General features: G+C 48.8%; 6 protein-coding genes and 1 long non-coding RNA gene across 19 annotated transcripts; 4 read left to right on the top strand and 3 right to left on the bottom strand.

Annotated features, from left to right (window-relative positions):
* The first annotated feature begins 239 nt into the window (after positions 1-239).
* Positions 240-5,768, top strand: LOC122459846. The gene is made up of 4 exons (XR_006280799.1): positions 240-385; positions 899-963; positions 2,677-2,682; positions 5,758-5,768. It is a non-coding gene; the product is annotated as an uncharacterized LOC122459846 (long non-coding RNA).
* A 10,393-nt stretch (positions 5,769-16,161) lies between these two features.
* Positions 16,162-36,312, bottom strand: PEX5 (peroxisomal biogenesis factor 5). 7 transcript variants are annotated; one of them, XM_038368181.2, is made up of 16 exons: positions 36,252-36,312; positions 35,374-35,556; positions 34,961-34,996; positions 34,522-34,654; positions 34,160-34,294; positions 31,969-32,074; positions 26,753-26,843; positions 26,375-26,497; positions 25,881-25,973; positions 23,306-23,425; positions 22,400-22,543; positions 19,327-19,397; positions 18,706-18,921; positions 18,381-18,546; positions 17,964-18,121; positions 16,162-17,427 (listed from the first exon to the last, which is right to left on the bottom strand). In XM_038368181.2, exons 2-16 carry the CDS (start codon positions 35,521-35,523, stop codon positions 17,226-17,228), a joined length of 1,944 nt encoding a protein of 647 aa, XP_038224109.1. In that variant the 5' UTR covers positions 35,524-35,556; positions 36,252-36,312; the 3' UTR covers positions 16,162-17,225. The 7 variants fall into 7 exon arrangements, with proteins under 7 accessions (XP_038224109.1, XP_038224100.1, XP_043369125.1 ...); XM_038368172.2 differs by having other exon boundaries at positions 36,196-36,274; XM_043513190.1 differs by having other exon boundaries at positions 36,179-36,263.
* A 7,720-nt stretch (positions 36,313-44,032) lies between these two features.
* Positions 44,033-58,570, top strand: LOC119851777 (solute carrier family 25 member 33-like). Of its 3 annotated transcripts, XM_038392160.2 has the most exons (8): positions 44,256-44,381; positions 47,070-47,110; positions 50,283-50,459; positions 52,674-52,751; positions 53,104-53,204; positions 56,151-56,217; positions 56,479-56,762; positions 56,859-58,570. In XM_038392160.2, exons 2-8 carry the CDS (start codon positions 47,097-47,099, stop codon positions 57,053-57,055), a joined length of 918 nt encoding a protein of 305 aa, XP_038248088.1. In that variant the 5' UTR covers positions 44,256-44,381; positions 47,070-47,096; the 3' UTR covers positions 57,056-58,570. The 3 variants fall into 3 exon arrangements, with proteins under 3 accessions (XP_038248077.1, XP_038248066.1, XP_038248088.1); XM_038392149.2 differs by lacking the exon at positions 47,070-47,110 and having other exon boundaries at positions 44,033-44,381; XM_038392138.2 differs by lacking the exon at positions 47,070-47,110 and having other exon boundaries at positions 44,143-44,381; positions 56,479-58,570.
* A 238-nt stretch (positions 58,571-58,808) lies between these two features.
* Positions 58,809-81,629, bottom strand: CLSTN3 (calsyntenin 3). Its single transcript, XM_038392132.2, has 18 exons — positions 81,283-81,629; positions 78,555-78,677; positions 77,305-77,500; positions 75,180-75,388; positions 74,382-74,531; positions 69,312-69,497; positions 68,529-68,798; positions 67,999-68,111; positions 67,757-67,919; positions 65,974-66,030; positions 65,100-65,257; positions 64,784-64,932; positions 63,966-64,192; positions 62,501-62,671; positions 61,684-61,829; positions 61,470-61,602; positions 59,767-59,984; positions 58,809-59,178 (listed from the first exon to the last, which is right to left on the bottom strand). Exons 1-18 carry the CDS (start codon positions 81,353-81,355, stop codon positions 59,005-59,007), a joined length of 2,916 nt encoding a protein of 971 aa, XP_038248060.1. The 5' UTR covers positions 81,356-81,629; the 3' UTR covers positions 58,809-59,004.
* On the top strand, positions 81,625-86,535 carry RBP5 (retinol binding protein 5). Of its 5 annotated transcripts, none has more exons than XM_038392176.2 (5): positions 81,625-81,661; positions 83,375-83,404; positions 84,529-84,707; positions 85,298-85,399; positions 86,337-86,535. In XM_038392176.2, the coding sequence occupies exons 1-5, from the start codon at positions 81,640-81,642 to the stop codon at positions 86,388-86,390; spliced, it is 387 nt and encodes a 128-aa protein (XP_038248104.1). In that variant the 5' UTR covers positions 81,625-81,639; the 3' UTR covers positions 86,391-86,535. The 5 variants fall into 5 exon arrangements, with proteins under 5 accessions (XP_038248104.1, XP_038248115.1, XP_038248125.1 ...); XM_038392187.2 differs by lacking the exon at positions 81,625-81,661 and adding an exon at positions 81,728-81,908; XM_038392197.2 differs by lacking the exon at positions 81,625-81,661 and adding an exon at positions 81,740-81,772.
* Positions 86,536-90,430: 3,895 nt separating this feature from the next.
* On the top strand, positions 90,431-99,099 carry C1R (complement C1r). Its single transcript, XM_038412089.2, has 11 exons — positions 90,431-90,623; positions 91,511-91,739; positions 91,956-92,148; positions 92,348-92,491; positions 93,420-93,616; positions 94,162-94,309; positions 94,385-94,506; positions 94,986-95,064; positions 95,759-95,899; positions 97,483-97,557; positions 97,842-99,099. Coding segments are annotated over exons 1-11 (2,142 nt in total). The 5' UTR covers positions 90,431-90,621; the 3' UTR covers positions 98,654-99,099.
* Positions 99,100-112,544: 13,445 nt separating this feature from the next.
* On the bottom strand, positions 112,545-125,153 carry C1S (complement C1s). The gene is made up of 12 exons (XM_038416544.2): positions 124,973-125,153; positions 124,394-124,463; positions 123,726-123,930; positions 122,809-122,986; positions 122,353-122,478; positions 121,145-121,344; positions 120,654-120,807; positions 120,341-120,456; positions 118,822-118,900; positions 118,420-118,557; positions 116,671-116,745; positions 112,545-113,876 (listed from the first exon to the last, which is right to left on the bottom strand). Exons 2-12 carry the CDS (start codon positions 124,411-124,413, stop codon positions 113,077-113,079), a joined length of 2,091 nt encoding a protein of 696 aa, XP_038272472.1. The 5' UTR covers positions 124,414-124,463; positions 124,973-125,153; the 3' UTR covers positions 112,545-113,076.
* Positions 125,154-127,319: the final 2,166 nt, after the last annotated feature.

The raw sequence follows: 127,319 nt of genomic DNA, 5'->3' as shown, positions 1-127,319 counted from the left end.
TCCAGGTGGCTGCAGATCTTTCCACGGCAACTCTCAGATATGTTCGTGCCCCACCAGCTTAGTCTTCCTTAGCATGTGGTGTGTTTTGTTAGCCAAGCCCGTGCGATGCTCAGATTCCTAGTAGCGTGTCTGTACGAGGCTCCCCGCTAGCACGGCTTCCTCTGATAGGTGAGCATGAGCCATGCAATGGGGCCCGTGGCAGCAGCGGGTGCGCACTAGAGAATCAGCCCTCTTACAAAGGTTACTGTGTCCTCCGCAGAGTAGTAAGATGGGGATGGAGGCAGTGATGGCGCTGCTGGAGGCCACGCCTGACATGCCTGCCTGCATGGTGAGCCTTTCCGGGAACCAGTCTGTCCGCCTGCCCCTGATGGAATGCGTCCAGGTGGTGAGTATATGGGGCGGCTCTGGGTGGACAAGTTCTACTGCTCAGGTTGGCCTCCCTCTCATTCATACCGTACTCTACTGTGGCACATGACCTGCAATTAGCAAGGGAGAAACAGCACTCAAGAGTCCAGAACAAATGGAGGATGGGATCAGAGATCTGCATATCTGGGGGTCTGTTCTAGCTATGTGCAGGCTGGGTTTTATGTGTCATTAGCAATTCGAAGTCTCACACACACAGATCCCCTGTATCGAGATTTAAAGTCCCAATACAGCCCTTCTTCTGTCCTGCAAAGCCTGGGTCTGTGTGTGTGTGAGAGAGAATCCATTTCTGGCCTTGTTCTGCCCTGTTTGCCCCCTAGCCAGGCTCGGGGGTTACTAAGAGAGAATCTGCCAAGTGTAATTTCATTTTCAACCGTGTCTTACATTTAGCTGACTTCCCTTGAATTACGTGGGTTTTTCTTTCTCACTGAGACTTCCCCATCTCTCGCTCTCTCTCTATTCTTTTTTTTTTCAGACAAAGGAAGTGCAGAAAGCGATGGATGAGAAGAGGTTCGAAGAGGCAATCCAGCTCCGGGGGAGGTGAGGCCTTCGGATTATGGTGGAGCAGCAGCTCTGCAATAGCTATGATTGAGTCACTCACCTTTTTTAAGATGCCTATTCTAAGTACTGTACAAGCCACATGCTCACTCAGATTGCTTTGAAACTTGCTCTGGCTCATGGGGATGTGGGATGGGGTCCTTTGAGCAAGGGGTTTCCAAGCTACAGTCCCTCTGGTGTCCGTCCCCCCCAAGAAATCACATATTTACAAAATCACCTGGTTCTTCTAATGATTTTGTGCACATCTGGGGCTCAGACGATGGCTTTGATTCAACCCAAACTGATCTCACTCCTTGGGATTGATCTCAGCTTATGCACCGCCCCCCTGACTCTTTGGGGGAGCGACAGAAAGTTACTGAGAGTGAAATTTGGAACTGCAAGTGGGTGAGCACTAAACTGACGTGCCCAAGGGAGTGAAATGCGTGTGCACGAGGCCCAGGGTAGGGGCAGGAGGGACTCTGCATCTCCATTTTCCCACCCTTCCCTTCCTCCAGCTGGTCCTGGCCCTTCTAGCGGCACTGGGGGAGTGAGCAGGCAGAGGGAAGCTGGGGGTGGGAGCTGTGCAGGGAGAAGTGGGGTGGAAAGGGGGGATCAGAGCTGTGCAGTGGGAGAGGTTGGCAGAGGTTTTAATCTCTCTCCCCCCAACCACCCCACATCCCTCCCCCCCATTTCTGTCCCACTTTCAAAATAACTCCCCCACCCCATGCTAGTCTCTGTGCTGTTCCCGTGTCCTCTGCCCAGCCCCTCACCCTGCAGATTCCCTGCCAACGCCTGCTGCCCACAGAGAGGAAGACTGGGGAGGGAGCTCTGGTCCATGCTGCATGGGCAGAGAGAGGGACGATGAGCAGATGGCACAGGGCAGTGAGGGTGCTACGTGCAGCCAGGGCATGCTGGAGCTGGGCAGTGGCTGCCATGGAGCCAGAGGTTGGGCAGAGGGACATGAGGAAGGGCTGAGAAGTTGTTTTGAAAAGCCAAGGCAATGCACTGTGCAGCAGCGTGGTTAAAGCACGGCTCAGGCTGCCCGGTGGGGCGGGGCCCTTCTGGAGGGCGGCTAACCCAGGGACAGCTGGATCAGATACTGACTGGCTCTGCCTGTCCCTAGGGAGCCCCTAGCACACATGGCTCCCCTCCCCTGCTCAGCCCCCTCCAAGGACCACATGCTGCTAGGAACAGCCAGCATGCAGCTTCCCCACTAGGTCCCTCGCCACTCCCTTAGAGAGATCTCCATCCCTCTTAACAGGAGGGGTTTCCGTCATTGAAAAGCTACCTGAACTAAGAGTGAAACTGGGCCCTGCCTCCTGATGCTTTTGGGGGATCTGGATGTGAGATTGAGACCAGGTCTGTGTGTTCATCCATGGGTGGGTATGTTGGTGCATGCATGCATACGGTTGTGCTGATGCACCCGGGTGGGTGTGATGGTGCACACAGGTGGGTGCATCTGTGCATGCATGCAGGTGTGTCAGTGCAAGCAAGTGGGTACATTGGTGTGTGCATGTGGACATATCCGTGCATGCGGGTGGGTGCATCCCTGTATGCATGCAGATGTATTGGTGCATGCAGGTGGGTGGACACCTTTTTTTTTTTTAGTTTTTATAAGCTTGCAGTGTATGCTAGATTAGACCCAAGAGCCCAAGCACTCTCTGCACCTTCTCCCCTGCAACTTACCTTTTCATGAGCTGTCTTCTGATGTGCCAGGAGCTTGTAAATGTTTCAGTTATTTTCAAAGCTCCTGGAAAGAAAACCACTCTCAATGAGCCAGTCGCCCTGCAGCACAATCACATCGAATTCCACCCGCAGGATCCACTCCAAAGTTAGCGATCAGCGCCAAGCCGGAGATCATAGGTTTAAACAGGGAGGGGGCAGGGCCATGCGCCTAGGAGAACAGCTCCAGGATGTCAGACTGTAGGAACTGGATGTTCGGAGAGGAGGGAGGGAAGGGGTAGAGCTATGCCGATTTACTCCAGCTGAGGGTGTAGCTAACGAAGCATGAGCCCCGTATGTCGGCTAGTTGTGCAAATTTGCTAGGCTTGAATAGAGACTGGGAATGGATGAGTCATTACACAAAGTAAAACTATTTCCCCATGACAGGTTTCAGAGTAGCAGCCGTGTTAGTCTGTATTCGCAAAAAGAAAAGGAGTACCCGTGGCACCTTAGAGACTAGCAAATTTGTTGGAGCGTGGGCTTTCGTGGGCTGCAGCTCACTTCATCGGATGCATCCGATGGGGTGAGCTGTGGCTCACGAGGGCTTGTGCTCTAGTGAATTTGTTGGTCTCTAAGGTGCCACGGGTACTCCTTTTCTATTTCCCCATGATATTTCTCCCTCCCACCCCACCCCCCACTGTTCCTCTGATATTCTTGTTAACTGCTGGAATTAGCCTACCTGCTTGTCACCATGAAAGGTTTTCCTCCCCCCCCCCCCTGCTGTTGGTGATGACTTATCTTAAGTGATCACTCTCCTTACAGTGTGTATGATAAACCCATTGTTTCATGTTCTCTGTGTGTGTGTGTGTGTGTATATAAATCTCTCCTCTGTTTTTTCCACCAAATGCATCCGATGAAGTGAGCTGTAGCTCACGAAAGCTTATGCTCTAATAAATTTGTTAGTCTCTAAGGTGCCACAAGTACTCCTTTTCTTATAGCGTTTTCTCTGACTCCTGAAACCAGCTCGCTTTATCTTGTTGCTCTCCAGCCATCAGGAGGTCCCCCTTCGCCCAGCAAGTATATTCCTTTTTAACAGCAACTTGTAACACTCCTTGTCTTTGTTCCTTCATTTCTGCTAGGGATTTTCCATTGCTTCAACCCCAGCTCCTGCAGCCATCCTGGAGAACTGGTGTCTCCTCTGCTGCAGCCATCTCTTTGTTCTCGGGTGCTTCCACTCTTCATTGTTCTCGTCACAGCCAGGTCTGGGTGGAATGTGACAGACCCGATTAGCTGATGGCTGATTCAACATACGCTGAGGGATAGTTATACAGAGAGTTCATAAAATCAGTTTACGCTGAGAGATTCCCCAGGCCACTGCAGCTGCATTTTACGGAAGGGATGTTGAGTGATCTTCCCAAAGGCCTACAGAGCTGGTGGTAGCGCTGGGATTAGTAGTTGGCAGGCTCAGCAGGGAAAGCCAGTGGCTGAGCTCGGCACTATTATTATTATTATTTATTACTGATATTGTGGTAGTGCCTAGGATCCCCAGCCATGGCCCACGACCCCGCTGCGCTAGGTGCTGTACACAGAGAACAAAGAGACAGTCCGTGTCGCAAACGCCTTACCCTGTGGAACACTGAAGCAGGCAGGCAGTTGGGGAGCTCCTGTGGCTGCTGTATGCGCTTTGCTGCTTTGGGGGGTAGATAGGAGATCTGAGTCTCTGCTAACCCCCCACCTTTGTGAGCATGTCAATTCACCGAGCATCAAACAGGCCTTGCCTGGGGGTGCAGCTCTTGGGCAGACCCCAGCTGTGAAGGTGGAGGTGGGTTATAGTCTCTGCCGTGTTGTTACATTTCCACTTCTGCTGCCCCCTGCAGGCGTATGAGGGGGTGCTGCAGCTGGTCGAGGCCCGAGGACAGTACGAGGAGTTATGCATCATTATGTGCATGATCCCGGCCACCATCAGTAACAACGTGCCTGGGACCGACTTTAGCCTGGGCTGCGACATGGCTGTCTATGCTGCCATGGAGGTGAGGCTTCAGGGAATAAGCCCGGAATCGGGGGACGGGGGGGAGGCATGACAGCAAGTTCCTTACAAGGTGAGTGGGAGACTTGTTGCTGGTGGGAGTTGAAGAACGTTTCATGCACCTCAAGGAACGAACACAGCAGTAGATTTGGGATGTTGTATGTCCTGCATTGCTGGTGTAGGTCTTCTTCAGGTAAGTGAGGAACTCCTCACTATACCTGAAGATGACCTACACCAGCAATGCAGGGTACGAGAGACAGACCTACACCAGCAATGCAGGGCATGAGAGACAGTGCTGAGACATGAGGACATGCGCGATGTTGATGCGAGTGATTTAGGTGATGAATTGAAAGCCCTTTCAAGTTACATTTCAGCAGGATCAACGCCAAAGGCTGCTCTCCACTGGCAACTCTTACAGGACGTCTTAGATTCATGCGCAGAGAAACAAAAGCAGTTGGAAAGAGGGTGGTGGTCTTATTTGTGCACATATATTCCAGAACAGCCTTTGGTATTGATCCTCCCGAAATATAAGCTGAAAAGACTTTCAGTTCATCACCTAAATCACTCCCATCAATATCGCGCATGTCGTCATGTGTCAATACTGTCTCTAGTGCCCTGCATTGCTGGTGGAGGACATCTTCAGATAGGGTGAGGCGTTTTGGAATAGCATACAGCATCCCAAATATACGGCTGTCTTTCTTGAGCTTCATGAAATGTTCTTGAGCTGCAGGAATAGGTGCACAATCTAGCACGTGAAAGAATTCTCCGTTGAATTCTTGTTTGGGGACTCTTATGGGATTATGCAGTGCCTTGTAATCAAAATGTCATCTTCTTCAGTGATTCTCGTATTCTTCAATGGGTGGGAAAATAGATTTCGTGTCAAGTTCTTCTGCCAACTTCTGTACACTCTTCAGAACGTTTTCTGAAATCTCTAATGGATGCAACCATGCCAATTCCTGAAGAAAAGGGTAGAACAGAAAAGCATGTGGTGGAGGCGCAAGAAACAGCTGCTGCTGAGTTTACTTCCTTAAGTCTAGATGATCCAGGACTCTGGACCCACTTGAGCAGTAGTCCGAGGGACTTCCTTGTAGTGTGTGGGCCAGAGCAAGTGAAAAAAACTTCTTGTTCCCCAAAGACAATGAAAATAGAAGTTTCCCACACATTACTGGCATGAAATCCCCAATGATGGCGAGGCCATGGGTACTGAAAAACCCAGAATACTGCATACCGTTTTTGTTGCAAATTCCTCCAGTCTAAAGTTCCAGCCACATTGGGTTCTACAGGAACAAAGGACTGGAAAAAAATCTGGCTAGAAATCTGGCATGCCATGAGAAGGCAGCAAATCACCAGCGAGCATTCCATAGGTGGAAAGAGCTTGAGAAGAGCCTAAGGTTAAAGGTAAGATGATCAGCATTCAAGCTACTCTGAAACCCATCAAGGGAAGAGTGCATCAGAGTCTTTTTACAGGGTCAGGATATAAGAGTCAAACTCCTTTCTAAATCACTTTCTAAAAATTCGACTTCTATAAATTCAACCTAATTTCGTAGTGCTATTTAATGTTCCACATGCTATTGTGCTGATTGATAACAGCGCCTGGAAGGGCTTGTTGCTTGTGAGTAGCAAGGCATTGTGAGAGACAGCCCAGGCTGGAGAGAGTTAAGAGGTTAAAGTGGTCCCACAATCCCAAGCTGCATCTTGGGAATCCTGTCACACAGCGGGTGGGAGGTAGAGTAGCCACTCATGTATTCCCGGGCTGCCAAGGGTCCTTCCCCACTCTGAACTCTAGGGTACATGCGAACTGAGGTGGCCGCCTCAGGTGCCAGACTGGGGGCGGCGGCTACACTTGTTCTTGTTGAACCTCATCAGATTTATTTTGGATCACTCCTCCAATTTGTGTAGGTCACTGTAGACTCTGTCCATACCCTCCAGCATATCTGCCTCTCTCCCCATCTTAATGTTATCTGCGAATTTGTTGAGAGTGCAATCCATCCCATCATCCAGATCATTAAAGAACATGTTGAACAAAACCGTCTTCAGGACAGACTGCCTCCCCTCCCTCGGGGCACTTTGCTTGATACCAATACTACCTGCCAACTAGACATCGAGCTATCGATCACTACCCATTGAGTGCGACGATCAAGCCAGCTTTCTAGCCACGTTATGACCTCTCACCTCCTCCCCATACTGTGCTTCCCAAGAACAAGAACATGTGTAGCGTCCTGCACTTAATACAGAAGGATGTCATACACTGCTACAGGCCGCGGGGTGCCTGGCTAAGCGGCAGTTCTGCAGAAAAGGACCTGGGGATTACAGTGGACAAGAACCTGGATATGCTGATTAATGTAGCTATTGGAATAAATTGGAATTAATTTGCAAAGTGGATACAATTAACTTAGGCTTCAATAAAGACTGGGAGTGGATGGGTCATTACACAAAGTAAAACTATTTCCCCATGTTTATTCTCCCCCCCCCCCCACTGTTCCTCAGACATTCTTGTTAACTCCTGGAAATGGCCCACCTTGATTATCACTACAAAAGGTTCCCCCCTCCCCCCACTCTCCTGCTTAATAGCTCACCTTAAGTGATCAATCTCATTACAGTGTGTATGGTAACACTCATTGTTCCATGTTCTCTATGTATATAAATCTCCTCGCTGTATTTTCCACTGAATACATCCGATGAAGTGAGCTGTAGCTCACGAAAGCTTATGCTCAGATAAATTTGTTAGTCTCTAAGGTGCCACAAGTTTTCTTTTTGTGAAAAACATTTCAGAAAAACAATGTGCAAAAAACGACAATGCAATACAAACTTTGAACATAAATTACCAGAACAAAACTTTAAAATTGGAAAATCAGCAAACTGTTTCAGTGCACTAATATAGTTTCTTGTGGCTTCACATACACTGACCTGTGAGAACCACAGCTGATGTATGTGAAACTGTGGCTTTCTTTGCTGTCCTACAGTGGGAGTGGTAGGGGTAAGGATGTGGCCAATGATGCCACATGGTATATTGGGGTGGGGGGATGTCAGGAGTTGCAACAATAGAGTTCTCTAACACTGCAAAGGGTGGGGAGCCTGGGATTTTTGGATCTTCAGCATTTGGGTTTGCTGCCTGAGAAGAACCATTATGTCCTGGTAGGGCCATTCCTAGCCATTTCGGTGCCCTACGCAGCCCCCTGCGATGGGTGTGTGCGCGATCCCAGGCCTCGGGGCTGGGTGGGGGAGGCTTAGGGGTGGCAGAGGAGAAACCGCACCCCCAGCATTCACTGGCGGAGCAGGTTGGAGCCAGGTTGCTCCACTTCCTGCCACTCGGTGAGTGCAGGGCAGGCTTGATTGGGCAGTGGGAAGTAGAGTGACCTGGCTCCAGCCTGCTCCGCTCTGCTCCCCTGGTTCCCAGCCTTGAGGCTTGTGGGGGGAGGAGGGGGACTGCCCTAAATTTGGTGCCCTACATTTCCTGGTGCCCTATGCAGATGCATACTTTGCATATGGGTAAGGACAGCCCTGTATCCTGGTGCATTTCCCAATCCTTTCCCTGCTGGGGTTCCTGGGATTTTTTTCCTGTCTGTTCTTTCCAGCTCTGCCATGTTTGCCCTCCAGGCCCTTTGTTCACATTCCGATACAGCACTGGCTTGCAGGAGCTCGCTGAACATCTCCTCCCTAGTTCTCTCGTTTCTCCTCCTGATCAGGGGCAGGCATTCTGCAGGAATGGAGGGGGCACCCCCAAGGCTGTGATAGCTGCAGCTGCTGACAAAACCAGACAACTGTATCACTTGAGTTACTGTCACACAACACAAAAGGGAAATATAAGGTTCAAAACTCCCTTCCCTTATTCGTATGAAAACTTTAAGCCATGCTTATTGACACTTCAGCTTTGGAGCTCCTCTGCAAGCACTGCTCGCCAGTACCAGCTATGGTGAGTAGGGCCTGCTGGGGGTGAGAGGGAGGGAAAGGGATTTGGGTTGCATGAAACAATAACATTTTGGTCCTTATTCCATGGGTATGAGTATAGGGCAATTGGACTGAATATTGACACTATTTTCCACAGGTGGTGGTGGTTTTAGCTGATATCTTGCTCCTGAGAATACCAAAAGGCACAGTGAGCACAACGGCTACTGGGGAACGCACCTGAGCCTGTATGCAGTGGTTCCAGCTGAATTCATCATGGAGTGCTGTGGAAAAGCGTCCCATCGTGGAAGAAGAAATAAGGCAGCCATCTCTAGAAACTTTTGCAAGAGGGTTGTAGAGCACCTCCATGGAAGTTTCATAGAGATCCCTTGGGAGGATCCAAGGGACATGGCTATGTACAGAAAAACAGTTTCACATGCCTCCTCCCCCTGCCTAGCCCTACGGAGCATGAAAAGCAGATAACTCTCCCACTGTTTGCTGTACCACTACCTCTTCTAGTATGAGTAACATAGTGAAAAGGCTGGGCCAAGTGCCATTTTTAAATGCACACACTTACCGGAGGACCCTTCCCCTTCTTCAGGCTTGTCAATGGTTGGCTGGCAGGACTGGAGAGACTTGAACAGGCTAGTGATGTGGCTAAACCCCACCCCCCAACTGCTGTTCATGGCAGGGGCCTCTGACTTGGGTTCCTCCGTGGTATCCGTAGTGGTGTGCAGGCTGCTGGTGGGATCTCCACCAAGCAAAGCATGCAGCTCATTGTAAAAGCAGCAGGTCTGCAGCTCAGCACCAGATTAATTGTTGGCCTCCCTGGCTTTGTGGTGTCCCTGGCGCAGTCCCTTGCATTTGTATGGTACTGCTGCTGATCCCGTTATACCTCTTTGCCTGCATCCCCTATGCAATCTGTTTGTAGCGATCCATGTTGCTACAGCTGGGCTGTAGCTGAGCTTGCACAGCCTCTTCTCCCCCCAGGCCCAGGAGATCCAATACCTCCTTTTTTCTCCAGGCAGGAGCACAGCTAGGTGTGCTTGCCAGGAACAGGCATTTCAAAAATACACAGTGGTTGGCTTCTAGTCTCTGTGACTGCTGGGTAGAGGATGGGGAATTTACAATTATGACCAGAGCAGTCACGGTCACAGGGAATGGGGCATTTTGGGAAAGTTGCTGGAGGATGGTTAGGGTCAACGCAGCTCATGCAGCGTCTACACTCACGCCGCATGGATCTCTCAGTAAGTCGACCATAGTTCTGTGCTGTTCAGGGAGTTGGTTTTAGTGCATCACAGTAGTGGGACACTTACATCAGATAGCAACAAATCTGAGTAGAGACACATGCAGTAGGTTGATGCAAGGCAACTTACATAGACCTAATTTTGTAGCATAGCCAAGGCCAAAAAAAAAAAACCACCCTAGAGGCCCCAAGCTGAGATCTAATGTAACTATATTTAGAGGCATAACTTGAAATATGAAGTTAGACATTTATTTTGGAACTGCAGAGCATTGGCCTGGAAGTTAGCAGAGAAGCTGAGCTGCTAGCTCTGCTTCCAAGACAGTTCAGTATGAGTTATTCCATTGCCCTGCCTCCTGTCAGGTTGGGGAGGGAGAGGGAGATAGCTGGAGCTCTGTCAGGAGCACAGCTCCCAGCTCAGCTGCTCCAGCTGGTGAACTCTCAGCTGTTCATTGGCTGAGTATCCAGGGCTGATTTGTTGGACCAGGAGTAGAGCTGGGTTCAAGTCTAAAGAAGGTGAAAGAGGCAGGAATGTCTTTTACTCTCTTCTGTTCTGTAATTTTGTTGAAAGGAAGCTCAGAGCAGAGCCTAAGGACTGATATAAAGTGAGTTTGAATCAAATGCAGCACTGATTAACAGGAGACCAGTGGCACCTTAAAGACTAACAGATTTATCTGAGCATAAGCTTTTGTAGGTAAAAACCTCACTTCTTCAGATGCATGGAGTGAAAGTTACAGATGCAGACCTAAATATACTGACACATGAAGAGAAGGGAATTACCTCACAAGTGGTTCTTCATATGTCAGTATATTTAGGTTTGCATCTGTAGCTTTCACTCCATGCATCTGAAGAAGTGTGGTTTTTACCTACAAAAGCTTATGCTCAAATAAATCGGTTAGTCTTTAAAGTGCCACCGGACTCCTGTTTGTTTTTGTGGATACAGACTAACAAGGCTACCCCCCGATAATTGATTATGAGGGTTTTCAAATCTCCTAATATGGCTGAAGAATTAACATTGTTAAGTGTTTAGCAACACATTCAAATGCTGTTAAAATGAGAGGAAAGTGGCTGTACATGGAACTCTGAATACTTGACGAGTTTGATAGAAACTTTGTCCAACCCTTTTCGATATTACTTGATGGAGAGCATTTGACAAACTCTGGGATGAGAGATTTAAGATACTGACATCTCCACGACCTGTGTCCCATTTCATCTCCATTCTAGTCTCTCCCCTCTGTCCTTTTTGGCTTCTTCTTGATTCCAGGCTGAACCAGCACTGAAATTAACTATTCATAGATACTAAGGTCAGAAGGGACCATTCTGATCATCTAGTCTGACCTCCTTCACAGCGCAGGCCACAGAATCTCACCCACCCACTCCTATGAAAAACCTCACCCATGTCTGAGCTATTGAAGTCCTTAAATCATGGTTTAAAGACTTCAAGGAGCAGAGAAGCCTCCCTCAAGTCAACCAGGCCCCATGCTACAGAGGAAGGCGAAAAACCTCCAGGGCCTCTCCAATCTGCCCTGGAGGAAAATTCCTTCCCGACCCCAAATATGGCAATCAGCTAAACCCTGAGCATATGGGCAAAATTCACCAGCCAGATACTACAGAAAATTCTTTCCTGGGTAACTCAGATCCCATCCATCTAATATCCCATCTCAGGGGATTTGGCCTATTTACCCTGAATATTTAAAGATCAATTACTTACCAAAATCCCATTATCCCATCATACCATCTCCTCCATAAACTTACCGAGTAGAATCTTAAAACCAGATAGATCTTTTGCCCCCATTGCTTCCCTTGGAAGGCTATTCCAAAACTTCACTCCTCTGATGGTTAGAAACCTTCATCTGATTTCAAGTCTAAACTTCCTGGTGGCCAGTTTATACCCATTTGTTCTTGTGTCCACATTGGTGCTGAGCTGAAATAATTCCTCTCCCTCTCCTGTATTTATCCCTCTGATATATTTATAGAGAGCAATCATATCTCCCCTCAACCTTGTTTTAGTTAGGCTAAACAAGCCAAGCTCCTTAAGTCTCCTTTCATAAGGCAAGTTTTCCATTCCTCGGATCATCCTAGTAGCCCTTCTCTGTACCTGCTCCAGTTTGAATTCATCCTTTTTAAACATGGGAGACCAGAACTGCACACAGTATTCTAGGTGAGGTCTCACCAGTGCCTTGTATAACGGTACTAAAACCTCCTTATCCCTACTGGAAATGCCTCTCCTGATGCATCCCAAAACCGCATTAGCTTTTTTCACAGCCATAGCAAATTGGCAGCTCATAGTCATCCTATGATCAACCAATACTCCAAGGTCCTTCTCCTCTTCCGTTACTTCTAATTGATGCGTCCCCAACTTATAACTAAAATTCTTGTTAATAATCCCTAAATGCATAACCTTACACTTCTCACTATTAAATTTCATCCTATTACTATTACTCCAGTTTACAAGGTCATCCAGATCCTCCTGTATAATATCCCGATCCTTCTCCGAATTGACAATACCTCCCAGCTTTGTATCATCTGTAAACTTTATTAGCACACTCCCACTTTTTGTGCCAAGGTCAGCGATAAACTTGTCTTATGAAAGGAGACTTAAGGAGCTTGGCTTGTTTAGCCTAACTAGAAGAAGGTTGAGGGGAGATATGATTGCTCTCTATAAATATATCAGAGGGATAAATACAGGAGAGGGAGAGGAATTATTTAAGCTTAGCACCAATGTGGACATGAGACATCTCACAGTCCATATTTTCCTTAAGCCTTTTGCTCCTGGAGCCACCTGACTGTGGGAAAATCTCAGCTTTCATTTAAAAAAAAAAAAAAGTCACTAGACCTTCTAGTGGTGGGGAAAAGCCTGAAAATGGGAACAGACTGTCCACCAAAGGTTCTGAGACCAGCAGGCAAAGAAAAAGAACTCATGGTGCATTTTTTAATCTCATGATTTTGGGGGCCAGATTTTTGAAGATTAGGTGTAAATAATACTGTAAACTGCATGATACCATCACCGTAACTTGTCTCACAGGCTAAGACTGCATAAGTAGCTTTGCCTCAACATGACAGAAGACAGATAGTGGGAGGATGCCAGGGCATGACAGCTAGGTATCATGCAAGACAAGGGAAGTGAATAGGGGCCCTGTATCTGAACCACACCTGTTTATGACTGAGCTGCCCATCCTGCCTATAGCATATGAATGGAAGTCAGCATCAGTGAGAGGCATCTCCCTTTCTTTTCTGTCCTTTTTCCCCTTTAAACAAATGTAACCTATGCACATAAAGAGCAGGAATAGCCTTAACAACTGTTGAGCCAGAATCCAACACTAGATTGACTTTTCCCAAAGAAAGTAATCTGATAGCAACAAGCCATTTTTGTCTCGTCTTATAGTTCGATTTGGGGCAGGGTCTGTCTTTCTGTCTTGCATTTGTACAACACCCAGCACACAGGAGTCCTGCTCCATAACTGGGGCTCCTAGTTACTCTAACAACAAATAATTATAACCAGCATCTCCCCTCTGCAGGCCTTTACTGAGCATAAATACACAAAAGGGCAGCTCTCCCTCCATGAATGGCCATTGCATTTTGGAATTCCATGAATATTCCTGTTTCATTTATCTGAGGGCGTGCAGAATAAGTGTCTGAAATGGTTCCAGTGGGGTGGTTGCTAAGGGGAGAGCAGATTGCAATCAATATACACAACAGCCCAGACCACAATTAACTCATTAATGCTGTGACAGTGAAATGAGAGCTTTAGTACTATCTTAACACTTTGCCACCCAATGCCTGATCACCACAACAGATGTATTGGTGAACTAGAACTGCAAGAGCAAAGGGATACAACAGGTGCAATAGGAGGATGGTAAAGTGGGCTGTAACTCAAGCCCAATGTGCATCTTCACACTGAACAAAAGCTGTAAGACTGGATTTCAGAAAACATTTGCTCATATCAAAAAGGTCTAGCAGCGGCTTGAGGCATCTCTCACTGGAGCTCCATCCCTGGAGCCATTTAAAAGAAGGCTGTGGAACAATCCATGCCTTGTCCACAGCGGATGGACAAGAGAAAATCTTAGAGTTCTCTGCCCTCACTCCCCAACTCTATGCTAATCAGCCCAAGATAGGGCCTTCTGTCACAAATTCCATGGGATAGAGTTAGGAGTATCCCCTCAGGTCTAATCACTTGAGTGTAATAAGCAGCTGGAAAACTTCTCATATCTAGCCACTTTTCTTTCCTAGCAATTGTGCCTGAGCCCTAGCACTGATAGTACAAACAGGTCCCCAACCTCAGCTTGCAGTGAGGGGAAAGTAGCAAGTCCCAGGGCTACTTCAGTGCACAGCAAGTGGTTGTGGAAGCTTCTGCTTCACAGCTCATAGTATTACAATCAGAAAATATACCCAGTGCTTCGTAATGCTCATACAGTACTGTTATGCCACCATGCTGACCTGAAAGTTTCAGCAGAGCTGTGTGGGGAGCCCAGGACTGGAATAGAAGGGGCTGCAAGGCAGGACTGAGAGGTATTGGCAGAGCTGTATGGGGAGCCCACCACTGGAATAGCAGGGGGACATTTGCAAATTCAAACTTGGACACTAAAGAATCTAGCCCCATTTGGCCTCAGCTACAAGTACCAATAAAAATTCATCTTTAGGAATTCAGCTCAACGACAGTTTTGCTGCCATAAGAAGCAGAATGAAATCCCTCTGGCTGGAACTAGGGCCCAGAGTGTCACACTAAAAGGACACAGCTATGAATCAAGGACAAGCAGGCCAGGCTCCTGCGCTCTTTTCACATGCTGTAAACTTTGAGATAAAAAAGAAAACATGGAGTCAAAGGGTACACAGCTCAGGAGTCACCACTAGGTGTCACTGCAGCTGAAGAAATGTAGCAATAAGGCTGGAAAGCTCCAAAGACAGGCAGGAAGTTTACACCTATCTAACCTTCATTCCGAAGGCCAGGGAAGATGTGGGTGTTCAGCCCCCAAGTGTGGTGGGCACCCAAAAACAGTGGATGCTTCTGAATATTTAGGCCTTAGAGCTGAGCCGGGGTCTTTCCACAGGGAGAAGTTACACAGGCACTCCTTCAGTGCAGCAGGGCAAGAAGTCTTGAGCCTGGTGCTGAAAGGGCTTGGGAAGCCCTTGGGCCAGTGCTGCTCCCAGCATAGAGTGACAATTATGCGAGGGGCCACATACGAGAGCGGTGAGAGGCCATGCTATGCTGGATGAACATTCACTGCCCCCAGACCTGCATTACCGGGCGAGCCCAGAATGGCTGCAGCTCAGTGCACCTGGCATTTTAAAGAGATTAACCCCTTCCTTCGGATGAGCTAATCTGGGATGAGGGAGACCCTTGCCACAGAAGCACCTGTCAGACTTCTTAGAAAAGTCTCCAGCTCTGAGGAATACCAGACCAAAGACCTTGTAAAGGCAAGGGGCACAGCTATGAGGGCTGTGTCCTGTGCAGGGATGCAGGTTGGTAGCATATTTAAGATTTTCCCCATCATACCCCTCCCTTCCTCCCACAACAGCAAGAATATGAAGACGTGGCACTGAGGGGCAGGGGGAGAGAAGAGACCTATATGAGACAGATCCATGCACATGGCCACTCTCCTGATCCAGCTCTGAGAAAGCTTCCCTGTCCAATTCTCTCCCACCGAAATGGGGAAGGGGCCCAGGGCAGCAAGAATACATTCTGGTCCCAGACAGGGATAGATTAGGTCATAGGCATAGGTCTGTGATGTCCAGGGTACCAACTCCCACAGTTGTGACCACAGCAAAAGCTCAGCTTTCACCATTAAAAAAGTTTCTAGCCTTCATGGTTAGCAAGAAAAGCTGGAAAACACGGCCTGAGCATAACTGATGCAGGGACATCCATGGAGCACATGAATTACCAGCTCTGAGAGGTAGAAACTGGCCCATTCATCTGAACAGGGTGTGAATACCAAGACCACCACTCTGATGAGCTCCACCAACCCCACCCAAACAGGGGCTCTGTATGTGGCAGGAGAAGAGGTGCAGCAGACCTAGCCAAAGAACCCACCCACCCGCCCCAAGATAAAGTACTCAAGGGGGGTGCTAGGCTACCTCCTCTCACTCTCTGGGGGAGCCCAGCTGAGACCACCTTTGCCACCGACTATTGTGCAGAGTGGGGGCCTTTGTCTGGCACCAGAACTCCAAGTGGTGGGGGCCTAGACTGCCTTAATGTCCCACGAAGGTGCAGGGTAAGGGGAGACAGATATCAGCAGCAACCGTCTACAGTTACACTCTACCCCAACATCCTTTCTGTGGATGTCGAACCATACCAGAGCAGGGGTAGCATCCTCTCAAATTCCGCAGGAGCTTCCCCACCCGAATGCTCGTACACCCCTCCAATACACACATACAGCCAGACACTACAATATTTTGACGAGTTTAATTTTTTCCCTTCTATTATACAAAATATTTTACAATTAAAAAAAACTTTCCCTCCAAAAATCATATACAGATATTTATAATTCACAAGATTCAATTACAGGCTGGGGAAGACCATCTGCACAGAGAAAATAATTCCCAATTTATTCTACGATGACAGACAATCAAGTGAAACTTAAGACCTTACCCCCACCCCTGCCTTTGGCCAAGGTGCTTTTATAGTTAGCCAGCTTCCACCCAGTCCCTGGGTGACCCCCCTGAACTCAGCCCCAGGGACTCTTCTCCCCACTGCAGTCTCAGAGCCTTCTCCCAAATCCCAAGTGAGCGCGAGCCCAGTGAGATGCTCAGAACCAGGACATTGTTACTAGTACCTGGAAGAAGGGGGAAAAAAAAACCCCTACAAGCCTCAAAAAGTGACGTACCCACTGCACACACGTGGTGGGGGTGGGGCTGCATGCTCAGTTGGGAAAGACCCAGGGTTAGTAGCCCTGGCACTCACAGACCCCACAGCAAACCAGGACGGGCAGCCCCAGCACTAGAAAGTAATCCGACATCTAACTGACACACCCAGAGCCAGTCGCTTGAGCCGACAGTCTCAGCTGCACAGCATTGTTATGGCAGGGTCTGACATGAGCAACTGGGGCTACTATTGGAGGGTATCACAAACACAAGCTTGTTATTTTATCTTATAAGAAATGATCCTGATACGTTCCTATTTCCACATCCCTTCCACCCCCCACTGATTTGCTTCCCAGCGCCAGTTGCTCACGTCCCTGTGGAGGGTCAGAGTCCTGTGGGGAGATGGTGCCACGTGAGCTGCTCACAGATGCTTAGGCCACAAGACGCAGGTGAGAGAAGTTACCCTCTACCGTGGGAGATCCTACAGAAATGGCAGCCAATGACTTGCCCCCAGCAACTGAAGGGTAGATTTGAAAAGGAGGTGTGTGTGAACCCCAGTAAACTTTTTTTTCCTCCTCCCCAGAAGGGTCTTGTGGGACATAACTACTGGCCTGGGCCCACCCTGCACTCACAGGGGAGCCCGTCCTCAAGTCACTGCTGGAGGGCAAAGGCCTGGAGCAGGGTTGGAAGGTCACGGGCATCGGCTGCCCCATACAGATCACTCTGGCCCAGCATGGAGAGGGCCATGCGGAGGGTACTCCAGATGTTGTCAGACATGGCACCTTGCTGGCCCCGTGGGCCCCGGCTCTTCTGCTGCATGTGCAGGGCCTCCAGGAAGTGCTCCACTGCCTCACTACCAGCATGACCAGGGAGGGAGACAGAGTTAATTGGGGAGGTTTGCACATCCTCTGGGTGAGAAGGACCCTCTAGATTCCCTTTGGATGGCTCAATAATCACCCTTCCACACTTCCTCCAGCCATTCTTCTAACCCCTGCGCCTCACACCCCTCATCACTGGCCCACAGGACCAATGGAGCCAATGTCTAAGCTGTAATGGTCATGGCTTGATAGCCTCACCTCCAGGCACAAGCTTGAAGGCAATCACTGCAACAGATCCTTTCCGTAGTTCTGAGATGCTCCCTCCCTTTGATACCGAGAACCAAGGGTGCGGGAGACATGTCGGCTGGTACTTTGCTCCTGGGGCAGACAAACATTCTCTGCTCCCTCCTTGCCAGGGTTAAGGAGCACATCCTGCACCCAGAGGGACCAAGTGGAACATCCTCATCAATAGCCCCTAGCTCCCCCCCCAACTAACTGATTGGTCCCCACTGATACTCGGTCATAGCAGACCTGGCACCCAACCCCCAGCTGGCCCCTCATTCCCACTCACCGATGGGCTCCCAGGTTGATGCAGCTGATGCCCAGGTTGTAGCGGGAGCGGATGTAGCCTGGCTGCAGCTCCAGTGCCCGGCGATAGGCGGCCACAGCCTCCTCACTGCGATTCCCATTGGCCAGAGTGGCACCCAGCTTGTTCCACAGGAGGTGATCCTGGTAGGGGGGCCGGAAGCAAGTGACAGGGGCATCAGGCATCCCACCCTACCTCCCAGAGAGCCTGTCTTTCACAACCCTCCCCACTTCCCCATCTCTTCCCCACTCCACCCAGTATTCAAACCGACTCACCCCCTCAGGTCAGCCTGCTGCTCACCCCACTGGCCTTTCCCCCCAGGGCAGAGCCCAGCCCCACCTCCCCATACACACACAGGATCCTGAATCAGCCCCCCCACCCAACCCCACTCTGTCCCCTTACGTTGGGGCGCACGCTCAGCGCGGCACTGAAACAGTCCACGGCCTTCTCGTACTCGCCGCTTAGGTTGAAGAGGACGCCCAGGCCGCACTGCACATCAGGGTCCACAGCTGAGGGGTCACTGCACACAGCTGCCAGGAACAGGTCCTTTACCTCCATAAACAAGGAGCTGGGGAAGGAGAGAATGAGGGAACTCATCCATTGATGGGTGCAAGCTGCCCGCAACCCTTCCTGGGGTCACTCTCACCCTAATGGGCCCAGCTGCAAGACCACAAGCAGGACTGGGATATTTTGCACTTCCCCCAGTTTCCCCATCGCCCAGACTCACTCAGACAGTAGGGAGCCCAGGATGCGCTTGGAGGACCCCAAGCTGGATGCCAAGCTGCTCCCTTCTGGCTCCTTCCCCACCAGGTGGGCATAGGCTGGCTTGTGGCGCAGCCAGTCACGCAGGGTTTCGCATGCCTGCTTCTGCAGAGACTCATTGGTGAAGCTGACGGCCAAAGCCATAAGTGCAGTGAGGTTCCCTGGCTGCAGCTCCAGGCACCTGCAGGACAGAGCGGGAGAGAGCGCACAGCATTCGCATCTTTGGAGATGTGGATAGAAAGCTTCAGTGGCCTTTTAAGAACTCTTCTCCAGCCACCTGGGTGCACTATAAACAGGCTGAACAGCAAGCACCAGTGTCCAGGCAAATTAAGGAAGGATCCATTAGGGGGGCAGGAGACCTTAACTGGGTCAGAAACCAGCTCACTACAGCAGCCCACAGTGAACTTCACATTCCAAGTTTGCATTTGGTTCAGGGGGAAAAAAAAAGCACTGGAACTTTGTTCAGCCTTTAAGTGGGGAAATTGAGATATGGTGTGTCATTGGTGGCCAGCAAACCAGCCCCTCTAGGAGCCACGAGCAGAACCCAAGAGTCCTGCTTTAGATCCCCTCTTCACCAGCTACTCACTGCCTGAGGGCACTGATTGCAGACAGCTCTTGTTCATTCTCTGCTTGGGTGGTTCCCAGGTACTGCCAGGCCTGATGTAGAAACAGAGACAAACTTATTTATACTTCTTCAGATTGCAAGTACAATTAAAGGCACCATCTTGTGCCCTGGGCACCTTTTTTAGAGATTAAAAATAAATGTACCCAAGTCAGCAGCCTCAGCCCACTCCGCAGAGCTTGTGTTAACCAGCTCAGCGTAAGCGCCCTCACCTCTCCCACACTTCCAGGAAAACAGGTGGGCTCTGCAATGCATCCTGGAAGTCAGCAGGTTTGGGCTATTTGGAAAGGTGGAGGGGGAGTGAGTTGTCCCCACACACAACATGCTGCTAGCAGTCCCCTCTCTGCTAAACCCTGGGGGCTCCAGCTTTAGCACCTCCACCCATCACAACCGGGACTAGACTGCATGGTGAGGAAAAAAGAAGCAGTTCTCTGGCCATTGAGGGCTTCCGAGAGGTAGCACAGCCCAGTGGACAGAATATTGGAGTGGGAATGCTAAGAAATAAGAGACTCGGTCACGAGCTGCCTGCTGTGGTCCACAGGCAAATCATTATGTCATGATCGACAGTACTGAGGCAGCTGAGAGATCTAAATACAGCAGCATTGACACCTGATTTGATCTTCATCCATCACCAGATCTAACCATGTAGCTAGCACAGCATCCTTGCTGCACCCACAGCTACCCCCGATAGACTAACGTTAAAGAGGTTTAAATCAGCTAGATATTACGAGTTGTCTCACTCCCCATCCCAAGTGTGTTCCATTGTCTCACTCAGAAATGGAAGGTTTGATCCAGGCTGACAGTTGGCTGGACTGACAGCATGAAGTAACAAGCATAAGCCATACAAAAGTTCCCCTAAGCAGGGAAGCCAGTACTCTGCTCTCTTTAAGAGAAAAGTGTTGCTCTCCACCAGCAATGGGCCCAGCCACTTGTCAATGGTCTTCATGAACCAAACACAGGTGATGACTAAGTGCCCGCACCCTTCCAGAGTCTCAGTGTGAAACTACCTGAGACTCAAGCAGAGCTGACTGAACGTGTGCCCTCAGAACACTGCCCTGTCCCCAGGAAAACAGAGTTTCATCTGAATCTTAATTTCATTCTCACAGCAAGGACTCAGACCAGCCTCCTGATCAGGGCACTGTGAATACTAGGATGAAGGCAAAGCGTCCCTTCTTTGTCTCCTGCACAGCCATAGCACACCATGCAGAATGGGCCCAAGACTTCCACCATGGCCATTCCAGCAATATTCCCTCTCGTCTGTCACTGGTCCTCTAGAGTCTAAATCATGGTGACTTGTAAGGACAAAGCCAAGGAAGTGGTGCCTTAGAGGCCACATGATCAATGGCAAGGACAAGAGCCCACAGTCCTATCAAACCACTGATAGAGTGGCATGTTCATCTCCCCTAAGTGTTTCATTCCCATTGCTGACAGCAGATTGTCAAAACTGGTCTTCACCCAAATGGAGCAACGTGCCCTGACCTCAAACCACAAGAGATAGTGATCTGGCCAGGACACGGGTAAGCTCTCCAGTTGTCCAACCTCCAGTCCTAATCAGGACACCAAATCAGAAGTGAGGCCAGCTGTCTGAGTTGAGCCAGATGCCAAGGACTGACCCGCCCTAGCTGTCAAGTCCTCAGCTGACTCAAAAGACTCAGCATTTGTGTGGCTGTTGAAGACACTGAGCATCACCAACTTCGTGACTCCAATGCCACCACAGTAAGGACTTCAGCATCTCATGCAGGGAGTCTGGTGCTTCAGGAAGACAGATACTCTAGAATATGACCCATCTCAGTTATATCCCCAAGATTCTAATCAGCTTTACACTGGGAGACCTTCTGAACCATAGGTCAGGTGCACACAGCTTGACCATCTTCTCAGCAAGCCCCTGGGGTTCACATACAAGTACACAGCCAGAGTTGCACACCTGAGAACTGGAGTCACCCACACCACCACCTGCAGCACAGCTCCCCCAGCACTGGAGTGGTGGGCCTTATTGCAACTCTAGGCCGTATCTCTGGGGACTCTTGTATTACATTCATGAAAGTTCTCTGTATAATCATGTTCTACTCCATGGGTGCAGGTGACCCCAGCTCCCCCAGGAGTTAAAACCAGTGAGGGGTGATTACCGTGGGCGCAGGGACTAAAATAGAAGTGACTCAACCAGGTCATTCTCTTTAGTCCTGCAAGCATTCCTATTGTACCGTCTTCTGGCGAGCAGGCAGGAGATGAGGATGGCTAGCAGTCCTACTGCACCGTCTGCTGCCAGCCAAAGATGTAAAAGATAGATGGAGTGGATCAAAACAAGAAATATACCAGATTTGTTTTGTAAACATCCCCAGAGAAGCACCTTACCTAAGGGAGATTTGCATATACTGGTACAAGCTGGATCTTCCAGAGATCAAGCGAAAGAAAGGGCTTCTGGTATAAAAGGCTGAGTTTAAAAATATTTAGGACCTTCATTTTGGTTCAGCAAATGGGCAGGATATTCTGTCCAAGGGGAGGCCCAAGCCTTGTGGAAGGATTGGAAGGGTAGAGTCTGGTAAGCCAAGACATGTGGAAGGTGGGTGATTGCTGTTGTACTTAGCAAGCAGGTAAGAACTTTTATTGTTTTTAACATGGTTTCTCTGTGATGCTTTTGCCCTAGAATAAATGTACTTTGCTTTAGAAGAGCTGTGTAGTCACTGGTGAAAACACCGTTGTCTGTGGAGAGAAAGCAACGCAGAGGCACTGGCCATTAGGCAGACTGGCTTGCTGGCAATAGTGTACGGCAGGGAACTGTGCAGCTGTAAAACTCCCAGACAGAAAGGAGTGGGACATGGGCGCCCTGCCCAGGACAGGTGAGGGCTAGAATCCTGAGACAAGGCTGAGCACCCCTGGAGTGGGCCACGAAGGTGAGGATCCAAGTGCAATTGCTTTGAAACTGTGACAAGTGGGTCTCCTATCCCTAGACTGACCCAGCCTGACCTTGCTTCGGGAGCGGGCCAGGCTCCAAACAGCAAGATACCTGGAGCAGCCCTGCTCTCCTTGCTCCGCTCACCTCCATGTGGTCAGGTTTCTGTTGCACCGCAGCCTCAAAGAGCAAGACAGCATTGGGGAGGTCACCCTTCTCCAGGCACTTCAGCCCCTCTTCAAATGCCTGTGGATGATCCCTCATGGGATTGTCCTTCTCAAAGTGGTAACCCTACCAGAGACAGCAAGCAAGGGGTTAATACTATGGGCAGGAGACAGGTGGGTCAAGGACACAACTCAAACAGCTGATGTGCGCCCACATGCCATATCAACACTTCTGCAAGCCTGCTACTATCTTCTCCCACCCCTTTCAGCTCCAACAGCCAGAGACACTGCAATGGGTGATGAACAGTTGGTACCTCAGCACATGGAGTGACTGGTATTTCCTTCCTGAGAGCACAGGGTTGGAGTGTGCCAGCTCACAGCAGACTGGGGCAAAACAGCTCCTGCACCCTCTGCTCCCCACTCAGTCTGGGGTGAAAGATCCCATGCCCCAGCCTGAGGAGAGATGCATCAGTTGTGCAGGGCTGTGTGTGTAAGTTTACCAAGTTTAGGAAGTCTCCATCAATATAGGGGACACAGAAAGAAATGGCTAGTGTTGTGGGGAGCACCAGAATTAACTGCTGGTGTGTTACAACTGATTTGCATCTTCAGCAGTGGGCAGGGCTTTGGAAAGAACCACCATACTTTTTTCCAGTCTGACCCCTGGTCAAAGGTATTGACAGAGACTCTGGCAACAGTAGACTTCCTCACAGCAGTGCCCCACCCATGCCCAGACAAGAGACTGGCTGTTAGGAACAGTGCCTGGCCTTTGACACTAAGAGGAGTGGGACAGCAGCCCTCTCAGTACCCAGCCTGGGAGAAGGGATTTTGGGAGCTCTCAAAACTGCCCAGCACAGCACTTGGACCTGCATTCACTGCCCCCCCCCATTACCTTGTCATAGGAGGAGGTACTGAGGTCCTCATAATCTGAGAGCCAGGGGTGAGCCTCTGCATCTCGCTTGGCCATCTCCTCCCACTCTGCCTGAAGCTTGTCCCAGAAATCCACATCTGACTGAAGAGAGGAGGAGGAGGAGGTTAAAGGATAGCACCCTGCTGAACTCCCCCTACATGTTCTCTGGAGATTCCGCTCTCTAGAGCTCTGAGCCCTCCTCCTCATCTCTCCCCTACATGGCAAGAAAGGGGGCTCAGCCAGTTCTGGGGCCCTAAAGCACCCTTCATACCCAACCTCTGGGTGACATTCTGTACCTCATGGGAACACCTTACACCCCCATGTTCATCCTTATAAAATGATTGTGTGGTATCCAATGCAAAGTTTGTCATGTTGGGTGTCTTCAGAAGGCTCATGATGCACTGAGCATTGTTATAGTAATTGTTATAGTAATGTTATAGGATATAATTTCATGTATATAGTTATGAGGCTGAAAATGTGTCCTCATGGCTTAAAGCAAGCCCATGCAAAAACTCCCCCAGAGCAGAGAGGCAGTTCACACCTCATCAGGGCATGTATGGGACAAACTCAGCCCAGCATCACAGGAACAAAGGACACTAACCTAGGCAACAAAAGAGAATCTCCTGGACTCTCGAGTGAGTCCCCCCCACTTTTGGTCAGTTTGGGACTGTGATGAGGTAATGCTCACCTGACTCTGAAGGGGGGGAGGGGGCGCAACCCAAGAGGGAAGAACGAACATGATAAAAGGGAGAGACGTTTGCCATGCTCTACCTCTCTGTCTTCCACCTCCATCTACAGACATCACCACCGACTGAAGTGCTGATAAAAGGGGAGAGCCTGGCTGAAGGACAACCAGCCAGCCTGTGGCGAGAAGCATCTAAGTTTGTAAGGGCACTGAAAGTGTTAAGAATCAGCTTAGAATGCATTTTGCTTTTATTTCATTTGACCAAATCCAACTTGTTATGCTTTGGCTTATAATCATTTAAAATCTGTTTGTTTATTCTACCTGAAGCAGTGCGTTTGAAACGTGTTAGAGACTCCCCTTAGGATAACAAGCCTGGTACATATCAATTTCTTTGTTAAACTGACGAACTCATATAAGCTTGCAGTGTCCAGTGGGTATAACTGGACACTGCAAGATGGAGGTGTGACATTGCACCCCATAATGCTTTATAGAAATATGTTTATGAGTGTAAATATGACAACTGGAATATGTTTTATGCTAGATATGATAGGTAACATATCTTTGCAAAGGTTATGATCTACGGAATATATTCATCCTATTTATATGCATGTATCATTTTTATATATGAAGTTATGAGCGTTGGCTCTATACTTGTATTTGAAGTGTTTGCTGTAGGAAACACATAAGGCAAATTCAGTCAACATAGTGTGAAGGGGTTATTCAAGTAATTGGGACTACTTAACTAACAATGGACTTTGGGAGAAGCCAATCCACATCTGAGCTTTCCTGGGAACGTTCAAATTAACATGTAAACAATGGCGTTGGCCTGCAAAAAGCTGAATCATTCAGACATGTGACTTGCCCAGGTGGCTAGAGACCCCATCTTGTGGTTGTGATGTTGCACGAGAGAGACTATATAAGGCCCTGGAAGCCCTTCCATTTTGTCTTCAGCTGGCTCAGAATATAGCCTCTCCACCCCAAAGAGATGCCTGAAAGAAACTGGAACAAAGGACAGTAACTACGGGGGTGAGAGTGATTGCTGGACCCAGACCAGGAAGGAGCCTAGTCTGTAAAAAAAGCTTATTGGAACAGCTGAGGGTGAGATTTACCTGCATTTAGTTTCCTACTGTATTAGGCTTAGACTTATGTATTTTATTTTATTTTGCTTGGTAACTTACTTCGTTTTGTCTGTTATTACTTGGAACCACTTAAATCCTACTTTTTATATTTAAAAAAATCACTTTTTACTTATTAATTAACCCAGAGCAAGTAATTAATTCCTGGGGGAGCAAACAGCTGTGCATCTCTCTCTATCAGTATTATACATGGCGAACAATTTATGAGTTTACCCTGTATAAGCTTTATACAGAGTAAAAACAGATTTATTTGGGTTTGGACCCCATTGGGAACTGGGTATCTGGGTGCTGGAGAAAGGAACACTTCTAAAGCTGTTTTCAGTGAAGCCGGCAGCTTTTGGGGGATGTGGTTCAGACCTGGGGCTGTGTTTGTAGCAGGCTAGTGTGTCTGGCTCAACAAGGTAGGGTACTGAAATCCCAAGCTGCCAGGGAAAACAGGCTCAGAGGTAGTCTCAGCACATCAGGTGGCAGTCGCAAGGGGGTCTCTGTGACCCAACCCATCACAGGAGGTTCCTAGGGTTCTGTCTGGGACTGGAGATATTGGCTAGTGTCATTCAGTTGCACAATCCAAGCAGCTTACATGCCAGAGGCTGTGCGTGAACAGCCCAGGAGCGGGGGGTTCTAACAGCAGAGCAGGGCCAGGCTGACTCCCAGAGTCAAGGATTGGAGTGCCCTAGCAGATCACCGGTCCAGGTAACACCAGAGGGGAACATCACACTCTCCCCTCCAGTTTTACCTCTAGAGCAGTCTTGGCCTGCTCAAATTCTGTATCCAGAGTTGACGCATTCCCAGTTCGGGTGAACTGATCTACCCAGGCATCTGACGCCCCCTAGAGGGAAGGAAATAAGATGTAGCACCTTGAGACTGTAAGATTAAAAAGCAACGCAATGCATCTCCCCCTCCAGCAGTGGGTGCTGTAAGGACCCCTCTCTCCGCAAGTGAACACTAATTGCACAGGGATACTGCAATGGAGCAGACACGTTCTGGAGTCTCCCACCTGCCAAGGTATCACTGTGAGGAAGTTCACACTGCCAGAGCCCATCCCTGCTCCTGGCTAGGCACTGCTTTGGAGAAGCTCATGCTCTGGGAGCTCCATGCCACCATTGGCTGAGTGTTAACAGGACCCTGCTGAGAGAAAGTTCACCCTGCCACTGTTCCTCCCCTCCCCCAGGCTGGGCAGTGCTGCAAGGAAGTTTGCACACCTGTGAGCAGCAGGAGCTGGGGTCCTACCTGCTGCTGTATAAACTCAGCTGCCCACTGCTCTGCCTGATCCTGGTCTCTGGGGGTCAGGGTCACCTGATTAGCCTCGATCGACACCCTCCCGTCTCCGATCTGGCGGACAAACTTTAGAAACTGTGGCAAAAAAATGAAATGTGGGAAGAAACCTTCACCAACAACCCTCACCAAACTCCTCATATTTGCTAGGCAGATCTGGGCCCCCAGAATCAATAGAACCAGAAGGAAAAGGGGATCATCGGAGTTGTACGGTGGAAGGCATGATCCTGGGGGTTGTAGGACTCAACCCCCAGAACTAAAGGGAGAAAAGAGGGGAGTCACAGAATGGCAGGAGGTCTCCCCCTCTCAGTGGGGCTCCATGGCATTTCTCACCTCAGAATTGTTGAGTTTGGGGTCATCCACTTTAGAAAGGAAATCGTTGGCAGTTTTCTTAAGATCATCCTCAGGTTGATATTCCTCATACCTGTAACCAGAGAGACAGAGTCTGAGCTGAAACTTAGCAATAGGGGCTCCATATTTATTCACAGTCTGCCCCTCTCTCTGCATCAGGCTATATAACAGTTCCTAGGGCTGGAGAGCCCACATGATCTGTTCTTCACCCAACACTATTCAGTATCTTTATCAACAATCTGGAAGTCATTGCTGCGATAACTGTGCCAGATGACACACAGATTGGTGGAGTAAAATAATAAGGATAAATCAATTATATAGAGCAATCTGGATCCCTTGATAAGCTGGATACATTCAAACAACATGTGTTTTAATTCTGCCAAAACCAAGGTCAGATATCTAGGAATAAAGAACAGAGGTCACACATACAGGATGGGGGCTGTGTCCTGGAGAATAGTGACTCTGGAAAGGATGTAGGGTCAGGGTGGATAATCAACTGAACAGGCACTCCTAGTGCAAAGTTTGGCTAAGAGGGCAAATGCAATCCTTGGACATATAAACATGGGAATAGCAAACAGGTGTAAGAGGAGTGGCTTTACTTCTATATACACATTGGTGAAGCCATTCCTGGAAATGTCTAGTTTTGGTGTCTACATTTGAAAGAGGATATTGCAAAATGGGAAAGGGTTCAGAAAAAACAAGAAAGATTCGAGGTCTGGAAAACCAGCGTTTTAGTGACTTAAGACTATTTAGCTTATTAAGGAGAAGGTGAAGAGGTAACTTAGTCACTGTGTATAAGTAGCTACACAGGAAGAAGATATCCGATGGAAGAGAGCTCTTTAATCTACCCAACAAAGACAAAACAAGATCCAATGGCTGGAAAATGAAGCTAGATACATTTAGACTGAAGATTAAGTGCAACTTTTTTTTAAACAGCAAGGATAACTAGCCCTTAGAATAACTTCCGAGGAATGTGGTGGATTCTCCATTACTTGGAATTTTTAAAGCAAGGCTCAATATCTTTCTAATGGATATGCTCTAGCGCAAACAGAAGTTACTGGTCTTTGTGCTGACATCCCTGCGCTAGATTCATAAAGGAATTTAGGTGGTGTGACGTGGAGCACTGCAATGCCTAATTTTCGGGCACCCTGAAAAAATCACAGGAACAACATTGTGATCCACGAAGCCAGAGTCAGAGTCAGGCATCCAGGGTCCCTGTACAACGATTGAAGAAAGACGGATACCTTAGAATGTGATTCACAAAAGCCAGTAGACTTAGGTGAGGAGTCACATAAGCAGGGCTCAGAGATTAGCAGATACAGGTGCCTGTGATCCACAGCCAAGAGCCCCTTTCCTGGAGTCAGACTCTTCAGCACATAAGGTATTTCTTGTGAAAACAAGTTAGGTATAGTACCAGTTTTAGCCATAGCACCGGGCCCAAGCTCAGAAGGGGCCCCATAACACTCACTTCTTCTCCTCTCCCAGAGGAGCCTCAGAGCAGTAGGGATCCAGCATGGGAGCCGAGAACCTACAGGGCCCTGGGAGCTGTAGTTCCTTGGCCAACTCCCTGCCTATAGAACCAGCCCTGGAGCAGGGAAGTAACTACATTTCCCAGCATTCCCTTGGCAGATATCAACAAGAAAAGGAGGGGGAGGGAGTGAGGAAGCTGAGACTCCATGCACCACAGCTTGCTGTGAATGGAGAGCTGGCTGTTAGAAGAGGGTGGTACTGTGAATGGGGAACAAGTATGTAGGAGTAGAAAGCTTTGGCCCAGATATCACCCTCAGAAGACTTCCCCAGACTGGATTAGGGATGCTGGTGTGACCTTGCCTGGCAGCCCCGAAGAAGGAACTGGGTGGACTAAATGGACAGTGCACCTCTCTAACTGAAGCAGAAGTTAAAATGAAAAGTAAGGGAGGGGAGGCTCTACTAGAGGACCTGGGCAGCTTTAGATACAGTACCAGGCATGTAGGATTTCCACTTCTGAGCCATTGAAGTGGAAATTGACTTTTCCTTTCCAGATTTATCTAGTATTCAGAAAGGGAATCTATCACCTGCCTTCCAGATTTGAACACCCTTAAAATTCAGGAGTGCTCAAGCTCAATTTAGGCTGCTGTTACTTCATTTCTCCCAAATCAAATATGCTGATCCACTGTAATTTGTTGTAGAAAAAGTAGGATAAAATTGAGCAACAAATGGTGGCATCTCCCCAGCGCTAACTAGGACTGGAATTGCTATTTTCAACAGCCATTACTTTTTTTTTTTTTTTTTTAAGTTTTGATTGTTTAAGACAGTAATACTGTATTGGCAAATTCCCCATAGAAACAAAGAGTGGAACAAAAGAATAATAAAGGCACCTCAACTCTTCCTCATTTATGTAGGACAGTATTATAATATTGATCCAGATATCCTCCAATCACACAAGCTGAAAATTGTTCCACTTTACTGCAGTTCTGTAACCATGCAGGAACCAGTCCTGTTGGTGTTCTGTGCACATCCAAAATTCCTACTGAATTCAGAAGTGCCTTGCTTTTGTGATCATACTATCTGATATTTTCAGCCCTTGTAAGAGAAGCAGGTTTACATTTAGTAATTGGGTGGGAAGCCTCTCAGAAAAAGTTAGGTGCTGTAGGAGGTGTTGTTTATTCACTAGGTAATGTAACAAGAATGTCTCACAACAGTAAACCTGTGCAGCACAGAATGCACTTTGTTCCTAAAGTCTAGAATGGGCTCCTTTGCTTCTATATACAGCCCATTAGAGATAATGAAAAGACTTCCACCCACTTCAAGAGGCTTTGGACAGAACTGGTCTACACAGGGTAACTCCACTGTCTTCACAGGGTCCTGGTTCCACAGCAGAGGGGGGGGCCATGTGAGCTTGTTGCAGAGCTGCTGCTCGGGAATGGGAACCTCCTGGCACCCCAGCCTCCAAAATCATTCAGGCTGCACTTTCTGCACGATTATGTGCTAGCTGAGGGGTGCATGGGAATTGGTGGCCTCTGCTGTAGGTGATGGGCATCTCAGGTACTTAAAGACACGGCCTAGAGGAGGAAAGTGCTTAACTGCAGAGTCTGCAACTGCCTAGGGCCAGCGCTGAGGATTTAGAGTCCCTAGTGCCACCATTGCAAGGTTCAAGCATGCTCAGCCTTGGAATTGCCACCCCTCCCTTGACTAGTAGCTACAACTATCTAAGGTTGGCCTCTGGCAATTGGCCCCATGGCTACAGTGAGAGAAGCTGCAGGTGGCTCTGTGACTACTGGGGGCCATTAAGCTAGAGCAGATAAAGAAACTGGAATTAACCTCAAGGAATAGAGGTCACCAGTGGAAAAGGAATGTCAAGGGAAGCAGGGAAAGAGGAAGCAGGTCAGGCTTGCAGCAGGACAATAGCTCCAGCTGGTTGGGGAGCATGTCCAAAGTAGAAAGGAAACAAGCATGGGGAGAGGTGGAGGTGGTGATTAGGTAGTAGACTAGCATGTAGATGGGAGCAGAGGGAGAAAGGCTGGTGTCTTCAGATTCCTACAGCCTAAGCCCTCACTTGTGGGAAATGGTGTTTGCAAGTGGCTTGCTCAAATGGTAGGAGGAGTGCCGAGGGAGGAATTTGTCAGAATTGATCAGGTATCTGCTGGCTTTAGAACTTTGTGCTGAGACTAGGACCACATACTGTGACTGTGGAAATAGGGTGGTACTGGAGACATGCCTATAGAAGGTCTGAATGAGGAAAGAGAAATCTGTGGGGAGTTTCCCTGATCACTATGAAAGTTCTACTCACTGTGGACATTGGTAAACACACATGGGGGTACAGCTCAATGTGAAAAACTGGGGGCTGAGAAGTGTGTATGGCAATGCATATAGTCATGTAGAGGTGTGTGATCAAAATGAAAAATCTCTCTGAGATTCAGTACCAGGTACACTATGGCACAAATGGCACTGCCACACCAGGCCCACTCTTAAAAAAGAGTAATTGGCCAGAGGGAGAGAGAATGACTCTGTTAGCCTGGTGATTAGAGCACTCACCTGGGAGGCGGGAGACCCTAAGTCCAGTCCCATGGCTCCCATGAATTTTTAAAATTATTTATCCATGATAGAACAGCTTCAGCAGGAGAGACTCAGGGAGTCCCACACCAGGATATCCCATAGCTCAGTGGTTAGAGCACACACCTGAGAGGTGGGAGAGCCCTATGCAAATCTGTTCTCCCCTATGGCAGAGGAGGGAATTAAATTGCCTCTCCCACATCCCAGACAAGTGCTCTAACCACTGGGCTAAAAGTTATAAGGGGCTGCTGCCACCACCACCGTCTCCAGATGGATTTTGAATGGGACCTGATGCAGTAGGCAGCCTCTGAGCACATCGACTGGATTGGGCACCCACAGGACTTAGGCAGGTGAACACCTATCTTCCCTGAGTTTGTGAATCGTTCTGGGGCTTAGGTGCCCAGACATCTACTGTGAGGCAACTATGCACATGCCCAGAAACTTAGAAACCTGGGGAACTTTTACCCTGCAAACGTAGACACAGAGTAAGTTTAGGCACCTACAGAGTTTGGCAGGAGTGTGAGTTGCAATAGAGCCTAAAACTGGAACTTGGGCACCTAAATCTGGTGTTTAGGCACTTAAGTACCTTTGTGAATCTAACCTTCTGTTCTCGTGTTATGCAGGAGGTCAGACTAAATGATCATAATGTCCCTTTTGGCCTTAAACTCTATGGCCTTGTCTACACTAAAGGGAAAAAAAAAAAAATCAATCTAAGCTACGCTATTTGAATTACGTGAATAGTGTAACTCAAATCGATGTAGCTTAGATCTACTTACCACAGGGTCCACACTACATGTGGATGGGAGACCCTCTCCCGTTGACTCCCCTTACTCTTCTCGATCAGGTGGAGTACAGGAGTCCACCGGAGAGCAATCAGCTGTTGATTTAGCAGGTCTTCACTAGACCTGCTAAATCGACCACCGATGCATCTATCGCCACAGCGTAGACAAGCCCTATGAAACTAGGATCCCTGTGTTTAGTTATGTTGTTGTAGAAACTGCTAGTCTTGGGTGGAGGAGGCTCTGCCTCTTCTGCTTTCTTCAGCCACGGATCTGAGAACTTGGTTAAGACCCAAAAGTTCTGAGATCAGAGTGGATTTCTGTCATCTCCAACACCTCACCCACCCTGGACATAGTGATGCAGGAGGGAAGAACAGAGAAACTCACCACTTATCTGCCAGTGACTGGTCTTCTGTTTCCCCCAGCCATAACTTCTCCTCTGACTGCTCCAGATATTCTTCTGCCCACTTGGCAGGAGATACAGACAGAGGGTCTGTACAGGGGATTGGGTGGTGGGAGAAGAGTGAGGAACAAGAAGATAAAATAGAACACTGCTCAGAGAAACTTCAAATTTGGATCTCTCCAATTTACAGTTAGATTTGTAGTCCAGATTGTTACATTAACAGAAGTTTCTTGCCATTCATTTCCTTAATTTTGTTTGTTTACTTGAAAATAAAACAAACCTCAGATTCAATCTATGTAGACAGATTTCATTTTAGGCAAAGTGCCAATTTTCTTACTTTTTTATATTTAAAAAAACAACTTTTTTTGCATTTGCAAAAATATAGTCTCATCCCACATGGACAGCAGCAAAGTGGGCTGCTGTATGCATCAGGAAAACGAATAATGCATTGCAAATTTCTAGCTCCTTTCATTAGAGCCTCTCAAGATCATCATAAATGTTAATTATGATGCCTGTTTCCAACAGGTGTATGAAAGGAATAAATATGGAAAGTTTCACTGATCAATGAAAAGAAGCCACCTCTGGGGTGGGGCATAGCAGCTGTTTAACTGCTGCCCAATAGTTTAAGGTAGCGATTCTGTTGGTTAGAGCAGAGGAGACTAGAGTTGGTCCCACATCTTCTACATGCTGTGTGACCTTGGGCAAGGCACTTCCCCAGCCGGTGCAACAAGCAGAATATTTCCCTCCCAGTAGGAAACATTAATTGCATTTGTTTTCAGGCACAGAAAGGACCCCACAACATTTATTTTGAAGTGGGAAACAGATATTTTTTTTTCGCCCCTCTCCTCACAGATCACAGAAACTGAACAACAGATTTGGCTGAAACATTCAACAAAATATTCCCCTCTGGGCCAGGACCCAAGTTTCACCCCAACAAGGAGCATCAGAGAGCTACATGTAGCCAGGGAGAGACCAGCCATTCGGCCTTGTCTATGTGGAAAAGCTGCACTAGTTTAAAGTTTTTTAAACCAAATTAGTTAAACTGGTGCAAACTTCTCTCTGGACACTCTTATTTCAGTGTAAGAGCATCTTACTTTAGCTTAAACCTGTTCCCAAAAGATTTTAGCTAAACCAAAATAAGACATTCCTGCACCCCAATAGGAAGGCCCACATAGGGTTGCTTGCATAATTTACTAATACACACAATACTCTAGTCTCCTGGGGGCTGTGGGGCTGTAATACTGTAAACCCAACAACTAAAATGAGACCAGAGTGCGGGTGCTGGTGGCCTGTGACATACATGAGGTCAGACTAAATCAGGGGTGGGCAAACTTTTTGGCCTGAGGGCCACATCGGGGTTCCGAAACTGTATGGAGGGCAAGGTAGGGAAGTCTGTGCCTCCCCAAACAGCCTGGCCCCCACCCCTATCTGCCCTCAACTGTCGCTCTCAGAACCCCCAACCCATTCAACCCCTCCTGCTCCTTGTCCACTAATTGCCCCCTCCCAGGACTCCCCATCCCTATCCACCCCCCCCCCAGACCCTACGCCCTATCCAACCTCCCCTGCTCCCTATCCACACCCCCTGACAGGCCCCCCGGGACTCCCAAGCCTATCCAACCACGCCCTGCTCCCTGACTGACCCCAGGGACCCCCTGCCCCTTATCCAATCCCCCTGCTCCCCACCCCCGTACTGTGCTGCTTAGAGCACCAGGACTGGCAGCCGCGCCGCCCAGAACCCTAGTGGCACAGTGCAGCCATAGTGCCATGCTGCCCAGCAGGAGCTCACAGCCCCGCCGCCCAGAACGCTGGTGACACAGTGGGCTGCAGGGGAGGGAGGACAGCAGGGGAGGGGCTAGAGGCTAGCCTCTCCGGCCAGGAGCTCATGAGCCGGGCAGGATGGTCCTGTGGGTTTTCCCACCTTTGGACTAGATGATCTGGTGGCCACTTCTGGTCCTAAACTCTAAATCAGGTTAATTTCGTCCCTCAAGTTGTATCAGAGTGACATTCCCACCGAGGCAAGCCGCTAGGGCGGGGTGCCCTACTCTGAATACTATCTGCTGCATCTACCAGATGCACTCTAATCTCACACACAACAAACAACCCCTGCATGGGAGAACGGAGGGGGGCATGCTACCAGGCAACACCCAACCCAAACTTCACAAGGGGAGCCTTCACCTGTCACCTCCGCAATGAACTCCTGCGACCAGTCAGCCTCATTGTAATCTGGGGAGACATCAGTTGTAGTATATGCGGCCCCCAGAAATTCCTGGGCCCAGTTCTCAGATAGAGCCAGGGCTGCCACACCTGGAGCTGGGAAAGAGCAAGAGACGGGGATGGTTCAGTGACAAACCCCAAGTGCTCCACCCCCATGAGGATTAGAGAAAGCCTAGCCTCTTAATCTTCAAACACCCCCTGCCCTAGCTAAGCAGGCCTTCTCTCTCAGTTCCCCTCAAGACATACCACCTTGGGCTGCGGGGGGGGAGGAAGAGGGGCCTGGTAGAATTCCCAATGCCCCTAGTCCTTTCCCCTCCCCTCACCTCGCTGTGGGGCTTGGCGGAAGCTTGATTGCTCGATCTCCTGCATCTCAGCCAGCAGATCATCCATTTTAAAGGTTTGCGGGGCACGGGAGAGCAGGGGGGCATTCTGCTCTTGTAGGAATTCTCCAGCCAGCTGCCAGGGAGAGAAAAAGAGAGTTAGTGATGAGAAATACCCAGCAGGAGCTCTGGAACTGAAAACCGGAGAGAAAGAAGGGAGGGCAGAAAGGGAATGAGACACAGGAAGAGTGAAGAGGGATCAGAGAGAATGTGGCAGTGAGAAAGATAATAAGAAAAGGAGTACTTGTGGCACCTTAGAGACTAACAAATTTATTAGAGCATAAGCTTTCGTGAGCTACAGCTCACTTCATCGGATGCGAATACAGACTAACACGGCTGCTACTCTGAAAGATAATAAGGGGAGAGATACAATTGTTCTTACCTCATCTTCAGAGGCCACTCCCAAAGGTTTGGTCACCTGTGGGAAAAGACGCCAAACAATCACCCCAGTGATGGGACCTGGCCTCCAGCATCACCTTCCCACTACTCTGGGACTGACTTGTACCATACCCCCGCTCATGACAGACCCACACCACACACACAACAGGACTAACATCCTACCCAGACAGATCCCCTGCTTAGGCCCCATGATCCCTCATCGCCCTTCTCCCACTAAGACGACAGCCCCCTCCCAACCTCCACACTCCCACCTGTCCTGACAGCCTCCAGTGTGCTCAGACAGACCCCCACTCCCCAAACCCCTAGTGCATCCCTGCCCCTCACTCACAACTGAACAGAAATACCAACACTCCTCACATCAGCAGTCAGATGAACTCCCCATTCCCCAGTACTCACTGCCTCTGCTCCAAGACCTGCAGGGGGCCAGGCCAAGGGACCTTGGAGCCCCTCCTGCCGCAGGGCCTTGTCCTGGGTGAAGTGGCCAGCCAGCTTCATAAGGGGGTTAGAACCCCCGCACTCAGGCTCCACCAGCTCCCTCATGGCCATGGTGAGTGCAGGGGGCACTGCACCTCACCCCGTCTGGGGGGGGGGGGGAAGGAAACAAAGCACACGTGATGGTAGGGCTTTGGGATGCAGAGCCTTGCCCAGCACTCATCTGCTCCATAAACAAGCTAGTGGGGTCTCATCTGAGCTGCATGGCGGGTACACATGTTACAGACTCCACCCCCCACCTGAGCAAAGGCCAAGGACCGAATGACCATGGGGGCCGAGAGCGTCTTTCCCCCAGGAGAAGGAACCGCACTGCAGGCCTGGGCCCCACGGGTCGTGGTGTGGCCACCCCTAGAATGACTTGACGGGGGGGGGGGGGGATGCAGAAGGAAATTGCTGCGGACGCCATGACAAAGCCCCCCACCCCCATCTTCCCCGCCTCTGCCCTTGGGAGGGATCCCCGCCTTCCCCAGCTCTTGCCGCCGCCGCCCCGCTCTCTCGCTCTCAGTCACTTCACATCATCCTCCCCCACCCTTTCCTACCCCTGACACACACACACACACACACACACACACGCGCGCTGCCCCTCGCTGGGCCTCCCTTTCCCCGGGGGCCTCATTGTCCGTCCCCTTGAGCTTGGGCAGATGCAACCCGCTCCCCAAAGCTGCAAGGCCTCAGCCTCCCCGATCAGCCAGGCATCTCCCTGTCTCACGCGGGCCCGGAGCTCACCACTCCAGCTAGGGGCAGGGAAGGGGACCGGGGGCTCCCCTCGTTCCATACGCTACCTTGGCTCTGCCTCTGCCGCAGCTTTTGCAACACGCATCAGGCACCAGGGGGCGGGGCTAGCTCTTAAAGGGACAAGCGCCCTGCGAGGGCAGCGGCGGGAAGGGGAAGTGTTAAAGAGCCAGCGGCAGGCACCCTCTGGGAGGTAGAAAGAAAAGGAGGACTTGTGGCACCTTAGAGACTAACAAATTTATTAGAGCATAAGCTTTCGTGAGCTACAGCTCACTTTTTCCACCAAATGCATCCGATGAAGTGAGCTGCAGCTCACGAAAGCTTATGCTCTAATAAATGTGTTAGTCTCTAAGGTGCCACAAGTCCTCCTTTTCTTTTTGCGAATACAGACTAACACGGCTGCTACTCTGAAATCTGGGAGGTAGCGCTCTCTTATAGCGCCATTCACACAGGGGCCCCGACCCCGTCTAAACTCAGAAGTTGCACTAAACTGCTCTAAATAAACAGGATTTAATTCAACTAGTGTTTTCACTGATTTGAGTTAAACCGGTGCAATTTCGGTGTTTAGACAAGTCCCAGGAGAAAAGAGAAGTTTCAAGGACCAGGCAGCAAGAAAGAACAGCTATGGGAGTTCTTAAAGGGCCACGCACCCTGAGAAGAAGCCCCGCCGCCCCACGGCCTCTGCACCCTAACAGAGCAGTACCACCAGAATGCTCTTAAAGGACCAGACTGCCTAAAAGAGCAGCCCGGTGAGCTTAGAAGGCCAGAGAATATGGCAGAGCAGCACAAAAAGCTTTTCACCCTCTCCCTGAGAGAGAAACCCACCCAGGGCTTAGCGGGTCAGGCAATGCATTAGAGCAGTGCAGGAAGCTCTTAAAGAGCTAGGCACCACCTCAGGGAACCTAGAAGCTCTTAAGGGGTCAACCCCACTTAGGCCATGTCTCCACTAGGAAGAAAAGTGTGTTATGTTAGGAAGCATATGTTAGCCAGATCATGTCAATGTATGTATGCTGACATCCTAATGTAGCCAAGGCTGTTGTAGTTCTAACACATTAGCTGATCAAGGTAACCCAGATGGAGGAGCCTTTCTTTCCTAGTGAAGACAAAGCTTAAGACAGCAGCACCAGAAGGGGGCCAGGAGCCAGATCAGAGCAGCACCAGGAAGTTAGTGAAGTGCTAGGTCTAGGTGTTCTGAGAGACCACCCCACAAGCTCTTAAAGGGCTAGCTACCATGTGTAATGATCAGTGTTGACAGCCCCTCTATGAGGAGGGGGTGCTATATCTTTACCTTACTACTAAACTTTTGTCTTGTTTTCATATTATGTTGTTATATCTAATCTGCTCACGGGTCTAGGAGGAAATCAAGTCCAGCTTGTGTGTGCTGGAGTTGTTATATTCAGTGTCCTGATAAATCCTTTGATTCTTATGAGTCTGTATTACACGTGCTAAAGTAATACAAGAAGCTTTCCATTGTTCAAACGACAAGAGCCGGCAGTACAGGGAACTCTTAAAGTGACAGGTTATTTGAGAGGGCAAGACCAGAGAACTCTAAAGACCAAAGAAGGCATCATGTGAGAACGACACCCTGAGAGACCACTATGTGATACTCTTAATTCAGTGCACAGAATGCTAGGTGCACATGGAATGAATCAGCGTTGTGCAGTGGATGAGGCTGTTTGTAGGATCCCTGCCTCATTTTTGCAGAAATTGGAAGACATGTAAAGATTATGAGGAAGAAAGGGCTGCAAGAAGAGAAAAGATGATCTTGTGGCTTAGGCAAGTTAATACTGTAGAAGAGAACTCAGTCCCATCCTGCTTCTGCCACAAGTTTCCCATGTGATGTTGGACAAGTTACTTAAATCAGAATATTAGCAGGTGGCCACTAACTGCATTCCTTAATTTCTGAATGCTCAACTTGAGACAGACCAGCTTGGGACCTGATTCATAGAAATGCTGAGTGCTCACAAGTGCAACAGAGATCAATAAGAGCTATAGGTGCTCAGCCCTCTGGCAGTAATACTGTGTGGTCTGGAAGCATGTGCACAGACTGAGTAATTAAGAAATTTCTGAGTTCTAATTCTTGTTTTGCCATTGATTCCCTGTGTGGCCTCAGGCAAGTCTCAGTCTCAGTTTCCCCATCTATAAAATGGGAATAATAATGCTCTCTTATTTCATAGTAGAGATGTGGAGAGCCTTTTATTAATATTTGGGGCGCTCAGATACTATGCTGATGAGTACCAAAAAAATCCCATGAAGAAATGAATAATAAGAAATAATGCAGGACATGGAAGCTATGCAGTAAATAAGGCAAAGGGCCACACAGTAAAAGATGAGGGGAAATAAGAAATATTGAACAGCTGCCTCATTCCCATTATTGCTAACCCCAAGTGTTCAAAAATCATGAGTCAGGTCCCAAAATCATGACATTTTAAAAATAATAAATGCTGGGTTCTTTTTGTTTGCTTTCTGGGTTTTGAGCCTTTTGAGGTATTGCTGTCAAGATTGTCTCCACACCCACGAAGGCTAGAAAAAACACCAAATATCATGAAACTTGTGATGTAATCACAGGAGTTGGCAATGCTTCATTCTTTGAGCACCCTCCATCCTGTCCATTGAAAGACCCAGCAGTCCTATTGTAAAAACATGCCTTTAAAGATGATATCATAATTGATATGCACAAGGGTGCTAAATTAAGGTTGCACCGAGAACCTAATTTTGATATTCCTAACTTTTGAATGCTTGGTATTGTGACCTAAATAATGTTCTTTTAGCATAGTTTATTAGCATGTATTTTATGTAGATGTCTATATGTAGACTGTTAATTTAAACAGTGCCATCGAAGTCTATAGATTCCATAAAGTTCTTGTTATGCACTATAAATTAATTTCATCATGGCAAAATGACAGACCAGCCCTCAAAAGGGCAGGAATCCAGAGGAGACTTTATAAATAGCTCTAGTCTGGAGGGTAATCCCAGGAGTTTTTAAAGACACTGGTCACCTGAGAGGAAAGAACTAAAGAGCTCTTAAAGGGCCAGACATCCTGAAAGACTACCAATGGGAGTTCCTAAAGGGATAGGTGTGATGAGTTCCCCCCAGGGTGCTACCTGGAACTGGGGTATCAGTGAGCCCTCTGACTCACCAGCTTTGGCTCCCTCTCACACTGTGCTACTATGACAAGCTGTAAAGCCCTACAAGCTTGCCCTTTCACCAGCATTCACACAGGTAGGGACACACCCAGCTGCAGTTACATGCAGGCTTTCTAACCACCAGCCTCCCAGCCTAGGACCCCAGAGCAGTACCATCCTGCCCTGGTCAAATCTGACCAGTATATGGGTTTAACATCTGCCCCTCCCTCAATGTGAAGAGGACTACGCACACTTGTGGTAACCAAGCTCAAATGCACACTGGTTTGGATTAAAACATAAAATAAATTTATTAACTACAAAAGGTAGATTTTAAGTGATTATAAACAATAGCAAACAGATCAAAGCAAATTACCTAGTAAATAAACAATAACGCAAATTGGGCTTAACATACTGGATAGGTAGGATATGAATTAGCAAATTCTCATCCTGAGTGATAAACAGACTGGCAGTTTCTTAAGGCACAAGCTGCCTTTGCTTTGCAGCTTGGGTTTCCCAGGTTTTCATACACAGGCTAGAAATCCCTTTAGCCTGGGACCATCACTTTCCCCAGTTCAGTCTTTGTTCCTCAGGTGTTTCCAGGTGAGTTGTAGGAGGAGTGAGGTACCATCATGATGTCATTTCTCCCTTTTATATCTTCTTCCCACTTGCTGGAAAGCTCTTTTGCTGTGACTTGGGTTAAACAGTTCCCACTGTGTAGTGATAGCTCTGAGAGATTTCTATTGTACACAGTTCCTGGGGTAATCCTTGTGCCTGTGTGCATTTCCTCAATAAGACATTGACATTGTTTGGCCTTTTTATTTTTGTACCTGAAAGGCTGCTTGTGGGTGTTTTCAACCTCACAACATATTTCAATAACACATACATAGCCAAACTTCATAACTTCACATACGATAGCACATACAATCAATCCAATGAGATATTAATGTGTAGAAGACCAAGAATTTTCGAAAGATATGTCACAAGGCATACTTTGTGCAAAACATATCCTAATTATATGACAGAACGAGGAATAATGGTCTCAAGTTGCAGTGGAGGAGGTTTAGGTTGGATATTAGGAAAAACTTTTTCACTAGGAGGGTGGTGAAGCACTGGAATGGGTTACCTAGGGAGGTCGTGGAATCTCCTTCCTTAGAGGTTTTTAAGGTCAGGCTTGACAAAGCCCTGGCTGGGATGATTTAGTTGGGGATTGGTCCTGCTTTGAGCAGGGGGTTGTGAACTAGATGGCCTCCTGAGGTCCCTTCCAACCCTGATATTCTATGATTCTATTCTATGACAGTGGTGAATATTGGGGTGCCAGGGTGTCACAGTAGGCACCCTGAGAAAGCAACCCAAGAAACTCTTTAGCACCAACCATCATGAGAAAGCTGCCCATGGAGTTCTCAGACAGAGCCAGGGCTGCCACACCTGGGATGCAAGTAGGGTGACCAGATGTCCCAATTTTAGGGTCTTTTTCTTATATAGGCTCCTATTACCCCCCACCCCGTCCCGATTTTTCACATTTGCTGTCTGGTCACCCTAGATGCATGAGAGAAAGCTCAGTAACAAGCCCCACTCTCAATGAGGATTAGAGAAGCCCTAACCTCCTGATCATCAGACACTTCCCTTCCCTCTTTTGGTGCCCCTCAATACATACCACCTTGATGGGGGTGGGGGCTAACAGAAACCCTAATCCCCTGAGCAGAGGACAGCCATTTCTTCCCACAGCCCCCCTCATCTTACTGTGGAGGCTGGCAAAAGCTCATCTGCTTGGTCTCCAGCATCTTGGCCAGAAGATCATCCATTGTAAAAGCGTGGGGTCGGAACTGGCTCAGAAGGAAGAACTCTCCAGTGTGTCACCCACATTACTCCTTGCAGCATAGCAGCCTATGCACCCTGCTGGCAATGTGGGGGGATCACTAGCGAGTCTGAGGGGAAAGTTTCCTGCAGGTTTAGATTCCAGGGTCTGAATGCTTCAGCCTATGTCCCTGCAAGTTGGGTCTTCTCATTTACTTCTGTGTTATGACCAGCACAGGGCAGAACAGTTTCAGGGAATGACAGATCTAAGAGCTGTGAATCCTGCTGCTCTGATATCAAACAATAGCTCCCACACTGGGAGGACTGGGACATACTTTAATTCTGTAACCCTGCCTCAGCAGGTGTTGGGGGGGTAGGGTCAAGATTTTCTATCCCCTTCCCTCTCCCAACAGCTATTACATTGAGGGGACAGGAACATACCGGTTTTCTTTGCCTCCTTATCAGAGGATGTGATGGGGAAACTGACATACTGGGATTCTCTACTCCTTCAGGAGCCTTTATTTCAGTCTGGTGAAGATCCCTTGTATTCTTGGCCTATTTCAGAGGTAGGTGAGATGAGATCCCTGTATTAATAACTGCTGTGCTCTGCTCCAAAGGTGGCTGAATTTCAGAGCTCACTGAAGGATTCCTGCATAGACACCATGGAGAATGTAGAAGCTGCTTTTATGAATATCACATGTCTGTCTGCTTGTGGATTGCTGTTGTATTGTTTGCTATGTGACTACCAGAGCTAAATTTTTGGAAAGTTGGCTACCCTGGGCAGAAAGCAAACAATGTTGCAGGTACTCAAAAACAATAAAGTTGTGAGCTCCTTTGAAGTTTTACTTCTACCTTGCTTGGCACACTGCCTGGCTGGTGACTCAAGGGAGGGGGATCCAGGAAAGAAATCTAAACAAAGTGCTTTGGAACTATTAAGAGCAAAGCTTCCAGTGAGACAGGGAGACACTGGATCTGCATGGAAATATGTTGCATCTCAAGAGTCCAGAAGTGGGGAGTATGGCATAAGCTAGGCCTGCCTAAGCCATAGGCAAGGCATAAATGCACATAGACTGTTATTGTCTTAAGAAGCTGTTTCACTGAATGCCATGGTTCTGAATAAAAAATACTTTTCTTTAAGGAACCTACTTGGTCACTGTAACAATCAATAGTTATAACTCCTAAAGAGAAATCTACAGCAGGGGTCAAAGCCCCGTTAGACTTGGACCAGGCTAAGAAATCATGGATGATACACAGGGGACTACAGCCCATTTCCTGATCTGAAAGTTGGAATATTGTGTGATTCCACCCAAGAGGGAGAACATAAAAGTAATGAGGCCTGTCCACAGAGCTCTAATTGGCTGATTTTTGGTGGTCTCACCAGAGAGACCCAGGACTGAATTACCATCTCTCCTGTGTGTATGTCTACACTGCAATCCAAAGTGTGACTGCAGCACTGGTAGACATATGTGTGTTAGCTTTACCAGCACTAGCATGGCTAAAAATAGTGCAGATGTGGTGCCACAGGCTTCAGCACAGCTGAGCAATGCAAATATATACCCAGCATTCCCAAGATGCTTGCACACCCCATGCTGAATCCTGAGCCACTGTTTGACTCTGCTATTCTGAGCCATCCTAGGGCATGTATGTCTACCTATGCTGCAATTGCATCTCGTATTTATGTGTAGACACACCCTTGAGGCACGTTACTGGGGGATGGGGAGCTTGCCCTGCCACTGCCCATGCTATACTCACTGTACAGATGATTCAGCTCCCAGAGGCTGCCAAGCTAGCACCTGCACCAGCCACTATTAAAACACAATGAAGAGAAACATGACATTAGAATAACTAAGAGTTTCCCAAATCCCACAGGTGACCTGAAACCTGCAGTATAAGAGTGCAGTGTTATGGTGAATATGATTTGTGTGCAGATTCTGAATCAATTCAAAGCCATAAAACAAAGAGTCTGTGGAAGCACACACAATTTCTTGGGCTAAAGAATCTCATCTCCTATGTACATTGATGTTCAAACTGCAGTATCAGGTCTAGGCAACCTTTTACATACAAAGCCAGGGACTTAATTCTTTCAGGAGACTTTTCTGCCTCTAGTGTGTATTAGCCGGATTTCATATAAAATTATACATTAGCAGAGAGAGACTGTGGCTTTGGTTGATTGAGCATGAAGAATAGAACATAGGACACCTGGGTTCTGTTCCTGGCTCTATCACTTCCGTGCTATAGATCTTGGACAAGGTACTTTGCTTTTATGTGCCACAGTTTCCCCATTTTGCATTAAGGATAAGGAGATTCTTTTGTTGTGACATTGGATTAATTGCTTTTTGCAAAGACCTCTGAGTTCCTAGGATGGAAGGTGCTACAGAGAGAGTGAGAATGTTATTATCAGTCGTTGCTGGCACCCTTAGATATACAGGGAAAGCAAGGGAGAGTCCTGAAGCTTGCAGTTAATCTATCTTTCCCCAGGAGCTATGGCTAGATTGAAACACAAAAACAAAAAACAGGCACGTTTCACTCGGAGGTAGAGTTTAAAAAACGGCAAGGAAGCAGGAAAACCATACAGGGGCATTTCAGACATGTTGGATCCTTAACCGTTAAGATATGAGCTCCGCAGGCAACCCACCCGTTTTACTGCCCTTCCCAATCCCCCCACCCCAGCCTGCGCCCCCTCTCCATTTGCTGGAGACCTTTCCCAGCTTGTACTCTTCTCGGTCCCTGCGCCCCACGACACTCCCAAGAATCCACTGCAGCGCCCTCCCGTTCCCGACCGGTACGAGGGCTGAAAACACCGGCCGCCCGATAATCCGCTCCCGCCCACGCAGCCGATGTGCGCCCCAGGCACGCCACCCTCCGCCTCCCACGCCGGAGATCTCCTGGGCCAGCGAGCCGCGCGCAGGGCTGGCAGGGCCCGGCTGGCAGCGGGCGTCCAATCGGAACAGGCGGATCCTGCCTCTCCGACGTCACGCACCTGACCGGACAAAGGACAAAGTGTTTGCGCTAGGGCGGGGCGCCTTGCTCGTCCGGCCATTGCATCACGGCGGCGTGGTCTGCTGGGGACCAATGGGAGAGGGGGGCTGCGGCGCTGGGCGGAAGCAAGGAGCGGAGCGGAGCGCTGCGCTTGAGCTCGAGCTCGAGCTCCGGGAGTCACAGCAGGTTGCTGCTGCTGCTGCTGGTGGACGGACGCTCTAGAGGCAGAGCGCGGCGGTGATGCCCTATCGGAGCACGCTGCTGCACCTGCTCGCAGGAGGGTGAGCGAGCGATCCTGGGGCGGGCGGGGCTCGCGGGCTGGTTTCCCCCCTGCACTGCGGGAAGCCTCCCCCCGGTTCCTGGCCCGCCGGCCCTCCGCTGCGGCGCGGTATGAAGCAGGGAACGGGGGCGGGAAACGCATGAGTTTTGTTTCTGCGCACGTGGCCCTGTCTCTTAGCCTGAGCAAAGCAGCCCGGAGGAAGCCCAGGCGGGACCCAGAGGGGCGGGGACGGAAGGGCTCACCACGTCCACCATCCCTACTGATAGGGGAGCCAGCAGGGCTCCTCCGAGGGACGGGGCTAGGGCTCAAGAGCTCTTTGTCCCGAGCCCTTAGTCCCAGTTCTCTCCCCTCCCGTAATCAACAGAATCTACTGGGGCAGCTGCAGGCAGGCACAGACGGCAGACGTTGTGCTTTGGGGTGTGAAATCCCCCCACAGAGCCATATGGCAGTGACAGGGGTACCCCTTCTCTGGGTTGTGTCATGGTCCCATCAACTTGAGTTTAGGGGATGCCTATCCCTGTATCTGTCACCCCATTATCTGGATCCTTTCCTTTTCTTAGTTGGGTGGGTTCAACTGTGTATCTCTTATTGTGCCTTCTCTTGAGTGTCCTCCACTTGTGCTTTCCCATCTCTAAGGTAGAAATCTTGTATCTGTGTTGTCCCCCACATGCCTGACCCCAACCCTGCTTCTGGGGGTACACACTTGTTTCACCTATTCCTCTCCCAAATGCCTTGCCCTCTGTTTCTGGGGCACAGTCTCATGTATTTCTCTGCTGTCCCTCTTGAGTGCCAGATTCCTCCCACACATCTGGGCTGTAAAACCCCTGTATCTTTCCTTGTTGTTCCACCAAATACCTGATTCGTCCATTCTCAAGGCCAGATGGGGCCATGAGTCTCCAGTCTGCCCAACTCTCGCACTACACCCTCATCCCGTGTTCTTCCCTTTCAGTGATTGCTTCTGTATACCTCGCCTCTCTCCATCCTCTCCTGAGGGAGCACGGTGTAGGATTAGGGACACATCAGTCCCAGATTCTCTGCATGAATCTCCCTTTGTCCCTCACCCTCATGGTGGCTGGGACATGAGAAAAGAGATGGCGCCTCCTCCCCTGCACATTCCAGTTCCATAAATTCTGGCTCCCTGCTAAAAGGTTCAGTGCAGAGAATCCTATCCTTCCCCACACCCTGGTTACTGGCAATGCGCTTCAGTCCTGATCTAGACTCTCCTATTCCAGTCTCAAGTGCAGGCTTAATCCTGGATGTGTATGTGGTACCTTGTACAGGTGGATAGGAGTGTACTTGTGTAGAATAGAACCTTAGAGAGTGAGGCTGCTTGGTTGCTAGGCCAATTTTTCCACCTAGATCACCCACCTGAATTCAGCAGGAAATGTGTGGGTGCAGAGGTTGAGAGGAGTTGGGGAATGAGAATTGGATCAGGACTCATCTCAGCATAGTCAGTCCAGTGACATCTTGGCTGCTCCCCGAGAACAAACCTTCTGATTAGCAAAAATAAAGGACAAATTCCTGTATATCTTCTTTTAAAAAAAAAAAAAAAGTACTTGTGGCACCTTAGAGACTAACAAATTTATTTGAGCATAAGCTTTCGTGAGCTACAGCTCACTTCATCAGATGCATTCGGTGGAAAATACAGCGGGGAGATTTATATACATAGAGAACATGAAACAATGGCTGTTACCATACACACTGTAAGGAGAGTGATCACTTAAGGTGAGCTATTACCAGCAGGAAGGCGGGGGAGGAGGAAAACCTTTTGTGGTGATAATCAAGGTGGGCCATTTCCAGCAGTTAACAAGAACATCTGAGGAACAGTGGGAGGTGGGGTGGGGGAGTTATTTTGTGTAGCTCACGAAAGCTTATGCTCAAATAAATTTGTTAGTCTCTAAGGTGTCACAAGTCCTCGTTTTCTTTTTGCGAATACAGACTAACACGGCTGCTACTCTGAAACCTGTATATCTTCTGTTTTACATTGTGTTGTAGCTTTTGCACTTGGCTAATATTAGAAGGGAATGGGGCCTGGTCACTGGTGTCTAGAGGAGGCCTGGGAGTCAAGAATCAAGGTTTTGTTCCCAGCTATGGGAATAGGTGTATTGGGATGTGTGTGATCTAATCCCAGTTCTGTCAGTGACTGGCTGTGTGACTTTAAGCAAGTCCCTTTGCACCTCTTTGTCTCATTTTCCCCTTTTATACAAGAGGGGAAAATAGCAGCTATTTATCTGATATGGTGAGGGTGAGACCTAAATTATTAATCTTTTAAAGTGTTTTTGTAATGCTCCAATTATTGGTGTCAGCAAAGAGCAAAATATTATTATATTCAGATATCCAGTTTATATTTGACCTTACATTTCACTGAGCTCAGCAACTCTATCTCCTGGGAATTTCTGAATTGAGTCCAACCAATGGTTTGTTTAGTCCAGTGTCCTGTCTCTGATGGTGGCTAGTACCAGCAGTTTTAGAGGAAGGGGCAGGAAACCCTGCAGGGGACCTATCTTCCCCTCCTCTTCCCCCAGGAAAGTTTCCTCCTGACCCCCAATGGCTAGAGGTCAGCTTGTTCCCCTGAACTGGAGAGGTTAGATCCCTTCCAAACTTCTGGAGGTTTTAATCCTTATTAATGTAACTGAAGTTCTCATTATCCATATAAATGTTAACTTTTTTTTTTTTTAATCCCATTAAGGTCTTGGGCTCTGATTATCTTGTGACCATGAATTCCTCAGGGTAATTATGCATGTATGAAGTGTTTTATTGGTTTTCAATTTGCTGCCTTTCATTGTGAGAGTAAAGAGTACCCCACCTACCCTCTCAGTTCCCATTGTTATTTTGCATACCTTTATCATATCCCCTGTTAATCTCTCTAAACTAGTCTTTTCAGTCTTGCCTCCTAATCCTCTACAGGCCTCATGCCATTTTTGCTCCCCATCTCCATACCCTGGCTTTGTTCCATCTATGTCATTTTCCAGAGAGGGTGACCAGAGATGAACACACTGTTCTATGTGAGGGCATTCCATTGCTTTTATAAAGATGTTGGAATAGCTCCAGTATTATTCTCCATCCCATTCCTCTGCATTGTAACATTTTGTTGGAATTTTTGATTGCCACTGCCCATGGAAGAGATTTTTATTGACCACAAGGGCACCTAGGTTACAGTTGAGAATCCAGTAAGATGATGGAGGAATTCAGATGATTCCTTGCAGTGTGCATTGCCTTGCATTTGTCATGCCTGAATCTAATCTACTTTTGTTTTGTCTATTCACGTCACTTAGTTAGGTCCTTCTGAAGTTCTTCAGTCTTCTCCAGTCTTGACTAATCTAAATAACTGTCATTTAAATATGTTACCATCTCACTGTTCACCCCTCCCTGCTTTCCAAATCATTAACTAAACAATATCAATCCTAGTATAGAACAAGACAGTTCATTCCTAACCTTTTGCCATGATGGAAATTGGCTATTTATACTACTCTTCTCTTAGTTTCCATTCCATGACAGAAGTTCACCTCTCACCCCATGCTGCTTGCTTTCCTTTACAGCTTCTTGTGAGGGTCTTTTATAAAGGTTTTTTGAAAGCTACGTCAGCCAGTTCTCTTTAATTCGCTATTTTATTGATAAGTTCAAAGAATTATAACAGATTCCCTTTGCAGAAGCTGTGATGGTTTGTCCCTGTTTTGTTCACACAGAGGGTTCATAATACTATTTTTAATTAATATTTCAGTCAGTGTTCCTGGTACAGAGGTAAGACTCTCTGATCTGTAATTCCCAGGATCACTCTTAGTGCCTTTTTCAGGGATTGGTAAAACAGTTGCTACCCTCCAGTACAATAGCTGATTTTATTTAGGTTGCATATTCCTATTAACAACTCAGCCTCTTCATTCTTAAATTCCTCAGAATAAATGGGTGTGCCATCTACTCCTGGTGACTTGTTCTTTAATTTACCAGTTTATTCCAGCATCTCCTCTTTTGTTGTCATTACAGTTTTTAACCATTTCAACTGCAGGCAGGGCCAGTATAACCACTAGGCGAACTAGGCAGCTGCCTGGGCCGCTAAAAAGCGATGCCCCCCCAGGTTTTTTTTTTTTTTTGCTTCATCCAAAATGGGACGGGGCGCAGTTCGGTCCTTTCCCCAAGCCGCCTTCCCCTATACCCCGGTCTCCTTTGTTCTCTGTCTCTTCCACACACTACATTGGGCAGCTCTGTGCGCAGGTTGCCTCATGGCAACCCAGCTGTGCACGCAAGGAGGGTTCATCTTTGGTTCCTTTCTCCTACCAGGGAAAACTTTTGGGGCAAATAAATCAAGGAGCCGGAATCAGAGGGCTTGGTAATCGCCCCACGGGAAACTTCCAGCCTCCCTCTGCCCGGGGAGAGGTCCGTGGCAAGGCGTGGCTGTCTGCACTTTATCACAAGCCCGTGCCCTGGACCTGAGGTCAAGCGCATCTTCTCACGAGCGAGCAGGGCTGGCTCTCTGGCGACCTGCCTCGGTTGCATTTCCCAGGCACTTCCCTTGTCTCTGGGGAGGGAGCGAGGGAGGAAAATGCTGGAGAGGAGGAGGAGGGAAGGAGACACAGCGATGGAGGAAGTGGGGAGAGGATGCAGGGGACAGGGAATGTGGGGTTGGAAGGGGAGAGGTATAGCTTGCAAGGCTGACCCTCCAGGGTGCGCCTCTGTCCATCTCCTCCACCGACTGTGTCAGACCATTCTTCGGAACTCCCGCCATAGAGATCAGATCCCATGCCTCTGCCCCCACACAGCTCTGTTGATGCTAATCAGCCATTCTCTGCTTTCCACTCTGAGGCTCCCCACACTAGATCTGACCTTGCTGGGTAACTTCCTCTATAAGTATCAGTTTGAATCATCAGATCTCTTAGGCTGTTACCTCAAATACCCATCATGCTGCCTCTCTCCCTGGGACCTCTGCTTAGAATTTTACCCTCCATGTGCCTTTGGACACAAAGTGGAGGGCAAAATGTTCAGGTACTCGGAGAAAGAGACTTAAAAATCCCAATCCCAAGAAAAATCTGTCAGCTTCTCAACTCCCTTTGTCCAACCCACCACTACTAAGGGCCAGGGTCACCAGCTAGAAGTCATCTCTGTAAACAAGTCTTTTGGGGTGCAAACAAGCCAGGCTCGTACAAAGGCCTTGAACAGACAGACCATGGGCATGGACTGTGGGGCCTTCTGATTTTTCTGATTCTAGTCTGGCCTTATATTGTGGGGTCTGTCTGCCTCAAAGGGACTGGAAAAAGTTTCTGTATCCCGTTCATCTCTAGGGCACCAGAGCCAGTCTGGCCCTGGGTCAATAATGACCACAAGTCACATAAGCCATTAGTGGCTTTTATGTTATAAACCAGTTTGGTGGGTGTCAGCCCAGGCCTGGTGGACAAATGCAATTGTTACTAACTGGCTTCTTCAGTGGCAGCTTCGGCAATTGCCCAGGAGTGAATAGGTTCCAGACTAAAAGGGGGTTCCTCCATGGCAAGCTGAGGCATGTGGACAAAATGTGGGCACTGGCCCTGCTAATGTAGGGACTGAATCTGCTCTGGGGACCTGCAGATCATACCCTCTTCAGGGCTGTCAAGTCAGCTGCTGACGTCATCAGCAAAGTCCTGCGATGGGACTGGGCAGCTGAGCTATTTGCTGTGGGCAGCTCCGGTGCAAAGGTCATGAGTTTGAGTCCTCTCCCTGGACTTAGCTTCTCTCAAATGCTGATACCTGAGCAGGGCTGGCCAGGAGCTGTTAGAGCCAGCACATTAATTAGTGCCGGAGCCAGAGGCCACATGTGAGGAAGGCCAGAGGGCCTGGACAACAGGGAAACAATGCAGAGGAGGTCAGAGCTGCTGCCCCCTGTTCCTGAGGAGTAACTCTTGTTCAGTCCAATCTGCCCTCACTGTCTCCCCAGATGTGGTGGCACAGCTGGAGCCATCCTGACCTGCCCCTTGGAAGTGGTGAAGACACGTCTGCAGTCATCCTCGTTGGCCCTGCGCCCTCTCTGCCTCCCTGAGGTGCAGCTGCAGGGGCTGAATGGGGAGTTTGTGCGTCCAGCCTCACCCTCACCCGGCGTGCTCCAGCTGATGAGGTGAGCTGGGGAGGGGGTTGTGATGGGTTCAGTCGCAGAAACCCCCTTGGGACTGTCTCCCGATGCGCTGAGACTATCTCTGAGCCCGTTTTCCCTGCTAGCTTGGGACTTAGGAACCCTGCCTTGTTGAGCCAGACATGCTAGCCGCTGCAACACAGACCCAGGGTCTGAACCTGCAGACTTAACTGAAAACAGCTTAAGAAGTGCTGCTGTCTCCAGCACCCAGACACCCAACTCCCAATGGGATCCAAACCCCCGGTAAATCTGTTTTACTCTGCATAAAGCTTATACGGGGTAAACTCATAAATTGTCTGCCCTCTGTAATCCTGATAGAGAGATGCATAGCTGTTTGCTCCCCCAGGTATCAATTACTTACTCTGGGTTAATTAATAAAAAAAAGTGATTTTATTAAATATAAAAAGTAGGATTTAAGTGGTTCCAAGTAATAAGAGACAGAACAAAGTAAGTTACCAAGCAAAATAAAACAGAACACGTAAGTCTAAGCCTATTACTTAAAGAAACTGATTACAGATGAAATCTCACCCCTAGAGATGTTCCAATAAGCGTCTTTCATAGATTGGACTCCTTCCTAGTCTGGGTCCAGCAATCACTCACACCCCCATAGTTACTGTCCTTTGTTCCAGTTTCTTTCAGGCATCTCTCTGGGGTTGAGAAGCCATCCCTTGAGCCAGCTGAAGACAAAATGGAGGGCTTTCCAGGGTGTTTTATATTCTTTCTCTTGTGGGTGGAAACCCCTTTGTTCTCCTGTGCAAAATCACAGCAACAAGATGGAGTTTGTAGATACCTGGGCAAGTCACATGTCCATGAACTCAGCTTTTTGCAAGCCAATGCCACTGTTTACATGTTACTTTGAACCTTCCCAGGAAAGCTCAGATGTGGATTGGCGTCTCCCAAAGTCCATTGTCAGTTAAGTGTTTCTTTAGTAGGCGCTTCTTGAGAGAGGACTATTCTCAGTGAAGCATTTAGTCAGCTTACTGAGACTACTTAGAATCAAACACATTGAGATACAAGTATATAGCCAATATTCATAACTTCAAATACAAAAATGATACACATATACAGACAGCATAATCATAACTAGCAAACTACAACCTTTCCATAAACATCCCACTTGACCCCCTCTGTACAAGACCTGGAGCAACCATAGGACCCTGGTTGTAACAATGATCTATACGGTCACAGTTCATGTCAATAACGTCACAGGGGTTACATGCATGTGCAATTTAGCAGCATGAGGGGTTCAGGCTGGGAGAGCCTGCCAGCAATTGGAGAAGGGTGGGGGATGGAAGTTGGACTTAGAGATGAAAGCCATGGAGGAAAGGGCTTCAGGGCACAGCGTGTGTCTCAGTGTGCTTCCTGTCTCTCTCAGCTATGTCTATGTCTACACTACAGTCAGACACCCACAGCTGGTCCATACCAGCTGACTTGGGCTCATGGAGCTGTTTAATTGCAGTGTAAATGTCCAGATTTGGGCTGGAGTCTCTGTTCTAGGACCCTGTGTGGTGGAAAGGTCCCAGAGCTTGGGTTGCAGCCTGAGCTGCAGTGTCTACACCCTAGCTAGAGCCCCACGAGCCTGAGTCAGCTGGCAGGGGCCAGCCGTGGGTGTCTGATTGCAGTGTAGACATACCCTCTGAGTCTGAGGCCAGGTCTTTACTACAGACCTGTATCGGACACCCCGAGCCACAGTTATACTGACGTAACCCCAGGTGTAGACAGAACCGTGACAGTCAGAGAGCTTCTCTCATTGACATAGCTACCACCTCTCACGAAACTGGATTAACTACGCTGACAGGAGAAACTCTTGCTGTTGGGTTAGTAGCATCTTTAGTAAAGCACTACAGTGGCACCGGTGCAGCACTGACATGAAGGCAAGTCCTGAGAGGCAGCTGCTGGGGCTGGGACAAAGGTCACAGCTGGTGGTGAATAAACAGATTCTGGATTGTGCAGGTAAATTGGGGGAAATGAAGAAATACTGAGGGGAGAGTGAAGAAGTGGCTGAACAGAAAATGAGGGGAGCAAGATAAATGTGGAGGAAAGGAGTGAGAGGAAGGAGGCCAGGGAGAGATGCAGAGAGAATGAGATGTAGAGAAAGGGAAAGGGCTGGTAGGGATAAACAGAGGAGAAAGAGGATTAGGAGAACAGACAGCCTGGTCCCACTCCTTCTCTGATTTTATTTATTCCTTTCTTCCACAGGGCCATCCTGGAGAAGGAAGGAATCCGCTCCCTCTTCCGAGGCCTAGGTCCCAACCTTGTTGGAGTCGCCCCGTCCAGGTAAGAATCACTCGGTGAGGATATTCTCCTCCTCTTCCCCCCCCCCCCCATAGGGTCTCACTAGGGTACACTCTCCTAGGGTCCTTACCAGTCACTGCCCCACCTCCCCACAGTGTCCAGGGCCTGGATACAGTGCAGTCTCTGGTCCCTCCATGGGGACACTCAATGGAGGCCCCTCACCATGCCTTGTGAGGCTCGGGTTGACACCTGGTGTCCACGTGTGGCTGTTGTCTGAGGTATCCTCAGTGCAGGTTCTGTCTGGGGTAAGTTATGTGGAAACAAGGTCCCTTTATGCTTCTGTTACTCCTCTCGGGTGGATTGCTACTGGACGTGTATGTCTCTCCCCAACCAGGGCCATCTATTTTGCTGCCTATGCTGGGGCTAAGGAGAAGCTCAATATTGTCTTCAGACCTGAGTCCAAGAAAGTTCATGTGCTATCGGCAGTCTGTGCAGGTGAGCTTCTCCAATGCTGGATTAGACCAGTGGGCCCATTCAGCCTGGGATCCCTGTAAACATGAGGGTATTTGAACATCTGGGGTCACTGCTCAGGCCATTCTCATTCACATAATCACCTCATTTCTTTGTTAGCCCTTCCGAAGCCCACCCCATCCTGCTGCAGCAGCTTCCCAGGTCAATGAAACACAACAGAAACAGAAAAGGAGTACTTGTGGCACCTTAGAGACTAACAAATTTATTAGAGCATAAGCTTTCGTGAGCTACAGCTCACTTCAGCTCACGAAAGCTTATGCTCTAATAAATGTGTTAGTCTCTAAGGTGCCACAAGTACTCCTTTTCTTTTTGCGAATACAAACTAACACGGCTGCTACTATGAAACAACAGAAACAATATCTCTTAATTCACCTGATGTTGCTTCTCAGTGTCAATGATCTAGGCCTTAGCCCAGTGATACTCAAACCTCAGTGGGGTTCAGGAGCCAAATTAGCGATCAGCTTACCCAAAAAAGCCACTTCATCATTTCATTTACTATAGTGCTGTAGATTCATGTTTAAACAGTATGATGGGAAATATTTAGTTTTTTTTAAGATATAATTCTCACAGCAAAATGACTGACCCAGTATTATTTTATCAACTACAATTGGTTAATAACCTAGTAAAAGCATCCTGATTGGTTAATAATTAAATCAGTGTTTTAAATATCCTGCACTGCAGAGAGCTTCAGGAGACAATACAGAGCCACTGCGGCTCACAAGCCTCAGTCTGAGTATCGCTACATTAGCTCTTTGATTGCCTTGGCAAACAGGATTCCCTACAGGGGACCCAGGTAACTTAACCAACACACATAATCTGAGCAGTCCCACTGTCTTTCCTGCTCCTGTTGTCTTCTCTTTCTCTAATGCAGGGGTCAGCAACCTATGACACGCGTGCCAGGTTTTAATGGCATGCTGCTGTCTGCCTACCCCAGCAGACAGCAGCCTGCCATTAAAAATCCTACCCTGCCTGGCCCGCTCTTCTCCACCCCCCGCCCACCGCTCTTTCCTTGCAGGGCAGGCAAGCTTCCCCCTCTCCCTGTCTCTTCCCCCAGCGTGCTGGGTTCCTGCCCCTCCTCCTCTCCCTCCCTGCAGCCGATCAGCTAACTGCCCTTGCTACAGGGACCTTGGGGAAGGGGGTAGCATCAGCATATTCCCTCCAGCCCCCTGCCGTGAGCTGCTCAGGGCAGGGGACTGGGAGCACCCCCATGACCCCAGTCCACAACCTCTAAACCCCCCCACAACCCCAGCCCTGACTCCGGCATCCCCAATACATACCCAGCCCCCCATGCCCTGACTCTTGCACCCCCCACATCCCCACCCCCACCCTGAGCACCAAACGGGAGCTCCTGCACACACACACCCCCCACACCCCTACCTGCACCCCTTGCACGAAATGGGAGCTGCTCAGGTAAGCGCTTCACACCCAAACCTCCTGCCCCAACCCTGAGCCCCCTCCTTCATTCTAGCTCCTGGCCAGACCCTGCACCCCAACCTGCTCCTTCACCCCTAGCCCTGTTCTCAGTGCACTCCCACCCTCATCTCAGTGCAGAGAGAGGAAGAGAATGGCTAGAACTAGGGAGAAGGTAGGTACCTACTCTATGTGGACAGGGCTGGGACCCCAGACCGGCTGAGGGGGGCCAGCAGCCGGGACCCTGGCTGGCAGGAGCCGGTGGACGGAACCCCAGACTGCCAGCGGGCTGAGCTGCTCAGCCCACTGCCGGTCTGGGGTTCTGGCTGCTGGCCCCTTGCTCAGCCCGCTGCCGACGGTGTAAGATCAGCGTTTTAATTTAATTTTAAATGAAGCTTCTTAAACATTTTGAAAACCTTGTTTACGTATGACAACAGTTTTAGTTATATAATATATAGACTTAGAGAGAGAGACCTTCTAAAAAACATTAAAATGTATTATTGGCACGCGAAACCTTAAATTAAAGTGAATAAATGAAGACTCAGTACACCACTTCTAAAATGTTGCCGACCTTTGCTCTAATGGGACCCTCCATCCTCAGCAAGTCTCATTGTTTCCTGCCTCTCCTTCCAGGTTCAGCCTCCTTCTTTCTGGTTCCAGGCACCAGGGGTGGGGGAAATGAGGCTATAATGAAACCAATGAGATTCATAGATTTCAAGGCCGGAAGAGACCATTGTGATCATATCATCTGACTTCCTGCATAACACAGGCCAGAATGTCCCAAAAATAATTCCTAGAACACATATTTTAGAAAAACATCCCATCTTGATTTAAAAATGGTCAGTGATGGAGAATTCACCAGGACCTCTGCTAAATTGTTGCAATGGTTAATTACCCTCATGGTTGTTATGCCTTCCTTGCCATCTGAATTTGTCTAGCTTCAATTTTATAGCCATTGGACCTTTCTCTGCCAGACTGAGGAGCCCAACTATTATAATTAAATAATATTTAAATATTATTAAATATTTGTTCCCCATGTAGATACTTATAAATTGTGATGAAGTCACCCCTCAACCTACCCTTTGTTAAGATTATCAGATTGAGCTCCTTGAATCACCCACTGTAAAACAGGTTTTCTAATCCTTTAATTGTTCTCCTGGCTCTTCTCTGAGCACGCTCCAATGTATCAACCTCCTTGAATTATGGACAGCAGACCAGGACACAGTATTCCGGCTGTGGTTGCACCAGTGCCAAATACAGATGTGTGCACAGGAGGGGTGGCTCCCAGTAAGGGGAAGCAGAGTGAAACAGGCTTCGCCTTAGAACTCTTCACTCCCAGCAGAGCACTTACAGGGGACCCCCAAACTATGCCCAAACTGGTACACCACTGCAGATTAACTAGCATTCAAAGAGCTAACCCACCAATAACTCCCCACAAACTGTGCACTGTTGTAGCACCACTTTGGTACCTGTCATGACCTCTGACCTTCTGCTCTCTAGGGGTCACCTCCTCCACGCTTACCAATCCCATCTGGCTGGTGAAAACCAGGATGCAGCTGGAAGCCAGGTAAGGAAGGGAGTGCACGCACGTGCGTGCACACAGACTGCATGGGGCAGGGGGTGACCCACTGACAGAATGTGTGCTTTCAGGACACTGGAAAAGAAGCAGTTATTAATGAGCTTCCAAACACAGCTGTGAGGTACCCAGGCCAGAAATAACAAGGGGTATATGTTTTGGCAGGGGTGGGGGGTGTGCTGTTGACCAGTATTGAGGGGCAGTGGCAGAGCTGTGTATGGGTGATTCTAATCCCCCTCTTGGTCTCTGCAGGGCAAGGGGGGAGAAGCACAGTAATGCCCTCCAGTGTGCCGTACGAGTGTACCGCACTGAGGGCCTGCGTGGATTTTACCGTGGAATCAGTGCCTCCTACGCTGGAGTCTCAGAGACAGTCATCCATTTTGTCATCTATGAGGCGCTGAAACAACAGCTGCGGGAGCAGCAGCCATTCCTCCCAACAGCCTTTGCACTTGCACCTAACAGCCATGATTTCTTTGGACTCATGGCAGCTGCTGCCATCTCCAAGACATGTGCCTCATGTATTGCATACCCACACGGTGAGCTGCTCCATCCTCCCCTCCACCACCCTCCTGCTGGGAGAGGCCTGGCCTGGAGCATGACTCTGCTAAAGTCCCATCCCTTTGTTTTCCCAGAGGTTGTCCGGACACGGCTGCGGGAAGAAGGATCCCGTTATCGCTCCTTTGTGCAGACCCTGCGGCTGGTGGCCCAAGAAGAGGGACCCCTGGCTCTGTACCGAGGACTCCCGGCCCAGATGATGCGCCAGATCCCCAACACAGCTATCATGATGGCTACCTATGAACTGATCATCCACTTGGCCATCAAACTGTGACCCTGCACAAATGCACCAGCCCCTTGTTAAGGCTGCTAGCTGTGCACGGGAGAGCCAAGGTCTTGCAACCTGACATGTTTTTCCTGTTCCACAAGGTAGTGCTGCTCACTCTGTAGCAGGAGGCCGGCGTGGTGATGAACTTGTGTGTGGCAGTCTGTCTGCTGACAGGATGCAGAGTTCTCAGGCCAGAGTGGTGGTTCTGGATGGTGCGTGGCCTCTACCATCAACCTCCAGAAAGTGTAACTGGTCTGATGCTCTGAGGTGGCAGTAAACCAGCTAGAATATGTTCAGTGGGGGCTCCTAGTGCAAAGCCCAAGAGCATGGAGTGCAGTGGAGGAAGAGAAAGAAGGATAAATAAATTTTTATATATTCCCTAGCTGGCCATCCCCATCACTAAAAGTAAATGTATAGTTAGCCCCAGGAGCTCTACTCTTCTTGGGCCTGGCCTATGGGCGTAGCTGGACATGTAGTCAGTGGATAGGGAGAGTAAACAAATCTGAAGAAACTCATGCAGCAAACAGATTTTGCTACTCCTTCAGCTACTCCCTGGGATTCTACACGTAGTCAGGGTCTCTATACAGAGTCCTAGCCTCTACCCTGTCTTCTTCCAAAGGATTCTCTAAACCTGACTGATAGACATCCTAGTGCATGGTACTTAGCAGGTATCTGACATCATCTCCTTAGGGGAGCAGTCACCTGTGGAAAGAATCATACAGCTGAGCAATTAACTCTGCCTTTTTCCCCTCCTTAAGAGAGGCCAGGGTAGTGGGTTAGAACTCAACCCCATGTATCAAGAGAAGCAGGATGCATCCTGGCAGGGGGATTTCTGGCCTGGGCAGCTTGTGTTAGTGTAGGCCCCATCTATTCCTCTCTCAAGTGTGTTCTCTGCAGGGAAGGCACGTGCAAGGGCCCAGTTCTGTCTTCCTCTACTGGAGGTACTGTGAGATGAGGAACAGTAGATATAAAAACCAAGCTGGATTCCTGGTGTGTGAAACGTACTGTTTTGTGCCTGTGAATGTCATTTAGAGGGTGGATGCGAGCGTTGAAGTTGAGGGATTTGTTAATACACTTTGATGTTTTCAGTTTAGTCTGTCTGTATCTGAGGGACTAATCCCCCAACCTCCTTGAACCCACTGCAGGGGAACCAGACTGTCTAAAACTAAGGCCCTGCTGTGGACAAAATGCTTATGGTTTTCAGTTACCTAAGTGGAGGTAACAGGTTGGAAAATGATGCCATTTTGCCAGGCAAGAGGGCCTATAGGGCTAACTGCTGCCCTTCAAGCATCCACTCCAGCCTCTGCCTTTCAGAATGAAGAATCCCAGAAGCCTTGAGTCTGTTTTTTTTTTTTAAATCCTTTTATTTTAAAATCCACCTCGTTCCCTCCTTCCTTCACTTGTTTAGGCTTATTGACGATTTTACAAAGCGACACAAGCTGCAGGTTTGTGGGTTTTTGTTTTTGTTTTTTTTTTTTTGCATCAAACAAGAATAAACCTCAAATGACAACATTGAAAAAATATACAATATATATATATATGTGGGGGCCTGCAGCTGACCACGCTTGCCCAACCCTTGCTGGTGGGTGTTTTCTTCTTCCCTGCTGCTCCTAAATGCTCCACTCCCTTCACATGGGTCCCTATACTATCCCATCCTCAGGAGAGGGACCTAATGTGAGGGAGTATGGGCAAGGAGCCCATGGCCCAGCCTGTGTTCCTGGGGTGCTATGGAGAAGGAGAGGGGTTAAGAGTAGAAAGTACCCTCCCCCTAGTGAAAATGTCAGAGGAAGAGGAAATGGGCAAGAGAAATTAGAGGGATTGGGGGAAATGTGTATTTGTATACACAAGGAGAGAGAGAAAAAGGGGAAGAGGGCAGTGACCCCCTCAGGCTGGGTGGTGGTGGTGGGGATCTCTGTTTAGCATTCTTGCTTCCCTCCTCCCACAGCACAAGGCTCCTAGTAGCAGCAGGGGCCATCTCTTTTGCCCACAATGCGCTGGTCATCTCCGTCATCATTGCCTGGGGTGTCCGGTGTGTCTGAGTCGCTGCTGTCGTCATCCTCCTCCTCCACTTCCTCTACAGCTCGTGTCTCCCCACTTGCTGCTGGCCTCTCCTGGCAGCTCTGGTATGACTGGGAAGAAGGGGCATGGGGGTAAGTAGAGGGCTTAGAGTAGAGGTGGGCAAACTACAGCCTGCGGGACCCTCCTGCCTGGCCCCTGGCCTGCGAGGCTCACCCCCGGGCCTCCTCCCCCACAGCCTCAATTCACTGCGCTGCTGGTGCAATGCTCCGGGTGGGGGCTGCAAGCTCCTGGGGCAGCACAGCTGCAGAGCCTGGCCTGACCTGGTGCTCTGTGCTGCACGGTAAGGGGGCAGGGAGCAGGGCGGGTTGGATAGAGGGCAGGAGAGTTTAGGGGAGTGGTCAGAGGTCTGGGGGGGGTTGGATAGGGGGGCAGGCGTGACGGGTTCTGGGGGCAGTCAGGGGACAGGGAGAAGGGGTGGTTGGATGGGGCAGGAGTCCTGTGGGAGGGTCATCAGGGTTGGATGGGATAGGGGACTGGGGGGGATGGAGGGGGCCAGGCCACGCTCCCCTCCCCTAACCAGCCCTCCATACAATTTTCCAAACCCAATGCAGCCCTCAGGCCAAAACGTTTGCCTGCCTCTGGCTTAGAGCATCAATTGCCAACCAGAAACCAACCCCACCTTCCTCATCCCATCTCACCTCCATGGGGTTGACGATGATGGTGAGGGCCGAGTCATCCCAGAACATGTCACTCCCCTTGCTGCTGGCTCCTGCATGGCCTCCCCCAGCAGCCCCTGCAGCCTCGTGCCCAGCCCCCTGGCGGTGCAGGGAGTGGATACGCAGGATGCCGAGGATGACCATGAGTGCCAAGAAGCCCACACACACCACGATGATGATGGTGGCTGCACTGGGGACCACTGGAGGGGGAGGGATAAGGAGGTTACAAACATCTGACCAAACAAAGGTTCCCACACTGTCTCGCCTTTAACCTGTGAGAGGCCAGGGATACTTGGGTATTGCTCTAGGGCAACCCCAGCTGCAGGAATCTGCCTCTGCTCCTTGCTTGGCCACGGGCCCAGCTTCATGTGCGCTGCAGCCCCACATGCCAAGCATGTCCCAGCCTCACTCACTGCCTTCATAAACTGTCAGTACTCCTCCTGCCCTCCTAGATTTGACTTCCTGAGTGGCCCAGCCCAGCCTTCACTTGCCTGCCCTCTAGCCCTAGCTGCCTCCTTTGCTTGGACCCTCCATGGAGTAGCTCCAGTCAGTATTGCACGCTTTGGGGCAGCTTCTCCAGGCTGGCTGCACTGCTGTGAGTGCAGCAGAGGAAGGGAGGGGCAAAGGGGGCACTAAGCTGCCTCAGGTCATGCCTGTAGTGGCCTGCTTCCACTTGTACCAGCTGCCCCCCCCCATCTTGCAAGCAGCAGATTTCTAGAAGCCAGGAAACACCCCCACCGCGCGCGCGCACACGCGTACACACACACACGCACGCACGCACGTTCTCCTCCTGCATTCAGTTAAACTGGCTCTACGGCTCCTTTGTGTTGGCAAAGTGGCACAAAGCAGCAGGGTGAACCAATGAATCTGGCCACTGCTCTCTTCCCTGCTCTTCTCCATCACCTTTGGCAGCAAGAGTCACCACTTCCTTTGCAGCAGCCTCCTTGCTGTCCGGAGCTGCTTCCCTGTATCTGCCTTGTTCATTGCCTTCTAATCCCAGTTCTCCTCTTAGATCAGCTTCAACCTGGACTCTGCTTTTTAAATTTCTCTCTGCTGCTGAGGCATCTCTGGAATTGCATTAATCAGCCCTGTGCAGAGTTTCTATGAGAAATGTAAAATGAAGCAATGCCAGCCACTCTACTCTTCTTAGCCCTTTCTGGAGGAGGATCTCAAAAGGACTATTAAGCACATCAACCAACCTCATGAACCACTACTCCAAGCATTAAAATGCAGCCACCTCTGGACTGAGTTCTGGGAGTTGATGAATGACAGTATATGACAGAAAGCCAAGAAGAATCTTTTAGGTGATTAAAACTAAGATGGGAGGATATAGAGACAGAAAGGAATCACCCAGTCTTATTGGGTTTTGCCAGGAGCCCAGGGTTTATAACCTGACTCAGGGAAATAGTGAGAGGAGATCTGCAGTGACCATGAGAAGCTGTTGCTTCAGATTTAAATTTCATCTGAATATCACCTCTTCCCTAGCCCCACACCAGAGCCAGCCCTGACTCTGGGGGAAGAGCACCCTCTGCTTAGTCAATCACACCATTCCTTGCAGCATAGTGCTGCCTAGTACTGGGGTCAGTCCTGAAATGCCAGTAGGGAGTCACTGTAGGTTTCTACACAAATCTGCCCCCGGGGTAATTCTGCATGTAGGCTGTCACCAAGTCATCAGGGTTGCATACTGGAGTTGTGATGGACATTGGCCAGGCTGTGCCCAGATAGTTCTGGTAGATGGTGACCTTGATGCATGAATTGCTGGGAATTGAGGATGTGGTTAGGATGAGCAGCCCGGTTCATATTGTGGAGGACGTTCACCTGTGGAAGAGGAAGAGATTCAGTCTCTGGATTTAATGAGATCGGGGCTTCACACGTACACAGTCATTGATGGCCTTGTACCTCAACAATAAACTCGTTGCTGGAGTAGCGTCCGTTCATCTCGGTGCAGGAAAGGCAGAATTTCCTCTCATAGAGGGCAGTGCCATGTCTGATGCGGTATGAGACCTGGCGGAGGATCTCCTCATATGCCGCAATGCTCTCCACGCCTGGGGCCAGGGGGAGAGAGAGACAGATTAAGGTGTGGGGTAAGGGAGCTTTCATTTCCAAATGATCAAGGTCCACCTGACATAACACTGTTGAGTCTAAAGAAAAGTTGTGCGGGAAGGACAAACCAGGCTCGTACCTAAAAGGGAGCGGAGCTAGGTGTGGCTCCCTTGAGGTGTCTGCAACCTCAAAGGGCCCAGGAAATCCCCAGTAACTGTCATTAATGTCTAGGGAAGGTAAGGCAGGGTCCAGCAGCCACAGTCACACATGTTGGATTCCAACCCCGCCCCCCCAGGAAATGCATCTGCACACAACCAGTGGGATCCACTGCCACCCAGAGGCAGCATGGAAAACACTTCTGGAATGGAGAAGTGCAGACCACAAGGGGAAGGGAACAGAGTGCAACTGAATCAAAGGAAAGGAACTCGGATCCCGTACCGTAGCACTGTGAGCCTGGGGTAACGCCTCCCTTTCCAGACCTAGAGCCCTATCACTCAGGACACTAAGAACCAAGAGTCCAGGGAATGGATGGACAGGACAAATCCTCCCCTGGTCTCAGTCAGTGTGATGAAGCTTCTCCATCTCTAACATCTGGCAAGCAATTCTCCTGGCTGTGACTGGCAGGAAGTGGAGGAGACAGGAAACAGGAAGACCTGTCTGGGGGAGAGTCTACCTGTGATGGTGAAGTAGGCAGAGGTGTTGATGAGTTCCAGGCCCCGCTGCTGCAGGGATGCTCCATTCAGGATCAGGTATTCCCTCTCCGGGTCCAGGTCATCTCCCACCAGGGAGATCTCGCAGCCATCCAGGTTGTGGACAATCTCATCTGACATTCGCGTGTCTGTCACTAAGAGGTATAGAGACAGGAATCAAGAGATCAAAAAAAGCAAAACCAGTGCTCAAAATGGACAGAGCTCATGATACCCACTTAATAAGAGACCTTGTCTGCATCACATCTGTGCTGCACTATGCCATCATGCTAATTATGTCGCTTTCTGGTGGCAGTTCTCACTATGAGTGGTATCTTCCTGTCTGTCATGTTGTTTGCTGGTGTGGTTGCCACTTCTTGCTTCTAATGACATTGCTTCTGCTTGCTAAAACAATCACTTCATGTTCTAAGAATGAGACACTTTGGGGATTTTTGGTGACAGCATATCTTGCCTGGAATGGTTCTGTTGATACTGCAGTGTTACCAGCTCAGATACATGAGACTTTAAAAAAAAGATTCCACACAATGATCTTAAAAATGCTGGCATAACTCTTTTAAATATTCCCTTATTCAAAATGGCCACCATCTCTCATTACTTTCAATGGGGCTAAAGCCAACTTATCCTCAGTCAAGACAGCCATAATTGCATGGGGGAGTGAGGCTGCCCTAGTAAAGTGGCCACTAATCCCCATTCTTTTAAATGGAACTGAAGCCAGGCTGCCCTCAGGGAAGATGGCTATAGCTCTAGGGAGGTTGGACAGGATGCTAAGAGCAATGTAGGAAATGTGGGCAGCAGGAATGTGGTAGGAGACTGGGGAGTGCAGGAAGGAAACCTGAAGGGATGCAGGAAGAGGCTGAGAAGCAAGATAACATGGGGTGGTGTAGGAGATGGGGGGATTCAGGGGAATGTGTGGTGTTAGAGGAGATTAAGGGTGACAGGGACATGTGGGGAGCAGGAGAGAGGCTAAAGAGAAGGAGGAGAAGACTGAGGAGAGCTCAGGGCAATAGGGGGTGGCAGAGTTAAAGTGTAAGGTGATGGATTCTGGAAAGGGAGGTAAAGTGGGAGCAGATGGAGACTGGGAGAGGAGCACGGAGTTAGTATAATAAGCAGGAAACTGGGTGGGGTAGAGCTGAACACAGGGAAAGAAAAGAAAGAGACAGGTTCTGGGAATATAGATAACTGTTTCGAGTGACACCACATCCGATTTCTAAGTACATCACTTCCCACTTAAGTTTTTCTAGTGACACTTTCCTATTTCTAAGCAAAATTATTTTCTGTTTCTGTGTTGGTAGTGACACCACTTCCTGTAACTAAGAGACGTCATTTTTTGTTCTAGTGACATCATTTCCAATTTCTAGGTAACAATACTCCCTATTTTGTGTTCTCATTTCCTGTTTGTGAGTAAGCCCCTTTTCCATGGGCCCCGCTCACCTGTGCCATGCCAGCTCTCATCCTTCTTGGTCTTCACCTGGTGAGAGATGGAGCAGGTGACCTGGAGGTCAGGGAACAGGGGGACCCCATCAGGGTTCTCAAAGTCTGATGCAGGATGAGCAAAGTGAGCATTACCACTCAGCAGGATCTGGGGGGCATCAGGTTGCAGCACCACCACATAGCCTTCCACATCAGGGATGGAGACACATGACTCTTCACTGAAGCACCTGACAGAGGAAGGGGACAGAGTGTTAGTACCTACACACCAATGTCTGCCAGCCTCATCCTGGAGGGGATAACTTGCCTTTCCGGTACTGTTGGCAAGGGGCAGACCACCTTGTGACTGCCAGCTTATAAGTGCTTCTTTACAACCTTCTGTGCTCTGCAGAGTGGTATTCTGGGAATTGCACCATTGCATTTAGAGATGGTACTGTGATGTCATCATCACCACAAGCTCCAACCCATAGGTAGAGCGAAAGCCAACATGAGCGAATGGGGTGTCTGACCAGATGCCAGTGCACAAGTGCCATTGGTGATGGCTCTGTATCCATATTATATTTATACTCCCAAAATATACTGGCACAAACTTTCCTACTTTTTTTTTAGGTTTATTCTTGTACATTTTGAGATTATCAACCCCGAATTAAAAGGCAACAAAGGGTAGTGAATTTTAATAATAGAGTCCTGTCTGATTGGTGAGCTTAGCATGAAGTGCTACTTGCTATGAGCTATAAAGGGATACATTGTAGGATAACACTCCAACAGATTCCCTCCAATTTGCCTGGGGGAGAGGTTCCACCTGGAGTTCCTGCACTCACTTGACAGTGGTTGTGAGCTTGAGCGGCCGGACTCCAGGCGTGGCAAAGCGCAGCGAGTTCATGTAAACCACGTGCTGGATTGCGTGGTTGAAGGTTTCCACATCATCACCCTCCAGTGTGAGCAGGGACTGGGAGGGATTAACATGAACCTATGCAGGGGGAAAGGAGAGAATGGACTGAAGAGTCCCTTGTGGATGCTTTGATTCTGGACTAAGAGATGCAGAAGAGGAGTACAGGGAGATTCCTGGGGTGCGGCAGGAGACAGGGCTGAAGGGGAGAGTGGGGGAGGTTCATGCGAGCTGGGGAGGGGACATACCTTCATCCCTTTGCCAAGGCTGTCAAAGTCACTGTAGTCAAGCCCCTCACGACAGGCATAGAGGCACTCAATCACCTCCCGGCTCTCCAGGCTGCCGGGGCGCATGGTGAAGCCAGCCAGGTAACCATGGAAGTAGTGGTGAATCAGCAGAGGGTCTCCTAAGGGGAACACAGGATGAGGAGGAGGATGTGAGAGACAGTGCGGGAGGTGGGGGGGAAGCAAGAGAGAGAGAGGCAACAGATGGAGAGAAGAGAAGAAAAGTGAGAGTGTGAGGGAGACATGAATGCGGGAGGTAGAGAGAGACAAAAGTGAGCGTGGGATGGGGAAAGACAAAGACAACAAGGAGGAGGGGTTAAGGGAAGGGGGAGAAATAAAGTCTGGGAAACCCAGATAGAAGGAAAGAGACTAAGGCAGATAAGGGTGGAGAGAGTGAGAGAAGTGTCTGCCAAGACACAGAGCCCTTGACAGAGATGGTTTCCCCCACCCAGACTTGTTTTGCTTGCTGTGGTTCTCATGAGGGCATAAAGAATGTCAAATCCCCATTAGATAATTTAGGGAGAGGTTGCATTTTCTGTGTCCCTGTTCTTCATTTCCCCCACTGTCCTCAGTGACCAGCTCTAATGATCAGGAGTGGGGACCATTTTACCTGTCTCCCACAGGATAAGCATATTGAGTCTCCCCAAAATAGGCTCCACTGATCCCTGCACCAGTCCTCTCATGTTCCACAGAGATCAGTATGCTGCCAAATAACAAGAGTTTTCCTCCCAGAAAAGATGGGGTGGGAGAGGGAGCTGTGTGGAACAAATGCCATGCGAGAAGCGGACGGAAGTCATGCGCGGTGGAGAAGGGGGCAGTCCTTACCCCCAGTCCATACCTTGAATAGGATCTGTGGAGTTCTCGTTCCCTCTGATTTTCTCTTTGGTTTTCTCCTCTGCAAGAGGAAAACATTCCGATCATTGACTAAGTATCAGCCTTTGGGAGCAGGTGAGTTATAAAGTCAGGAAAGACAAGAGGGCTGTGTCAGCCAGGGAAGAGAGAGACATCTGGTTGGCACACTCTGCTCAGCACTAGGCCCTTCAATAGCAAAGGCCTCACATTGCAGAGCAGGGAGGGGACAGTCAGATGGCTGACAGATGTGGAGATGAATGTATGGGTTTTTTTCTGCCTCCCAACAATATTGACCTTATGAACTTAATGGATTGATGTTTCTTATTGATCTTAGGCAGTTCTCACAGGCCACTTAGCTTTTCCATTTGAAAGCTAGATAATTCCAGGGGGAACTCACAGGGCAGCAGAACAATTTTTGTGGCTTACACATGGTAGGGTGCTGTGCTATAAGAGGATCTCTGTCCAAGAGGAGGCATGATTGCAAGATGGGCTCAGTCCTGCTGTGGAGAAGACAGACTGCAGCTACATTTTAGTTGGCTGTAGTCGTGAGGGTTCTGAGTAGAGGGACTGGAACAGGTGGGCAAACTGTTTGGCCCAACAGCCACATGTGGGTATGGAAATTGTATGGTGGGCCATGAATGCTCATGAAATTGAGGGTTGGGGTGTGGGAGGGTGTAGGGCTCCAGCTCGGGGTGCGGGCTCTGAGGTGGGGCTGAGGATGAGGGGTTGGGGGTGCAGGAGGGTGCTCTGGGCTGGGACAGAGGGGATCAGAGGGCAGGAGGGGGATCAGGGCATGGGATTGGGGCCCAGGAGGGGGGCAGGGGTGCAGGATCTGGGTGGTGCTTACCTCAAGCAGCTCCCGGAAGCAGCGGCATGTCCTCTCTCCGACTCCTACATGTAGGGGCAGCCAGGGGACTCTGCACGCTGCCCCGTCTGCAGGCGCCGCCCCTGCAGCTCCCATTGGCCATGGTTCCTGATCAATGGGAGCTGTGGGGGTTGGTGCTTGGGACGGGCAGCATGCAGAGCCCCCTGGCTGCTCCTACCCATAGGAATCAGAAGGGGGACATGCCGCTGCTTCCGGGAGCTATGGCATGGAGCCGGGCAAGCCCCAGCTCCCACTCACCAGCGGGAGCTTGAGGGCCAGATTAAAACATCTGAAGGGCCAGATGTGGCCCCCAGGTCGTAGTTTGCCCACCCCTGTTCTAGAATATACCTTGGAGGAAAACAGGGAACTGGGGAAAGGAGCCTTTCATCTCCAGGGCATTGGCTCCAATCTGGCCTCAAGTCTGTAGCGGCCGTGAGTCTTTTCCTATCTGACACATTCACAGCCCTCCCAGCCTGCCTCCCATTTGGAATGAGCTGAGGTGTCTCGGTTCGATTCCTAATGATATAGGAACCCTCATCAATGAAACCAGCGTCACTCTTGGCACTGAGTGGCCTCCTTGTTGGAAGCCTTATCAGAGGTCAAGAACTGAATGACTACAAAGACTGAACTCCCCTCTGATCCTAGAGGGGATCCGTGCAGGTGCAGGTATCCACAGGGATGCTGCCTGTACTGTCATTGCCCACTGAGTTGCACCAAGACACTGTTGGGCTGGTCCATTGGGGGGCACCACACTGGTTTTGGTGCTGAGAATGCCTCTTAAGCTGGCCATAGTGCTCTCATTGCATTGGCCACTGCTTGGCATTAGGTAGAACATCTTCTGGACCCTTCTGCCTCGTCTCCAGTCCACCCCTTTGTTGGGGCAGTATTGAGGCAGGGCACTCACCAGCCCAGCAGGCTCCAATCATGAGGTAAAGTTCCTGCCTTGGGGGATGGATAAGGCCATTGTCATGGATGAGCGCAGGGTCATAGGACACACCATCCACATAGAGTGTGACAGTGGGGAACTCCAGGTTGAGGGCATAATGATGCCATTCATCATCACAGACCTGTGAAAGGCAGAAGGAGAGATCAGCAAGCGGAGGAAAGGAGAAAGAGAGAGAGAGAAGAAGGCAGATCCTTCCTCACCTGCTCCAACTTCCACAGAAATTTGACAGGTCTCGCACTCTCCAGCAAAGGCCAATATAGGAAAGCAATTCGGCAGCCATGCACAGCCAGGGAGTAGTGAGAGTAGCCATCATCTGCAGAGAGGGAGAGGGGGCATAAAGGGAGATGAAAGAGCAAAGAAAATTCCATAAAGCACTATCCTGGGACCCTTAGAGAGCTGGGTTAGCTTGAGCAACTGGGCTGAGATCCCACCCACTCATCACACAGGACATGAGCCTTGCACTCAGAATAGTGCAGAAGAAACCATTCCACCCCCTCTCCCTTGCAATATGGTCAGGGTATATCTCCTGGGGCTGGCTGCTCCCAGAACTTACAATGGAGCCCAGCCTGGCCGGGGAAAGGGGCAGGGAGAGAATCCCACCAGAATGGAATGGTCCATTCTAGTCTGTGGCTGGGAAGAGATTCCCATCTGGAAGGAGAGTCTATTCTGAGGGTTCATGGTGGGGAGTATCAGTCTCACAGGAAGAGGGTCTGTCTCCAGGGTGTCTCACCACTCTGCACCGTACTGCAGATCACTGTCTCCTCCTCCTTCTTGCCCTTGCCAGGCACCACAGCATGTTTCATCCACAGCGACAGGGTGAAGTGGTCACTGAGCCTTTCGTGAGCACCCACCCCAGTGCCCACAGGCACCTGGGCCACCTGGCTGCCATTGAACCAATAGATGAGGCTGCTGTCCTGGCTGTAATGCACTGAGAGCCGTGCCGTCCAGTTGGCCAGGGGGCTGGACACAGGCAGCAGGTCAACCTCACCCGAGGCAGCACCTACCGAGGGACAGAACGGATTTAGAGACAGATGTCAAGGCAGAGACAGACTCACAGGGACAAAGAGTAGAAGGGGCTAGGTGGAGTGTGACATGGAGATGGAAAGGTGCCAGGGGTCTCTGAGGATGCAGAGGGGTTCCCGGCAGCTCCCCTCAGGATAGTGGGAGATATCAGGAGAGGGACAGGGGGAGCGGCCATGGGCTCCTTTGGTGGAAAGGATGCAGGGATTGTTCCAGTGGCTCCCCTCAGTGCTGAGGGATGGGTCCATGACTCCCCGGAAGGCAGGGGCTGCAGGAAGGTGTAGGGGGTCATCTCCCCTCAATGTGTGGATAGTATCCCCTGACCCCTCTCAGTGCTGGGGGTGGGGATGGGGGTGGGCCAGGTATCCCCCAGTCTCTACTTGGTGCAGGAGTTGGAAAGTCTGCATCCCTTTGGCTCCCCGTGGAGTGGGGTGAGGGAAGGTAAACCCCCCCGTCACACCCTAGCTCCACATGGGGAAGGAATAATGCACACCACAGAGTTTGCGCAGCGACTTCTCTGAGTAGTTGTCACGATCACACCCCTTGGCCACGTGGTTCGTCTGCAGCTCCACTGTAGCTTGGATGTTCCACAGCGGCTCATCGCATGTCTCCAGGTGGATGCTGGGAAACAGTGCCAGACTGCCTGCACCTGGCATGTACTCAATCCGCTTATTCCAGCCTATTGGAGGGGAGAGAGAAAGAGAGAGAGAGAGAGGAGTTAGGGCCCTGTCCTGAGGCCTTCCCAGGTCAGGGCAGCTGGCACAGACCCTCCACCACTACTGATTTTCCCTGGAAATGACAGATTTTTAGCCCTTTCCACATTGAAAAATTAACCTATCCACTGGTTTTTCTAAAGCTGGGGTCAGCACAGGCAGAGATTTCACAGGAGATTAGAGAGTGGGTTTTGTGTGTTTATAGCCCTGGTACTGATGGATATCACAGAGACCCTTGGATTTTTGACATCTCTCAGCCCGATTTTCAGAGGTGCTGAATCCTCCCAGCTCCTACTGACTTCAGCTGGACCTGTGTGTGCTCAGCACTTCTGAAAGGCCCAAGTTGTCTCAAACTGAAGCACCCAAAAATCAGTGGTCACCTAAATACAGTATTCATAATAAACACACATACAAACTACATTAAGGTTGCAAAGCCAAGCACTTACAAGTTAGGATATGCCAGAAATTCTGCTTCCTTGTGCACATGTATTATGGCACAATCTTAAGTGACATGATCACATACTGTCCCACAGGACCCATTTCATTCAGTGCACAGTATGGAGGGGGCTCTTTAAATAAGCAGCTATTCAATACTTTCTTTTCTCCCTGTAATTCAATATCTAACCCCAGGCCTCATTTACTGCATACTATTCAAACCCTGCTGTGAAGGCAGAATTAATTTCCTCATGGACTTTACTATGGCCCTCATCACTACAGTATCTGAGCACTTCACAAACATCAATTAATGTATTTTCACAACACCCCTGTGAAACAAGGGGGTGGTATTATCCCCTTTTTACATCTGGGTGATTGAGGCACTGAGAGATTAAGGGCAAAAGTGAGCACTAATTTTGGGTGCCCAATTTGAAACACCCAATTTGTTGTTTAAAACAACAAACACCAATTTGAAAAATCAGAGTATTTAGCATTATATAGAAACGTATATGTTCAGAGCACAGTTCCCATTAACTTCAGTTGCAGCTGTGAGTACCCAGCACTTCTGCAAATCAGACCCAGGGTCTCAAGTCAGACTCCAGAAAACAAGGAACACACAATTAGTGACCACCTGTGAAAAGTCTGTTTTTCAAAGCTTTTGATACGGACTCCCACAGCATTCTTGCCAGCAAGTTAAAAAAATATGGATTGGATGAATGGACTATAAGGTGAATAGAAAGCTGGCTAGATCATCGGGCTCAATGAGTAGTGATCAGTGGCTCAATGTCTAGTTGGCAGCCAGTATCAAGCGTAGTGCCCCAGGGTTTTTGTTTGACATCTTCATTAATGATCTGGATGATGAGATGGATTGCATCCTCAGCAAGTTCGCAGATGACACTACGCTGGAGGGTGGGGATAGGGTCCAGAGAGACCTAGCCAAATTGGAGGATTGGGCCAAAAGAAATCTGATGAGGTTCAACAAGGACAAGTGCAGAGTCCTACACTTAGGTCGGAAGAATCCCATGTACTGCTACAGGCTGGGGACCGACTGGCTAAGTGGCAGTTCTGCTGAAAAGAACCTGGGGATTATAGTGGACAAGAAGCTGGATATGCCGTTAGCCAAGAAGGCTAAAGGCATATTGGGCTGCATTAGTAGGAGCATTGTCAGCAGATCAAGGGAAGTGATTATTCCCCTCTATTCGGCATTGGTGAGGCCACATCTGGAGTACTGCATCCAATTTTGGGCCCCCCACTACAGAAATGATGTAGACACATTGGAGAGAGTCCAATGGAGGGCAACAAAAATGATTAAGGGGCTGGGGCACATGACTTATGAGGAGAGGCTGAGGGAACTGGTCTTATTTAGTCTGCAGAAGAGAAGAGTGAGGGGGGATTTGATAGCAGCCTTCAACTACCTGAAGGGGGGTTCCCGAAGAGGATGGAGCTTGGCTGTTTTCAGTTGTGGCAGATGACAGAACAAGAAGCAATGGTCTCAAGTTGCAGTGGGGGAGGTCTAGGTTGGATATTAGGAAAAACTATTTCACTAGGAGGATGGTGAAGCACTGGGATGGGTAACCTAGGGAGGTGGTGGAATCTCCATCGTTAGATGTTTTTAAAGCCTGTCTTGACAAAGCCCTTGCTGGGATGATTTAGTTGGGGTTGGTCCTGCTTTGAGCAGGCGGCTGGACTAGATAACCTCCTGAGGTCTCTTCCAACCCTAATCTTCTATGAAGTGATTTGCCCAGTATCACAGAGGTATTCTGTGGCAGAGGCAGGCATAGAATCCAATTCTCCAGGGCAGCCTTAACCATGAGACCCTCTTTTCTCTTCCTGCAACTCCCTGCTTCCTTCAGTACATGCCTTCCAATTTCTGCAACAAATGAGGCAAGGGTCCTACAGACAACAGCCCCCTTCCCTATACTGCCCTGATTTATTTCAGACGATGGTCAATTCTGTGTTCTGAAAAAGGCAAGGGTTCTACAGAAAAAAAAAAGAAAAAGAAAAAAAAGAGTATGTGATCACACAATTAAAGACTATTCTAATGCATATATACAAGGCAGCTGAATTAAAGTTGCAAAAGCAACCTTAATACTGTCATTTTCTAATTTCTGAGTGAGACTTTGTAGACAATGTTCTTTTAACATAGGGTTTTTTTAAATGTAATTTCCTAGTTTTTTAAAAAAGAAAACTGAACAAACAGAATATGATTACACATGATGGAATTTGACACCCTCATGGTTCCTCAGCAGGGTTGGAAACTTTAGATCCAACACAAAGACTCCTGCCACTTGAGCTAACGGAGTAACTGAGAGCAATAGTAGGTTGTTATCCTCTGTGTAGATCAGAGCTAGAGTGGGGTGGGACACGCTGCCAGTGGGTTTACCAGGTATTTGCTGACAGCTGAGGAATGGTGAGATTCTGAGATCTTGGGTTCCATTCAAGGCTCTGGATGAGAGTGTACTCTAGTAGTCACTGACTCTTCTGTCTGTTCCCCCTCAAACTTGACCCCTTCTGCCCTTCCAATTTGTCCCAATCCCAGTCCTGTCTCTACGGGCTCCTTGTCCCAGTCCCATTCTCCTTTCCTAATCAGTCCCAGTCTCCAATTGACAGGCTTCTGATCCCAGTCCCAAGCTTCTTGTCCAGTAAATTCTAGCCTCACCCCTTCAGACTCCCCATCCCAGTCCCAGCCTACCCATGCTCCCAGTCTCCTTGCCCTGCCAATCCAAGTCTTCCCTCAGCTCCTCATCCAATCTCAGTTTTCCCTCCCCACCACCTCCATGGCTCCCAGACCCAGTCTCATTGCCCAGCCAGTCCCAGTCTCTGCTTACCTCTGGCTCCCAGCTCTCAATCTCTGCCCCCGATGGCCTCCTGTCCTAACCTCTGCCCAACCCCCCCCCCCAGCATCTTGTCCCAATCTACTCCTCCAGCAGCACCCCAGGTCCAGCTTTTGTACCTTCTGCATTTGAATCAGATGGCTTCCTCCTCCATGCTGCCTAGTGCCAGCACAGGGTGGGAGTGACTGAGACAACAGGTGACACAGGCTTCCTGTTCTCAGTTCCAGTGTCCAGCCCCATCCCACCCTGGAGTAGCAATTACAGGAAAAGTCTGGTGTGCCCCTGTAGCCCTGGACTGGATGGAGCATGCTCAGTCGCTCTGTGGGGATGGCACATGCACTCTGGTCAGCACTAAGGTGACCAGGTGTCCGGTTTTTGACCGGAACACCTGGTCAAAAAGGGATCCTAGCGGCTCCGGTCAGCACCACCAACCGCACCGTTAAAAATCCAGTCCGTGGTGCTGCAGAGCCCAGGCAGGCAGCCTGCCTTAGCCCCACTGCGCTGCTGACTGCAAGCCACCTGAGGTAAGCCCGTGCCCCAACTCTGAGACCCTTTCCCCTGCCCCAGCCTTGAGCCCCCCCACAAACTCCCCCTCCTGCACCCTGAACCCCTCATTCCCGGCCCCACCCCAGAGCCTGCATCCCCATTTAGAGCCCTCACCCTCTTTCATACACCAACCCCCTGCCTCAACCTAGTGAAAGTGATTGAGGGCAGGGGAGAGCAAGTCACCGAGGAAGGGGGAATGTAGTGAACGGGGGCAGGGCCTTGGGGAAGGGGTAGGCCACGACCCACTCGTGGGGTGAGGAGGGAACCGGTTGTTAAGATTTTGGCAGCTCATCACTGGGCACATCCCTGACACAGTGGCCACTCCCTGGCAAATTTCAATCCTTGCTCCAAAGCACAGGGATTCTAGAACTGTCCAAAGTAAAGGTCACTAGAATTTTTAAAACATTTTTGGAAATGGCTGAAATTAAAAAAAAAAAAAATTCAAGCGGAGGCAGGCAACAGGCATGGGAAATTTCAGCCCTAACAGTTAAAGTTTAGCAAAGTTATAAGAAACTGAAAACAGGGTCATATAATGGGTAGCATCGGGCAACCTTAACAATAGACCAGCTCCACCTATAATATGGCACCTGGCAAACACTCAAGACTTCCCACAGATGCAAGCAGGGATCTCCCCACACTGGTGTTTGTTACCCCTTAGCTTTGTAATAGGATGACAGCACATAGGTCTGATGAGTTTGCCTGTAGTTAAGCAAATACATGAAATTTGTACACATTTGCAATCAGCTTTGTGTTTGTCTAAAGATGTTGGTGGGTAAGGTGAAAGGTCAGAGGTTAGGATCTTTACACTACCATGGCAGATTAGGGTCGAGGGTCTTTACACTGCATGGGTTTGGGGAGATGAAGAAAGGGTGAAAGGGGAAGGTATAGAGGAAGAGTTAGGGTATGAGAAGGAAGGAGTTAGGGTGACAGGGTAGGATTATGTTGGTATGGGTGGAGTAGCTGGGCCATGATGGGAGGGACTAGGGGTGAGAAGGAAGTCATGGTGAGAGTTGAGTGGGAGAAGAGGCTTCATACCCTGCCAGCTGGGTTTGCAGGTGGGCTTCACTTGGATCTCCACTTCAGCATCATCAGATGCTCGTTTCTTGCCACAATCATAGGCTGTGACTGTGAACTTGTATAGGTGCTCTCCACTGTATTGCAGCTTCTCTGTGTTCTCAATGTTCCCTGGTAGAGAGAGAGAGACAGGTATTGAGGGGAGGGATAGCTCAGTTGTTTGAGCATTGACCCAGGGTTGTGAGTTCAACACTTGAGGGGGCCATTTAGGGATGTGGGGCAAAAATTGGGAATTGGTCTTGCTTTGAGCAGGGGGTTGGACTAGATGACTTCCTGAGGTCCCTTCCAACCCTGATATTCTATAAAATTCTATGCGGGGGAGCAGAGAGACTGAGACAGAGAGAGACAGACAAGAGTCAAGAGACAGGGAAAGAGAAGAAGAAGGGAGAGGAAGACAGAGTAAGAAGGAAACAGAAATGCACATTAGCAGAACATTGCTCCATTTCCCCACTCATAACGCATAAGGAGAGTCTCATTCTAAAATAAGGTTTATTGTTGAGCCACCACAATAACAAACACGGCAAAACCAAAAAGTTAAGTCCTCACACAATGTTATTTTGTTGAGCTCTGTAACATGCTGAAACACTTCTGAACACAAAAGGGCTGCTGTCTCTCCTCCAAGGTAGATGGCTGGAAGAATGCAAGGAAAGCTAAAAGGATCACACAGCACACATACATGGAGGAATGGACCAGGCAGAGGTGGCAGGGGGCACATGGAGTGAACTGTGGTCTCAGAGGGATACAGAGGCAGGTTCTCACCATCATTGTCAATCAGGAAGGGGATGTTGGGGGTGAGGATCTCATAGTAGCAAATCTGGCTGTATTGGGGGGAGCAGTCTCCGTCAATGGCCTCCACCCGCAGGATGTGGTCATAGAGTTTCCCCTCGGTCACCGTCACATGGTATAACTTCTCCACAAAGACCGGAGCAAACTCATTCACGTCATTCACCCGCACGTGCACGGTGGCCCTGATGGAGACAGAGATGAATAAGCAGCTGATTGATGAGGCAGTGATAGAGGAAGCAAGAGATCAGGTCAGGGAATGAAACCTAGTCTTCCGCAAGACAGACCAAGGCACTGATCCCTAGGGGGTGCCAGCATCATCCCAGCCCTCAAAGAATTAAAGTCCAGGACAGGGAATGAGATTTGGGTTTCCACACAGCAGCACTGACCTCTAGGGAGCTCTGGGCCAGCCTCTCTCATGAGAGAGAGACTGGGATGGAAATTGGCTGAAACTATAGTAAAGAACAGAATTGTCAGACAGATAGATGAACATGATTTGTTGGCGAAGAGTCAACACAGCTTTTGTAAAGGGAAATCCTGCCTCACCAATCTATTAGAATTATTTGAGGAGGTCAACAAACATGAGGACAAGGGTGATCCAGTGGATACAATGCACTTGGACTTTCAGAAAAACTTTAACTAGGTCCCTCACCAAAGGATCTTAAGCAAAGTAAGTTGTCATGGGATAAGAGGGAAGGTCTTCTCACGGATCAATAACTGGTTAAAAGACAGGAAACAAAGGGTAGGAATAAAGGGTCAGTTTTCACAGTGGAGATAGGTAAGTAGCAGTATCCCCCAAGGATTTATACTGGGACCAGTGCTGTTCAACATATTCACAAATAATCTGGAAAAGGGGTAAAGAGTGAGGTGGCAAAATGATGGGATCTAAATTAACACTCAAGAAAGAGGTCTTGGACTCATTGTGGATAGTTCTCTGGAAACAGTCGCTCAATGTGCGGCAGCAGTCAAAAAAGCTAACAAAATGTTAGGAACCATTAGGAAAGGGATAGATAATAAGACAGAAAATATCATAATGCCTCTATATAAATCCATGGTATGCCCACATCTTGAGTAGTGTGTGCAGTTTTGGTCACCCCATCTCAAAAAGATATATTAGAATTGGAAAAAGTGCAGAGAAGGGCAACAAAAATTAGGGGTATGGAACAGCTTCCATATGAGGAGAGATCAAAATAACTGGGACTATTCAGCTTGGAAAAGAGATGACTAAAGGGGGATATGATAAGGGTCTATAAAATCATGAATGGTGTTGAGAAAGTGATTAAGGAAGTATTATTTGCTCCTTCACATTATGCAAGAATCAGGGGTCACCCAATGAAATTAATAGGCAGCAGGTTTAAAACAAACATAAGGAAGTGCTTTTTCACGCAGTGTGCTGTCAACCTGTGGAACTCGTTGCCAGGGGATGTTGTTAAGGCTAAAACTATAATGGAGTTCAAAAAAGAATTATATAAGTTCATAGAGGATAAATTCATCAATGGCTGTTAGCCAAGATGGTCAGGGATGCAACCGCATGCTTTGGGTATCCCTAAAGCTCTGACTACCAGAATCCGGGACTGGACAACAATGGATGGATCACTTGATAAATTTGCCCTGTTCTGTTCATTCCCTCTGAGCATCTAGCACCGGCCACTGTCAGAAGACAGGTCCTAGGCCTAGATGGACCATTGGTCTGATCCTGTATGGCCATTCTTATGTTCTTAGTAATTTAACGTGGGGGTCTGGCCTATACAGCAGCACAAAGCACTGACCCCTAGGACACAGCTCTCAGACATCTCTCATTTCAAAGGCGTCACTCATTTTAGCCCCATAGTTACTGACAGTCCACACACACTTGGTGTCCCCTCACTTTTATTATTGGCAATGATTGACATAAAAAATGCAGACTGGTGAACTGGAGGTTCTAGAAAGAGTTCTTCACACTGGAGGAAAGAATCCCACAGCCATTTTAGTTTCCTGCATGACTCATTTGTGTCCCTGCCCCCCTCATATTGGGTCTCTGTGATACACTGAATGCCCCATTTTGGCTTTGGCAGGTTAAGAGGTAGGCTCCAGCCACCACAGCCCCCCACTCCTGCCTCACTTGTGGGATTTCTTGGTGTTGGTCCCATCAGGTCCCTCTCCACAGTCATATGCCTGGATGGTGAAGGTGTGTTCCTTGTGTGCTTCACAGTCCATCGGCTCCTTGGCCCGGATCAGCCCCTCACCCGTGGCCTTGTCCAGGATCACAGCTTCAAAGGGCACCCCTGCCCCATGGATCCGGAAGCCACAGATCTCACCTGGTGCCCCCCAGAGCAGGGGAGGAGAGGGAGAGAGACAGAAAGGGGAAGAGGAACAGGCCAATGAGGACAGCAAGGAGTTACCTTCCCCTGCCACCCAGTCCTTGCCCATCCACACCACACCTCACCATCTCTCTGCAACTTGTCCCTCTTCCAAACTTGTCAGCTTGGAAAAGAGACGACTAAGGAGGGATATGATAGAAGTCTATAAAATCTTGACTGGTATGGAGAAAGTAAATAAGAAAGTGTTATTTACTCCTTCTCATAACACAAGAACCGAATGAAATTAACAGGCAGCAGGTTTAAAACAAACAAAAGGAAGTATTTTTTCATAAAACGCAGAGTCAGTCCGTGGAACTCTGACAGAGGATGTTGTGACCAAGACTATAACAGGATTCAAAAAAGAACTAGATAAGTTCATGGAGGACAGGTCAATCAATGGCTATTAGCCAAGATGGGCTGGGATGGTGTCCCTAACCTCTGTTTGCCAGAAGCTGGGAATGGCTAGAGGGGATGGATCAATTGATGATTACCCATTCTATTCATTCCCTCTGGGGCATGTGGCATTGTCCATTGTCGGAAGACAGGATACTGGGCTAGATGGACCTTTGGGCTGACCCATTATGGCCGTTCTTATGTCCCCCCGCCCCCACCATTTCATCTTGAGAACACCCCTTTCCTTTCTCCCTCACCCATTCCCTTCTCATGCTCTCACTTTTATCTCCTTGGGTGTGGATTCATGCTTGCCTCATGGCTTCTTTATACCATCGCTGGCACCCGTACCAGGGTAGATCACCCTCTGCAGAAGCCCCCAGTACAGGGCATTCCTAGGGGAAGCAGGAGTCTTGCCCAGAGTGTTCCTGGGTTTATGAAAGGCTCCCAAGGCCACCGGCAACTGGTGCATGTTAGGGCAGCCCATACACTGTTCTAACCTGCACTGGGGCCCTTGCCAGAGGTGCTGTAAAGTCCCAGTGCTGAGCGACAATCCAATCCTCTCTCTCTTTCTGATTCTGTCTGCCCCATCTCCTCTACCCCAAGCCTGTTACCCAGATACCTGCATAGAGCAATGGTGCATCCTTGTCCAGAGCAAATAACGGTGGGTTGAGCAGGACTGTGTTATCATTCTCCATGACGATGCCCTGGTATTCAGCCTCAATCCAGGGTTTGTGCTTGTTTGCTGAGGGAGTTTGGGGGTACAGGAAGAGGACGATACGAACAAGTTAGCCACAATCATAGAGCTAATGGCTCCCCAGATGCAGGCTGGGAGCACCACACTCAACCCTGAAATAAAGGAGGCCCAAAGTAGGCTGATAAGGGGTAGGGAGGGATAGTCCCACTCTATGTGGCTCTGGAGACCTTCCACTGGGAATACTGTCCTGGGGGCCTCATTCCTAGGAGGGAGCTCAGACAAGAGCCACAGCAACTCTCCAGAGGCTGGAGGAGTCAAGTTCTGAGGAGAGATTCAAAGAACTAAATCCCACCCTGCCCCCGGCTTAATAAAGTCATTATTAAAGGACAGAGCCACCCTTAGGGTCTCCATAGGGAATATTCCCGAGGAGCAACCTGACCACTTCTGCCCCACCTCTTTATGGGGCCAGGATTTGAAGGGCTCCAGAATAGATATTTTGTGCTGCTCTCTCCATGCATATGTCCCACTCCATGAGTTCCTTTCTCCTTCATCCCTGGCTCCATGGTATGTCCCATATTCCCTTGGCCCCTCCTTGTTGCCCGAAGTGCTAATCTCGTTGGCTGGAGCCTGGCCAGACTCAGCTTCGAGACAGCAGCCGGCAGGAGGCTCTGAAAAATGTCACAGGCCCAGAAATAGCAAATTAATCTTTATCACACAAACTCCAGGGCAGGGAAAGAGAGAAAGGAGGAGGAAGGGAGTGAGAGGGAGAAGGAAAATCATTACAAATGAACACCGCCTCCCCACCATCCAATCCCTGCTGAACGGGTCTCAGGGATTATAATGCAATGGCCTAGTTTCAACCCCTATCTCCCAGCTAATCCTACCCCACCCCCTGTCCAGGGAGACAAGGATACAGTCACACCCAGGCAATGCTCTGACCACACAGCATGGGCTCAGAGGGGTTGGGGAAAAGGATACAGAGCCTTTCACCTCAAGGGCACCATTTCTAATATAGGGGTCCTTTCCTGCAGCAGAGCTCTGCCTTGCACCATGTTGGGGCATTGGGATCAGTCCTGATTCAGAGTGACCCCTATAAGAGTCAGCCACTCATTTCCACTGATCAGAATTGAGGTGCATAGGCAGAGCTGGGAGTAGCAAGTCCAGGACTCAGGCAGCAAGCAGGGCTCCAGGTCAGGACTAAGGTGCATCAGAAGGGGACATCCAGCCTGCATAGCAGAAAAGGCTGTGGGTTGGGATTTATATCTCACCATATTGATTAACGCTGCATTGTGTTGAAACCCAGAGAAACATCCATTGTCCCTTTATTCTCATCAGTATGCAGCGGGACCCCCTCCTGTGTGCAATTCCACACCTCACCATACCCTCCCACAGAAAAGCCCCCATCCTGTTCCACTCTGAGCCAGGTTCTGGTTTATAAATTATGTAATAGAGGTGGGACTAGATGGCTGTAAATACCAGGTACGCCCCGTTGCTGGGGCAACAAACTGATGGTGGAGGGATAAATCTTGACTGCATCCGTCCCTCAGTTGGAAGGCACGGGGTGATTTCTTGGGAGAGGAGTCTCCAGGGATCATGGGAAGGTTTGGGGGCAGAGGAAGGTTCTTGCCACCTCCAAGAAGATCCCATGGGAGGTAAAGACACTTGTTAAAGACAGATGCGAGGGGAAATGGAGGACACTTAGCCCAAGGGGGCTCTGATCCATGATTGTGCCACTAGGTGCTACTGCAGTACAAATAATAATAAAAATTAATAATAAGGGGTTACCCCCAAAACTGATACACACATAGCTCTGCACCCAGTAACCAGAACCAGCTCTGCATCTTCCAATGGGGAGCGAAGGGGCCTAGAACTCCCTGTTCCTAGGCATCCCTTCTGCCTCCTTGTATGCTACTCTGCCCTATTAAGTTATTCTTATTCTCTCTCTCTCCCCATCTGTGCCTACAGCCATAGATCTTGTAACCTCTCTCTCTCTGTATATGTTTTTGGACAACATCCATGCTCAGAATGTATGAGATATAGGTTGGCATATTTAGCACATAAAATACTCTTGCTCTTATATGCAACTCACATTGATTAATTTACATGGAAATATGTAACCTAATAGACAGATGCTGGAAGGACAATTCTAGGATCAAAGGATGGAGATAGAGGCATGTTGTGTGGTGCTGGATAGCTCAATTATTTTACATATTATATTTCAACAGACAGAAACAAAAAGCAAGGTACTTACAGCCAGAGAGCTGAAATAATGGAAGGATATGTGGGGAGAGAAAGAATTGAAGGACTAAACACGGAGGAAGAAAGAACTAGGCGACCTGAGAAGGTGAGAAAGGGCTGGAAAGAGCGAGGGAGACAGAGAAGGAAAGTGGGTAACAGAACTAGAGTGACTACGTGAACAGGAACCGGAGGAATGAACAGAGAGAACCAGGGATCCAGCAGAGCGCCCAGCACCAAGCTGGGAGCTGGAGACACCGCCATGCCAGGAGCTGGCTCAGATGAGCTGATCGCAGCTGCGTGCCATCTCTTGACATGACTGGAAAGCAGATGGCTCCCGAGCGCTGGGCTCCAGCCCACAATCCGGAGGGACCCCTCATCCCCCCGGGACACCTGGCCCTAGGGGGCTTCCGCTCACCTTTGTTGCAGAAACTGCTGAGCAGCAAGGCACATAGGAAGAAGAGGGAGGCGAGGGGCGGCGGGCAGCCCATCCTGGAAGCCGGCTCCCTCCTGCTCCGTGGTGATGTGCAGCCGCCCCTCTGTGCTCTCACTCCTCTCAGGCGTGTGTGGGGCGGAGAGCAGGGCGCCGAGCCGCGGAACTCTGAGCAGGTGGCCGGCTGGACTCGCAGCCCCTCGGAGCGGAGCGGAGCGGAGCGGGGCGGGATGGATGGAGCGAGCTCGCACGGCTCTGCTCCGCTCCCTGCCCCAGCCCAGCCCCTCTACTGCAGCATGATGTCAGCAGAGCCCAGCACTGACTGATGGGCGCCAGCAGCCAATGCGATGGGCGCGGGAGACAGGTGCTGCAGGGGGGGAAGGGACCAATGGTGGGGAGGCGAGGCACGGGGGTGGGAGACGATCTTTTCTTCCTCGCTGCAAGCTCGAGGAGGCTGGGGGAGCAGAGCCTGGGGGTGAGGGGCCGAGGTGCTGGAACTAGGGGCGCTGCTGCATGCCCTGACTTGAAGGGGTTTCCACCCTGTACAGGGTTTACAGTTTGGTTCAATGGCTCTCAGCACCCGCACTGTACAAATTGTTCCAGAGCCTCTGGTGAGGGGCTCTGCAGGGGCGCTGGCAGCGCGACGGGGGGCGGGTGGATTGAAATAGCAGGGGCGCTGCAGAGTAGTGCTGAGAGGCAGTGGTAGAGCTGTGTGTGAAGGGTAGAGGGCACCTGCGCTGGGAGGGGACGAAATAGCAGGGCGGCAGTGAGTATGGGTCCCTTGCCCTCCAATTTCCAATGGTTCCCCAGACTCAGTCAGCAGCCCTGGCCACAGCAGTCATGGAGCTCAACCTGATAGGGAGTAAGTGCCCGGGTGTCTCCCGGGTTGGGCAGTGACAGGACACTGCCGTGGGGAAGCTCACAGCTGCCGGGGTGTCTCCCGGGTTGGGCAGCGACAGAGCACTGCCGTGAGGAAGCTCACAGCTGCCGGGGTGTCTCCCGGGTTGGGCAGCGACAGAGCACTGCCGTGAGGAAGCTCACAGCTGCCGGGGTGTCTCCCGGGTTGGGCAGCGACAGAGCACTGCCGTGAGGAAGCTCACAGCTGCCGGGGTGTCTCCCGGGTTGGGCAGCGACAGAGCACTGCCGTGAGGAAGCTCACAGCTGCCGGGGTGTCTCCGGGGTTGGGCAGTGACAGAGCACTGCCGTGAGGAAGCTCACAGCTGCCGGGGTGTCTCCCGGGTTGGGCAGCGACAGAGCACTGCCGTGAGGAAGCTCACAGCTGCCGGGGTGTCTCCCGGGTTGGGCAGCGACAGAGCACTGCCGTGGGGAAGCTCACAGCTGCCGGGGTGTCTCCCGGGTTGGGCAGCGACAGAGCACTGCCGTGAGGAAGCTCACAGCTGCCGGGGTGTCTCCCGGGTTGGGCAGCGACAGAGCACTGCCGTGAGGAAGCTCACAGCTGCCGGGGTGTCTCCCGGGTTGGGCAGCGACAGAGCACTGCCGTGAGGAAGCTCACAGCTGCCGGGGTGTCTCCCGGGTTGGGCAGCGACAGAGCACTGCCGTGAGGAAGCTCACAGCTGCCGGGGTGTCTCCCGGGTTGGGCAGCGACAGAGCACTGCCGTGAGGAAGCTCACTCTGTCTGAATTATGGAGAGAGGACGCCGGCCAGACACTTCCTGGTTGGCACCCATGAGTTAAAAATCCCAGTGTGGAAGGCCCAGGAAGCTCAGCCTGGTGTCTGATCGATTGTTGCTCCCCCTGGTCCTTCCCACACTGAAGTGGAGGTGCCAGGAACATAGCCAGCCCCAGCCCTTTCTGTGTTCCCCAGTAAGGAACGATGGGACTCTTACGGCAGCAAGACGCCTGTCCATGGGGCTGCTATATAACACCTCCCACCCCAAGACTAAGGGAGAGAAAGCAGGAGAGGGACCAGCAAGGAGGAGGGAGTCCAAGGTCCCCAGCTTTGTCTCGGTCTCATCCCTTCTCTTCTCCTTCCCTTGTCTCATTCCAACGATCAATTCTGCCCATCTGCCCTGTGATGCCTCCCAATCTGACCGGCTATTACCGATTCGTCTCCCAAGACAACATGGACGGTTACCTTCGGGCTTTAGGTAACCATACCCTTCCCTGGTCGCTTCCCCCTTCTATCTTTTTCACCCCTCCCTCTCCAAAGATGTCACCTCCCGGGGGTGGGATTTTTCGTTCTCCTCCCCCCCCCACACCCCCCCGTCCCTCTATCTTTGACTTTAAGCCTCAGAGGAGTAAGATTCTGGAACAGTTTCCCAGAAGGAGTTGGGGGGGGGGAGCAAACAATTAGTTTTTCGAAAGAGCTGGAGAAATTTAAGAGGGATTGTATGATGGGTTGTTTGTGATGGCGGAGAGCAGGGCTCGGCAGCCCTGAGTTCCCTTCTGGTTTATGTCTGATCTTCCTAAAATCTCATGCTTCCGGGTTTCAGCCAGTCACCTGCAGGGGTCAGGAAGAGAACCCCGCCTCTCCCCCGGCACATGTATTCTGGGATTTGGGGCTTTTTTTGTCTCCTTCCTCTGAAGCATCAGAGATGGCCCCAGCTGGAGATGGGATGTTGTGAGGGCAAGGGCTCTGAGGTGGCACTGATTATTCTCTCTCACATGCTTAGCTGGCTGGTTCTTGCTCACATGCTCAGGGTCCAATTGATTGCCTTATGTGGGGTCAGGAATCTTCCTCCAGGTCAGCTTGGCAGTGATGGGGTGGGGGGGCTGCCTTCTTCTACAGCGTGTGGATATGGGTCACTAGCCAGGATTATCCCTGTATTTCTCACATAATCACTTCCCTGCCATTGTGGTGCCTCAGACACAGGTGGTGCATCCTGGTCCCTCCTATTCTCTGCCTGTGGCACACAACAGTCTAGTCTCTTGGCAGTTATAATACTTTGGTCTAATTTTGATTGTCAGTTTAAGGGTGTTGAGTGGTGTTGGTGACCTGTGATACATGGGAGGTCAGACTAGATGATCTGGTGGGACTTTCTGGCCCTAAACTCTCTGACTATGAACCCAGTCTGTGCAGGAGGAGTGGGCAGTCTGAATTGGGCAGGTGGAACCTGCCCGGAGAAGAAAATGAGATGTATTGATGGGGCAGTGAGGGTCATTAAGGAGAATGTAGCAAGAGAACCAAGGAGGAGTAGTGAAAGGCACTGCTATGGGAAGCTCACTGCTGCCAACACCCCATTATCTGTTCCTTCCACCTCATCCCACCTAGACATTAATGTGGCCCTGAGAAAACTGGTTTGCCTCCTGAAGCCAGACAAGGAGATAACCCATGCTGGAGATCACATGACCATCCGCACAATCACCTCACTGCGCAACTACATCATGGACTTTGACTTGGGAAAGGAGTTTGAAGAGGACCTGGGGCCAGTGGATGGACGCAAGTGCCTGGTGAGAGGGCTGAGAGGACAGACCAGTTACTTAAAGGGCAGCTTGACTGTGGCCAGGGACCCGGGCTTTGCCTAATAATCAGAACAATCCTGTTTCTGATGCAGGAGACAGAGTAGACTCCAGCTCAGAGCTATGCTGGGTCTGTCGGGCTAGTAGCTAATGTGTTCAGGTCTAATGATGAATATGTGTGCTGAGCAGGGAATTGAGAATTAAGATTAAATAAACAATAGAGCCCAGAAGTCCAAAATTTCAGTACCCAGATACCCTTAAATCTCTCCCCCTGCAGCAATGCCCTGAAAAAAATCAGAAAGTCAGATGATTTATCCACTGGAACAAACAGATTCACCGCATGTCATGAAATGTCTGAAATAAGATACTGAGGTTGCTCAGCATACATGACAAACAGACCCAAGGTATCTAAAGTTAGGAACATAACAAAAAAACTCTTCAAAACAGGAGCTGCATTTGAAAATGTCTTAGAGAGAGGGGCAGGTAGTGGGTCAGTGTAGAAAGGTGACAGTACAAAGAAGCAGACAAGGCCTTTTCCTATGCCTAACAGTGTTGCCTGTCTCTCCCCCAACCCCTTTCAGACAGTCGTCTCCTGGGAAGGGGATCAGCTGGTGTGTGAGCAGCAAGGAGAGAAGAGGAACCGGGGCTGGAGGCACTGGCTAGAGGGGGACCATCTGCATCTGGTGAGACGGACCTCTGAGTAGGGTGCAGCACACTAACACCCCAGAAAGGGGAGTCTCAAGAGGGGATTCCCTAGGGGAATGCCAGAGGCTCAGAGTGGGATGATCATTCCTCCCCGCCTTGGATCCCAAGCTAGGCCCCATAGGTTATGCATAGTTTCTCCGGGCAACGGCCACTTCACACAAACATCCTCCTGTAGGGTTCAAAAGTTGACTAGGCTGAGCTCAGTGTGAATCGGCCAATGTCCCTGCCCTGCCCTGAAATTCAACTGTCGCTCCTGGGGCTTTGTGAGAGGAAAAGGGAAGAGATGAATCAGGCACAAGGTTTCCTATGACAGGTTTCAGAGTAGCAGCCGTGTTAGTCTGTATTCGCAAAAAGAAAAGGAGTACTTGTGGCACCTTAGAGATTAACAAATTTATTAGAGCATAAGCTTTCGTGAGCTACAGCTCACTTCATCGGATGCTTTCATCGGAAAGCTTAAGGTTTCCTATGTGTGTCACTAAAACCTCAGCAAAACCATTTAAGGCACAAAGAGAAAAATAGAAATACAGGGAGGCTGTGGGTAAGGGCAATGGATCACTGACAGAGCTGCGTGGGGTGAGGGGCAGGAATACAATACCAGAGGGGCTGTGGGTTACAACTATGGGGCACTGGCAGAGCTGCATGGGGGGCAGGAGTTCAATAGCAGGGAGGCTGTGAGTAAGGGCTTTGGGGCACTGGCAGAACTTTGGGGCACTGGCAGAGCTGCATGCAGATGGCAGCCAGGACTGGAATAGCAGGGAGGTTGGTGTGGGTCAGGTTTGAGGGGCATTGGCAGTGTTGTGTGCAGGGGGAGCCAGGACTGGAAAGCATGAGAACTGTGGGTTTGAACTGAGAAGCCATGGCAGACCTGCCCAAAGTCTCTTCTTTTATCTCCCTCCCTCCCTTTCTTCTTCCCAGCGCATGACAGCAGAAGATGAGGTTTGTGTACAGATCTTCCAGAAAGTGAAGTAACCACAACACCTTCCCAGTAATGAGCACTAACCCATTTGGACAGAACTAGTTTCATTGCAGAGTCAAGACCAAAGATATCAAATCTGCTCCCACCCCACCCCACCACCACCCCATAACTCTTTGGAATAAAAAATACAAGTGGCCAAAACCTCTGTTGAATTGTGTTTCCTTATTACCGTCTACATTCATCCTGCATCTAGGTGCCAAAGCATTTGACACCCAGGTTACATTCCCCAGCCCACTCTCTCACTCCCTGGGGACTGAGAGCCCTGCAGAGTTGGTTTTGGTGCCTCTTAAAGGTTAGTACCCTGGCCCTGTGCTGTCATATGAGAGACCCAGATTTGGTTCTCCCTTCTGGTCCCTACTCCTTAGTGCCGGGAGAGAAGCTGAGGCCAGGTACCACCACAAGGGTTAGGGCTCCAAGGGGATGTGCTGCGCAGACAAGCTGAGACCCATCCACAGGCGAATTCCACAGCAAGGAGAGCCCCAGATCTGTTTGCAAAGAGGCGAGGGGACAATAAAAAGAGGGGGAATTTCTGATGGCTGGGGCAGTCTGTGGGTTGAGGGGGGGTCCCAATCAGTGTGAGAAGGGAAAGAAGGAGGGAGTTCATGGGGGTGGGGAAGTGAGGGAGGTCTGTCTGTGGAGTGGGAGGGAAATGTGGCTTCAGGTTTCAATGAGATCCTTTCAGAATAAGAGCTCTGGTATCGCAGCCAGAGGGGAGGAGTGGAGAAAGGTGGAGTGGTGCAGTCACTGCTTGTCTGAACTCCAGATGGAAGGGGGAAACTGGGCCCAAATGGGAAGTGAATCTGCCTCACCCCCAGGGGCAGGGTTGTGGAGCAGCTGGTGCAGAGAGGGGCCTAGGGCTAGTCTTGCCTGAGCGATCCCGTGGCTACCTTCACCTTGTGCTCTCTTCAGGCTGGGCTGGGGGTGGAGAATAAGGCAGGAGCCAGACCTCTCATGGTCAGAAGGAAGCTAGGGTTCCATAGTCAGCACATCTCTGCCCATTCATCAGAAGGAGAGTAATCCTGCCCTATAAACCTGGACCCCCAGCATTCTCAGGACACATGCTGATCCCTAGTGGCCACTGCTGATATCCAGCCCCTCCCTCCTCCCTTAACCTCTGAGTCCCTCTCTGGATTGGAACTGAATTGGAACCAAAGACCATCTGGGCAGCAACAATACCAGCCCAAACAGTCAAAAATAATGAGTTAAACTCCCCAAAATCACAGGGATTCTAAGTCATGGGATTTTATACAATAATAAATGTTTTCTCTGTATTTGCTTTTGGAATTCTGTACCTTTAGGGGTCACATTTCCAACTTTTTCTTTGCAACACTGAGGGTTAGAAATTAGAAATTCACTTATTTAAAATGAAAGGTGAGAGTCTCATATAGTCACATGACCACCAGGAGCTGGGGCTTTAAAATGAATGTAACATTCATGGGACACATTACTATTACAATATTCCAAAAGTTGGTAACCCTGGAAGGACCCTTCTTCCCACTGAAAGAGGAAAACTGGAACTGGTCCCCATGCCCCCGGCAATGGACTCTTCTCCTCCCTCATTCCATCTGCCTCAACTTGGCTGCCCCAGTCACTCTCTGCTCACAGCCTCTCTCTGCAATCCAAGGGTGAGGAGTACAGGTGAGGAAGGGAAAGTTTCCTGTAGGGTAAAAGATTCATTTGAAAGCAGTGCCTCAGAAGGAGGGGGTCCCTGATAAACACACCCTGGTGGGAGCCCAGCAAGCCTCTGGAAAATTAAGCTTTTGGAGAATTTTCAGGGTTACTTGTGCCCTCCACAAAAGGTCCAAGTGACTCTTTTAAGCTGGAAAGTTCATGTTCTCTCCAACAGCTGAACTCAAAACCAGCATTCCCAAGACAGCTGCTTTGCAGGGAAACCATCAGCCTATGAGGAGAATCTCAATGCTAAGTACACATGAGAACAGAGAGGGTTAGGAGCTGTAACTGTCTGTAAAGACAGCTACTCCCATGAAAGTGATATAGCATGACAGCCACATGCAAATAGATTGTCACACCCATGGCATGCTGAGGCCACAAAAGAGAGGCATCTGGCCTGGTACTGAAACATTTCTGCCTTCTTTATGCACATGTAAACCCCAGACCTGACTTGTAGCACACACACATGTCCCCCACTCACCCTGTTCTAGTCTTAGGCTCCTTCCACACACACAATTGCATTTCACATAGTGATGTTCCTTTGTAAGAGTGTGGAAGACCCAGATGTTATGTTACCAGCTGATGTTATGAGCTGTTTTCACACAGTGTCCTATGGGTGTCATTCCCATGGGTATTATCACTCTCCCTCCCAGCGGTGCCCTGGGGGAAAAAGGTTTCTTGTCAGTCATGTCTGGTGGCAGCAAACTTCCCTGCAAACAGTGCCCTGTAGCTGCAAACTTTGATGCTCTATAGCTACAAGCTTACTTGCAAATAATGCCCTATGACCCTAAACTGGGCCCCATTGGTGCCCTGTGGCTGTGAGCTTCCCTCCTACTGGTGCCCTGTTGCTATAAGTTTCTCTCCTAGCTGTGTCCTATGGCTGAAAACTTCCATACAGATTGTGCCCATTGGTTGTGAGCTTCATTGCTGATGGTGTCCTGTGCCGGCAAGCTTCCTTCCAGGGTCTTGATTGGGGCTGCCTGAGAATGTGCATCATGCACAGCAAAGCATTCAAAAGTCAGGAAATGCCAGAGTTAATATTGCCCATTTAATCTTAACTCTGATCCTGTGTATGTACATTATTATGAGAAAAAAAAGGAGTACTTGTGGCACTTTAGAGACTAACAAATTTATTTGAGCATAAGCTTTTGTGAGCTACAGCTCATTTCATCGGATGCATCTGATGAAGTGAGCTGTAGCTCACGAAAGCTTATGCTCTAATAAATTTGTTAGTCTCTAAGGTGCCACAAGTACTCCTTTTCTTTTTGCGAATACAGACTAACATGGCTGCTACTCTGAAACCTGTCATTATTATGAGAGTCATTAATTACAGGGTCACATGTTCTTTTTCAGACAATATAACAATATATAGAAAGTACAGTTTCTTTACAGCCTTAAATACACATGTATAAACATCTTGAAATGCTTCCTTCACCCTTGGACACTTACATTATTTCATTGTTGTGACTCTTTTCATAGACGTGGACTCTTTACTATAGATTCCCAGAAAAATAGTGCTAAGCTTGAGAAGTATCAGTGTCTTTAAAAAAAAATATGTAAGACATCATTTCATTTTAGAGACCCCAACATTAGAAAGCCAGGAAAATCTAAACTGAAAGCTCATGTACAGGGGAACAATAATATTGGGCTTGAGCCTTCTTCCCTACTTATGAAGAAAGCCTGAAAAATTGTTTGTTTTTGCTGTTTTTTTCACATTCATAATTCAGTTCTTGTACATCCTGTTTCCCTTGGAAGACTCTATAGACAACTGCAGAACAACCAGAGAGGCCTGACTAATTGGAAGAGAGGAAAGTATTTGTATTCATAGTGTTTTAAACTCTCTGGGCTTTGTTTATTATCATTAACACTTATTTAACACAAATGCAGAAGAAACAACTGAAAGAAAACTTCTCTTTGTTAAAGATTTAACATTTCTGTTTCCTCATCAAGGAAGCTGCTGATTCACACCTCTGAGGAGTTCTTCAGCAAAACAGTAAGGCAAAGACCTGGCAGTATTGATATTTCTAAGGTAAAAAGGAGCAGTTTTTTAATTTTTTAAGAATAACATTTCAAGCCTTCTTCCCACATCAGAAAAATGCCTCAAAAAAGAAGGGCAGGAATAACACAAATCCTATTTCTTTTTCCTTTTTATGACACCTTTAAAAACAAAACTCCCCCCAAAATTGCATTTTAATATAGGAAAATTTCCAGTTAAGTGTCTCTTGAGCAACCTTATCTATACACACACTCACACAGACACACACACAAATGTGTACAACTCTGTTGGATCTTGCTTTTTTAAAAAAAAGTCCATGGCCACAGTTCCAGCAAAGAGACAGCAGAGGGCAGCAGAATGTGGACTAATGAAACCCATTCACGATGCCGATTGCTTTGTAACCTAACTGTCTCTCTTCCGTCCCTCTCCTCTGGGTCTTCCCCCACCTCGTTGAATTAGATCTGGCAGGGTTAAGAGTTTGCATTTGATTACAACTCGCCTGGTTAGAGCGCTTGGAGGGAGAGAGAGAGACACACACATCAGACAAGACTAAGAACATGTGAGTGCTGCCAATCTGGCCTGGGGAGGGAGGTGGTGGAATATTTATGGGGGAGAGGACTGAAGGGTCCAACTCCTTGGGGAAGGATGAGAGGTAGATGGGGTTAAATCCATGTCCCACTATTATCCCGTTAATCCTCCTGTTCGAAGTGGTGCAGGGTTTGAATCCCCCCAGGCTGATCTCCTTCCAGGGAAGGGGAATGAGTCTATTTTGGAGGAGCGTAATGGCCTCACTCCCCAAGTAACCCCCAGATTGGGACCAGGATGTGAGGGGACAACTAACCTGCCCAGATTTCCATACCACACCCTGTGGAGAGGGAGAGGTTATTAGCTAGACCTTGCACAGGCCCCACCCTTCCCTCAACAGGGGGTCACAGGAGAGGGACCCAGGCATGGCTGGGGATCACGCCCCGCCAAACTGAGGACCTTTGGACCCTGAACTGCTGAGCTGGGCAAGCTCCAAAGCTAACAAACACAAGCTGAATCAGGTGGCCCAAAGCCATGTGGAGGGAAACCTTCAGAGCCTATAAGGCTGGATCTCTTACTGTTCCTCCCCCTGGTTCCAAGAGACCCAGGTCCATGGCTGGTGTGTAACAAACACTCAGTGCTCATGGGGTTTGTGCCTAAGTTTCCCTTGAAACGGCTTCCTGGTCTAAGGGAACCATATTCTTGGCTAGTACCTGATGCCCAGCTGGTACCTGATTGGATCTTGGGTCTCTTCAATGTCTCCTATGTCTCCATTGACTCTATAACACCTGGTTGATACCCAGTGTACCCAGGGGTCCATTGGATTATGCATGAGCCTCCCATGAAATTTCCACTGGTTGAATATGGGCCCAGATCTACGGCTAGTCTGTAACTCATGCTCCATGTACATTGTGTTCACAGGCTCCCCCTGCTCCTCCTGTGGGGGTCTCTCCTCTTTGGAGTGGTCAGTTCCAGCCCAACCCCAAGGAAGCTTTTTGGGGAGATCACATCCCCCAATTACCCCAAGCCATACCCCAACAACAACATCAGCACCTGGGACATTACAGTCCCAAAGGGCTTTGTGGTGAAGTTGAACTTCTGGCAGTTTGACCTGGAGCCATCTGAGTCCTGTCTCTATGACTACGTCAAGGTGCGTGCAGCAGAGACCTGGGGTACGGCTTGGGAGGGGAAGCTGGTGACCTCAGGGCACAATCATTTTTCAACAGCAAGAGGCTCTCCTTGCTATCCAACAGGCACAAAAGAGAGGGAGGGAGTTGGAGATGCATAGACCAGGTAATGGTGATACATGGAGCAAGTTGAACTTCACGAATTCGCATGATTTCCCCTCCCCCTTTCTCCTTGACAGATCACAGCAGATAAGAAGGACCTGGGCCGGTACTGTGGCCAACTAGGCTCAGCCACAGGCAACCACCCGGGAGTCAGGGAGTTTGTGTCCAAAGGGAACCGGATGAGGATGATGTTCCACTCTGACTTCTCCAACGAAGAGAACGGCACCCTCATCCCCTACAAGGGCTTCCTGGCCTATTACCAAGCTGTGGGTGAGTATGAGAGCTCCACACCATGCAGGAGGGGTACACAGGGCTGCTCCTCACCAGGAGAATGCAGAGGAGCCCTGGACCCCATCCCCAACAGGTAGAGACTCCAGGACAGTAGCCAGACCCGCAGCACCACCAGTACAGAGCTTTCAATCAGGTTTAATTCTTTCTTCTCTTTGCCTGGCACCCCCTCTCCTCTCAGATCTGGATGAGTGTGCCCATGGCAATGCCCTTGAGGAAGACGAGGGGCCTCTGTGCCAGCACCTCTGCCACAACTATGTGGGTGGCTACATCTGCTCCTGCCGCCCTGGTTACCAGCTGCAGAGCGACCACCACTCCTGCCGAGGTGAGTGAAAGGTGCAGAGATTGACGCAGGGGAATAGGACCCAAGTGTGGGAGCCGCTGTTATGCAGATAAAACTATACAAGATTGTTTCAGGGGACCAGGCAAGATGCCACGTTTATTATGATAACAATTTGATCTATGACCAATAGCTAATACCTATACACACACACACACACACGTATATCAAATGTTCTGCAGCAGCTGGATAGTTACTAGTCCTGAACGTAGCTTGAGTCCATGGTTTGATTTCGCAGCTTCGGTTCGTAGCTCGTGACGGCTAACTGGCCAGGAAAGCCGGGCATGAGGAAGGGCTGGGTCTCTGTCAGATGCGCACCAATGACCTTCAGTGTTGGCAGCAGAACGTTACCCAAAGTCTTCCATCTCACCAATCTTTTTTATAGGCTTTTAGTTTGAATCCAGAGTCTGTAGATCTTGCTGTGTCATGCTGCCTCTGGGTTCGGTGTGATTAATCACCCATCAATTGCTGACGTGACTTTCAGCCCCTGACCTGGCTTTGATCTTCCTTCAATTGCACTTTTGTTCTTTTCTTTTGAGGGTGGACTCTTCTTACTTTGTTAGGGCTGTTGTCTGAATTTTCAGCTGTTGGTGTTTATACTTTATTTCATCAGGACAGGCTGGGGCTGGAGGTTGAGTCCATCATCCATACATACCTCATTCACACATCTAAACTAAACTAGTAAGATTACAGCAGTGTTTTCCAAAATGGAGTAAGCATTTAAAAATGGAGTTTGAGTTACAATATGGAGTCTTATTAATAATAGTAATTAAAGAAAAGAAACAATTTCATTCTTCAGCTCGACACTGCCCAGAGGGGAAAGGGAAAGAGGAATGACCTAGGATGCAATTGGTGGGACGAGAGGTTGCCTCCTTTGTACCCACTGTAACTGGTGCTCTCTTCCCTCCCCAAGTGGAGTGCAGCAGAGAGCTGTTCACAGAGACCTCTGGGTACCTGTCGAGCCCGGAGTACCCCCTGCCCTACCCTGCGGAGCTGCGGTGCAACTACAGCATCCGCCTGGACAGAGGGCTGGCCATCACCCTCAAGTTCCTGGAGCCCTTCGATATCGATGATCACCAGCAGGTCCACTGTCCCTACGACCAGCTCAAGGTACTGGAAACCAGTCCAAACCTGTGTCCCACCTGCCATCAGACCATAACAAACCTGCTTCTCCCAGGGAAGCTCTCAGGGCCAGCACTGCTGGCAGGAGGGAGCAGAGATTAGAAAAGGGGGAATGCTCAGGGTCCACAGCAAAGTTGTTTTCCCCAGTCCATCCTCTGGGGTACTTAGTCCCCAGCATCCTATGCAATGGGGCTCTGGGCCCCTCCAAGACCCCTCAGTGCTGGGGGTGGTTCCTGGATTCCAACCAGAAAACATCCTTCTTTGCTCCATTTTACTTCCTTATCCCTCATCCTTCTCCACTTCCCTAGACAGGATTAGATGGACACATAGGTCTGACCCCAGGCTGGGAGAAGCAGAGACTGGCCCATTAGTCTGATCTGGCAGTGGGGACCCCAAAGTAGATGGGTCACAGGCCCATTGAGGGGCATTGGGGCATATGGGCCCCTTGGTCTGGCCTGATGCAGGGGAGGAGTGGGTACTGGTGTGGAGTGGCCTGTTGGTGTGATTCTAGCTCTGGCTTTCTTCCTCTCCAGATCCAGGCACATGGCAGAGAAATTGGTGAGTTCTGTGGCAAGGTGTCGCCTGGCAGCATCGAAACCAACAGCAATGCGGTGGATGTGCTGTTCTTCACAGATGAGTCAGGGTTCAGTCATGGGTGGAGGATCCACTACAGCTCAGAGAGTAAGTGACTCCCTTCCCAGAGCTACTCCAGGCCTGAGCATGCTGCTTGCTAAAGCCTTGTGTGTTCCCCAACAGGAATCCGGTGCCCACAGCCTGTGCCAAAAGACCAGTTTACCCTCATCAAAGACCTGCAGCCCCTGTACAGATTTCGTGACTACTTCATTGTCAGCTGCCAGACGGGGTATGAACTGATGGAGGTGAGACCCTTCTTCTCCCCACCCTTCTGCTCTCTTCTCCATTCCTCCTTTCTTTTCTTCTGCCAAAGTCTCCTCCTTTCCAGTCTCTTCTCCCTCTTTTCCTCCTTGCAATCTCCTCCCCTGTCTTCGCTCCCTGCCTTTTCACAGGAACAGGTGCCCCATCCCCAGGAGTAGGTGTCTCTCGGGTAGAATCAGAGCTTACCAGTTTGATGACTGCAAGATTTTCTGGCTGGGATAAAGAGGCTGCAGCATGAGCCTGCTGAAATAGGGATAGCTAAGGCCAATGTGTGACAGAGGGGTAGGAGGTTGGGTAAGGAGGAAAGGTTCATGGGTCACAGAAGGGCACTGAGATGGACATCAGGAGCAGAGTTGGGCAGCCCTGAGAAGGCAGACACGAGGCTCTCTCCCCGTGATTTGGGGTTGGGGCAGGGACCTGAGGTTACATGTGGTCCTCAACTCTTCTCTTCTTTTTCCTGCAGGGTGACCAGAAGTTGGCATCCTTCACCGCTGTCTGCCAGGATGATGGGACTTGGCACCGACCCATGCCCCGGTGTGAAAGTGAGTCAATAATCCCACCCCCACACATGGATTATCCCCCCGAACCCAGGGGGTGAGTGTGGAGTACATCCTCCATAACCCATGTAGTCCTTGGCCTTTCTATTGTCAGCAAGGGGACTCATAAATGCCAGTTCTGGCAATATCTTAGGCATTGTGGTCCTTAGGCATAGATCCTACTGGGCCCTAGACTGAGTCCACCCCTCCCCAAAATCATTGCACTCAGGGGGGTGTCAAATGGCTACCATGCTTTCCACTGGGGCTGGGCAACATTTTTGAAATAAAAACGTGTTTAGTACAAAAATAGCCTCCCCCGCCTAAAAACTATTGCAAAAATAACCTATTGATCTTCTCTTTTTTTTTGGTTTTTGCAATATTTTCATTACTTTAATCAGAATTATTATTGAAATATGTAACCCTTTTTGATAAAAATGTTGATAAAGTGTCATTAAATTAAAAAATAGGTCAGCTTTGAACAACTTTGAATTTTTGTGTGCCTTTTTCTCCATTTTCTAAGCAACTCTAGTCTCTGCCAAATGGGGACTGGCCCTGCATCCCCTCTAGTGGGCTCATGAACAGTCCCCATCCCTCCAACACATCATGGGCTCCAACTGAGTCCAGCTTGAGTTTCTGAACCTCACTGCTGCAGTGAGCATTGTGGCTCCCCCTTGACTCCTCTCCTTGTTCTCTTTTGTAGTTGTGAACTGTGGTGATCCCAAAAATCTCACCAACGGAGCCTTCAGTTATGTTAGCGAACACGGGAACAACTACTACCAGTCAGTGATCACCTACCGGTGCAAAGAGCCTTATTACCACATAGTCACCAACAGAGGGAGCGGTGAGTTCTGACCCAGGAAGAGCCATAGCAATCTGAGCTGGGAAAGCATTGATAACAAGGGTGGTCCGTCCCGTTTAAGGGCAGTAGAGAGTCTAGGCATCAGTCAACCTATGTTCCATGGCCTGACTCTTTCAGGATCCAGGAGTTTGGGGGAACATGAGGACCTGGGGAATGGCAGAGGCAGATACAGGAGAAAGGAAGTAGTCCCAGGGAATTAGTGTTTGGGGAAAACCAAAACTACTATCTCTTTAAGGGCCTGGGATCAGGAGCCTTCTAATGTAGGGTGGAGGCAAGGCTCCCTTTACTCCCAGCCAATTAGGATGAGCCTTGGGAAGGAGGGCAGCGTATTTGCTGCCTCGTCTCTCCTAACAGGAGGGCTGCTGAGCTTTCCTCATATGGGGCTGGAAGAAATGACTTGAAAAAGGGCTAGCTGGGAGAATCTGGTTTAAGGCTGCAGCTGGCCTGAATTAGCACAGTAGTACCGGAAGGAAGGCGGTGGAACTCTTGAATGCAAGGAGAGTAAGTCTGCCTAAATTATTACACAGGCCCAGGAGGGGGCTGTGGGACTCCTGACCTTTTAAGAGAGGGGGTCTGTCTCTGAATTAGCACACAGGCTCCCAGGAGAGGGGTGGGGGTGAGGAGCTAAAGAATTCAGTGCTCTGTTTAAAAGTTAATAAATAAGCCAGTAAAGGGGTAATCTTGGTCTAAGTACAGTGATCTCAGAGTAAACCATTGCAAGACCCAAGGGGGAGGGGGGCAGTGGAACTGCAGGGCCATGCTGTGCTACATGGGGGTGTGCTTGGGGACGGTTGTGGGGGTGTGCTTGGGGACGGTGCCTGCTATGCTCCCTCAGATCCTATCTCCCCACACAGCCCCTTGGCCTAGGCTAGAAGCATCCCCCTATCCATTCCCCATGCTCCTGGTTCCCTGTGCTCTGGAATGGGGCTCTGGCGTCCCTTTGGCTCTCAGTGCAGGGGGAAGACTCTTGAGCTTCTTTGCCTTGGCTCAGTCTCAACCTATTATCACCTCCCACCAACCACTCAAAAAAAAATAATCTTCAGAGGCTTGAACCCGTCAGACACTTGCAAAGATCCTCACATTTTCCCACCCCCCTCTCTAGTCATGACTGTTCCATGCCAGGTTGACTTAGCTCTTTGAATCTCTCCCAGAACTCAGTGCCATGATATGTGGAATCAAGGAATCCCAGTCCTTCTTACACAGGAGGGATGTGTTAGACAAAACAGCTGTACATGACACATACAGCAAAACCAGCTCAAATTTACCTGAGATCACACCCTGAACTCTATTCAGCACTCAGGTGATCTAGTGACTGAATAATATAACTTTCAATGAGCATATCATTACCCTCAATCCCCTCCCCTGAGCATTTCTGTGGTTCTTCTCTGAGCTCCCTCAAACTTGTCACTATCTTTCTGGAACTGAGGGGCCCAGAGCTGAGCAGAGCATGCCAGGTGGGGTTGTTCCAGTGCTCTAGACAAAGGGACTATCTCCCCGTTCCCCCTGTGCCTGATGATTGCTCCCTGCAGTCCTTGGTTTCATTATCTTCTTCTCTTTTCCCTCAGATACATTCAGCTGCTCCGCTCAGGGCTCCTGGGCAGACCAAGACGGCCATGAGGACATCCCCGTGTGTTTACCAGGTAAGTAGGGAACATCTCACTATGTTCAGCACTCAGCAATATGCCTTCAGAGTCAGCACGAACCAAGGGAGACAAGCAGAGAGGGAGAGAGAGATGGAGAAGTGGAACTGACAATAATGTAGGACTGTCTGTGAGGGAGATTGCAGTGCAGGAGACGGAGAAATTCAGATGGAAAGACAGTATGAGAGCAGGGAAGCAGGGAACTGAAAGGTATGGGGTGAAGAGAGAGACAGCCAGAGAAGAGAGCATGTAATAGCCTTTTTGATTCCTGTCCCTCCCCACAGTGTGTGGGAAGCCAGACAATCCCATCACTGGAATCCAGCGGATCATTGGTGGCAGCACAGCACCGTCGAGAAGCTTCCCATGGCAGGCGAAAACAAACATATTTGGGCTCGGGGGTGGGGCGCTGCTGGGTGACCGCTGGATCCTGACAGCTGCTCACACCATCTATCCCAAGGAACGCAGCTCATTGACAGAGACAGTTGGGAGGATGAGCCCTGCCGAGGTGGCTAAGAAGGCCGAAGTGTTCCTTGGCCACACGGAGGTAAATAAGATCCACGAGCTGGGTAACCGTCCCGTCCGCAACGTGTCCGTGCATCCTGACTATGATCCTGATGATGAGAACAACTTCAGTGGGGACATTGCACTGATCGAACTGCGGGACCCTGTGCCACTGGGCCCCAACCTGCTGCCTGTCTGCCTCCCAGATGCTAGTAACAACACTTTCTACACCAAAGGATACATGGGCTATGTGAGCGGCTTTGGGGTAGAGAAAAACATTCTCGCAGACCGGCTGAAGTATGTATCACTGCCAGTGGGTGACCAGAGATCCTGCAAGAAATGGCTGCAGGAAAAGGAGGTCAATGGGAAGGCCATGGTGTTCTCTGAGAACATGTTCTGTGCTGGCTCGCCCAGAGGGGGGAAAGATACCTGCCAGGGGGACAGTGGGAGTGTCTTCACTGTGCAGGATTCAGAGAGTGAGCGCTGGATAGCCACTGGGATCGTCTCCTGGGGCATCGGCTGTCACAAGAGCTATGGCTTCTACACCAAGGTCATCAACTACCTAGACTGGATCAAAGAGATAACAGGGATGTAAAGGCTCTGAATGCCACTATCCTATTGGCTGAAGGCTCAGTGATGTCATATAGGTATCCAAACACCCACACATCATTGGCTGAAGCATTGTGATGTCATAAAGGATCGTGATGTCAAAACTGCCATAGCAATGGTTGAATTCTTGGTGACATCATCAAAGCTTCCCAAAGCCTCTGTGCCATTGACTGAAGCTTTGTTGATGTTCTAAGGTTTCCATATGCACCTTCACTATTGGGTGAAGCCTGGACAATGTCAGGCAGTCTTGTGAAATCCAACATGCTATTGGCTGAAGTCTTGGTGATGTCATAAAGACTTCTGAAATCTGTCGCACTATTGTTTGAGATGCTTGCAATGTGGTAGAGCTTCCTGGAGGGTGCTGAGTGCAGATTGTATTCATGTCTTGGCACCAATGAGGTTCTGTCAATATTAAAATCACTGCTATAGGAACCAGCTGTTTTTATTTCACTGTCTTCCACTCCCACCTGGATTTTTTAATAATTAAAAAGCACCTTCCTTCCACCAAGTTCTTAAAGAAACTTGCAGGCTGTGCCTATACAGAGATTGCTTCATCCAGACTGGAGTAGGGTTGCCAGGCATCCAATTTTTGACTGGAGCTCCTGCAGCACCAGCGGGGCAGACAGCCTCCGTGCCTGACTCCGTGCGGCTCCTGGGAAGGTGTGACATGTTCCTCCAGCTCCTAGGCAGAGGGACAGCCAGGGGGCTCCACGCACTGCCCCCACCCGCAGTTGCTGCCTCTGCAGCTCCCACTGGCTGCGGTTCCCGCACCCTGAACCACCTCCTGCACCTCAACTCTCTGCCTCTGCCTTGAGTCCCCTCCCACACTCTGAACCCCTCATCCCCAATTTGGTGCCCCCTCTTGCACACCAAACCCCTCATCCCCGGCCTCACCCCAGAGCCTGTACCACCAGCCAGAGCCCTAACCCCCCGCACCCCAACCCTCTGCCCCAGCCTCACGTCCCCTCCCACACCCTAACCTCCTAATTTCTGGCCCTATCCCAGAGCCTGCACCCCCAGCCCAGAGCCTGAACCCTCTCCCACACCCCAACCCCCTGCCCCAGCTTGGAGCCCGTCCGACACTGTGAACCCCTCAGTCCCAGCCCAGCACTCCCTCCTGCACCCCAAACCCCTCATCCCCAGTGTGATGGGTTGGACCCCGCTTCTGGGAACCCACCTGATGTACTGGGATTTCACTAGCCTCTCCTGCTTGAACAGCCTGGGTTCCCTCTCACTGCTTTGCTGAATTAGGCTCTCCAGCCTCTTGCAGCATACGCACAAAGGTAGGGCCACACCCCACTGCAGGCACTGACTGAAGTCAGCTCTGTGTGAGAGGACTCCTCCAGCACTCACATGCACACCCCTTTTGGGAGATAAACACAAAATAATACTGTCTTGCACTGTATAGAAAAATCTGCACAGCACAAGCTCGTAAAAATCCACCCTCAGCCCGGTGAAAATGAGCAAGTGAATGAGGATGGGGGAGAGCGAGTGACGGAGGGAGTGGGGATGGAGTGAGAAGGGGTGAGGCAGGGGTGGGGCCTTGGGGAAAGGCAGGGCAATGGTGTTCAGTTTTCTGCAGTTAGAAAGCTGCAATTTCGGTTAGACATATTCCTGGAGGTTTCATCACATGACCTAATCTTTAATGAAAGATTAATTTTTAATTCCTGGAGACTCCAGGACAATCCTGGAGGTTTGGCAACCCTATTCTGGAGTCAGGTATAGCATATGTTGAATAGTCAAACAGCAACACTGAACAGCATTTAGGACATATTAGAAGGAATTCAGTGACCAAGCTGAAACTGAAAGGAAGCAGAAAGGAATTGCCTGAATCATGGCATGTTCAGGACCCAGGGATTAACAGCACAGCTCTTGGAGGAAAGAGCTAAGGAATCTGTAGTGACCACAAGGGGCCAGGACTTTGATTTTACACGCCAGATGAAATGTACAGCATGGCACCTCCTCCCATCATGCTGAGGCATTGGCGTATTAGTACTGATTCAGATAAGGAGAGCACACCTGTAGCATTGTGGGTATTCGCTGGAGGCTCTCCCATATAAATACTGATCCAGCCTACACCTGCTTACACTGAAAAATATAATGGCCTGGCTCACCCATAGTCATAGAGTTTAAGATCTTCTGGTGTGATTTCCTGCACATCACCGGCCAAAAACCCACCCAGTTACCCCCTCTTTCAGTCCAATAACCTGGATTAAAGTATTTCTACTGTCAAGAGACTAAACGATGGTAAGCCACAAGCAGAGAATAGGAGAGACCAAGGTGCCACCAATGCCTGAGGCCTGCACTGTGTCAAGGAACTGACTAGATGACATATACACAGCTGATTCCAGCAAGTGACCCACGTCCCATGCTGCAGACCCCCTCCTTCCCCCCCATCCCTCTGGAGAAAATTCCTTCCTGGCCCCACATATGATGATTGGTCAGACCCTGAGCATGTGAGCCAGAACCTGCCAGCCAGGCACCTGAGAGAATTCTCAGTACTGCCTCAGAGCACTGGCCAACCCAATCTGGTGTCGCATATCCTGCCATGATCCTCTCTGATGCTTCTGAATAAGGAGACAAAAACAAAACAGAATACATCAGGGAAAAATCCTTCCTGACAAAATTTCCTTCCTGACCATCAACAGCTATTTTCTACACCCTTGTTCTTGTGCTGCTGAGTCTCTCTGGTGACAGTCTCATAACGATGCTGATGTTTTCCAGTCCCAGTTCCCTCTTTCCTCCTCTAATTCTGCTATCTTCTTAGCTAAATGTCTCTACTTCTCCTCCTTTATCAAATTCTTGCTGCCTCTTCACCTCCTTGGTCTCCTTCCTCAGATCCTCCCTATCCTGTTCCCTCCTCCCTTTCCTTGCTGATGTCCTCAAAGAAAAAAAATCATAGATTCCAAGGCCAGAAGGGACAATTGTGATCACCTAGTCTGACCTCCTGTAGAACACGGGCCATGAAACTGCTCCAGAATAATTTGTTTTGAACAAGAACCTAATCAATAAGATTTAGGATGAACTCCCCACTTCCCAGTACACTTTCCTCCTTCTCCTCTGCCACACACTGAGACATCCTTCCTGCTGTCCTTCTCTATCCCCTCTTCTGTTCCTGCCCAAGTGACTCCTCCTAACTCCCTCACCCGCTCTCACTCTCCTTCTCAATCTCTCTCAGCACGTGCCTTTCCCTCCAAGTACAAATATGCTTTGGTCTCCCTATCTTACAAAAAAACCCAACACTATTGTAGCTCCAGGCTAACTGTGCCTCTGTCCCCTCATGTGGTCTCTTCTGAGTGCTCCCTCTCCAGGTCTTAGGCCTCGAGCCTTCACCTCTCGGTGTCCCAGGCTTTGGGTATCAGCTGTGCTTCCTTCCAACAAGTGCCACTTAAGAACATAAGAACGGACATACTGGGTCAGACCAAAGGTCCATCCAGCCCAATATCCTGTCTACCAACAGTGGCCAATGCCAGGTGCCCCAGAGGGTGTGAACCTAACAGGTAATGATCAAGAGATCTCTCTCCTGCCATCCATCTCCACCCTTTGACAGAAGCTAGGGACACCATTCCTTACCCATCCTGGCTAATAGCCATTAATGGACTTAACCTCCATGAATTTATCCAGTTCTCTTTTAAACCCTGTTATAGTCCTAGCCTTCACAACCTCCTCAGGCAAGGAGTTCCACAGGTTGACTGTACGCTTAGTGAAGAAGAACTTCCTTTTATTTGTTTTAAACCGGCTATCTATTAATTTCATTTGGTGGCCCCTAGTTCTTATATTATGGGAACAAGTAAATAACTTTTCCTTATTAACTTTCTCCAAACCACTCATGATTTTATATACCTCTATCATATCCACCCTTAGTCTCCTCTTTTCCAAGCTGAAAAGTCCTAGCCTCATTAATCTCTCCTCATATAGGACCCGTTCTAAACCCCTCATCATTTTAGTTGCCCTTTTCTGGACCTTTTCTAATGCCAGTATATCTTTTTTGAGATGAGGGGACCACATCTGTATGCAGTATTCAAGATGTGGGCATACCATGGATTTATATAAGGGCAATAAGATATTCTCCATCTTATTCTCTATCCCTTTTTAAATGATTCCTAACATCCTGTTTGCTTTTTTGACTGCCACTGCACACTGTGTGGACGTCTTCAGAGAACTATCCACAATGACTTTAAGATCTTTCTCCTGCTTAGTTGTAGCTAAATTAGCCCCCATCATATTGTATGTATAGTTGGGGTTATTTTTTCCAATGTGCATTACTTTACATTTATCCACATTACATTTCATTTGCCATATCACTTAGTTTTGTGAGATCTTTTTGAAGTTCTTCACAGTCTGCTTTGGTCTTAACTATCTTGAGCAGTTTGCAAACTTTGCCACCTCACCCCTTTCTCCAGATCATTTATGAATAAGTTGAATAGGATTGGTCCAAGGACTGACCCTTGGGAAACACCACTAGTTACTCCTCTTCATTCTGAAAATTTACCATTTATTCCTAACTTTTGTTCCCTGTCTTTTAACCAATTCTCAATCCATGAAAGGATCTTCCCTCTTATCCCATGACAACTTAATTTACATAAGAGCCTTTGGTGAGGGACCGTGTCAAAGGCTTTCTGGAAATCTAAGTACACTATGTCCACTGGATCCCCCTTGTCCAAATGTTTTTTGACCCCCCTCAAAGAACTCTAATAGATTAGTAAGACATGATCTCCCTTTACAGAAACCATGTTGACTTTTGCGCAACAATTTATGTTCTTCTATGTGTCTGACAATTTTACTCTTTACTATTGTTTCAAATAATTTGCCCGGTACTGACGTTAGACTTACCAGGCTGTAATTGCCAGGATCATCTCTAGAGCCCTTCTTAAATATTGGCGTTACATTAGCTATCTTCCAGTCACTGGGTACAGTAGCTGATTTAAAGGACAGGTTACAAACCATAGTTAACAGTTCCCAATTTCATATTTGAGTTCTTTCAGAACTCTTGGGTGAATGCCATCTGGTCCTGGTGACTTGTTACTGTTAAGTTTCTCAATTAATTCCAAAACCTCCTCTACTGACACTTCAATCTATGACAATTACTCAGATTTGTCACCTACAAAAGACAGCTCACGTTTGGGAATCTCCCTAACATCCTCAGCCGTGAAGATTGAAGCAAAGAATTCATTTATTTTCTCTGCGATGACTTTATCGTCTTTAAGTGCTCCTTTTCTATCTCGATCGTGCAGGGGCCCAATGGTTATTTAGCAGGCATCCTGCTTCTGATGTACTTAAAAAACATTTTGTTATTACCTTTTGAGTTTTTGGCTAGCTGTTCTTCAAACTCCTTTTTGGCTTTTCTTATTACATTTTTACATTTAATTTGGCAGTGTTTATGCTCCTTTCTATTTACCTCACTAGGATTTGACTTCAACTTTTTAAAAGATGCCTTTTTATCTCTCACCGCTTCTTTTATATGGTTGGTTTCAGAGTAGCAGCCATATTAGTCTGTAGCCGTGTCAAGCTTCCTTCCCCACTCTGAACTCTAGGGTACAGATGTGGGGACCTGCATGAAAACCTCCTAAGCTTATTTTTACCAGCTTAGGTTAAAACTTCCCCAAGGTACAAACTATTTTCCTTTTTCCCTTGGACTTTATTGCTGCCACCACCAAGCGTCTAACAGATATATGACCGGGAAAGAGCCCGCTTGGAAACGTCTTTCCCCCCAAAATCCTCCCCAAACCCTACACCCCCTTTCCTGGGGAAGGTTTGATAAAAATCCTCACCAATTTGCATAGGTGAACACAGACCCAAACCCTTGGATCTTAAGAACAATGAAAAAAGCATTCAGGTTCTTAAAAGAAGAATTTTAATAGAAGAAAAAGTAAAAAAAATCACCTCTGTAAAATCAGGATGGTAAGTACCTTACAGGGTAATTAAATTCAAAACATAGAGAATCCCTCTAGGCAAAACCTTAAGTTACAAAAAGACACAAAAACAGGAATATCCATTCCATTTCAGCACAGCTTATTTTCTCAGCCATTTAAACAAACAGAATCTAACGCATATCTAGCTAGATTACTTACTAAGTTTTAAGACTCCATTCCTTTCTGTCCCCGGCAAAAGCATCATACAGACAGACCCAAACCCTTTGTTTCTCCCTCCCTCCAGCTTTGAAAGTATCTTGTCTCCTCATTGGTCATTGTGGTCAGGTGCCAGCGAGGTTATCCTAGCTTCTTAACCCTTTACAGGTGAAAGGGTTTTTCCTCTGGCCAGGAGGGATTTTAAAGATTTATATTTATGACAGGCCCTATGATGGTGTCCCCTGAATAGATATGTGGACACAGTTGGCAGTGGGCTTTGTTGCAAGGATAGGTTCCTGGGTTAGTGTTTTTGTTGTATGGTGTGTGGTTGCTGGTGAGTATTTGCTTCAGGTTGGGGGGCTGTCTGTAAGCAAGGACTGGCCTGTCTCCCAAGATCTGTGAGAGTGATGGGTCATCCTTCAGGATAGGTTGTAGATCCTTGATGATGCGTTGGAGAGGTTTTAGTTGGGGGCTGAAGGTGATGGCTAGTGGCGTTCTGTTATTTTCTTTGTTGGGCCTGTCCTATAGCAGGTAACTTCTGGGTACTCTTCTGGCTCTGTCAATCTGTTTCTTCACTTCAGCAGGTGGGTATTGTAGTTGTAAGAACGCTTGATAGAGATCCTGCAGGTGTTTGTCTCTGTCTGAGGGGTTGGAGCAAATGCGGTTGTATCATAGAGCTTGGCTGTAGACAATGGATTGTGTGGTGTGGTCTGGATGAAAGCTGGAGGCATGTAGGCAAGAATAGCGGTCAGTAGGTTTCCGGTATAGGGTGGTGTTTATGTGACCATCGCTTACTAGCCTCGTAGTGTCCAGGAAGTGGATCTCTTGTGTGGACTGGTCCAGGCTGAGGTTGATGGTGGGATGGAAATTGTTGAAATCATGGTGGAATTCCTCAAGGGCTTCTTTTCCATGTTTCCAGATGATGAAGATGTCATCAATGTAGTGCAAGTAGATTAGGGGCATTAGGGGATGAGAGCTGAGGAAGCGTTGTTCAAAGTCAGCCATAAAAATTCTGGCAAACTGTGGGGCCATGCAGGTACCCATAGCAGTGCCGCTGATCTGAAGGTATACATTGTCCCCATATGTGAAATAGTTATGGGTGAGGACAAAGTCACAAAGTTCAGCCACCAGGTTTGCTGTGACATTATCGGCGATACTGTTCCTGATGGCTTGTAGTCCATCTTTGTGTGGAATGTTGGTGTAGAGGGCTTCTACATCCATAGAGGCTAGGCTGGTGTTTTCAGGAAGATCATCGATGGATTGTAGTTTCCTCAGGAAGTCAGTGGTGTCTCGAAGATAGCTGGGAATGCTGGTAGTGTAGGGCCTGAGGAGGGAGTCTACATAGCCAGACAATCCTGCTGTCAGGGTGCCAATGCCTGAGATGATGGGGCATCCAGGATTTCCAGGTTTATGGATCTTGGGTAGCCGATAGAACACCCCTGGTCGGGGTTCGGGGGGTGTGTGTGTGGATTTGTTCTTGTGCTTTTTCAGGGTGTTTCTTCAGCACATGGTGTAGTTTCTTTTGGTAAGTCTCAGTGGGATCAGAGGGTAATGGCTTGAAGAATGTGGTGTTGGAGAGCTGCCTAGCCACCTCTTGTTCATATTCTGACATATTCATGATGACGACAGCACTTCCTTTGTCAGCCTTTTTGATTATGATGTCAGAGTTGTTCCTGAGGCTGTGGATGGCATTGTGTTCTGCATGGCTGAGGTTATGGGGCACGTAATGTAGCTTTTCACAATTTCAGCCCATGCACGTCAGCGGAAGCACTTTATGTAGAAGTCCAGTCTGTTGTTTCGACCTTCAGGAAGAGTCCACCCAGAATCCTTCTTTTTGTAGTGTTGGTAGGAAGGTCTCTGTGGGTTAGTATGTTGTTCAGAGGTGTGTTGGAAATATTCCTTGGGTCAGAGACGTTGAAAATAGGATTCTAGGTCACCACAGAACTGTATCATGTTTGTGGGGGTGGAGGGGCAGAAGGAGAGGCCCCAAGATAGGACAGATTCTTCCGCTGGACTAAGAGTATAGCTGAATAGATTAATAATATTGCTGGGTAGGTTAAGGGAACCACTGTTGTGGCTCCTTGTGGCATGTAGTAGTTTAGATAGTTTAGTGTCCTTTTTCTTTTGTAGAGAAGCAAAGTGTGTGTTGTAAATGGCTTGTCTAGTTTTGTGCTGGAAATGGCCCATCTTGATTATCACTACAAAAGATCCCCCCCCACCCCACTGGTAATAGGTCACCTTACTTGATCACTCTCGTTACAGGGTGTATGGTAACACCCATTGTTTCATGTTCTCTGTGTATTGTGACAGGGTCGGGCCGGATGGCTACAGGAGAGTAATAGAAGGCAGATATATCAGCCCCAGATTAAGTAGGCCCCTTTTCCCTGGGTAAGGTAACAGGGAAGGTTCAAGAACAATCAGGAACTTTCTGGAGACAATTAAGACAGACCGGCTGATTAGAACACCTGCAGCCAATCAAGAAGCTGCTAGAATCAATTAAGACAGGCTAATCCTGCGTTTAAAAAGGAGCTCACTTCAGTTTATGGTGCATGTGTGAGGAGCTGGGAGCAAGAGGCACTAGGAGCTGAGAGTGAGAATGCGGACTGTTGGAGGACTGAGGAGTACAAGCATTATCAGACACCAGGAGGAAGGTCCTATTGTGAGAATAAAGAAGGTGTTGAGAGGAGGCCATGGGGAAGTAGCCCAGGGAGTTGTAGCTGTCGCACAGCTGTTCCAGGAGGCACTCTAGACAGCTGCATTCCACAGGGCCCTGGGCTGGAACGGGGGGCGGGCCTGGGTTCCCCCCAAATCCTCCCAACTCCTGGTCAGACACAGGAGGAGTTGACCTGGACTGTGCATTCAGAAAAACGGCCAACCTGAGGGCTGCCGTGTAGCTCCAAGGCGAGCAAATCTACCAATAAGCTCAAGACCCACCAAGGTAAAGGAGGAACTTTGCCACAGTATATAAAATCTCCCCACTGTATTTTCTACTGCATGCATCCGATGAAGTGAGCTGTAGCTCACAAAAGCTTATGCTCAAATAAATTTGTTAGTCTCTAAGGTGCCACAAGTACTCCTGTTCTTTTTACATAGTTGTTACCATGTTTTACATGGTTGATACTTCACTTGGTATCTGCAGTTCTTTCCTCCAGCAGCTTGTGACCAGCCATGAATACAGTGTCCCCAAATAGCCTTCTTAGAGTATGGTTTAATCAGAAGAGTGGGACCACAGCATAACAGGAGAAAAGGATTAAAACAACAAAAAGCCCATATGCATCTCTATCTTACCTAAATCTTAGGTAGGCCTCACTTTTCCCAGATACGCTAGCCTCTGAAGACTGGGCTTCAGTCTGCTGTCAGCAGTCTCTGCCTCTCTCCAAGGAGTGGAGGATTGTCAAGCTCTGTGCGAGGGGCCCCAGGAGGACAGCACAGAGGAGGAGATGCAACCTGTCCTTTATGAAGCCGTCGCAGGTAATGTTAGAGGCAGTGAGGAGTGCTGTGTTGCTGGAAGTGCAATCCTTCTTGCTCTGGACACATGCCATCTCTCAGCATCCCGGCCTGTCTTTCGGATATCTCTTCCTGTCCAGTTGTCATCTTAATCTCAATTTGACCAAAACTCACTCTTTCTTCCCCCAGTCTCCCTTTCTGTCCCCTTTTTCCATCTCCATGGACAGCCTCACCACCCTCCCAGTCACTGAGGCCCGTAAGCCAGGGTCCGTCTTTGAATTACCCCTCTCACTGGACCCACATGTTCATTTTTAATCTGGCCCCTTTTTCCCAAAAGACATCTCTAAAATCTGGGCTTTACTCTCTCGTCAAAAACTCTCGTCCCACCCTCCTCGACTGTTGTGACCTCTTCTTCTCCAGCCCTTCCTCCTTTTAAGTCTGTTTAGAAGGCTGCTGTTAAAATCACCTTCTCGGGGATCTGACCACGTCAGCCTCCCCTGGACGTCCCTCTACCGGCTCCCCCTGCACCTCCTCATCAGACATAACCCCCTTGGCTTTCCCAGTAAGGCCCTTTGTGAGTTAACTCTGCCCTGGCTGGCTGATCTACTGAAACTGATCCCCATGGTCACTTTGCCAGCATTCCCATCACCACCAGTCAGTTTCTCCCTTCAGCCCTGCCTGCTCCCTCCCACGCTACCCCCTGTGTATGGGGAAAACACCCCAGTAAAATCCAAATGGCCACTGCTTCCTCCTCCTCCAGTCTCCTGCCACGAGGCCTCTCAAACCCAGCCTGCTGATCACAGCCAGGCAGGTGATGAGCTGTGGCACTCTCTTTCCCATCCTTCTCTTCTCCTGCTCCTGTCATCCCCATCCCCGCAGAACATTCTAACCCCACTGAGCATGCTCCTTGGAGCTAGCAAACTGAGCCAGTTCTTCCCCAGGCTCACTGCTTGTCTGGTGTATTCCCATCGCCCACCCTTTGTCGGCTTCTGCCTTTAGATCATAAGCCCGTCAGGGCAGGGAGTTGTAGGGGAACAGGCCCCTCAGGCTAAGATGAAGGCCAGTCCCTTGGCTGCAGGATGCAGATTCTTTCCTTCTTCTGTTAGTCTCTAAGGTGCCACAAGTATTCCTTTTCTTTTTGCGAATACAGACTAACACGGCTGCTACTCTGAAACCTTTCCTTCTTCTGAGAGCGCTTCAGGTCTCTGTCCCATTCATCTTCTGGAGATCCTCTGCCATGGGAAAGGGTCTGAGACGTGAACAGGGCTAGGCTGATAAACATATTGATGCTAATTATAATATTTGCCCTCTCTCTAGGAGCTCAGACCCCTATTCGTTTTGAAGGATGGTAGAGGGGAATGAGGGCACACACAGAGCCCTCTGCATGGGGGAAGTGGGGAACCTTGATATGGGGGAAATGGGGCACACACAGGGCCTCTGGCATGGAGAGGAGGACACTGGTATGGGGACTTAGAGGGGCATGGGTCAAGAGAGCATGGGGAGCATGTAGAGATCCCAGGGGGTGGTGATGGGGGGAATAGAGGGAAGCATGGAGGCCCAGTGTGTGCAATGCACTCATCGTAAAGAAGCTACAAATCATGCAATCCCTTACAGTCTTAAAGCACTTGACAAATGCTAATGAGAGAAGCCCCCTATAAGTGTCCCTTATGTTACATGTGGAGAAACTGAGGCACAGAAAGATGAAGCAACTTGCCCAAAAGTCACATAGGAAATGTGGGTTCAAACTGGGAATAGAATCCCTAGCCTCTCAGTGCCTCCTCGTGGTCTCACCCCCTGTCCTGGCCCATTCAATTCCACCTATTTCTGTTTTTCTCTTTCCCCTTCTTTCTTCTGAATTGCTGCAACATTTTGTCCTCTTGGTCTTTCTGTTGTGTAGGGGCCTGTACTGTATTCAGAAGAGCAAAAATCCAACTCAGCCTGTGACAGAAACATTTTTTTTTACACAAAAGGGAGACAGAGAATGAATTAGTCCAAACAAAAAGGTCTGCTGATACTCACCCAGGGCTCTTTAGCGATTATGAGGGGTAAACAAGGGGAGAATGGCATCAGAACTTAATGAAACGATATTGGTGTGTTGGAAATTCGGCCTAATTGGTGGACAGAATAATGAGGGGATGGGCTTATCACCCTCTTTTGGTGTTCTTTAAAAAGAGATTTGGGGGGCAATCAAAACAGGGGGATGGGTGGATTGAAAGGAATGAGCTTCACCATTCTGGCTGCCACCCCCTCCACTCCGCACCTTCTCCTGGGACCCCAGAATCCACCATGCTATTGTTGAGCTGTCATCATCCTGGTCCTGAAAGGCATCCTAACCACACCAGACCACATAAAGGGAATTGATTACTTCACCACCCCACCAGCTTCCGCTAAGTCCTGAATAACACCTGAAATGTGACCCTTGGTCGCCTCCTGTCAGTCCTTTGATGTCCTTTTCCTTTGCTGATTTTTTTCTCTTTCCTAGCGATAGCACTCTCGTTTTGCCTTTTGTTTACTAACAGACTGGCTTAGCTGGCCAAGACTGTCTCTTTCGCAACACTGCTGTGAGTGCATGACTAGAGAGGCAGCTAAAAGCAACTTCTTAAACAGCTTGATGCTGGTACAAGTTTATCAGGTCTTGTCCTGGCTATGCCTGTTTTTTCCAGTAGTGAGGCTGCAAGTGAGAGTCAACACCAGAAACAGAAACTGCATTTTCTCTCTTTGCTGTTCTTTTCTGTCCCCTTTTGGGTGTGTTTGTCTTGTTTTGCCTTAAAGGAAACAAGATCAGACTTCAACAACAGCAATAACAGCAGCTGCAGCTAGGGTAGCCAACACTGTATTTCAAAAATAATATATACAGAGATTAATTAATAATAATTAATAAGCAGTACTCACCTACATTCGCCAAGGGTCTTTCTTGCTGCTTTTTGCACTCAGCACCTCCCGATCTTATTGTACAGAGATTAAAAAAAAAGGGGACATCCCTTAGAATAAGGGACTGTTGGCAACCCTAGACTCTCAACTGTTTCTCTTTTCCCCACAAAGGACAGTTAATACCATCTAAGGCCAGTCAGAAAGCTCCCTACAGCAAAAGAGAAAGGGAAGAAGAGATATTGTTAAAATGAAAGCCACATTTAGTATTTTACATTTCAAATGCTTTAACTGTTTTTCCTTCTTTTTCTGTACCTTCATTAAATATCTGTATAACTTTTTATTAGTGGTTGCCATGAATTAAGCAGGCCAAGGTCTCGGTATTCAAAACCCTAAACAATGTTTAACTATTTAGTGTAGTACAATGACCAAGCCATGATAACATATTTGACTCTCTGGTCCATTTTATTCCATGGAAATTAACATAATACTTCCCAGTACCCATAGGAAACAATCTCTCTCCGACAAGGGCCCGGTGAAGAACTGAGGGATGCTGCTGGGCTGAAGTGGAGAGAAGAGACTAGAGTTTCCTGCGTGATAAAGAAATGTCTTTGTTTAATTTGGGGATCTCCATTTCCATTGCTTCCAAAGGATCAGTGATTCCCAAATTGAACTCTGCAGAGCTGCTTCTGCTGAAGTAGCCATCAAACATCAGACACTCAGGCTTTCTGCTAGCCCAGATCTAGCTATTCTTAGGACTTCCAGTGGTTTTTCAACTGACCTCCAAAGCCCTTTCTGATAAAGAGGCCCAATTCTGAAAGCAGGCCCTCAGGTGGGGCCTGTCCAAGGCTGAATGGAAAGGTAGCGTTGAGACTCAAGGGCCCAGACCTGAGCAGAGTATCCAGGTGGTGTCTCCCCAAGAGCCATACAGAGAGGTGTTATCCCCTCATTGCTCCATGACATGAAGCCTCAGAGATTGAGGATCCCAGAGCGAGCATTTTAACTCTGGTGATGTCTCCTCAGAGCCACATAGAGAGGAACTATTCCTCACTACTCCAGAACATGTATGGAGAATTCAGGACTGGGAGTAGCATGCTAGAAAGGAAGGTGTCTGTGAGACTTCGAGGACTGTCAAGTACATCTCTGGTGTAAGTCCAGTGACCTCCCTGGACTTTGTGTATGTTGCACAATATGATTAAGTTTGAAAATCTGGCCCTGAGGCAGGTGAATGTGGGAAGACTCACTCCCCTCAGCTTGATTCCGAGACCTGGATCTGTGAAGCAACCACTTCTCTTTGACAGCAGCTGCCAGTGAGGTTCCAGCCAGTACATCTGTGGCTCATATAAAGGTCCCAGATGCTGCAGTGAGGTATCATGAGCCACAGCTTTTAAAAGGCCGACAGCTATTAGCATGGGAGTGAGGGGGTAAATGGGTCACTTTAGTCGGGAACCTAGGTCTAGTCTGAGAAGAAAGGAGACTGCACACACAGGGAGGTGATTTGGTGATTTAATGCAGTTAGACAGTGTGAGTGATACAAAGAATACATGAGTCGGAAGTCAGTGAGCCGTTGTTGTCCCAATGAGGAGAAGGAGCAGCCCCTTTTCTATTAGTTTCCCAGGCTCTGAACCTAGTCCTTGCAGACCAGCAATTACCCTCTATTGTCCCCACTGATGGATTTCAGCCTCAGAGCTATCATGTGGATGGGGCACGGCTAGCTTCTCTCTGAAAACCAAGGAATTTGAGCAAAGAATGTTATGGGTAAAAGTAAAAAGGGGTCTCTTTACCCTTCACACTCTCTGTTCCTGCCCTGGCAATTCTGGTTGAGGAAGGAAGAGAGATGCCCCTCCCTGATGTAGCTACAATGGAATAGATAACCCATTGTTTCTGACTCCCTACTCTGGCACAGCCACAATACAGTTGGGTCTGTTGCACAAAGAGTAGATGGGATCAAAGGTCAGCCAATCTGCTGGGACATCTGACCTCAACACCTGGTGAGATGGCAGTGCCCTAGGGTGAGAAGAATCTATTACTGTGATCCCTCTGCCTCCTCATATCTGCTCATGGTCCCTATAATCCAGTCCCGGTAGCGCCCCACTCTGGTGTAAAGGCCATATGTGCCACACCGTGGTCCCCAGGAGACCAGGCCACCCACATAGTACTGTCTGTCATTGTGGGGGTCTTTGATGGCATAGGCTCCACCACTGTCCCCAGAACAGCTGTCCTTTGTGCCATCTCCAGCACAGACCATGTTGTCAGTGAATTGGAAAGTGGTGGAATCAGCAGGTGGCTTCGGCTTCACACTACGGCATTGTGCCATGTCCACCACGGGGATCTGCGCCTTCATGAGATGGTAGACTCTGTTTCGGTTCTCAGTCTGGCCCCAGCCAGATATGTAGCCCAGTCTGCCTTTCTCCAGCTCATATTCAGGGGAACCACCAGGGAGGCAGAGTGGTGAGATCTTGGGGCCCATCTTCACAGGCGCCGTCAGCCTCAGCAGCGCAATGTCATTATCAAAATTTGTCCGAGCTTCTGGGTTTGCCACCTTCATCCAGTTAGGGTGAATGAACACTTTTTCTTCAAACAGCTGTATGGGCTCCTCCTTCTGGAGCTGTTGGTTGATGTTGGTCACCCCAGCATACATTGTGGGCTTGCTATTTAAATCATCCAGCACATGAGCTGCAGTCAGCACCCAGCGGTCCGAAATAAGTACCCCACCTCCCCGTGGGTGTTGGAATAAGACCTGCCAGGGGAAGTTGCCTGGCTTAGCACGGGTGCCCCCAAAAATCCGCTGCTGCTCCTGGATGGGTGTACTGGGGATCCCACAGACTAGAAGGAAAATAAAAAGGGAGAAACGCAATAGGAGAATTACCACTTGCTAGTAGGGTGGTTGTCTGTGCATCACTAAAAACCCCATAGTCCCCTCTTTCCTTGACATCACCCTGGTCCAGAGTAACCTGTGTCTATGGCAGTTCTATGTCAAATAATCTGCATCCAAAGTTTACAGAAAAGAAGAACTAAGAAACAGGGTTGTCAAATGTTAAAAAAATCACAATTAATTGTGAGTTTAAAAAAATAGTCGTGAATAATCGCACTTTTAATCACACTGTTAAACAATAATAGAATACCAATTTAAATATGTTATAAATATTTTGGATGTTTTTCTACATTTTCAATATATTGATTTCAATTACAATACAGAATACAAAATGTACACTGCTCACTTTATATTATTATTTTTATTACAAATATTTTGCAATGTAAAAAAGATAAAAGAAATAGTATTTGTCAATTTATCTCATACAAGTACTATAATGCAATTGCTTTATCACGAAAATGCAGCTTACAAATGTAGATTTTTTTTTTCCTTAACTGCACTCAAAACCAAAACAATGTAGAACTTTAGAGCCAGAAGCCCACTCAGTCCTACTTCTTGTTCAGCCAATCGCTAAGACAAACAAGTTTGTTTACATTTACGGAAGATAATGCTGCCTGATTCTTATTTACAATATCACCTGAAAGTGAGAACAGATGTTCGCATGGCGCTGTTGTAATATAAAGTGAGCACTGTACACTTTGTATTTTGTATTGTAAATGAAGTGAATATACTTGAAAATGTAGAAAAACATCCAAAAATATTTATAATAAATTTAAATTGGTATTCTATTATTGTTTAACAATGTAATTAAAAGTGCAGTTTATCTCAACTATTTTTTAAAATCTCATTAATTTGTTTTGCGTTAATCGCTTGAGTTAAATGTGATTAATTGACACTCCACAGTAAGCAAATTTGGAAATAAAAAGTTGGTTAACTTCAGTGAAGTATAAAAATGCCCATCCTTAAATTGTTCGCATTGTTGTTGAATCCATGTTGGTTGAAGAAGAACTCTGTGTAACTCAAAAGCTTGTACCTTCCACCAACAAAAGTGGGTCCTCACCTACCTTGTCTCCTATGCACCCTCAAATTCTAATGTAGAAGTCAAGAAATTCACAGTTAAAGTCACCCAATCAGGCTAGTTCTGCCCTTTTATCACTGCCAAGCTCATATCATCCATCCACTGTACCCATCATTCTTGTTTTGCAATATTGTTCCTTAAGATGAAGGAATTCTTTGTGAAGGAGTTTGGTAAAGGCAGTAGAAAGAATTAAATCAGACAAACCCACTCTTTCAGAGAATATATACATGGACTCTGAATATATACATGGACTCATGGTATGTAAATCCTGTAGTGTAGGGGCTTTGGTTAGGAGAGTCATAGGCAATGAGTCTCATGGATTCAGTGAAGCTGTGTGTTCTTTGAGGTTGTCTGTGATATTCAGTGATAATACAAGGCCCCACATGTAAGGCTGCTCACATTATCATAATCTGTGAAGTCTGTGACTTTCATTCTTTTGTGGATTTTATTCAATTAAAGTTAATGTCCCTAGTTTAGAATGTTAGATTGTACAATTGCCAGGCCACAGTTTCAAACTTCACTGAAACTTAATTCATTGTTCTGTCATGGAGTTTCCTTAGTTTTATTTTTTAAAACATGTTTCAGGAGTTTCCCTTTCACAGGAGTCTATGCAGACATTGCAAGGTTCATGTCACAGAGCAAGCTGGCCCTTTCAGGGGGGCTGGCTCAGCCCCACCAGTACCTAGTTATCCACCTCCCAGATGGTGAGTTTGAGCTGGACCTGGTGGTTGGTTCAGGTGACCAGGCATCATATACCTGTAGCTATGAGTTGGTGCTTCCTTTCAGAGGGCGCCTGCTGAATGAGTCACAAGTGAGAGACCTACCGGAGACCCAGAAAGCACTAGGGAAGAAGCTTTCCATACTAGCTAGAGGGAAAGGCTTGGCTGGAACTAACTGCAGCAAGGGGCAGCAGCAACTCCCCCTTAAGGATTTCCCGCTTAAGGCTGGGCTTTCCAGCGAAGGTGAATGAATGAGTATTGAAGAGAGTTCACATTTATGCTTTCTTAGGGGTCTAGGCTGGGCTTTCCAGCGAAGGTGAATAAAGTTCCCTGTCTATTGCCCTGCTCCAAGAGCACATAATGGACTGCTGAGCCCAGGAAGGGGCTACAAGAGAAACTACATTCAAGAAAGGGTGAAAAGTTTATGGGCCTTGGTGAGGATGCACCTGACTAAACTGGGGAAGACCCAGCATGAGGTTGCTGGACAACTGTTTTGTTTTTTAGACTTTTTTTGTTTACCTGCTGGAAGGGGATGCATTTTAATTTGTCTGAAGGGCTAAAACATGAGAACCAGCATAGGCAATAATAGGGAAATTGAGGCGGCAGCAGGGTCCAATAATGGCTGCAGTGAGACCCTGTTCTGGTTCACTAGAAGACTGTTAGAGTTTATGTACTTCCCAGCTTCCTTCTGCTGCTCCCTCTGATCTTTCTCAGGAACCCACCGATCTCAGAAGCACCAGATCTAATGTGACTCAAATTACCAGTCAAATTCTGCCCTGGAAAAGGAACCACCAAATTTGCAGGCAGATTGGTTCAGCTTTCTTTAAATTAGAGAGAAGTGATGGAGAGAAACTGACTTTTAATGGTGATTGGGTCTCCACAAAACACACACACACATGCGCGCACACACAGAGAACATGCACACATAGACAAAGTTCTTTGTGATACCTGGGACACACGCTGGAAGCTCTGTTCCCATCTCTTCACTCACCCATGTCCCGCTGGCTGAACACCGATAAAGCCCTTGGAAAACACAGAGGCATGGAAAGCATTTCAGTACAAAACATCATAAGAATGTGACCAACAATTCTGGGGAACTGGTTTTCTTAGATCCTGTGGCAAGAAGGGATGACTGTGATCACCTAGTCTGCAAAAGACAGGGCACAGGACTTCCATTAATTTATTAATTCCTGTGTGGGCTACAGCAGATCTTTTAGAAAAACATCCAGTCTTGATTTTAAAATGGCCAGTGATGGAGAATTCACAATGGCCCTTAGTCAGTTGTTCCAATGGATTAGTTACCCACCCTGTTAAAAATTTGCCTTATTTCCAGTATGAATTTGTCTAGCTTCAATTTCCAGCCATTGGATCTTGTTATACTTTTTTATGCGAGACTAAAGACTTCTGTTCCCCATATAAGTACTTATAGACTGAGATCAAGTCACCCGTTAACCTTCCCTTTGTTAAGTTAAATAGATTGAACTCCTTGAGTCTAGCACTATAAGGTGTTTTTTCCAAACTTTTAATTATTCTCATAGCTCTTCTCTGAACCTTCTCCAATTTATCAGCATCTTTAATGAATTAGGGACATCTGTGTTCTGACTGGACCCAGTATTTCAGTAGTGGCCAAATCAGTGCCAAATACAGAGGTAATATAATCTTCCTACAGCTACTCAACATTCCCATTTATACATCCAAGGATCACATTAGCTCTTTTGGCCACAGCGTCACACTGGGAGTTCACAATTATCCATCATGACCCCCAAGTCTTTGTCAGGATCATGGCTTTCTAGGCTAGAATTCCCCCATCCTACAAATATGGCCTACGTTCTTTGTTTCTAAATGCATACATTTACATTTGGCTGTATTAAAATGTTAAAACAAACTGTTTGCTTGTACCCAGTTTACCAACCAAGCCAGATCTCTCTGTATCAGTGACCTGTCCTTTTCATTATTTACCACTGCCCCAATTTTTGTGTCATCTGCAAACTTTATCAATGACAATTTTATGTTTTCTTCCAGCTCATTGATAAAACCCTAAAAAGCCTAGGGTCAAGAACCAATGCCTGTGTGACCCCACTGGAAACACACCTGCTCTATGATGCTTCCCCATTTACAATTACATTTTGAGACCTATCAGTTAGCCAGTTTTTAATCTAGTTAATGTGTGGAAAGAGAGAGATTATTGTGCAAAGGTGACAGACTGACAGTGAGTACAGCCCAGTTAGCAGCAAAGCGAGCTCCCCCTCACACAGACACAGAACCCCTGCCAATGTGCCTCAGCCCTTACCCTAGCAGGGAGTATGGTCTCTGTCCTATTAAATCCTTGACCTATCTTCTGAAGCTGCCAGTGACAGAGACTAGCAGTGCCAGTTGTGATGGTGGGTTTTTTGGTGGTTTGGGCACCTGGGAGCTAGACTGAGAGCTCACTAACACAATGCAAACAAACCACCAAACTCAGACACCATGGCAGTGACCATTGAATAGGACCATTAGCTACTAGCCCACCCAATTAGGGGATTTTATCTGGGCGAGGCTGGGCTACACTAAACAGTACAGTCTTCCCTAGGAATATAGTCCCAGCCTCAGCCCCATGAGAGGATCTTACAGATGGCAGTCAGAATACAGCAATTGGACAATGCTGTTTCTTGGGCCTTTAATCACAGGCAGATGCCACCGTGGCTGGGGAATGCCTACCGTCCCCTCTGGTTTGCAGGGTATAATATGGTTCTTCGCAGCCATAGCGGATAACGGCTTCATACTGAGTCTCCTCAAATCCTGACAGGTAGGTGGCTTTGCCATTGTCAATAGTGTCAGGGACACCGCAGTTCACAGCTGCAGAGAAAAACAGAAAGGACGGTTATCAAAGGGGTATTCCCAACCAACAATTCATTTACACTGTCTGACTAGGAACCACTGCAACTCCTCATTCGTCACTGGTCATCACTGCACTAGGCAGGCTCAGAGACCATTCCTCATTCCCCTGTGGATCACCCATTCCCCCACATCTAAGGCTAGATTGAAACTAATGCCCTAACGCTGAAAGGCCCGTATCCCATTTCCAGATCTCTTACAGCCATAGAGGAAAGGGACACTTACGGACACATTTGTGGTGCGAGTTGCTCCATTCTCCATTGCTCTGGCAGCTGGACTGGAAGGCTGCTAGGCTGCCTTGTTGCTGAGTGAAAGAAGAATGTGTGTCAGTTACTGAGAGTAAAATGACAGGTTTCAGAGTAGCAGCCGTGTTAGTCTGTATTCGCAAAAAGAAAAGGAGTACTTGTGGCACCTTAGAGACTAACAAATTTAATTTGTTAGTCTCTAAGGTGCCACAAGTACTCCTTTTCTTTTTGAGAGTAAAATGAAAAGCAGTACTTGTGGCACCTTAGAGACTAACAAATTTATTAGAGCATATGCTTTCGTGAGCTACAGCTCACTTCATCGGATGCATTTGGTGGAAAAAACAGAGGAGAGATTTATATACACACACAGAGAACATGAAACAATGGGTTTATCATACACACTGTAAGGAGAGTGATCACTTAAGATAAGCCATCACCAGCAGCAGGGGGGGAATGGAGGAAAACCTTTCATGGTGACAAGCAAGGTAGGCTAATTCCAGCAGTTAACAAGAATATCAGAGGAACAGTGGGGGGTGAGGTGGGGGGGAGAAATAACATGGGGAAATAGTTTTACTTTGTGTAATGACTCATCCATTCCCAGTCTCTATTCAAGCCTAAGTTAATTGTATCCAGTTTGCAAATTAATTCCAATTCCTATTTCCCCATGTTATTTCTCCTCCTCACCCCCCACTGTTCCTCTGATATTCTTGTTAACTGCTGGAATTAGCCTACCTTGCTTGTCACCATGAAAGGTTTTCCTCCTTTCCCCCCCATGCTGCTGGTGATGGCTTATCTTAAGTGATCACTCTCCTTACAGTATGTATGATAAACCCATTGTTTCATGTTCTCTGTGTGTGTATATAAATCTCTCCTCTGTTTTTTCCACCAAATGCATCCGATGAAGTGAGCTGTAGCTCACGAAAGCTTATGCTCTAATAAATTTGTTAGTCTCTAAGGTGCCACATGTACTGCTTTTCTTTTTGCGAATACAGACTAACACGGCTGCTACTCTGAAACCTGAGAGTAAAATATAACCAAATTACGCTCCCCCGTGGAGGGATTTCACTGAGATGTAGGGATATCTGCAGAGCAGTCAGGTATAGAGGGAGGCAGAGTACTAAGTTAGACAAGGCTATTGCTCTGACCTAGTCTGGAGTGGGGTGGAAGGTGTGACATCATGGGGCTAAACAGGCTCAATGGTCTGAGTCAGCCATAGCAAGACCAGTTTCAAGACCAGTGAGGGCATCCAGAGCCACTGCAGAGCTGTTGGGGAAGGGGTCCCCATTTGTTCAAGTGGTTCTGTGCTGAAATCTGCACACAACATATTCTCTCCCTGTCAGGTTTTAAGGAACTGACCTTCAGCTTCCATGGTGGGTATGGAGGAAGGAGAAGGTGCTTCAGAGTACCTGGGAGAGGTACTTAGAGGTCAACAGGGCTCTCAGGACATATGAGGGGAAGGGATCATAGGACCCCATTGGAGGGCTGGATGGGCAGCTTACCATCTCAACCTCATAACCTTTCATGCAGGTCACCTTCACGTAGTCCTTGAAGATGTAGTTGTCCTTCAGGGGGTCAAGAATAGAGTTTGGGGTGACAGTCTGGGGACAGGGTATTGCTTTGGGGAGGAAAGAGGATATCAGTGACCAATCGGTTTGAGACTCACTTTCTCTTTTTTCCCATCTTTCTCTCTTTGACTCCGAGCCAGCAACCACCCTTTCATCCAAGCAACAGGCATCCACTTAGCCAAACCATCTATCCATCCTCTCTGTCTCAGAGCAGCAGAGTGAGCATTTTCCAAGGGTATTTACTCACGGTCCCCAAAGTAGCGCATTTTCCAGCCTTTCTTTTGTGCCGTTTTGTCTGTTTGGAAGATAATATCAAGAATATTGCTCCTGGTTTTAATTTCTGGAGGCCCTGGGAATTTGTTGCCACAATAGGGACCAAAATGTTGTTTTCCATCTGTGAACTGGGAAAATAATAAACAAGAAGCAATGAAAAATTGGAAAAGAAGAGTAGGAGACAGAGAGAAAGTGAAAGAGATGGAGTCAAGGGGTGGGCATCGGGGGGAATCTTAACAGGGATATACAGTTGGGATTAAGGTTGAGCAAGGAGAGGGGGCCCTGAATGTGAGGGGAAGGAAATCTCTAGTGGGGGGGACACATCTGGGATTGGGGTGAGCAGGGAGAGGGGAACCCTGAGTATGAGGGGAGGGGAATCTCTAGGAAGACATGGCTGAGATAAGGGGTGAGCAGGGTAAGGGGACCCCAGTCATAAAGATCTCCTCTCTGTACCCCACCACCTACTGTTAAGCTGTCGGGGCAGTTCCCTTCTGAGTCGGCTGGTTCTACATCAAAGTCCCCACTCCTGATGTTCAGCACCACATGGTAGCCCGGCTCCAGGACCACACGGTATTCACAGTACAAGCTCTCAGGATACAGGTTGGGGTAATTGGGGCTGGAGATTTCCCCTGACAGCTCAGTGAATACACTCCCACTGCAGTTCACTAGGGTTGAGGAAGGAACATGGACAGGAAGGTCAAAAAGGGAGATGAGGGGAGAGCGGTGTCCTTCAGTGTCCTATCACCTGCATTAATCATGTCGAGACATTGCATCAGCCAGAAATGAGAACCTGTCTCTCCCCTTGGTGGACCAGGAGAGGATTGTTCTCCCATCCACTTTCTGGGGATCCCATTTCCTAGTGTCCTGAGCAGTGGTGCTCTGGGTCCTTCATCTGGGAAGACAACTGCACAGATCTCCCTGGAATGGGTGATGGGTCCTGAACACCTGTCCTTTGGTTCAATCTCATCCCCATTTCCCCTAGTTCTCCCCCTTCAGCCTTCCAGAAACAATCCCCCATCATCTCTGATTTGTGCCCCTCACACATCTGTAAATAGTGCTTGTGTTACACAACCAACAAGGGCTTTGCCTAGCTGGTGGGATTTAGCTCTTTGAATGTACCCCTCTGATTCCCTGTGCATTTTGGGCTCCTCTCTGAGCTCTCTCAGTTTGTCACTCTTTTCTTACAATTAAGGATCCCATGCTGCTTACAGTACCCCAGGTGGGGTCTCCTCAAGCTCTGTGGAGAAGGTCTTTCCCCTCTCTGTTCTGGGATGTGAATTCTCTGAGACTGAGTCCCCTGCAGCTGAGCAGAGTATCCTGGTGCTTCTCAAGACTGTATTGATACTTCCATGCTCCAGGATACTTCCATTTATTCAACCCCCAAAATTGCACTGGCCTCTCTGGAAGCCAAAACACTTTGCAAACTTCTGGTTTACTGATCTCTTAGTTCTTTACTGCCTCCCATTGTTTAGTGCTATTCCTTCCCATTCAGATGGTGAATCATTTTGCTATTCCCATTCTACATCCCATTGGCTTATTGTCCTGTACTCCCTGTTTATTGCAGCTCCTTCCCATTTACCATTCCCTGTGCATTTCCTTAACAGTCAGACCACGGATGGAGAAGTTCCTCCCAGTTCAGTATCAGTGGTGCCTATATCACCTCCTGCTCTTACCTCCACATGTCTTCTGATCCTCATGCAGGAAGTACTCTGGGGGGCAGGAGCAGAAGTAACCACCAATGTAGTTATTGCAATAGTGGCTGCAGGCATCCTCCATGAAATCCATGCACTCATTCACATCTGCAAGGAGTAAAGGGAGACCAGAGCGTGCTGAGCATGAGAGAGGAAACTGGAGGAAGAAAGCAAGTTATGATTAGGGAGTGGGGTAAACAGGCATTGATGCCAAGCAGTGGAGGTCTTTCAAGTAGAAGCACTGAAGCAGGGTGCTGACTGGCATTGCTGTGGAGAAGCTCACTCTGCTGGTGTCTCTCCCAGTTGGGCATTGATAGGACAGCACTGTGAGGAAGACCTTGGTGCCAAAGCCCCTCTCTCCTGCCAGTCCTTGGACACTGCTCAGCAGAAACTCATGTCCACAGGCACTCTAGAGACTCGGAGCAGGCCCAGCCTTACCCACTGCAACATAGTAGGCAGTGAAACCAGTGAAACGCTCCTCATTGGAAAAGTCTGACTGGAAAGTCACAGTCAGGGTGTTATAAGGGACATAGAATTCCTTCAGGATTGGGGAACCAGGGTCTCTGCTGCGCTTTCGCCCACAGAGCAGGCCCTCGACATGGTCACCGGACAGGATCTGCAGAGGGACAGAAAGAGAAGTCTTGTCTCACTAGAGAAATTTGTTGTGGTTATCAACATTTGAGCCCCTTGGCACAATAGCAATATGCCCCATGTCTACACCCAAGCTCCCCCAGCAGCTCATTATCATGCAACCAGTTACACTGCATAGTTTATGATTGTTCAGAGGTTAACTTTAAGTCATTTCAGGCTTAAGTGTTTGGGTGCCAGCATGAAGGTCAATGGCAGTCATAGCTAAAGTCTTTGCACAAACAGGGTTCATTGACTGAGGTCGTGACTGGAAGGGGGCATTAGTAGCAGCTGGGAGGGCATTTCTAATGGAGACAATGTGGGGGACATAATTGGAAGGGAAATGGGGAGGGGTGAGAGTGGACACTCAGCTGGCAAACTACCGGAGGCTCAGTGGCTGAGACAGCTGTAGAATGGAGCTGGTAGCTCTGCCTATAACCCTGTAGTGAGAACAGGTGACCAGAGGGCATTGAAACTGAATTGGTTTAAACAGTGCTAGTGTGGATGCCAGGCAAAACTTAAATTGATTCAGCCATGGCTAGTGTGGACGCACTGAATCATTTCTGCTTCAGTTCAACACCAGGAGGGGCTGGTAGGTCCCTTATTCCAGTCCTGGGCTCCCATACAGAATTCTTCCCCACAGGCCCCACTGAGCTCTGCTGCTGCTCCTCAGTCCTGCCACACAATCCCCTCTGTTCCCCTGAGTAGGGGTGGATGGGGTACTGTACCTTCACAGAGTCATACTCGCAGTCCTGGGATGGCTCTATGTCTAGGTGGGTGAAATAGAGGCGGATGCCATACCCTGGGGGGACACTGATTTCCCAGGACTCCTTCACATCATTGGGGTACCCCTGAGGGTAGTTAGGGGACAGAATCTCGCCATACATGGGGGCTGCATCAGCCCAGGCCAGGAGGCAACAGAGGATTAGCCACCTGAGAAAGGGAAGAGGAAGGCAATGTTACTGGAGTGCTCTATGTCTGGTTATATGTAAATAGTTAATAGAAAAGTGCCAGTGGGTGGCTCTGAAGATTAATATGTAGCCTAGTTCCAGAGTTTTGCAGTAGCAATCAGACTTGCTGTTGTACACTGAGAATAGCTTCCTCTTGCAGCTCTTTACATGGAGCTCTTGCCAGGTGAGACATTGGCACTGATTCCATTCGCAGACCTAGTCTCCCACTTCCTGGGTGCTAGAAGTGCTACAGGGGCTAGGTCCAGCACCGCCTGGGGGTTAGTCCCTGCAGGGAAGCTAGGTCCCATTCCCTGTTTCCATCCCTGGGATCTGGGAGAGTTGTAGATAAATCCAGACTCCAGAATTGATGCAAGACTCAAGGAGAGCAGCATTGTTCATTAAATTATTAATTAGCCAAAACTCCCCTTCTATACTCAACAACTCACCACTTCTGCAAAAGTTCCATCCTGTGTCCTTCCTGAAAAGCCTCAGCTTCTGGACTTTGGAGTTACAGGACTGGGACAAAAACAACAGCACTGATTAGTGTTTTCTCTCTGTGGGCATGCTTGGTGGGCAGGACAACGGTTTCAATGTCCCAACTCATGGGGAACATGCCAAAGCAACTTTAGTTCCTATGCCTGGAGAGGAAGCTGTACCTCTCATCCAAACAACAGCAAGCCCTCCACTATAGCACTTCAGCACCATGGTGGAGTGTAGGGGTCAGTACTGACTCACAGTGGAGAGCACCCCCTATGAATCATACACACACCGAATCACACAGCATCCTCAAGCACCAGGCTAGAGTATTTGAATCAGTACTAACTCAAGGCAGAAAGTGCTCCCTGCTGAGTCACCCGGCTTACAGCACAGAATCCCCTATACTATACTGAAGTCTGGGGTCAGTGCCCCCTACTGCTTTCTGCTGTACCACACAGATTAACCCCTTTCTGATCGAAGCAACCCAAATAATAGCAATGGGGAATGTTGTCCATGCCCATTTCTAATGTTAGTTTGGGAAATTTTACCTTCTCTCTTCGTCTTTGCCTCTGTCCCGTCTCTCTTTTTTTCTGTCTCCAGACCACATCCCAGTCAGTGATGTAGGGGATTGACAGGGAAGGGTCTGAGCCTTTACTCACAATGCTATAGCACCCCCTGCCTGTGGAATGTGGTTTCCCTGCCTCTCTTTCTCAGATAAAGCTCTTTCACGTCCTAAACTCCCACACAGCGGAATTTCCAGAGCCTGTTTCACAATCCCCTTTGGCTGAGTCCCTGGGATGGGAGCATGTGGATCTGGGCTGGGTTAGCACATGCTGGGTTTTCGGGGAAATCAGGTGACTTTTGGGAAGAGGGAGGGCAAGGGAAATTCCAGCTGGAAGGAATTAATCTCTGACACACACACATCCCACTCGTGCCGGGAGGCTGTCTGTGAAGGTCAGAGGATTTGGAGAAGGAGGAACCCTGATAAGAAGTTGTCAATAAAGGCTTTAAGTGTTAAGAAAAGGTGCTGGCCTCTCAGCTCCAGACAGTCATAGAGCAGCCACCACAACTACACTGCCCCCTACTAAAATTTCTCACCAGGACCCCTTCGAAGGAGAAAGGGGATTCAGTCTCTGCGGCCCATTCACTCCTGGGTCTCTCTGCTTGAGGCTGCCAGCAATGGCCAGTTAGTGCCAGTTATTCCACTGGTTTTTGCAGTGTGGCCCCTTGCCATGTTAGGAACTGGGCTGAGAGCCCACAAACTTGTTTCACCTACAACAACCCACCAATTGACCATGAGATTCAATGTGGGGCCATCATCACAGTCAACCTGGGCTATGTTAGAACTGGGGCCCTAGAGAAGTTTCATATCTTATTCCCAGACATTCCCCCTAAACCAGCCAAATTGAGACCTTATTGGAGACTGTGGCCTAAGGGTGAAAGGACACTTATCTCCTTCCTCAACCTCTCACCCCCGAGCTAGCCAAACCTCCCATCCTGGCGCTGGATTGGAAAGGATGACCTTACAGGTTCCAACTCCCATTCCTACTCTTAGCAGTGAAGTTATATATCTGAGGGCTTCACTCAAAGCGAGTGAGTGTCAGTTGGACATGGCTAATGTGCTATCTAAACCCCACATAAACTCCACCTTTTTTCTAGGGTGGACGCAGGGTAACACCTGTAGCTTGATTTTAGTTGACTGAGGTGTAGCCTACGCAAGATAAAAGTGTTCTTCTTGGCCTGGTTGCACACGTGCATTCCACTCAGCCATGTGCACGCCCAGTGTGCTGGAGCTGGTGAGTTTTCTGCCACAGTAGCCATCAGGGCGGCACATGTACCCTGTGCATCCTTATGGCCCCTGGAGAGGCTATATAAGGGTAGTACCTCCCCAATCCCCTTCAGTTCCTTCTCATCACCCATGGCCTGAGCTGGATCTCCCCATGTGACTTACAAACCGTTTTGTTTCTATGTTGTCAGTGACTTTATCGCTTTACTTTTTATGTAAATAGTTAGTTAGCAGTGAGTACCAGTAGTTAGGCTTCCTTTATTGTTTTATTTTGTTTTTATTATTTAATAGTTTTAGGTGCTGGGCACTGGTGGCATGCAGCGCTCAGGCACTGAACTGTAAGCGCTGTCCATCATGTGGGATGCCTATCCCAAATTTAAGACCCCCTCCTCCACAGGAGCTATCACAGGGCAAATACTTTGAACAGGTGCCAAACTGCTGCTGCTGTCGGGCTTAAAAGCTGGTCTGCTCACTCTTCCCACCAATCTGGTGGTGTAGCCAATCAGGCAGCCTACTACAAGCCAGCTGTGTTCACTAGGTTGCCTGGAGACTGGCTCTGCTGCAGGCCCTGATTCCTGACAACCCTGGCACCGTCTTCAGTATCAGTGTGCGCTATGTTGGGGACTGGTGCAATCTTCAGCCTTGACATCAGTTCCACGCCCTGTCTTGGCACCTACAGCCTTAGTAGCAGGCCAATTCTCAGAGTGGGCACTGACCATGGCTTACACTATGGCTGTGCTACAAAATCCTTCTTGGTACTGAGTCTTGACATGATAATCTTTACAACTTGGAACACATTTGTGGTACTGTCTATCATGCCCACATCAGTACCAATACTGGCCTCTTCACAATGGACTACGGGCAAGTTAGGTTGCCTAGAGGACCCACTGATTATTCAGATGGCTCTTTGCAGTCTGGTTCAGAGTCCTCCAGTACTTTGCCATCTTCTGCTAGGTGCAACCAATTGAGTCAGTCTTCTAGGAGAGCACTGGGACTGGGATTGTTCATACAGCAAAGACAGATCATCATGGCCTGGTGCCTATTGGCCACCCATGCCTTAAAATTTCCCTCATTAGTGGCCCATTTATAACCCCGGAGTGATTCACAAA

The sequence above is a fragment of the Dermochelys coriacea genome, chromosome 1 (genome assembly GCF_009764565.3).
Source record: "Dermochelys coriacea isolate rDerCor1 chromosome 1, rDerCor1.pri.v4, whole genome shotgun sequence".
NCBI lineage: Eukaryota > Metazoa > Chordata > Testudines > Dermochelyidae > Dermochelys > Dermochelys coriacea.
The sequence above is the reverse complement of the archived record's forward strand: the minus strand, read 5'-3'. Positions and strand labels throughout refer to the sequence as shown.

What these genes read in the sequence shown, in the direction of transcription:
- PEX5 (XM_038368181.2), bottom strand. Translation starts at nt 35,523, where the DNA reads ATGGCCATGAGGGAGCTGGTGGAGCCTGAGTGCGGGGGTTCTAACCCC. An exon ending in CAGGTCTTGGAGCAGAGGCA is followed by an intron (nt 34,997 to 35,373) that starts GTGAGTACTGGG and finishes CTTTTCCCACAG; the next exon opens with GTGACCAAACCTTTGGGAGT. An exon ending in CGCTGAGCGTGCGCCCCAAC is followed by an intron (nt 18,122 to 18,380) that starts GTAAGGGGACAG and finishes CCCCCCTACCAG; the next exon opens with GATCACCTCCTGTGGAACAA.
- LOC119851777 (XM_038392138.2), top strand. Translation starts at nt 44,341, where the DNA reads ATGCCCTATCGGAGCACGCTGCTGCACCTGCTCGCAGGAGG. An exon ending in CTGCACCTGCTCGCAGGAGG is followed by an intron (nt 44,382 to 50,282) that starts GTGAGCGAGCGA and finishes CTGTCTCCCCAG; the next exon opens with ATGTGGTGGCACAGCTGGAG. An exon ending in AGGATGCAGCTGGAAGCCAG is followed by an intron (nt 56,218 to 56,478) that starts GTAAGGAAGGGA and finishes TGGTCTCTGCAG; the next exon opens with GGCAAGGGGGGAGAAGCACA.
- CLSTN3 (XM_038392132.2), bottom strand. Translation starts at nt 81,355, where the DNA reads ATGGGCTGCCCGCCGCCCCTCGCCTCCCTCTTCTTCCTATGTGCCTTG. An exon ending in TGCACCATTGCTCTATGCAG is followed by an intron (nt 77,501 to 78,554) that starts GTATCTGGGTAA and finishes GGGGGGCACCAG; the next exon opens with GTGAGATCTGTGGCTTCCGG. An exon ending in CTGCAGTACGGTGCAGAGTG is followed by an intron (nt 68,112 to 68,528) that starts GTGAGACACCCT and finishes CCCTCTCTGCAG; the next exon opens with ATGATGGCTACTCTCACTAC.
- RBP5 (XM_043513224.1), top strand. Translation starts at nt 83,332, where the DNA reads ATGCCTCCCAATCTGACCGGCTATTACCGATTCGTCTCCCAAGACAAC. An exon ending in CGGTTACCTTCGGGCTTTAG is followed by an intron (nt 83,405 to 84,528) that starts GTAACCATACCC and finishes CATCCCACCTAG; the next exon opens with ACATTAATGTGGCCCTGAGA. An exon ending in TGGATGGACGCAAGTGCCTG is followed by an intron (nt 84,708 to 85,297) that starts GTGAGAGGGCTG and finishes AACCCCTTTCAG; the next exon opens with ACAGTCGTCTCCTGGGAAGG.
- C1R (XM_038412089.2), top strand. An exon ending in GATCCACTACAGCTCAGAGA is followed by an intron (nt 94,310 to 94,384) that starts GTAAGTGACTCC and finishes GTTCCCCAACAG; the next exon opens with GAATCCGGTGCCCACAGCCT. An exon ending in ACCCATGCCCCGGTGTGAAA is followed by an intron (nt 95,065 to 95,758) that starts GTGAGTCAATAA and finishes TCTCTTTTGTAG; the next exon opens with TTGTGAACTGTGGTGATCCC.
- C1S (XM_038416544.2), bottom strand. Translation starts at nt 124,413, where the DNA reads ATGGAACTTTTGCAGAAGTG. An exon ending in TGCCTACTATGTTGCAGTGG is followed by an intron (nt 122,479 to 122,808) that starts GTAAGGCTGGGC and finishes TACTCCTTGCAG; the next exon opens with ATGTGAATGAGTGCATGGAT. An exon ending in AAGGTTATGAGGTTGAGATG is followed by an intron (nt 118,901 to 120,340) that starts GTAAGCTGCCCA and finishes TCTTTCACTCAG; the next exon opens with CAACAAGGCAGCCTAGCAGC.